This window comes from Haliotis rubra, unplaced genomic scaffold, assembly GCF_003918875.1.
Source record: "Haliotis rubra isolate DU_JTF1 unplaced genomic scaffold, ASM391887v1 Scf201, whole genome shotgun sequence".
Classification (NCBI taxonomy): Eukaryota; Metazoa; Mollusca; class Gastropoda; order Lepetellida; family Haliotidae; genus Haliotis; species Haliotis rubra.
This window is the reverse complement of record NW_025766015.1, coordinates 1,443,663-1,578,458: the sequence shown is the minus strand read 5'-3', so window position 1 is coordinate 1,578,458 and position 134,796 is coordinate 1,443,663. Positions and strand designations below refer to the sequence as shown.

The 134,796-nt window shown below is 39.7% G+C and overlaps 4 protein-coding genes across 7 annotated transcripts; 1 reads left to right on the top strand and 3 right to left on the bottom strand.

Moving 5' to 3' along the window:
* Positions 1 to 8,519: 8,519 nt before the first annotated feature.
* On the bottom strand, positions 8,520 to 19,425 carry LOC124275709 (putative ankyrin repeat protein RF_0381). Of its 2 annotated transcripts, XM_046711347.1 has the most exons (4): positions 17,776 to 19,425; positions 16,185 to 16,773; positions 9,119 to 10,122; positions 8,520 to 9,085 (listed from the first exon to the last, which is right to left on the bottom strand). In XM_046711347.1, exons 1-3 carry the CDS (start codon positions 18,139 to 18,141, stop codon positions 9,905 to 9,907), a joined length of 1,173 nt encoding a protein of 390 aa, XP_046567303.1. In that variant the 5' UTR covers positions 18,142 to 19,425; the 3' UTR covers positions 8,520 to 9,085; positions 9,119 to 9,904. The 2 variants fall into 2 exon arrangements, with proteins under 2 accessions (XP_046567303.1, XP_046567304.1); XM_046711348.1 differs by lacking the exons at positions 8,520 to 9,085; positions 9,119 to 10,122 and adding an exon at positions 15,286 to 15,348 and having other exon boundaries at positions 15,784 to 16,773.
* An 8-nt stretch (positions 19,426 to 19,433) lies between these two features.
* LOC124275711 lies at positions 19,434 to 24,787 on the bottom strand. 2 transcript variants are annotated; one of them, XM_046711349.1, is made up of 6 exons: positions 24,574 to 24,787; positions 23,978 to 24,202; positions 22,946 to 23,885; positions 22,697 to 22,754; positions 22,177 to 22,260; positions 19,434 to 20,152 (listed from the first exon to the last, which is right to left on the bottom strand). In XM_046711349.1, exons 3-6 carry the CDS (start codon positions 23,177 to 23,179, stop codon positions 19,617 to 19,619), a joined length of 912 nt encoding a protein of 303 aa, XP_046567305.1. In that variant the 5' UTR covers positions 23,180 to 23,885; positions 23,978 to 24,202; positions 24,574 to 24,787; the 3' UTR covers positions 19,434 to 19,616. The 2 variants fall into 2 exon arrangements, with proteins under 2 accessions (XP_046567305.1, XP_046567306.1); XM_046711350.1 differs by lacking the exons at positions 23,978 to 24,202; positions 24,574 to 24,787 and adding an exon at positions 24,258 to 24,268.
* A 15,649-nt stretch (positions 24,788 to 40,436) lies between these two features.
* Positions 40,437 to 80,386, bottom strand: LOC124275708 (mitochondrial potassium channel ATP-binding subunit-like). The gene is given in 19 exon segments (XM_046711346.1): positions 40,437 to 41,265; positions 47,444 to 47,532; positions 49,102 to 49,160; positions 51,181 to 51,359; positions 58,317 to 58,388; positions 61,104 to 61,237; positions 62,321 to 62,513; positions 63,736 to 63,808; positions 64,400 to 64,505; positions 64,980 to 65,077; positions 66,978 to 67,009; positions 67,011 to 67,067; positions 68,586 to 68,726; positions 69,284 to 69,303; positions 69,831 to 69,886; positions 70,542 to 70,687; positions 72,598 to 72,753; positions 74,431 to 74,803; positions 80,128 to 80,386. Coding segments are annotated over 19 exon segments (2,184 nt in total). The 5' UTR covers positions 80,223 to 80,386; the 3' UTR covers positions 40,437 to 41,160.
* A 416-nt stretch (positions 80,387 to 80,802) lies between these two features.
* On the top strand, positions 80,803 to 121,591 carry LOC124275707 (opioid growth factor receptor-like protein 1). 2 transcript variants are annotated; one of them, XM_046711344.1, is made up of 9 exons: positions 80,803 to 81,443; positions 84,098 to 84,157; positions 89,591 to 89,668; positions 92,162 to 92,231; positions 94,452 to 94,530; positions 95,173 to 95,239; positions 96,112 to 96,260; positions 119,165 to 120,658; positions 120,929 to 121,591. In XM_046711344.1, exons 1-8 carry the CDS (start codon positions 81,375 to 81,377, stop codon positions 119,397 to 119,399), a joined length of 807 nt encoding a protein of 268 aa, XP_046567300.1. In that variant the 5' UTR covers positions 80,803 to 81,374; the 3' UTR covers positions 119,400 to 120,658; positions 120,929 to 121,591. The 2 variants fall into 2 exon arrangements, with proteins under 2 accessions (XP_046567300.1, XP_046567301.1); XM_046711345.1 differs by lacking the exon at positions 84,098 to 84,157.
* The last annotated feature ends 13,205 nt before the right edge of the window (positions 121,592 to 134,796 follow it).

Genomic DNA, 134,796 nt, shown 5'->3' with positions numbered 1-134,796 from the left:
GAAAGTTTGACAACATGTGTTTGACGTGGGTGAAAACGCAACTTAGACAACTTTTTTAAAATTTCAACATGTGTTGTCAAATTTTTAGTTTGGCGTGAAGGCCGCTTAACAACAGTGTCTGTTTTTCAAACCACATCCATATTTGTTTCTATTTTACACCATTGGATAGAAATGTAATATTCTACACCTCAATGTAATTATTACAGCCGTATGTTGATCCAGTATCTTCTTGTAAAGATGTATGTTAAAAACACCCTCAGCATCCAGGGGTTGGTGGTCAAGTTCAGCTTTAAGTAGTCTTGGGTTGGGGAAGTAGCATAGATTGTCAGGAAGGTCTTGTCTCTTGTGTGTGTATCTGTCATTTTGGCTGTAGTTTCCACTATTTGGACAGAGACAAGGTAATGCTGACAGCATGATTAGGTATGGTCCATTTCTGTTTCCAGGTCTGAAAAAAAATCAGTCAGCAAGTCTAAAAGTCGCTCTAAATCCCGAAGTCGTTCAAAAAGTAAATCGGTGGAACAAACAAATGGTGAGCAAGATGATCGGGTGGAGTCTGATGCCTCTAGAGCCTCATCCCCTGCAAGAAGTGAAAAGAAAGGAGTGGTTCTCCAAGTCCTGCTGATGATTGAGTATCCCCAAGTCCATGCCCTGCATTGTCCCAACCCTTCCGCTGTGAGGGGAACCGACATCCTTGAAGGAAGTAGAGATTTTCTACAAGTCATGACAGTCAGCATGAGTTATTTGTATTTCTTTGACATGATGCCATCCATTTCCAAACCTTTCTATTTGTTTTACCATAGAATGTATTTTTGCATCAAAGATAACTGAGAACTATCATGTTTTATTTCTTTACCTTAGATGTACCTAGAATTTGTGAAAACATTTATCTCCAGAAAACAGCATTAATCCCAAGAAAAAACAGGATTTTAATAAGGTGCTGTTTGAATTAATGTTGTTTTCATGTTGTGTTGCTTGTGGAATCTCACAAAGGCCGTTTTTGACAGTGAAGGCACACAGTGGTTAGTTGTAGGCCCAGGGCAGATAAGATCTAGTTTGCATGTTGAACATGATAGAATGAGTAGACAATATTACGCCAGTTATCCCATTTATGATTGTGTATAGCGTAATAAGAGAGCCATTGATCTGTGGGGTTGTTTTTGTTGTGAGGGTGTTCTTTTGGGGGTGGGGTGGGGGTGTTGGCTACTTTGATATCAGGTGTAATTAGTCCTTCTATTGAACAAACTAATATCAACGCTTCACTGTGAACATCTCTGAAAATGTGGATTGATGAGGAAGGAACAAACCAATCTATCTGTATCCACCCATGATGGCAGTTTAGCGCCAACATAGAAAATAATATTCTTGTTAAAACATTTGGCAATGAATTCCCCTACGTATCTTAAGTAAGAGGTTCTCACCTTGTTGAAGAATCTGAAAACATCCTAGGATTTCCAAGTTAGTGCCCCTCATACTGGTTCCAGCTTGATATGTTCAGATATCAAGTTTGTCAACCTTGTTTGTCTGCGTCACATCTGCTCATCAGTTTCAACAGTGTTCAGCATCTGTACCCTGGTGCCTTTCTGGATCCGTTGAGACATACACTCAGTGAAATACTGTTCAAGGTAGCATTAAATCCATCTCCATGGTGTCCTATTACATAGACTGATGCCTGTGATATCAATCACAGGATTGTCTGGTCCAGATTCTATTATGTACAGACGGCCATCATATGGCAGGAATATTGCTGAGGACAGCGTAAACAACAAATTAAATCTCCGAGAGACAATTCTAAGATACATCGTGATTGGTAATAACTGTCATCACTGTCGTTTTGGTTTTCTCAACATGTACTTCATTTGAGCTTCATAGTGGCATTTGGGCACATGATGAACTTTGACTGGTTGTGGAGTTTTACATGTTGCGTGTTATGTAAATTTGGTCACATGATGCATCACATCATTACAACATTGTGTCACGACAGATCACCTTGCATAAACCGTTAGTCATGTGTCGTGTTATTGCATTGAATAATGTCTTGAAACATTGTTAGCATCCTCTATGTCTCCCAAATCATATATCTTTTATTTCCGTAAACCTACACTAACTCTGAATCCATTCTGTGGTTCTTATGAGGACATTTTACCCACACTTGATGTCCTTTTGCCATTTTACCTTGCTAACATACCCAACAGAATGTGACTTACAAACCAGCCTCAATGTTGGGTTGAATAATATTAACATGGAGGCCAGTCCCTTTGATTTTGAAGTTCTTGAGAAATTCAGTATTGAAAAACTGAAAATCAATTGATGGAAAGGATGTCTTACTGTCAAATACTACTAGTTGGTGGCTTTGGTTTCTAGGTGATGAGTTACCTCCCTTTCTCTGTTCTTAATGTCAAGGTTAAATTGGTTGATAAAATGGCAATGAAAACCGAGGGTGGGTAACAAGGACCATGGGGAATGGCTCAAGAGGTTTAGTGTAGGATTACTGAAAGCCCTTGGTGATAAAGAGGATGCATTATCAGATGTTCTGTGCATTCAGTCATGTTTAAGTCAACATGTCCGATGACTTGATAATGTGTTGTGACAAAACGTCATGCTTTACGTCAGTTTGTGACATGATACTTTTTGTGTGATGTCACGCTACTTCCATGGTTTTGACATAAATTACGATCTTAGAAAATGTCATGCATTGTGTCATGATACTCCAAACCTCTTCCAGTGTCATGACGTTAATCCAATGTGCTAAAGCTTGCGTACTTGTATATTTAACATTGTCTGTTAACATGTGTGCTTTTGGTAATATGTCTGAGTTCTAGACATGCAGGTCGCTTAATTAAACTAATTGTCAAACCAGGAAGAAGGCATTGATTTAGGGCCGGAAATGTCAAATGTTCACAAGTTGTAACGTGTGTTTTCATTTGTATCACTAACTCTGGATCTCCACAGTTTTCTGTTTGTAGTCTGGCAGTGATGGGTGACCCTTTTCCTCCATTGTCAAATGTGGTAGATGACCCAATAATTTGCTAGAAGTAACAGGTTCATTTTCTTTGTTTTGATACTTTTAAGACAAATAAAGGTTGCTAACATTCTGAAATAATTATTATCACAAAATGCCAGTTAATTTTGAAGTCGAAATGTGCATATTTCACGTAACTGATATTTTATCATCAATGCTTGTCAGTAAGTTTTATTATGAGATTGTTGTGAATAAAAGCCAACAAAAGAAGTCTGTCTCTGTTTTGTTTTTTCATTTTCTAAGGTGTAACTTGATGAACCAGTAACTTGGAACTGTCAGGATTTTAAAGAGAATGGTGATTGACCTACTTTCTAAATTCTTCAGTGATCACCCGGACTCCCTCATCCTGTGTGATCCTGGATCAGACCATGTTGGTCAATACTGTGCCCATGTTTTGTATCCAGGGGCGTTCATGAACAACAAAGGTGGTAGTTTTTATGGAGGATTTATTTGCATCAGAAGTTGTGACTTGACTGACATGTTATCGTATCAAAATTGTATCTAGATCAATACTCAATCGCTGGATCCATGCCATGTCTGTATCGGTCAGCACTCTCCTTATGAACATTAGTATCTGTCCATGTTCATAGGTACCATGGTCATGTTAGTTCGTGCTGTGCTCACGATTGTCAGTACCATGGCCGTGCTTCATCTGAATACATTATCTGCTTACAACATTATATATAGCATAAATATATGTAAAATACATAAAGTTAACACCCAAACACCCAAATTGTATTCATCAACACTGTATCGGTCAGCACTGACCTTAAGAACGTCAGTATCTGTCCATGTTCATAGCTACCATGCTCATGTTGGTTCGTGCCAGGCTCACGATTGTCAGTATCATGCCTGACTTTTACATATCACAGATGCATAGATCAATACTCAATCACTGATCCATACCATGCCCATGTCGGTCAGCACTGTCCTTTTATGAACATCAGTATTCGCCCATGTTCCCATGTCAGTCGTGATTGGCTACTCCATGGTGATGACTTAGGGTCAGGTTATGACGGACTACTTTCCTGATTATAATTCATTGATAAGTTACTCATGCTTCAATCGAACAGAAACCTGTTACTCGTGCCAAAACCCCTTTATACCTAATGAAATTTGAACATTTGTGTAAGAAATATAACACAAATCTATTTTTTTCTAATTCCTTTTATTAAAACTTTTGATTTCTAGTCATGAAGTCAAAATCTCTCGAACAATCAGTGAAACCCGTGTATTAAAACAATTATGTGAAAATCGCCGCTAAAGATAAAGACCGTGATTCCTCAGTCGAATTGAGATCGGGCCGTTTCCCCTGTATCTCACAAGTTATCTAAATGTAAACAATAACAAAATATGACCAACAAGTCTGACTGTGGTTCAAGAGTGTTTATTGTAAAGACAAGAATAATGACGTTAGTATATATTCATAATCAAACGGGGTAGCCAAGGGGTAAAGCGTTGGCTCGTCACGCCGAAGACCTGTTCGATTCCCCACATTGGTACAATGTGTGAAGCCCATTTCTGGTGTCCCCCGCCGCGATGTTGTTGGAATATTGCTAAAAGCGGCATAAAAACAAACTCGGTCGGTCATAATCAAACACATATTTGAGAAATTGACAACATGGTTATAGATTACATTTATACCAGAGGTATATTAAATTGCATAAACAGAACTACCTTTGATACTCATTAAATAGCAAGTCAAGTAATACATGAAAAATATAATGCAGGGTCTTACCTAAACAATAACAAATTATGACCAACAAGTCTGACTGCAGTTCAAGAGTGAACCTATGCGGATGCTACCGCAGTATTTATATGCAAGGAACATGCAGTCAAACCTGTTGGGGTAAGACCCGCGGCAATGTTTCACAATGACCTTTAGGTATCAGCAAAATTGAAACAATACAGTAGTATGGCATATTTACGCCGTAGGCATGTGCATCGTCACAGAGACTGGCAAAGGTAATTTAGAAAACAACAACAATGAAGTGAGCAGTGATCTCACTAGCTTGGCTTTCGGAAGATAATGGGATACTGACATGGAAGTGATGGCCAGAGGATACGTTAACAAGCTGCTTTACGCCGTAGTAGTTTTGACACACCGAGAGAAGTGATGGATATAATTTATGTTTATGGGGTGTGTTTACCTTTGCCAGATATCCATGTAACAAGTGACTTTTATAAAATAACATTTAATACACATATATATGAAATGTATGAATTGTATTTATTTGAAACAGTATAAAAAATGTATAAAATTGTATAAAACATAGTTCACATTGTTACTCTAGAACAGAATATTCAAAATGTACAACATTGGTACTTTTACTGGGGAGATGCGACAAGTCATGCATCCTCTTGCAAAATTACCTGACACGATAACGTCAGTGCCTGTCCATTTTGAGATCGATTTGCCTCTGTTTCTTTGATCAATCGATAAAGATGACATATTTCATTGATAAACACGATGAAAACCCACTTCCAGCCCGAGCTACCATGTGATTCTAATGTTATCATATTCACTCATGACAATCAGAACCAAAACACACTCGTTGAAACAATGTACAACATTTTGCAAGGGTTCATGAGTGCAAATGGTGGCACACATCCTTTCTATTCAATCCAACATGTACAGGAACGGTTTATTTACACATAAGTCATTGCTTAAGATATTCCTCCGACGCATGATAATGCAAAGTTCATGTCTTCATAACATACAGGATGTAATCAATATATATTTCATACTGACAACTCCGTAAATTCCGTTACATACCAAGTGGCAGTTTCTGGCTCGGGAAAACGAGAAGGATGTGGCGAAGAAGAGTAGTCCCCATTTCAACAGTGAACGTAACATCAGCAATGTCATATTCAAGCACAGTGAGTTACACTCTAATGACACACACTCAATAGTTTTGGTCTGATTCGATGGGAGAACATTGAACGTAAACTGGTACACAAAGTACAGATCCCCAATGACAATGGGCAGACATTTCCAAATCAATCTTCCGATGACGACAACCACAAAACGATGACGATGACGTCACACGCTCAAATATTTTTGCTTGCAAGAATTTAAATTGCACACATTTTCATGGTAACATCATCGTTTTAGAATGTTTAATTAATTTTCTTTGATCTTATCTACTTTGCATTATCACTACTGCCTTGATGACGCGAAGATGTGGCAGAAACTTTTTGTGGAGGGTTACCTTGGACGGGATGAGCAGTGATTGGGACGCAAAGTGACGTCACTCATTCATAAACGTTGTATGGTATTATTGCACAGCTACGAGGAGAAAATAGGAAATTTGAATCTATTCGACCATAAAATGGTGCGATTTTATGGTGCGTAAAAAACAGATTACTGAACCTCGTGCCTCGTGTCAGACAGTCAGGCTTTCGCTCGTTAAATACGTTTTGAAACAACTCGTTGTAAGACAAATGATATCTGACAGACACTCGTTTAGTATTCTACATCTGTCCATGTTCCCATGTCAGGTCAGCACTGTCCTTATGAACATCAGTATCTGCCCATGTTCCCATGTCAGTCAGCACTGTCCTTATGAAAATCAGTATGTGCCCCTGTTCCCATGTCAGTCAGCACTGTCCTTATGAACATCAATATCTGCCCATGTTCCCATGTCAGTCAGCACTGTCCTTATGAACATCAGTATCTGCCCATGTTCCCACGTCAGTCAGCACTGTCCTTATGAACATCAATATCTGTCCATGTTCCCATGTCAGTCAGCACTGTCCTTATGAACATCAATATCTGCCCATGTTCCCATGTCAGTCAGCAATGTCCTTATGAACATAGTATCTGCCCCTGTTCCCATGTCGGTGAGCACTGTCCTTATGAACATCAATATCTGCCCATTGTTCCCATGTCAGTCAGCACTGTCCTTATGAACATAGTATCTGCCCATGTTCTATGTCAGTCAGCACTGTCCTTATGAACATAGTATCTGCCCATGTTCCCATGTCGGTCAGCACTCGTCCATATGAACATCATTATCTGCCCATGTTCTGTCATGTCAGTCAGCACTGTCCTTATGAACATAGTATGTGCCATAGTATGCCTTATGTTGGTAAGTACTGTGTTTACGATTGTCAGTACCATGGCCGTGCTTCATCTGACTACATTATCTCATTATAACATTATGTACATGATATGCATCACATATGGAAAATACAAAAGTAAACAAAGGAACCTGTCCATGCTCATGTACAATGGTGGACATGTTTGTCAGTACCCGGCCCATATTGGTTCGCCGTGTCGTGCTCACATGAAGACATGTACATTATCCTCATTACAACACTATATACAGGATATGCATAACACATGGAAAATACAAAATGTAAACACAGAATCTGTCCATGTAACCAGGTTCGTCAGAACTGTAACCATATTCATCAGTACTGTTACCACGTTCGTCAGTACTCTTACCACGTTCCGTCAGTACTGTCACACCATCTTCGTCAGTACTGTAAATCCATGTTCGTCGGGGTACTTGTTACCATTTTCGTCAGTACTGCGTGACCATGTTCGTCAGTACTGTAACCATGTTCGTCAGTACTGCTTTACGTCTGTTCGTCAGTACTAAAACCATCTTCGTCAGTAATTGTTCCATGTTCGTCAGTACTGTTTTCATGTTGTCAGTACTTTCGTAACCATGTTCGTCAGTACTGTAAATCCATGTTCGTCAGTACTGTAACCATGTTCGTCAGTACTGTAACCGTGTTCGTCAGTACTGTTATTTCATGTTCGTCAGTACTGTAACCATGTTCGTCAGTACCGTAACCATGTTCGTCAGTACTGTAACCATGTTCGTCAGTAATGTTTCCATGTTCGTCAGTACTGTAACCATGTTCGTCAGTACTGTTTCCATGTTCGTCAGTACTGTTTCCATGTTCGTCAGTGCTGTTTCCATGTTCATCAGTACTGTGGCCATGTTCGTCAGTACTGTGGCCATGTTCGTCAGTACTGTAACCATGTTCGTCAGTGCTGTTACCATGTTCGTCAGTACTGTGCCCGTGTTCGTCAGTACTGTAAACCATGTTCGTCAGTACTGTTACCATGTCCGTCAGTACTGTTACCATGTTCGTCAGTACTGTAACCATGTTCGTCAGTACTGTAAACCATGTTCGTCAGTACTGTAAACCATGTTCGTCAGTACTGTGGCCATGTTCGTCAGTACTGTAACCATGTCTTCGTCAGTGCTGTTACCATGTTCGTCAGTACTGTAACCATGTTCGTCAGTACTCTGACATTGTTTGTGAGTACCTTTTCCGTGTTGGTCTGTCTGTGCTATGCTGATGCTTGTCAGAACTATTTCCATGTTGGTTAGAATGATCTAAAATACTGTTACATTCCATAACATAATCAATAATAATATTCATGAAAACCTTCCCATAAACATGAGAACTAAATGCTTAAAGTTAACACTGTACATCTGACAATATAACAGAGTTTACGAATAAAACTCAAAAAGAAAAGTTAGCACAACAGGTGTTCTTTCCAAGGACACAGACACATGCAAAAACGCAAACTTGATACAAGTAGAAATAGGGAAAACACAATCTGTACAAAAAGTATGGACCACAACATTTACTGTAAAAATTCACATGTTGGGTTCTGTATTGTTTTATTACCGTGTGTTAACTCTGAAATCACGTAACTAAAACCGAACTGAAATATGATCAAGGAAAATGAAAATAATATATAGAAGCAGATAAGGCAATACAAATGGTTCAAATTAGTGAACGCACTCAATATCTAACAGGTGCGATGATACCTTCGCACTCCTGAAACTCACTATCAGATGTCTCTACTGAGGCACACACACTACTATGAATACACGATGACATTTAGAAAGTTTTCAAATGTAACATATGTTATACTTGGGATTATACTTTTTCAGTAAAGTACAGATTCTAGTACTATTGCTGGGTTGGAGCCACATCTAGGATTCAAACTCACGCCCCTCAGAGTCAGGCATCCCATGGCTAGCACACAAATCTCAGCTGCCTAACCCGCTCACAAAACGTCTCAAATGATCAAGTCTTGTATATTAGGGAGGTAACTCCAAAACACACCTCTGGTGGATATTGGCCACTACTGCATGTTACGACCATTTCAGTCTTTTCCTGCCTCAAACAATCACTTCTAATAAACCCACAGCAATCTCTAAAGTGACATAACACTTAAAATATCTTGGAGCAAATTTGCTGCAGTGAGGTTAAGCAATAATGAATCATTCTCACCTCACTCACTTTTCATATACATGAAGGACTTACACAAATTGCTTGTAAGTAGGGCCATTCATATTATGATTGGTTCATTGGAGAATTACTGGAATTGTCCACATCATTGTGTAAGCTCTGTGGACACAAATGGTTACATTATCAAATGTATGGTCAGTCGCCACAAAAGCATATCACACAAATATGAAAACTGAAAATCATGTCTTGAGTATTTCCTAGTCTGGGCATTTCTGAAAAAGAGAATACAGTTGAATAGTGACCTCAATTTCTGAACTCTTGCTCACTGTGCACAAAAAAGATTGAATACAAGTTAATAAAAAATATATAAGATTTGTTGTTTTTAATATGAGACACTATGCATTCATAATTTCAAGCTTACTGTTCATTCTTGATTCCTTTGAGATTATTTTATGTGAAGACCAAGCTTCCATTCCATTACATCTCTTACATTACATTACTCTACAGTCATCAGTAAGTGACATATCAGCTCCATCTGTTGATGTTGAGAAAGAGGTGATAAACATCAGGGTGTCCAGCTTGAACTGTCACCATGACTGGTGTTCGGTTCAAGCAATCTCTCCTGTTGATGTTGATTGTTTTCAAAGATAGTAGGTGCCTTCAAACTATAGACATGTTACCTCTCTCACATGCATACATTGTACAGTCTCTGCCCTTCTCATAAAGAAAGTGACAAATCAGCTCCCTCTGACACAAGAAGTGAAACATCTGAGTGTCTGGTTTAGCTGCCGTCATGACTGGTGTCATGTTGTCGTGATCTCTCCTGTTGATGTTGATTGTTTTCAAAGAGAGTAAGTGCCTAACTATACACATTTTACCTGAGGTTCTTTTGAGGTCCATGCAAACATGTTATCTGTTTCACATGCATACATCAGACGGTCTCAGTCCCTGTCATCAGTAAGTGAAACACCAGCCCTCTTGACACGAGAAGGTGATAAACATCAAAATGTCCGGCTATAACTACCATTATGACTGGTGTTTGGTTAAAGCAATCACCCCTGTTGATGTGGGATTGTTTTCAAAGACAGTAGGTGCCTAACTATAGACAGGGCACCTCCCTCACATGCATCATCATCATCATCAGACAGTCCCTGCCCAAGTCATTGGTAAGTGACACATCAACTCCCTCTGACGCAAGAAGTTGACAAACATTAGAGTGTCCGGCTTTAGCTGCTATAGTGGCTGCTGTCATGTCGTCCTAACCTCTTCTGTTGATGTTGATCTTCTTCTTCAAAGACATGAGGTGCCTTTAACTATAGACATGTACCTCCCTCACATGCATACATCAGACAGTCTCTGCCATTGTTATCAGTAAGTGACAGATCAGCTCCCTCTGGCACAAGATGGTGAAAAACATCAGAGTGTCCGGCTATTACTAAGCTGCCATCATGACTGGTGTACTGTCGTCGCATTTTCTCCCGTTAATGTTGATTTTGTTTAAAGACAGTAGGTGCCTCTAAATATAGACATGTTACCTCTGACATGCATACATCAGATAGTCTCTGGCCCTTTGTTATCTGTGACACATCAGCTCCCTCTGACACAAGAAGGTGATAAACATCTGAGTGTCTGGCTTGAACTGCCGTCAGGACTGGTGTCATGTTGTTGTGATCTCTCCTGTTGATGTTGATTGTTTTCAAAGAGAGTAAGTGCCTAACTATAAACATGTCACCTCCCTCATATGCATACATCAGACAGTCTCTGAACTTCTTATCAATAAGTGACACATCAGCTCCCTCTGACACAGAATGGTGATAAACATCTGAGTGTTCGGCTTTAGCTGCTATCATGACTGGTGTCATGTTGTCGTGATCTCTCCTGTTGATGTTGATTGTTTTCAAAGATAGTAGGTGCCTAACTATAGACATGACACCTCCCTCACATGCATACATCAGACAGTCTCTGCCCTTCTTATCAATAAGTGAAACATCAGCTCCTCTCTGACACAAGAAGGTGACAAACATCTGAGTGTCCAGCTTTAACTGCCGTCATGACTGGTGTCATGTTGTTGTGGATCTCTCCTGTTGATGTTGATTGTTCTCAAAGATAGTAGGTGCCTAACTATAGACATGTCACCTCCCTCACATGCATACATCAGACAGTCTCTGCCCTTCTTATCAATAAGTGACACATCAGCTCCTCTGACACAAGAAGGTGACAAACATCTGAGTGTCTGGCTTTAGCTGGCCATCATGACTGGTGTCATGTTGTCGTGTGATCTCCTGTTGATGTTTATTGTTTTTGAAGAGAGTAGGTGCCTAACTATAGACATGTTACCTCTCTCACATGCATACATCAGACAGTCTTTGCCCATATCATCAGTAAGTGACAAATCAGCTCTCTCTGACACAAGAAGGTGATAATCATCTGAGTTTCCGGCTTGAACTGCCATCATGACTGGTGTCATGTTGTTGTGATCTCTCCTGTTGATGTTGATTGTTTTCAAAGATAGTAGGTGCCTAACTATAGACATGGTATCTGAGGCATCTTAGGAGCCATATAAACTTGTCACCTCTCTCACATGCATACATCAGACAGTCTCTGCCCATATCATCAGTAAGTGACACATCAGCTCCCTCTGACACAAGAAGGTGATAAACATCAGAGAGTCCGGCTTTAGCTGCCGTCATGACTGGTGTTCGGTTATTGCAATCTCTCCTGTTGATGTTGATTGTTTTCAAAGATAGTAGGTGCCTAACTATAGACACTCTTTACCTGAGGTTCTTGGAGGTCCATGCAAGGCCGTATTATCTGTTTCCGCATGCATACATCAGACAGTCTCTGCCCTTATCATCAACAAGTGACACATCAGCCCTCTGTCACAAGAAGGTGATAAACATCTGAGAGTCCGGCTTTAGCTGCCGTCATGACTGGTGTCATGTTGTCGTGATCTCTCCTGTTGATGTTGATTGTTTTCAAAGATAGTAGGTGCCTAAACTATAGACATTTTACCTGAGGTTCTTGGGGTCCATGCAACCGTATTATCTGTTTCACATGCATACATCAGACAAGTCTCTGCCCCTTGTCATCAACAAGTGACACATCAGCTCCCTCTGTCACAAGAAGGTGATAAACATCTGAGTTTCCGGCTTCAGCTGCCGTCATGACTACTGTCATGTTGTCGTGATCACTCCTGTTGATGTTGATTGTTTTCAAAGATAGTAGGTGCCTAACTATAGACATGTCACCTCCCTCACATGCATACATCAGACAGCCTCTGCCCTCCTTATCAATAAGTGACATATCAGCTCCCTTTGACACAAGAAGGTGACAAACATCTGAGTGTCTGGCTTTAACTGCCGTCATGACTGGTGTCATGTTGTTGTGATCTCTCCTGTTGATGTTGATTGTATTCAAAGAGAGTAAGTGCCTAACTATAGACATGTCACCTCTCCCTCACATGCATACATCAGACAGCCTCTGCCCTCCTTATCAATAAGTGACACATCAGCTCCCTTTGACACAAGAAGGTGACAAACATCTGAGTGTCTGGCTTTAACTGCCGTCATGACTGGTGTCATGTTGTTGTGATCTCTCCTGTTGATGTTGATTGTATTCAAAGATAGTAAGTGCCTAACTATAGACATGTTACCTCGCTCACATGCATACATCAGACAGTCTTTGCCCATATCATCAGTAAGTGACAAATCAGCTCTCTCTGACTCAAGAAGGTGATAAACATCAGAGTTTCCGGTTTTAACTGCTACCATGACTGGTGTCATGTTATTGTGATCTCTCCTGTTGATGTTGATTGTTTTCAAAGACAGTAGGTGCCTAACTATAGACATGGTATCTGGAGCATCTTAGGAGCCATATAAACTTGTCACCTCTCTCACATGCATACATCAGACAGTCTCTGCCCATATCATCAGTAAGTGACACATCAGCTCCCTCTGAAACAAGAAGGTGATAAACATCTTAGAGTCCGGCTTTAGCTGCCGTCATGACTGGTGTTCGGTTCAAGCAATCTCCTGTTGATGTTGATTGTTTTGAAAGATAGTTGGTGCCTAACTATAGACATGTTACCTCTCTCACATGCATACATTAGACAGTCTCCGCCCTTGTCATCAGCAAGTGACACATCAGCTCCCTCTGACACAAGAAGGTGATAAACATCTGAGTTTCCGGCTTTAGCTGCCGTTATGACTACTGTCATGTTGTTGTAATCTCTCCTGTCGATGTTGATTGTTTTCAAAGAGAGTAAGTGCCTAACTATAGACATGTTACCTCCCTCACATGCATACCTCAGACAGCCTTTTGCCCATATCATCAGTAGGTGACACATCAGCTCCTTCTGACACAAGCAGGTGATAAACATCTGAGTGTCCGGCTTCAGCTGCCGTCAGGACTGGTGTCATGTCGTCGTGATCTCTCCTGTTGATGTTGATTGTTTTCAAAGATAGTAGGTGCCTAACTATAGACATGTTACCTCGCTCACATGCATACATCAGACAGTCTCTGCCCTTGTCATCAGCAAGTGACACATCAGCTCCCTCTGACACAAGAAGGTGATAAACATCCGAGTTTCCGGCTTTAGCTGCCGACATGACTGGTGTCATGTTGTTGTGGATCTCTCCTGTTAATGTTGATTGTTTTCAAAGAGAGTAAGTGCCTAACCATAGACATGAAATGTCTCTTACATGCATACATCAGACAGTCTCTGCCCATGTGATCAGTAAGTGACACATCAGCTCCCTCGGACACAAGAAGGTGATAAACATCTTGGTGCCTAGCATTAGTTGCCGTCATGACTGGTGTTTGATTCAACCAATCTCTCCTGTTGATGTTGATTGTTTTCAAAGATAGTAGGTGCCTAACTATAGACATGTTACCTCTCTCTCACATGCATACATTAGACAGTCTCTGCCCATATCATCAGTAAGTGACACATCAGCTCCCTCTGACACAAGAAAGTGATAAACATCTTGGTGCCTAGCATTAGTTGCCGTCATGACTGGTGTTTGATTCAACCAATCTCTCCTGTTGATGTTGATTGTTTTCAAAGATAGTAGGTGCCTAACTATAGACATGTTACCTCTCTCACATGCATACATTAGACAGTCTCTGCCCATATCATCAGTAAGTGACACATCAGCTCCCTCTGATACAAGAAAGTGATAAACATCTGAGTGTCCGGCTTCAGCTGCCGTCATGACTACTGTCATGTTGTTGTGATCTCTCCTGTTGATGTTGATTGTTTTCAAAGATAGGAGGTGCCTAACTATAGACATGTTACCTCTCTCACATGCATACATTAGACAGTCTCTGCCCATATCATCAGTAAGTGACACATCAGCTCCCTCGACACAAGAAGGTGATAAACATCTTGGTGCCTAGCATTAGTTGCCGTCATGACTGGTGTTTGATTCAACCAATCTCTCCTGTTGATGTTGATTGTTTTCAAAGATAGTAGGTGCCTAACTATAGACATGTTACCTCTCTCACATGCATACATTAGACAGTCTCTGCCCATATCATCAGTAAAGTGACACATCAGCTCCCTCTGATACAAGAAAGTGATAAACATCTGAGTGTCCGGCTTCAGCTGCCGTCATGACTACTGTCATGTTGTTGTGATCTCTCCTGTTAATGTTGATTGTTTTCAAAGATAGTAGGTGCCTAACTATAGACATTTTACCTCCCTCACATGCATACATCAGACAGTCTTTGCCCTTGTCATCAGTAAGTGACACATCAGCTCCTCTGACACAAGAAAGTGATAAACATCTGAGTTTCCGGCTTTAGCTGCCGTCATGACTACTGTCATGTTGTTGTGATCTCTCCTGTTAATGTTGATTGTTTTCAAAGAGAGTAGGTGCCTCTAACTATAGACATGTTACCTCTCTCACATGCATACATTAGACAGTCTCTGCCCATATCATCAGTAAGTGACACATCAGCTCCCCTCGGACACAAGAAGGTGATAAACATCTTGGTGCCTAGCATTAGCTGCCGTCATGACTGGTGTTTGATTCAACCAATCTCTCCTGTTGATGTTGATTGTTTTCAAAGATAGTAGGTGCCTAACTATAGACATGTTACCTCTCTCAACATGCATACATTAGACAGTCTTCTGCCCATATCATCAGTAAGTGACACGTCAGCTCCCTCTGATACAAGAAAGTGATAAACATCTGAGTGTCCGGCTTCAGCTGCCGTCATGACTACTGTCATGTTGTTGTGATCTCTCCTGTTAATGTTGATTGTTTTCAAAGATAGTAGGTGCCCTAACTATAGACATTTTACCTCCCTCACATGCATACATCAGACAGTCTTTGCCCTTGTCATCAGTAAGTGACACATCAGCCCCTCTGACACAAGAAAGTGATAAACATCTGAGTTTCCGGCTTTAGCTGCCGTCATGACTGGTGTCATGTTGTTGTGATCTCTCCTGTTGATGTTGATTGTTTTCAAAGACAGTAAGTCCCTAATTATAGACATGGTATCTAAGATTCTTAGGCGCCATCTAACCTGGTCACCTCTCACATGCATACATCAGACAGTCTCTGCCCCTCTTATCAGTAAGTGACACATCAGCTCCCTTTGATACAAGAAGGTGACAAACATCTGAGTGTCCGGCTTCAACTGCCGTCATGACTGGTGTCATGTTGTTGTGATCTCTCCTGTTGATGTTGATTGTTTTCAAAGATAGTAGGTGCCTAACTATAGACATGTTACCTCTCTCACATGCATACATTAGACAGTCTCTGCCCATATCATCAGTAAGTGACACATCAGCTCCTCTGACACAAGATGGTGATAAACATCTGAGTGTCCGGCTTCAGCTGCCGTCATGACTGGTGTTCGCTTCCAAAACAATCTCTCCTGTCGATGTTGATTGTTTTCAAAGATAGTAGGTGCCTAACTATAGACATGTTACCTGAGGTTCTTGAGGTCCATGCAAACATACTATCTGTTTCACATGCATACATCAGACAGTCTCTGCCCTTGTCATCAGCAAGTGACACATCAGCTCCCTCTGACACAAGAAGGTGATAAACATCTGAGTTTCCGGCTTTAGCTGCCGACATGACTGGTGTCATGTTGTCGTGATCTCTACTGTTAATGTTGATTGTTTTCAAAGACAGTAGGTGCCTAACTATAGACATGGTACCTCTCTCACATGCATACATCAGACAGTCTCTGCCCATATTATCAGTAAGTGACACATCAGCTCCCTCTGACACAAGAAGGTGATAAACATAAGAGTGTCTGGCTTTAGCTGCCGTCATGAGTGGTGTCATGTTGGCGTGATCTCTCCTGTTGATGTTGATTATTTTCAAAGATAGGAGGTGCCTAACTATAGACATGTTACTTCCCTCAAATGCATACATCAGACAGTCTCTGCCCATATCATCAGTAAGTGACACATCAGCTCCCTCTGACACAAGAAGGTGATAAACATCTGAGTGTCCGGCTTCAGCTGCTTTCATGACTGGTGTCATGTTGTTGTGATCTCTCCTGTTGATGTTGATTGTTTTCAAAGATAGTAGGTGCCTAACTGTAGACATGTCACCTCCCTCACATGCATACATCAGACAGTCTCTGCCCCTCTTATCAGTAAGTGACACATCAGCTCCCTCGGACACAAGAAGGTGATAAACATCAGAGCGTCCGGCTTCAGCTGCTTTCATGACTGGTGTCATGTTTTCTGTGATCTCTCCTGTTGATGTTGATTGTTTTCAAAGATAGTAGGTGCCTAACTGTAGACATGTCACCTCCCTCACATGCATACATCAGACAGTCTCTGCCCTCTTATCAGTAAGTGACACATCAGCTCCCTCGGACACAAGAAGGTGATAAACATCTGAGTGTCCGGCTTCAGCTGCCGTCATGATTGGTGTCTTGTTCAACCAAACTCTCCTGTTGATGTTGATTGTTTTCAAAGATAGTAGGTGCCTAACTATAGACATGTTACCTCCCTGACATGCATGCATCAGACAGTCTCTGCCCATATCATCAGTAAGTGACATCAGCTCCCTCGGACACAAGAAGGTGATAAACATCTGAGTGTCCGGCTTCAGCTGCCGTCATGATTGGTGTCTGGTTCAACCAAACTCTCCTGTTGATGTTGATTGTTTTCAAAGATAGTAGGTGCCTAACTATAGACATGTTACCTCCCTGACATGCATGCATCAGACAGTCTTTGCCCATATCATCAGTAAGTGACACATCAGCTCCCTCTGACACAAGAAGGTCATAAACATAAGAGTATCTGGCTTTAGATGCCGTCATGACTGGTGTCATGTTGGCGTGATCTCTCCTGTTGATGTTGATTGTTTTCAAAGATATTAGGTGCCTAACTATAGACATGTTACCTCTCTCACATGCATACATCAGACAGTCTCTGCCTTTCTTATCGCTAAGTGACACATCAGCTCCCTCTGACACAAGAAGGTGATAAACATCTGAGTGTCCGGCTTCAGCTGCCGTCATGACTGGTGTCCGGTTCAAGCAATCTCCCTGTTGATGTCGATTGTTTTCAAAGAGAGTAAGTGCCTAACTATAGACATGTTACCTCCCTCACATGCATACATCAGACAGTCTCTGCCCTTATCATTAGTAAGTGACACATTAGCTCCCTCGGACACAAGAAGGTGATAAACATCAGAGTGTCCGGCTTCAGCTGCCGTCATGACTGGTGTCATGTTGTCGTGATCTCCCCTGTTGATGTTGATTGTTTTCAAAGAGAGTAAGTGCCTAACTATAGACATGTTACCTGCCTTACATGCATACATCAGGCAGTCTCTGCCATTCTTATCAGCAAGTGACACATCAGCTCCCTCTGACACGAGAAGATGATAAACATCAGAGTGTCCATTTGTGGTAGCCATCATAATCGGCGTTGTGTTTGATAATGTTCTTTGATTAATGTTGATAATTTCACAAGACAACACATATTGGACGGTTGATAAATGACCACTTGCACACGCCGCATGTAAACAATTCCAACCTCCCAATATCTTAGCAGAGAGATCAGCACCATGTGACACCAGGAACTTGAGGATCTCCCCTGTCGTCTCTGAGCACACAACATTGTAGATGTGAAACCCTCATTATTCCGAGCATCAATCATATGTGGAAACTTTTCAACAACAACTTTCACAATATCACTTTTCCTGAAATACACGCATGATGAAGGCAACAGTTTCCTTTCCTATCCTTCAATAAAACATTTGCTCCTTCTTGCAGTAGAAAATTGAACACATCCAACTGTCCAGCTTCTGCAGCAATTATGAGCAGTGTTTTGCCTGCTGCCATCCTTCTTTCTGCATTATATTCTCCATGATGCTTTAGCACATCAACAATACGTTGCAGGTTCCCCACCTTGCCAGCCTTTATGCAGCCTGTGATACTCTCATACAGGTCTTTGATATTTTCAGGGAAAGAGTTTCCTTTTCCCTCATCAGTAATAGTGACTTTCTGAACAGTAAATCATTATTAGACAGGGAAGTCCAGTATATAAAACTTTCACCAGAGGTGCTGTCCTTTCGGTGGACTAAATGAAGCAAGTCATTTGCCAGTTCCGTCATCAGTGAGGATGCTAATTCATCCTTTCTGAATACAGGGTGGCCTATTGTCCATCTGAAGCAATCTTCACGGATACCTTCCACTAGCCTGTCGATCATCAGTGGGTAAAGATGGGAAGTGATGGAGATCATGTTTGTCACATCATCAGCTTGGGTTGTCTGTCGAGCATCAGTCATGCTTGGTCTAACCCTTTCATACAAAAACTGAAGGGAACAGTGTTTTACTAATAAAACACTGTTGAGATTCCTAAAAGCACATGCTGCAGCGTCGTGGGTGGCTGGATGTGAAAAGGAGGCCACATGATTCTCCACGACACAGTAGGTGCCGGTAAAATTGCTTATCTCTCTTCTATGTCTGTATCAGTGCATGATGCTACCTTCTCCTTTACAACATGAAACAGATCTGTAACCTTCTTGTTTGTCCCACACATCAAGGAGGCAAGGTCCAGTTTCCCTCCACACAGGACCAGGAGAATCAGAGCAGCCGATCTGCTGCTGCCTTCACGGACAATGGTGTCAAGGTCACCTCTCAGGTATGTCACCGGTTTCAGGAAAAAGTCCCCAAGACTATGTATCTGGAACACTGGGTTGGTGGAAGTACAGTTTACAGGTCAAAGGATATCCAAACATGCTGTCTTTAAACTCTGTAATAGTTTTCATGTCCTTATCGGAGATATCGATGATTCGGCTTCTGGTCCTGAACAATGTCATGATCTGTTTCTTTTCTTCAATGGTTAAACATGTCTTGATCATATCAACAATGGTTTCAGGTTTAAACAGATTTACTTTGAACTGATGTAGTCTTGCACAGCCCTCATTCCAGTTGTAGTTCCTGGATGTGAAAATGAAGCGAATCTTGTAGTGGCAGTTTTTATCGTTTCATCATTACATTGCTTCTCATCTTCCTTTTTCATACCTTTCTTCACTTTCTTCTTTCTTTCTTCATCGGCTGCTAGCTCCGCGCCTCTTTTAAGTCGAAATAAAATATCAACCAAGGCATTGAACACTTTACGTATTTTCTCCAAACTGCTGGGAAATGCAACAGAGCCAAAGATATCATCAAACACCACCAACATGTCACACTTTCGCTTAATGACGACATCAATGTCAAACTCTTCAATATTTTCAACAAACAATACTTGATAGTTTTTCTTCATATACGTCTCACAGATCCTGAGAGCAGCAGTAGTCTTCCCATCTCCAGGGGCTCCACAGATTGAAACGTGGCTGTGCCTCTTCAGAAGATCTTCTGCTTTGTGAATAGCACGGGTTTGTACTAACATGTCACTGAGTTGGTTGATCCTTATGCTGAGACTCTCTGGAGAAAATGAGAACAAACATAAAATAAAAAATAAGGCAGATCAGTTATACAGCAGGTCAGTTATACAGCGGGTCATTTATAAGGCAGGTCAATTAGACAGTAGGTCATTTATAGAGCGGGGCAGTTATACAGCTGGTCAGTTATACAGCGGATCATTTATAAGGCAGGTCAATTAGACAGTGGGTCATTTATAGGGCAGGGCAGTTATACAGCTGGTCAGTTATACAGCAGATCATTTATAAGGCAGGTCAATTAGACAGTTCGTCATTTATAGGGCAGGTCAGTTATACAGCTGGTCATTCATATGCACCAGTTCAATTATACAGCAGGTCAAGTATACAGCGGGTCGTTTATACAGTGGACCATTTATACAGTGGGTCATTTATACGACGGTTCATTTATGTATGGCAGGTCATTTGTATACAGTGGGTAATTCATACAACTGGTCATTTATAAAGTGGGTCATTCATAAGGCAGGTCATTTATACAACTAGCCATTTGTACAGCCGGTCATGTATATACAGTGGGTCATTTACTACAGCAGCTCATTTACATACAGAAGGTCATTTATGTACAGGGGTTATTTATGTACAACAGGCCATTCATATACAGGCGGTCTTTATACAGCAGATAATTGATACAGCAGGTCATTTATATACAGCAGGTCATTTATGTACAGTGGCTCATTTATGCACAATATGTCATTTATATTCAGCTTGTCATTTAACACAGTGGGTCATTTATATAGAGTAGGTCATTTATGTACAGCTGGTCATGTATATTCAGCTCGTCATTTAATACAGTGGGTCATTTATATAGAGGGTCATTTATGCACAACAGGTCATTTATATTCAGCTTGTCATTGAATACAGCAGGTCATTTATGTAAAGTGGGTCATTTATGCACAACAGGTCATTTATATTCAGCTTGTCATTTAATACAGCAGTTCATTTATGTAAAGTGGGTCATTTGTGTACAACAGGTCATTTACAGCGTGTCATTTAATACAGCATGTCATTTATGTACAGTGGGTCATTTATGTATAGTGGCTCATTTATGCACAACAGGTCATTTATATTTAGCTTGTCTGTTAACACAGTGGGTCATTTATATAGAGGGTCATTTACGCACAGCTGGTCATGTATTTTCAGCTTGTCATTTAATACAGTGGGTCATTTATATAGAGGGTCATTTATGTACAGCTGATCATTTATATTTAGCTTGTCTGTTAACACAGTGGGTCGTTTATATAGAGGGTCATTTACGCACAGCTGGTCATGTATTTTCAGCTTGTCATTTAACACAGTGGGTCATTTATATCGAGGGTCATTTATGCACAACAGGTCATTTATATTCAAGTTGCCATTTAATACAGCAGGTCATTTATGTAAAGTGGGTCATTTATGTACAGCAGGTCATTAATACAGCGTGTCATTTAATACAGCATGTCATGTATTTACAGTGGGTCATTTATGTACAGTGGGTCATTTATGCACAACAGGTCATTTTTATTCAGCATGTCATTTAACACAGTGGGTCATTGATATAGAGGGTCATTTATGCACAAGTCATTTATATTCAGCGTGTCATTTAATACAGCATGTCATTTATGTACAGTGGGTCATTTATATACAGCGGGTCATTTATGTACAGTGGGTCATTTATATACGGCGGATCATGTATATACAACGGGTCATTTAATACAGTGGGTCATTTTATGTATAGGGGTCATTTAATACAGGAATCATTTATATACAGCGGGTCATTTATGTACAGTGGGGCATTTATATACGGCGGATCATTTAATACAGCGCGTCATTATGTACAGTTGTTTTTTTAGCAGCTGATTTATGCAACAGACATTTGAAATGATCTCTTCATATCTACCATAAAACATTTTGAAACTTTACTGAAGATAGATTGATGTTGTAACCTTGATCGAACAACTTCAGAACAAAGAGCAGGTCGTTTATGCATTTGGTCACTTAAATACATCCGGAAGTTATCTGTATATATCCCACCTTGTGATATACAGCCTCGATGTCCGCTGTCTCCGACTGCAGTGTTGGAGGAGTTGGATATGTCATAATGTGAAACTGAACAACCTGGGTTGAAGAAAGGAAAAGAACTCCATTATAATCCATTGAAATTAGACATCTCTCTATCAGACTTGTCACTTGTTAATAGCACAGCCTCTCCACTGATGTGAGTGAGACAGGGTGTAAGGGAGTGACATACATTCCTAAAATAACCAAAGTCTTCCATGTTTACCACACCAATGATAAAAGTCCGGAAAAGATGCAAGGCTCAGACTTTGGTAATACCTAAAAGCATAGTTCAGAAGTGATTCTGGCAATCCAAAATACATAATCAATGTAAATATTCAATGTGTAAACAAAGATCACAGGATTCTTATACAACCAAGGGATTAAACTTGGTGAACATTTGGTGCTTTGATATCACAGACAGAGAGACAGACAGACGCACCCGACCCCCATCCCCTTTCCTAAAAAGAAATACAAATGCAAGTTTTGCACTCACCCGGTAGGTAGTTGTGTGTGGTTGTTGAAAAGGATTGAACCCCTTGCTGCTGACTTCCCTCTCTGTGGCTGTGACAGTACCTGTGGTAGGTCTAGCAACAGTGCCATCTGGTGTGAGTGTTGCAGTGGGTTGTCCCCCCTTGCTGCTGACTTCCCTCTGTGGCAGTGACAGTTTCTGTGGTGGTAGTCTAGCCACAGTGCCATCTGGTGTGAGTTTTGTAGTGGGTTGTCCCCCCTGCTGCTGACTTCCCTCTGTGGCAGTGACAGTACCTGTGGTAGGTCTAGCCACAGTGCCATCTGGTGTCAGTGTTGTAGTGGGTTGTCCCCCCTGCTGCTGACTTCCCTCTGTGGCAGTGACAGTTTCTATGGTAGGTCTAGTAACAGTGCCATCTGGTGTGAGTGTGTTGTAGTGGGTTGTCCCCCTGCTGCTGACTTCCCTCTGTGGCAGTGACAGTTTCTGTGGTAGGTCTAGCCACAGCACCATCAGGTGTGAGTGTTGTAGTTGGTTGTCCCCATGCTGCTGACTTCCCTCTGTGGCAGTGACAGTTTCTGTGGTAGGTCCAGCCACAGCGCCACCTGGTGTCAGTGTTGTACTATAGTGTCCTACTTGCTTCTTTCTTTCCCTGCTCACCACAGAAGAACCTGCAGGGGGATCCAGCCACAGCGCCACCTGGTGTCAGAGTTGTACTATGTTGTCCTACTTGCTTCTTTCTTTCCCTGGTCACCTCGGAACCACCTGCACGGGATCCAGCCACAGCGCCACGTGGTGTCAGAGTTGTACTATGTTGTCCTACTTGCTTCTTTCTTTCCCTGCTCACCAAAGAAGAACCTGCAGGGGATCCAGCCACAGCGCCACCTGGTGTCAGAGTTGTACTATGTTGTCCTACTTGCTTCTTTCTTTCCCTGCTCACCACAGAAGAACCTGCAAGGGATCCAGCCACAGCGCCACCTGGTATCAGAGTTGTACTATGTTGTCCTACTTGCTTCTTTCTTTCCCTGCTCACCACAGAAGAACCTGCAGGGGATCCAGCCACAGCGCCACCTGGTGTCAGAGTTGTACTATGTTGTCCTACTTGCTTCTTTCTTTCCCTGCTCACCACAGAAGAACCTGCAGGGGATCCAGCCACAGCGCCACCTGGTGTCAGAGTTGTACTATGTTGTCCTACTTGCTTCTTTCTTTCCCTGGTCACCTCAGGAACCACCTGCAAGGGATCAGCCACAGCGCCACCTGGTATCAGAGTTGTACTATGTTGTCCTACTTGCTTCTTTCTTTCCTGCTCACCACAGAAGAACCTGCAGGGGATCCAGCCACAGCGCCACCTGGTGTCAGAGTTGTACTATGTTGTCCTACTTGCTTCTTTCTTTCCCTGCTCACCACAGAAGAACCTGCAGGGGGATCCAGCCACAGCGCCACCTGGTGTCAGAGTTGTACTATGTTGTCCTACTTGCTTCTTTCTTTCCCTGGTCACCTCGGAACCACCTGCAAGGGATCCAGCCACAGCGCCACCTGGTATCAGAGTTGTACTATGTTGTCCTACTTGCTTCTTTCTTTCCCTGCTCACCACAGAAGAACCTGCAGGGATCCAGCCACAGCGCCACCTGGTGTCAGAGTTGTACTATGTTGTCCTACTTGCTTCTTTCTTTCCCTGCTCACCAAGAAGAACCTGTAGGGGATCCAGCCACAGCGCCACCTGGTGTCAGTGTTGTACTGTGTTGTCCTACTTCCTGCTTCTTTCTTTCCCTGGTCACCACAGAAGAACCTGCAGGGGATCCAGCCACAGCGCCACCTGGTGTCAGTGTTGTACTATGTTGTTCCCCTGCTTCTTTTTTCCCTAGTCACCACAGAAGAACCTGCGGGCGATCCAGCCACAGCGCCACCTGGTGTCAGTGTTGTACTATGTTGTTCGCCTGGCTGTTGTCTTCCCCTGGTTGTAATAAAAGCATCTGTGGAGGATCCAGAAACAGTGTCATCTCGTGGCAGCTTGTTGTCAGTTTCCATTCTTCAAAACATCAAAGTTTGTTCCATATACAGCATTTAAGGTTCCAAGAAACATGTTGCCATCATACCAATCGGTTATTTTGACCGCCAATCCAGTTTTTTCTGAAATAGTATACACAAACCATATTTAGAATACTGATTAGTATCGAATTTTCATTTCAATAGTTTAGAGTGAGTGAGTAGTGGTGGTGGTGGTGGTAGTAGTAAGCAGGGAGTGAGTGAGTGAGTGTTCCAAATAGTCATAATTATTGATGACTCAAGTAATACTTCTTCAGCATGAACAAAGTGAACCATTGGCGATAGTATGTAGTAGTAGCAGCCTCAGCAGTGGTAGCAGTAGTGTGTACGTGCATGCATGCATGCGTGGGTGTTTTTAAACAAGTCCAATAATTGTTGATACCCTGGAAATATTCACGAGGCTACTTCGGAATCTCTGGCTTGTGACAGCCCACGAAACCAAGGTGCTATGCTACATTCAATACCTTCAAGGAAATGAAGCAATGTGTGAAAACATAACAATAATGGAATCGAGTCAGAGATTTCAAGTAGAGTGTCATGTTTCACTGCTGTTGTCATATGTAATTTGTCTCACCCGGCCAAGGACTGCACAATGGCTGCATACCCCGGACTCAGTGTGAGGTTGAGGCCAACATTGAATATAGTATGACGATATGTGTATTATCCTGAAAATTGTGTTGTCCTGTATGTCATCTATCAACAAAGATATTGGTTTCATCTAAACAGTGTAGATTGTCAAACAGAATCCAAGTATTGTTTTTATATTTATTTATTTTTTCATAACATTTTTACAGTTGCACAAGGGTTCCAACATGCAGGTCAGGTGGCTACCTCCGTAGAGAGGTTACACAGAGCATGTAGCAATGGCGATACAAAAATAAATCAGTCGTTGAACAGGTTGTGGCATGCCGACCAGAATTTGTAAAAGCGCCTTTTCAACATAAACTGAAATGTTGGCATATTTCCGGATGTTTTACGATTAAAATAGTACTTTTTGAACAGGATGAGCATCACATTAATTGGGTCGTTATGTTTACGGCGGAATCAAAAAAGAATTTGTTGCCTTGTGAAATTTAAATTTAAATCAAGTTTATCATTTAGCCACTCTTGGAGTGTCTACCATATCTGGGTAACCTTGCTACAATCATAAAAGAGGTGGGGTGTTGTTTCTATAGAATTTGAGTAGTAGCTACATTGGTTATGGTCAATATATTTCATTCTAAAAAGTCTACAATTCGTTGGCAAAATATGATGAAACAGTTTGTATTGAAACCATTGAAGATCTGTGTCTTTGTACAATGAAAGGGAATATGGTTATAGTTGTGCCAAGTATCTATATCAATTGCAATTTCATTTCCTAATATAATATTCCATTTCATACAGTGTTGATTGCGATTTGCTTTGGTTTCCAATAAAGCCTGTAATAAACTTGACAACAAGTTTTTTGTCTTGTCAGAAGGTTGAAGATAAATGGTTGTATTGGGTTAATTTTTGTGTTGATGTTTTTCTAAATTGATTTGTTTGCTTTTTAAAGAAGGCTTTAACTGCGCTAATGACTCCGCAATAATCTAGAAAAATTAGTTTTTAGATTAGATGTGGTTCAAAATTTTCGTGGGCTAGAAATTTGCCAGCGATATTAAGAAGGTCGTTTATAAATAGTATACCTTTTCCTTCCAGTTTGTATAAAAACATGTTTTTCTATCTTGCGACCAATGGAGTGAGAACGTTTCTTAGATTTGGACAATTATATTCAAAAATATTTGCAGATCCAAGTTTAGGTACATTTTCTGCAAATAGATTGCTGCCTTTAGTGTACTTCATGTAGAAACGTCTTATAACCGACACTTTTTGAGCCTGCATCACCTCCTTTATATTCGGTGCGTTCCGGCCGCCATCTTTAATATTACATATAAGTTGATCACGTTTAACTTTATCAGGTTTGTTTCTCCATATGAACTTGAATCATTTTCGTTGAAAGTCATCTATTACTTTGTCCGGAGGATTTGGGATGGAAGCGAAGAGATGATTTAATTTTGGAATGATTAACGATTGAAGTACAGTATTTCTACCCAAAGGAGTGGTATTTCTTGTAGACTAAATTGACATGTGGGTTTCGCAGTTTCTCAATTTATCTTTACAGTTAAGATCAACCATTTCATCAAGATCTAAATCAAATTTTTATTCCGAGTAATTCAAAATTAATTTGTTCCCAATTTAGGTTGAAATTATGACAATGAGCTTTATTCTTGAGCGCGTTTTAGAGCCAATCCATAAAATTCTAGTTTTGTCTATATTTACTTTCAATCCTGAGAAACAGGGGAAAACATGTTAAGACCTGAAGCACTGCATGCCGACAGCGTTCAGATCAATCTAAAGAGCAGGTAGTATCATCGGCAAACTGATTGAGTAAGTATTCAATATTATTAACATGTATTCCTTTTATTTCTGCATTATTTCGTATCATTATTACTAAAATTTCAACACAAAGTATGAAAAGATATGGTGAAAGTGGATCTTCTTGACGACAGCCTCTATAGATGTTAAAGTTTGAAGAACCAAAACCATTAACGAGTACACTTGAAGTTATATTTTAATAAAATATACGTACCCAGCTTTTGATGGAATCTCCAAAATTGAAAAAGGTGAGTGTCTTTTCGATGAATGACCAGTCTACTGTATCAAATGCTTTTCAAAATCTACAAGAAGTAAACGTCCAGGAATCTCGTATGCATCGGTTGTAATCAATCAAATCACAAATTTGCCTAATAATATCACCTATGCATCTTCCAAACATGAAACCCTTTTGATCTTCACTTATCAAAGTGTCAAGAACAGACTTGATTCGTTTTGAGATAGCCATAGAGGCAACTTTATAAAATACTGACAGTAGTGATATCGGGCGCTAGTTTTTGAATGTATTGTTTAGGCTTATTTCCCTGGGAATACTGGTAATAAGTCCTTCCTTTTGAGTAACTGATAGTTCTCCATTTCTGTATCCATAGTTTAAAGAATGTAGAAGGTATTCTCCTAAATCATGCCTTTCCTTTTCAGAAATGAAGAGTACTTTATGGTTTCTCCTCTTATCATCAGTAAAATAGTTTCAAAAGCTGGTCGTTTATACTATATTAGTTTGTCCCAACTTTGTACTGCTGAACTGTTTGGGACGTAATGACCTTTATATTTTCATTACATATGATTGGTCCTTTAATAAAGAATTGTTAAATTTCCAAAACCCTTTCCACGTGATAGGTCTGATAGTTTGAATGTCATTGATATCGCCGAGTGGTCTGATTTGAAACCGGGTTCAATTACTGATTCTGTGACTGATGGTAACATATTATGGGATACAAGAAAATAGTCCAGGTACGCTTGTTTCAAGGGGTCGGCTGTTGCCATGTGTATCGTGGTCAAACGGATTTCTTTGTCGCCAAGGGTCACGAAAGTCTAGTTCATCTTTAAGTTTCAAAATCTGTTCTCTAGCGTTAGGTTTGTTCAAGTGTTTATAATTATACGCATCAACAGCAAAATCTTGTACCACATTCCAGTCACCACATATGATTACATGGTCGCTATGAACAGTTTTGATATTTTGTGTAAGTGTTTCATAGAATTGGGGGTTGTCGTTATTTGGACCGTAGAGATTAACAATAGCAAGTTTATAATTATCTAACATCATTTCAACTGCTATCATATTACCTTCTTCATCTGCATTATACATCTTTGCGTTTCAACTTATCATTTATACCTCTACAGTTCAGAGATATAATCTTTAGTTTGTCAATCATTGTGAAAAATACCGAAGGTGGTAACCATTTTGGATAGTAACCAGGTGTCAAAGTGGTATCTATAAACAATAGCTATATAAAGTTTTGATGGAGCATAGTTGGAGTACGATAAGAAAATGTTGGCATTCAAAAATGGTAACAATAAAACAAATGAGCGCATAAAATATCATCCTATGGGTTCAACCGCCCCCAACCCTCGGGTACTAGTAGTCAAATCATAAAGGTTGTTTTGTAATGAATCCAATTATGATGATAGCAGGAAGAGTACAGTATGTTTTTATTTCAGGGATGAGCCAGTATCTATTTGTCAAAGTTGGACAAATTAGACAATGTAGGTTCTTTTATGTCACAATCAGCAATATGTGTATTATTTACCTTGTAAACTGTGAAGAACGTACAAACTGATGTCTCTGTCCTCCCATGTGACAGTTAGTTAATCCTACTTTATGTATTGAGCTACAAGGGGAAGTAACTTGTGCAGCAACGACATCTGTATATAGGTTCAGATGAGTCATACACCATGCAGCCAAGTGACATTGTTCAATCCTCAAGTCTACTGAACATGTTCCATTATAAAATATTTCTCTTTTGTTGGCTTGAATGGACTGGTATTTTCATTGTTAGACAATGATCATAGCATGGTCCACACACAATAAGTCTATTCAGCACACTTAACTCAGCTCAGCCAGGTGTCAGCCAATAGTAGACTGACGTATGGCAGCTAATGGTAAGTCAAGTGGCCAGATAATGATCAGAAGTTGTCATCCATAAATAGCTTGCTTTAAGGATACCTTCTTGTCTAATAAGTCAGGTGTCTGACAAATGGGGAGACACTAGTATTTAAATGGAAATACATTATTAATCAGATACAACAACAAAGCATAACGCCCTGTATGGTCAGTGGTCTATGGGATGGATATGTACCATATTTGCTATATATATTCATATTTATAAAGTAAGAATGACATTGAATGATAAATAGGTTATCAGACTCGTGTGTTTTGGGGTGGTTAAAATCCTGCATTAGGAATACACACTGTGTATTCAGCTTGCCAAGGCTCGCTAAATACAATGTTTATTCCTCATGCACTCGAGTGATAACCTGTAAGTATGGTCAGTGGTCTAGGAATAGATAAGTGCCACATTTGCTACAAACAATAGTGAGTGAATGAAGGTGGTTTCATGTAACAATCAGCATTATTTGTATTACTTACCTTGTAAAATGTGAAGCACATATGTAGTGCAAATGTCTGTCCTGTCCAGGTAACAAGGAAGTAAATCCTACTTTCTGTATTGAGCTACAAGGGGAAGTAACTTGTGCAGCAACAATATCTGCACATTCTTAGATAAGTCACACATCTGCAGCCAAGTGACACACTTCAAGCCTTAAGTCTGGTGAGTATGTTTTATTATCCCCAACCGTGCGTTTAGCGCGAAGCAGGGGATATAGTATTAGGTTCAAGATAAGTCCGTACAATTGGAATATCTTAAGATCCGTTAACTAGATTCTTTTCATATTTGGTACCTAGGTTCACCTTAACACCTTAGTGACAATGCTTGTTATAAACTATTTCTCTTCTGTTGGCTTGAATGGGTTGATATTTTCATTGTGCTCAAAAGTTATTGTCCCGGATGATGTTATGTTTTCAATGATCTATCATTGACATTCAAGACATGAACAAAGGTTTTGTAGTAATTATTCTTAATGTCTCAGATTATAGTAACTGTAAGAAACCCTTTTATAGTGGTTATGTCATTAAATGTACATTCACGTATCACCAATTGAAATCAAATATATATTGCAATCTTCTAAATCAACCATGTTTCAAAATGCCAACAATTTACAGATTGCCATCATTGCTTTACAGATATTTACCAACTCTGCTATAAACATCAGTGAGTGAATGAAGGTGGTTTTATACAACAATCAGCAATATGTTTATCATTTACCTTGTAAAATGTGAAGAACGTACAAAGGGATGTGTCTGTCCTGTCCAGGTAACAAGGAAGTAAATCCTACTTTCTGTATGGAGCTACAAGGGGAAGTAACTTGTGCAGCAACCAAATCTGTATAATCTAAGATAAGTCAGACATCTGCAGCCAAGTGACGCGGTTCAAGCCTCAAGTCTTGTAACTATGGTTAATTATAAAAGCACTTCTTCTACTGGCTTGAATGGGCTGGTATCTATATACATATTGTACTCAAAACCATTGCCCCGGATGATGTTACATTTTCAATGTTATATCATGGGCATAAGACATGATCATGAGTTGTGTAGTAATATAAAAGCGTAATGTCCTAGACAATAGTAATTGTTAGAAAACCTTCTATAGTAGTTATTCATTAAATGTACATTAACATATCATCTAATGAAATCAAACATCATTGCATTATCTCTTAAATCAGCCATATTTCAAAATGCCAACTTTTCACAGATTGTCATCATCGGTATTCAGTTCCTGAGAAATAATATCGCATCAAATTTTACCACATGACAAAATGTGGTTATGTTGTGTTATGTTGTGGTTATGATCTATAGGTGATCTTACTGCTCCACTTAATGCACAATGTTAACTTAAATGTCATGTCAGCTGTGACTTACTTTGGGGTGTCTAAACACCAGTGGTCATATATCTTAATCCCAATAATTCAACTATATATATAATTATAATCCGATACATCTTAATTGGTGGTATTCAAGTCTATTCAACACCCTTAGCTCAGCTGGGTCAGCCAGTAGACTGACTTACGGAAGCTAATGAAAGGACAGTGTTAGACAATGATGAGAAACCCTTACACTATAGATACTTATCCCATTGTTAAGCATGAGTACCAACACTATAATAGAATAGAATAAAGAACTTGTCATAACTAAGAAATACAGTTCGCTCTACAACCATGTATATTGTAATAAAGCACACTTTCGCCCTAAACTATTATAGTTAAATTACGAGCATGCTTGCATCCGAGTGCTTTAACGTTATAATAGTTCAGGGCGAAAGTGTGCTTTATTACACTATACATGGTGGTAGAGCGAACAGGATTTCTTTTCTAAGATGCCAAATTTAATACTTTCTTAGGATAATTACGATTAATTTAAGGCAGAAAACAAACGACGATGTCAGTGCCACCTCAAAATGTGGTTATGTCGGTGCCACCTCAAAATGTGCTTATGCTGGTTTGGGTGCCCCTCACAATGTGCTTATGCTGGTTTGGGTGCCCCCTCAAAATGTGCTTATGCTGGTTTGGGTGCCCCCTCAAAATGTGCTTATGCTGGTTTGGGTGCCCCTCAAAATGTGCTTATGTTGGTTTGGGTGCCCCCTCAAAATGTGCTTATGCTGGTTTGGGTGCCCCTCAAAATGTGCTTATCCTGGTTTGGGTGCCCCCTCAAAATGTGACCTTACTGCTCCACTCTGTTCACCTTCAGGAAGGAGCAATAAAGAATTTGTTTATCCATATACTGTTATCCTTCCTTACTGCCTCTCAAAGAAAGTAATGCACATTGCTAGCCTAAATATCATATTATCGGTGACTTGATTTGGGGTGTCTAAATACCAGTGGTCATATATCTTAATCCGAATGGTTCAACTATATATCATTATAATCCTAAAAAACATGGTAGACAGATGTTAATTGGTGGTGTTCAATAAGTATATACAGCCCAGTAGCTTAGCTGTTAATTGAGCCAGTAGACTGACTCGTGGCAGTTAATGAGAGGGCAGTGTTAGACAGTATAAGGAAACAACAACATCATTATAGAATAAAGAAGTTGTCATTAATAAATATCTTGTCTTTTAATGCGGCATTTAGAAGTTGTTATAGATTACCAAGATATTTTTATGGATTAATCTTCATTAATCTTTTTACACACAGCGTTTAGGGACCATTCCAATTGTCACCATGGTCACCTCTTATCACTGAAATATATATGACCTCCTTTGAAGAATCTGCTCTCTCCACAGCACCCTTTCAACCTTTGTGCTGGTAATGCAAAGTAGATGATACGTTCACAACCATAGACAAGCAAGATGACCCATCACAGCTACTGCAGCACCTCAACAACCAACATCCGAGGATAAAGTTCACAATGGAGACTGAAAAGAACCAGCAACTTCCTTTTCTTGATGTCGCCCTCCACTCTACAGACAAAGGTCTCGTCACTTCTGTGTACAGGGGGGTGGTGGGGTAGCCTAGTGGGTAAAGCGTTGGCTGGTCACGCCGAAGACCCGGGTTCGAATCCCCACATGGGTACAATGTGTGAAGCCCATTTCTGGTGTCCCCCGCCGTGATGTTGCTGGAATATTGCTGAAAGAGGCGTAAAACCAAATTCAGTCAGTCAGTCAGTCTGTGTACAGGAAGCCAACTCACACGGATCTGTACATCAACTACAACTCCTGTCACCACCCACAGATCAAACAAGCAATTATTGCCACTCTCACTAGAAGAGCCAAGTCGATCTGTCACCCAGATACTTTAAGCAGTGAAATAGATCACCTCAAGAGAACCTTCACTGCCCTCAATGGCTACCCAGCCCATCTTGTCTCCAGGACTATCACCAAAACGTTTGAATCATCAGACCCGCGACTCAAGCCTGAACCATCCCCGATCAGGATCACAATACCCTACGTGGGACCAGTCAGCTATCAGATAGCCCGACTAATCAAGAGCAAAGCGAGGTTTGATGTAACTTTTATAGCGGTACAACAATTACGACACTCCTCGGGGCAAATGGGAGAGGATCTAGCAATGGAAGCCCCAACCCTAGAGGATGTGTATACCAAATACCATGCAACTGTGGCTATCAATATATTGGCGAGACTCTCAGGGCCATCAACACCCGGGTTGCTGAACACAAGTGGTCAGTATGTAAACAAAATGATAAGTCGGCTATATCGGAGCACAAGGCAAATAACACAAATCATGTAATCATGTGGAATAACATCAGGGTGCTATCGAGCAATAACAATGAATGGCGTTGGAGAAAACTACAGGAGGCTGTAGAAAAAGGAAGACACAAACCGGCAATGAATCGTGACCAAGGTGTCTACCTGACAAGTGCGTGGGACCCCTTGATTAACTTTTGATGAACTTCTTTTGATTAACTTTTGATAAATGTGAAGTCTATAATTTATTCATTTTGAGAAGCCAACTACCAAGTAATCATTGTGTAATTAGCAATCATTGTGTAATTGGCAATCATTGTGTATTAACATTAACATTCAACTTTCAATTCAAGTTTCAACTCTAGCATGAATTTATCACCATTATGTCAGGTCAAGTTTTCAACTACACTTATACTGTAATGTTCCTTGTGATTGTGATGTCACATGCATTGTGACGTCATAGCGCAGTTATGATGTCATAGGGTCGACGTCATAGTATCAACTGTCAGTTCACCTGATGAAGGGATCTGGAATGGTCCCGAAACGTTGTGTGTAAAAGATTAAAGAAGATCAATCCATAAAAATATCTTGGTAATAAATATCTTGCTTTTAGGATCCCAAGTTGTCAAGTAAGTCAAGTGTCTGGGAAACACTACGTTTTAAATGGAAATACATTTCTAATCTGATACTTCCTCAGTTATAATGGTCAGTGGTCTATGGGATAGATATGTAGCATATTTGCTACATATAATGAGTGAATGAAGGTGGGTTCATGCAACAATCAGCATTATTTGTATTATTTACCTTTCTGTTCTGCAAATGTCTGTTGTGCCCAGGTAGAAAATCCTACTTTATGTATTGAACTACAAGGGGAAGTAACTTGTGCAGCAACAAGATCTGTACAGGTTTAGATAAGTCATACACCCGTAGCCTAGTGACACGGTTCAAGCCTCAAGTCAGGTGACTATGTTTGATTCTAAAATATTTCTCTTTTGTTGGCTTGAATGGGCTGGTATCTTCATTGTAATCAAAATCATTGTCCCGGATGATGTTATGTTTTCAATGATATATCATGGGCATTAGACATGAACAAAGGTTTTGTAGTAATAATGCGTAATGTCTCAGTAACTGTTTGAAAAACCCTTTCATAGTAGTTATTCATTAAATGCACATTAACATATCACCTAATGAAATCAAATATCATTGCAATGTCTTAAATCAGCCATATTTCAAAATGCCAACTTTTCACAGATTGCCATCAAGGGCCATCAAGATGAGTCATACACCCGCAGCCTAGTGACATTCTTCAAGCCTCAAGTATGTTGACTAATGGTCAAGTTTTTACAGTTTTTATAAGACCTCACTTTGAGTACGCATGCAAAGTCTGGGATGGCTGCAGAAAAGAACTAAGTTTAAAATTGGAAAGGCTCCAGATGGAAGCTGTAAGAATTATTACAGGACTTCCCAAACATTTTTCTCTTAATTCACTTTATTATGAAACAGGCACTATCACAGCATAGAAGAAGAAGAAAATTGTCTTTGGTCAATAATATTCAAAACAACAAAAGTCCAATCTACCAAAAAGAAATAATTCGTCAGTGCGTAGGCTCCAGGAGTCATAATCTAAGAAATTCAGGCAACATCAGCTTGCCAAGAACAAGAACAATAAATTCTCATGAGTCGTTCTTCCCATCGACTATAAAATTGTGGAAAAATTTATCTACAGATGTAAGAAATTGTACTTCACTATCAAAGTTTAAATCGAGCATAATAACATCATATAACTCAGCTCCACTGTACTTTTCTTACAGTTTTAGAAAATTTAACATATTACATACTCAACTACGTCATGAAGCTAGTAGATTAAGTTACGATCTGTACAGAGTACGGCTAATCACTGATCCATCCTGCACATGTGGTAGCCCATGCGAAAATGCTCGTCACTATTTGTTAGAATGTTCTTTATATAATCAACATAGAAAGATCATGCTGAAAGCTATTCAACTAACTGACTGACTGAGTTTAGTTTTAAGCCGCTTTTAGCAATATTCCAGCAATATCACGGCGGGGGACACCAGAAATGGGCTTAACACATTGTGCCCATGTGGGGAATCGAACCCGGGTCTTCGGCGTGACGAGCCAACGCTTTAACCACTAGGCTACCCCACCGCCCCTGAAAGCTATTCAAGATGCATGTGGTTGTAATTCTGTGATTACATTATCTGATATTTTAAATGGCATTGCAGATCTGACAAATACAAATGAAATTATATTAAAAAATGTACATCAATATATATGCAAATCTAAACTATTCCAGTAGTCTTCTCTCTATACACCTTTTGTATTATAACATTACCCCCTGAACTCCGTGTCAATCTTTCTCTGTCTCTGTTTCTAATAATTGCTTGTGATATAATTAGTTATGTAAATATCTTTGGAAAGGGGTTTTATAAGTTGAAAGAACTTGTCCCTGATCCTTTTCACATTGTGAATAAAATATGTTTAAACTAAAACACATCATAATTAGTGGTATTCATTAAGTATATTCAGCACCCATAGCTCAGCTGTGTCAACCAGAAGACTTATAGCAGCTAATAAGAGGGCAGTGTTAGACAATGATCAGAAGCCTGTATAGTATAGATCACTTAGTAACTTAGTACATTAATATATCAAGCATTAACGTGAAACATCATTTACCATGGGCATAACTGTTATAACCCTAACCCCTGACTAACCCTAACCTAACCCTAACCCTAACCTAACCCCTGACTAACCCTAACCTAACCCAAGAGAAGAGAAGGGGTATAGTCACAGTAAACTTAACAGCTTACGGGTTAGGTCAGACCACAATTCACATGCATGACCCCGGGTCATCGTTACAGTGGACTTGGAAGGACAGAGTTGTTACCCATGTTAAGCAAAGATATGCAAACTTCAATCAAGAATGTGTATAGTTTTTTCAAGAATGAAGCCGAAAGAGGATACCCTTTACAATGTATCACCAAATTTATAGAAAGAACAGTGGCAGCATTAAAAATGAAACGTTCAACACTTTAGGTAATTGACACGAATCCTTTAGGGACCGTCTCAAAATCAAAGACTTCAGTAAAGTTGGATGCTTTCATATAGTTTGAGACTAATCAGGGACCTAATTCACCGTTTTTATCAGAGAAACCAACATCTCTCATCATGAAACTGAAGAAAACTCTTGAAAATGAACACGACATCCTCAATACCAGATTAACAATATGTAAATTATTGGTGAAATTCGGATTTCGTTATGAACAAATATCCAGCACAATAGTTTTACTCTGTGAAAGAGGTAATCTCGTAAGTGTTTTTATTCTTTACTGCTTTTGAGACGTACCCTTGATATAAACATGTGAACCTGAATCCCATGCTACTGTAACCAGAGGTCATGCACATGAACTGTACGCTGACCTAACCCGTAAGTTAAAACCAAATTAAAACTGTTTTTCTTATTTCATCAAAGGCGATCATTAAGATATATGTTAATGGCATGTGGTCAAATTGGTGTTATTTGGAAGATATTTCAAAAAAGGGTGTCCCAAAAGTTGGGCTGACAGACTAAACAAACCAGTCAGTGCCATGACTGCAATACATGACTGTTGCTTGTATTTCCTACAGCATAAACCATATTCTCTTGATCGGACTCCATCAGACTGAAATCTGAAAGCTCTAGATGCAGAGATGCCAACCACCCCTGAGTCAAATGTAAGCAGAGTCATGCCTTGCCAAAAGCAATTCCCAAGTCCTGAAGGTGTGAGTTGGGGGTGAGCGTGAGAGGGGGTCGGGCCCCTTTTGACGGTGGGGGTCTCCCTTATGAAAATCTTTAGATTGAGCCTGGAAATATGCAATTTCTGGCCATACTTAACCAGATAATACTTAACTCAAATGAACACATTTAAATGGCTATTTACTAAATTTCTTTCAAACATTCTAAATTTAAAAACATATTTGTATTTCTAAAAAATCGGAGCTTTTAATAGACAAATCGGATTTTGTATTTGAAACTCGGAGTAACTCCTCCAAAATCGGAGTGGTTGGCATCTCTTAATAAGAGGAACCCACCTCATCACTGGCATGGCAGCTGTGAAGAACTTGTTTAAACAATTAAGAAAAGGACTTGTATGACACTGGATTCCCTTCACTATCATTGTGACAAGTTTATTAGGGGGACTGATATCCAGCACCAAGTCTATGTATGTGAGATTCAGAAAATGTACATCAACCCTCAAAAATCAGGATTTTCTATACATGTTCTGTTAGCAAAACAGTCTCATCTGGTGGGAGATAAAATCCTCTTTATTCTACATTTCTACTACCATTCTTGTACAGGGTTATTCCAGCACTAAGACCGTGAAAAATAATACAAATGTTTCTCATCACAAGCTTACAAATAGTAAATTAAATAAAATTGTTTGCAGCAGGTGGAAATTTAATACCAAGCATCACTCTGAAAAAATAAAAGCAATGACAAATTGTTAATGTTCCATATGATGACAAGAAACATTTTTATACTTTTCCTGGCCTTACGCGTTTACACACATTCATTAATGTACATCTCGGTTACATGTAAAACATCATATCTTTACATCAAATATGTCATAAATACTTGCATTTATACATTGTTCTATATATTGTTACAACTTATCTATGTTGATTGTTTACATAATAAACACATAAAACATAACAAGAATGATTTCGACATTACATACCACACCGCTATATATTGAATATAGTCCACACGTTTTGTCATTTAAGCTTTTGAGACAGTTACCATCACAAGGATTATACAAAAAATCACATTGGGGAATAAAAAGCCTTCAAAAAGGTAGTCATCAATAGATGACTTTTCATTGATCATGTGGTCGAAATTCTGATGATAGGGGGTGCGGAGTGGTAGCCTAGTGGTTAAAGTATTTGCACGCCATGCCGAAACCCAGGTTCGATTCCCCACATGGGTACAATGTGTAAAGCCCATTTCTGGTGTCCCCTGCCGTGATATTGCTGGAATATTGTTACAAGCGGCGTAAAACCAAACTCACTCACTATTGTTACAAAATGAAAGTGACCTTGTGAATACACTGATTCAGGGGATGCCTGAATTGAGTTATTTCATATTTTCTCATTTTCTCCAATATAGGTAAAATCAGTGAGCGAAATAGTTTCCAAATGAACCTAGCCAGTCAGGCTAGCTATGTCGGAAAGTTACTAGCACACAAAATAAATTCACTAGCCCGAAATTTGAATGTAGACACGGGTGTCATCATTAAGGGACGTCATCATTAAAGGAACGTTCATGATGATGATTTTAAGGGGGGTCACCCATTTTGTTCTGGAGAGTTGGGGTGGTGGGGGTGAGTGGGTGCGGGGTTCATCAATTTTGTACACATGCTCTAGGGGGGTCAGCAAATTTTGTACATAAAAATATCAAGAAATTATGCTTAAAACCTATGGGATGGGGGAGGGGGTCATGATTTTGTACATGACATGCAGGCAGGATGACTTACTTTGTACATTAATTTTAGGGGGGGTCATTTACATTGTACATGCTTCTCCATAAAAATCATCATTTCCCCCCCAGCCATAAGTTATGAACGGTCCCTAAGCTGCTAATATGATGAACATTTTGAAAAGGCCATAATCGTGCATGATTTAAAAGTGTATATAACTTAACAAGTCCGCGAGACTGATATATTTATAAAACAACCCCATGAAAACTCACCAGCCATTCGAGACAGTAACTGTGGAGATTATACTGGCCCGACTGGATTTTTACTAGCCACGGGCTGGCGGGCCAGTGGCTATTTAAGCACACTGGGTAAAATATAAAGTAACAGACACTCTTAACTCAGAATTACACACTCCCAGTCAATCAGTATTCACATCAAAGCTGGGGTCTGAATTCATCGACACAGGAATGATCTATGATACTTCATACACCAGGCTCTAAATACATGTGTTAGTTTGGTTTGGTTGTTGTTTTACGCCACACTCAGAAATATTCCACCTATATGGTGGCGGTCTGTACATAATACAGTCTGGACCAGACAATCCAGTGATCAACATCATGAGCATCAATCTACAGAGTTGGGATACGATGAGATGTGTCAGCCAAGTCAGCGAGCCTGACCACCCAATCCGGTTAGTCTCTGAATACACGAACAAACTTGGGATGCCCGGCTTGTAATATCACTAAAGGGCCAGAGTTTAAAAGTAAGTAAAAGAAACTAGGACTGGCTAAAATTATAGATAATCAGAAATAACATCGATAGAAAATACTATCAATGATTATCAATATGAAAACTGTAATTAAGAAATACACTTCGCTCTACCACCATGTATTTCTTTTCTAAGATGCATTTATACTTTCTACAGATAATTACGATTAATTTAAGGCAGAAAACAAACGACGGTGTCGGTGACCTAAATTAAGAATCCTCGCACAGGCTAACTGGCACGCTGTTCCATTGAAGTGTCTGCCCCTTATGTTAAGACGAACGTTACCAGAAAAAAACAAATGATAACAGTTTGATGACGGTTTACGTTCGGATTAAATATCTTCTCTGAATTATTTTAATTACATCTGTCATTAACGTAAACCATATGGGGCACTATGAACGTTGCATTTCCACTACCAACAAGTTTGGATCAGTACATCCAGAGGAAGTTGAGTAGTCAAGCGACATTCCACAATTGCATTGTGGGAATGTAAACATTACGAACGTTACCGTGTCGCTGAAAACTTGTGAGTCGAAATGACACATTTTAACAGTCATAAAACATAAACGTAATGTTTCCACCAGTGATGTTAGCTACGTGAAGCAACAGCAAACCAAGAAACTGGATGCAACGGTGTAGTTTACTGTAGGAGGCCGTACGAGGCGATGACAACTGACATGCATCGTGATGTCGCTTACATTGTGACGTAATGTAAAATGGTTCGATTACGAGGGGGCACACTAGAATGGCGCAGTGACGGGATAACGTCATTCAATTGTGACGTCATCAAAAAACTACACCTTTATTGTCTGATAATGTATTTTTTTTCGATTGTTCTAACCTATAGGCATCTTAGAATTGGTAATATCGTACATTAAATTCACGCATTATATACAAATGTAGGACTTTATTCATGGTTTGCTTCTAGCTTACGTTCAGGACGCTGATTTATTAATAATCTGTGCAAAAACATGTCACCACACAGCAGTGATGTCAAATATAATAACTTCTTTCTGACATGTTTGCTCGAAGTTTTGACTCTGATATTTATTGATAATCAATCGATTTTTACTTAATGATTACAAATCGCCAAGACTTATTTCAATAGCCAGTCCTACAAGAAACACACAAGAGGCTATAGTATGTTTGCAGTGAAAACGTACCGATGAATTTCACTTTAAACAAAAAAGTAAATCAAATAAAGTGAAATTAAGATTGCAAATCCTCATAAGTTTAGCTTGCCAACTGAACATTTCAATCTCAGAATTTTATTCATCTTAGGATAAAAGTTGCTTAACAAATGATCATACGTTCAATTCGCTATTATTGGATTGTATTACAAGGGGGTAAACGTAGTAGTTGGAACAGTGAAACAAATGTATGTGTGGTACGTGATGAACGTTAACTTTGACCAACCCGACTTGTTCTCGGTGTTTCATTTTATGTGCATACCCTCGATTAACTTTTTTGTTTAAAGTCAAATTCATCGGTACGTTTTCACTGCAAACAGACTATGAGCTGTTGTGTGATTGATTATCCGGTCTGTTGTCGATGTTCTAACTCTTCTTCCATCTCCTGCTGCCTAATCAGCTCCCAGTAGAGTCCTTTCTTCTCTTTCAGCTTGCTGTGTGAGCCCATCTGAGGACAAAGAGACACACTTGGAGACAAGGGAAAATCAGAAGTCCAAGCAAGGCCAGTTCAAACTTTTCTAACACTTTTTTGTGTCAGAGAAGATGAGAGTAATGTCCAACAGTTAACAGATCCAGAAAGTAACAGGAAGTAGGTCCTAGACAATGGAGTGGTCTCCCTTTAACCTAATTCTGTACAATGACTGTAGGATATTTTAAACTTAATTACAACTAAATTTGACAAAGAAGACAAATCCAGCTAGGAATATTCCACAGCATCTGCAAAACCATTTTTGTGAAACATAAGATTTCATGATGCTGATTTACTGTGCTCTTTCAGACAAGTGTATTTCGCACACTGACCCGCCAGGCAATTGAATGTTTGATCGAAAAGACAGTTGATTTGACCGAAAGGTATGGCAACCTGAAGGTGGCATTCTAAATTTCTAAATTTGTATTTTAATTTCGGAAAGTGGTAGGGGTGCGTGGACTACAGGGTGGTTTGATTGGTAATTGTTTTGTTTGTTGTTATGTTTTGTTTATGTATGTGTTTTTTTGTCAGGTTACATGGTTTGGGTTGGGTTTTTTTAGGTTGGCACTAGTTGGTTATGTGGGATTATATGCAACCTAGAAGGCCAGTGTTCATTAGAAATATACCTAAGGCTTTGAAGGTTTGGGCTTAGTAGTGTTAGGTGTGTGTTAGGTGTGTGTTAGTGTCCAGTGATCTCAGGAGCACCATTCTGCATTGTACAGTGTGGCAGGACATGTTCGAGCATTTCTGTATCATTGCAGTGTGTGGATGGGAATTTAATTTGGGTGACCTGTAATCTGGTTATCTCGCAAACAGGTCACCCAAATTAAACCAAAGATCTAATGGATCTTATAAGCGGCCTACAGACCACGCATGGGTCTGTCACATCACCATTCAATTGGCAACTCAAACACAAGACTGGCTAATTAAAGGCACAATAACACACATTTTTGATAATAATTTGGCCTATATTTTATACATTGGGGGCATATGGACTCACTTTAGTTTCCTACTGATGCAATAAAAGATGTATTATCCCGTACGACTCGCCTGAAATCGATAATTGAAACTTCGAGGTGAACAGATTCCAAACAGATAACACTTGCCATATATGGAATGTAATCGATTGCTTCGTACATCGAAAAATGTTGCATGCAGTGTTGTCGGTGTTTACTAACTGGTTTCAATCACAAGTTGTGCGTAGGACATTCATAAAGATCACTCTAAGGGAATAACTCTATAGGGGCTCACTTGAAATAATGTTCGGCCGGTAGAGGACGCGAGAGTCGATTTAATGTAACGTTGTATTAATTCATTCGAACTTTTTAGTTTAATATTGTAATCTAAATACGTAGTATTTTAGGGAGAATTATATGGTAGCTTCCCTGAGAGCTGATAGTTAGTATTATTTTGAGTGAAATGCATTATGTATTTTTAGAGAAATGTGGTGTGACATTGTGCCTTTAAGTGTCAATAGGCAATCCTGGCAAGTTGGATCGGGTCAATCCAAAAAGCACTTTCCTTGTCTGCTGTAACCTTTTTTTGTGACCTATTCCAATTTAGCAAATTATACAAACTAACTCAAATTACGTTTTAACTAGCTACTAAATAACAAAATCTGGAACTACATTACAGCTGTAACACCAGTTCAATACAACAATAGGATTCTATAAATAATATACTTCCCATCAAAAGTTTAGACTCACTAGTGTAAATATAGCCACTTACTTCCGGCAACTGTTCTAAACTACATTTTGCAAAATATTCAACACTGTTTGAAGGTATGGTTTACACATGAACTGATGTATTGTAAAACAAATTGTTTTGATTATTGAGGTGAGGTGAAATTGGGTTTTACGTCGTGCTTGAGAATATTTCGCTCATATGACGACATGCATGCGAGTGTATGTGTATGTGCGGTTGCTTGTACTAGCCCAGACTGAAGCTGGTTTTATAGTGCTAGCCCACTGAGATACCATGGCGCAGTGAAGCATGAATACCCCACTCAGACACACTATACTGACTCCAAGCCGACCAGGTCTTGTTGTACCCATTAATGCCGAGCGCCAGGCAGGGACCAACAAGTACCATATTTTAACGTCTTTTGGTATGACGCAGTCGGGGATCGAACCCGCGACCTTCCGCTCTCCGGGCGGACGCTCTAACCACTACACCACAGAGGCGGTGGTTTTGATTATTGTCATGAATTCAATAAATGATATAAATCAGTGAAAATTGGCGAATTCTTTCCACCAAAACTCAGCTGTTCACATGCATGTTTGGGTGGTTTGTTGCTTAACGCTGCACTCAGCAAAATATTTCAGCTATATGACGTCAGACTGTAAATAATCGAGTCTGGACAGACACTTCAGTGATCAACAGCATGAGCATCGGTCTACACAACCGGGATACCATGACATGTGTCAACCAAGTCAGCAAGAAAGATCCCCTCTTAAGACAAGCAAGGATTGTTGTAGGGTTCAGTCTGAGGACAGGAACAGAAAGAAGCAGTCAGTTTACTTCATGGTATTTCATGAATGGAAAACATAAGATACAAAAGCAAGCTACTGATATTAACAGTTGTTCTGTGACGGACATTGGTAATTTGATTGCCAAGATGGCCATATTAAAAATCAGATTATTATTGACAACATGTTTCAAGGACACCATTGCTGGGTCCAAACAAAATTTCAGCTTCACTGACCAAGAGATTTTAGAAGAGAAGAAATTCATGAAATCAACATAAACGAGGAAGTTTATAGGCATCCCCTTTTACATTACATGCCTATGTAATACAAGCAACTTCTCTCAACATATACCAGGAAGGTGATGGTCTGCTGACACTTGACAAAATGTTGCTAATAATAATCAACAGGAAACACACACAATGCCCTTGCAACTTAAGTCAAGTGTTGTCACTCTATTGTTCGGATCTGGGTTAGAATTGATCTTCAGTAACCCTTGCTTGTCGTAAGAGGTGACTAATGGGATCGGATGGTCAGATTTGCTGACTTGGTTGACACGTGCCATCATATCCCAATTGCGTAGATCGATGCTCATGCTGCTGATCACTGGATTGTCTGGTCCAGACTCGATTATTTACACTCACTCACTCATTTAAAGGGTACACCTCTGCAGTCAGTTTCCGAGGCATTCTCCAGGAATTCCCAGGCATTTCTTAAGGAATGCCCTGGGCTCTCCTGAGGAAAAGTTGCATTTGGTTTAAATTATTTTACTTGTACAAGTGTTGCAAATTGATATAACTTTGTCCTGCTATTACTGAATATGATAATAAAATATCACAATATTGAAAACTTCATTCTGAGTTGATTCCTGGTTTTGAACCAGCCTGGTTTTGAACCGCTTACTAGCTTGGCGGTTTTATCCACTAGCCTACAAAGGATCGCCGTGAAGATCATGATTGTTTGTCAGTATGAGCCATGTGTTCCTCACAAGACAGGTAGTTCGGGCAGCACACGCCTAGGACACTGATAGCGTATGCAGAGAACTTGCTTTGCACATGCAGGGCAATTTATCAGCCGCCAGTCACATCCTAGTTGATTTCAACAGTACTAGGATGTACAGTATAAGTGCAACAGAAAGTAAGCTTATCTGACCTCCCTAATTTCCCTCTGCCGCGGGCCTATTTTTTCAGACAAACCCCAATTTCCCTCTGCCGCGGGGCTACTTTTTCAAACAATCCCCTATTTCCCTTCTGCCGCGGGCCTACTTTTTCAGACAATCCCATATTTCCCTCTGCCGCGGGCCTACTTTTACAACAATCCCCACTTTCCCACTGCTGCGGGCCTACTTTTTCAAACAATCCCCAATTTCCCTCTGCCGCGGGCCTACTTTATCAAACAATCCCATATTTCCCTCTGCCGCGGGCCTACTTTATCAAACAATCCCATATTTCCCTCTGCTGCAGGCCTACTTTTTCAAACAATTTCCAATTTCCCTCAGCCGCGGGCCTACTTTTTCAAACAATCCCCAATTTCCCTCTGCCGTGGGGCTACTTTTCAAACAATCCCCTATTTCCCTCTGCAGCGGGCCTACTTTATCAAACAATCCCCAATTTCCTTCTGCCACAGGCCTACTTTTTCAAACAATCCCCAATTTCCCTCTGCCGCGGGGCTACTTTTTCAAACAATCCCCAATTTCCCTCTGCCGCAGACCTACTTTTTCAAACAATCCCCAATTTCCCTCTGCCGTGGGTCTACCTTTTCAAACAGTCCCCAATTTCCGTCTGCCCCGGGCCTACTTTTTCAAACAATCCCCAATTTCCGTCTGCCGCGGGCCTACTTTATCAAACAATCCCCAATTTCACTCTGCCGCAGACCTACTTTTTCAAACAATTTCCAATTTCCCTCTGCCGCCAGACTACTTTTTCAAACAATCCCCTATTTCCCTCTGCCGCGGGCCTACTTTTTCAAACAACCCCATAATTCCCTCTGCCATGGGTCTACCTTTTCAAACAGTCCCCAATTTCCCTCTGCCGCGGGCCTACTTTTTAAAACAATCCCTAATTTCCCTCTGCCGCGAGCCTACATTTTCAAACAATCCCCAATTTCCCTCTGCCCCAGGCCTACTTTTTAAAACAATTTCCAATTTCCCCCGGCTGCGAGCCTACTTTTTCAAACAAACCCCAATTTCCCTCAGCCACAGGCCTACTTTTTCAAACAATACCCAATTTCCCTCAGCCGAGGGCCTACTTTTTCATACAATCCCCAATTTCCCTCTGCCGCAGACCTACTTTTTCAAACAATCCCCAATTTCCCTCTGCCGTGGGTCTACCTTTTCAAACAGTCCCCAATTTCCGTCTGCCCCGGGCCTACTTTTTCAAACAATCCCCAATTTCCGTCTGCCGCGGGCCTACTTTATCAAACAATCCCCAATTTCACTCTGCCGCAGACCTACTTTTTCAAACAATTTCCAATTTCCCTCTGCCGCAGACTACTTTTTCAAACAATCCCCTATTTCCCTCTGCCGCGGGCCTACTTTTTCAAACAACCCCATAATTCCCTCTGCCATGGGTCTACCTTTTCAAACAGTCCCCAATTTCCCTCTGCCGCGGGCCTACTTTTTAAAACAATCCCTAATTTCCCTCTGCCGCGAGCCTACATTTTCAAACAATCCCCAATTTCCCTCTGCCCCAGGCCTACTTTTTAAAACAATTTCCAATTTCCCCCGGCTGCGAGCCTACTTTTTCAAACAAACCCCAATTTCCCTCAGCCACAGGCCTACTTTTTCAAACAATACCCAATTTCCCTCAGCCGAGGGCCTACTTTTTCATACAATCCCCAATTTCCCTCTGCCGCAGACCTACTTTTTCAAACAATTCCCAAGTGTCCTCTGCCGCAGGCCTACTTTTTCGAACAATCCCCAATTTCCCTCAGCCACAGGCCTACTTTTTCAAACAATCCCCAATTTCCCTCTGCCGCGGGCCTACTTTTTGAAACAATTTCCAATTTCCCTCTGACGCGAGACTACTTTTTGAAACAATCCCCAATTTCCCTCTGCCGCGGGCCTACTTTTTCAAACAATTTCCAATTTCCCTCTGACGCGAGACTACTTTTTGAAACAATCCCCAATTTCCCTCTGACGCGGGCCTACTTTTTCAAACAATCTCCAATTTCCCTCTGCTGTGGGCCTAAGATCAGAGTTTTGATCTTTCACAACTTGCACTTTACTGACAGCCCAATTTAAACTGACCAGTCCAGTTAAAACTGCTCTTCAGCAATCCTCGCTTGTCAGAAGAGACAACTAAAAATCGGTGGTCAGTTTTTCTGACTGGTTGACACACGTCATTGCATCCTCATTGCGTACATTGATGCTCATGATGTCAATCACTGGATTGTCTGGTCCAGACTTTATTATTTACATGATATTGTCATATAGCTGGAATATTGGTGTATGCAGCATTTAATGACCAACAAACAATCAAACATATACTTGTTGGATTCTTATGGTCACTTGTTGGCCATGACTGTACAAGCTGACCAAGGGGTCCAAACTCTATATAGCACCATATCAGGCAGAAAATATAGCTACTCTGATGATACAAATATACTGATCTCAAATTGGACAACAGACAAACCATAATAACATAAGCACACGTTTTCTTCAGGATGGGCTGAAATTTAACTGAGAAACCAACCTCAACTATCTTTCCATGTGAAACAACTGCTATGACATCAGCATCTCTTATTGTGCTGAGCCTATGAGCAATCACCAACACTGTTCGGCCTGAAACAGGAAATACGTGCTAAAAACAGGAAGTATGTGGAGAAAACAGGAAGAACTTTCTGGTTTGATGAAAGTGGTGTGTGCTAGCAGGGATACTCTACAACAGGGATAGGTCACTCGCTGGCTTTCTTTACCATTTGTACTAATGAGCGTGTGCCTCGTCATGCTCCAACGCACACAGTGACTTGGTTCGTTCAACATGAAAGATCAACAAGAAAGAAAGAAGTTTTAGAACTATAACACTCAAGCATCACAAGCATCAATGGCGTATCGGAACAGATCGGCGATATGTCATATTATTCACACACATCAAATACACCCTAACAAAAAAATTTAAAATTATAAAACTATCACTATCACTTGCAAAAACCTTTCACCTGATGGTACATTCCCCTCATAAAAATTAAAGGTGTATGTGAAAGATGTTTTAGAACAATAACTAGAAACACTCAAACAACGCCCTGTAGTATTTCAATGGCAGATCGTCGATATGTCATATTTTTCACACACCTCAAATACACCCTAACAAAAAAAATTTAGTTATAAAACTATCACTATTACTTGCAAACACCTTTCAACTAAAGGTATATTTCCCTTCTAAAAATTAAACGAATATGTGAAAGAAGTTTTTAGGGATAGAATTTAGTCTTTCTTCACTGTGTACTGAGAATTGAAGCCAGTGAGCTACAACATGCCGACTTGAAACTTTACTACAAATCTACTGTACTAATACTGACACTAAAAACAATTATTTGACTTAAAATGAAGTGACAGAATAGGTAACTTATCTTCTACATGTAGGTTTTCAGTGTCACAGCACTCAGCGTATGTAATCAGCTGTTGAAAATAAACCAGGCTCAATCTTAAAAACTACACAGCCGCCATATTGGCTACACTGGTCACGTGACGAGCCGAGGCATAGCTAGGGGCTTTCCGAGGAGTGACCACTCCCACTTATATAGTCTCCCTGGTGCTAGGTATCTGTTCAATCACTATCCAAATGAAGAGCTGGCTGATAATATCAGCAATCAGAAAAAGTGAGTGAGTGAGTTTGGTTTTACGCCACTTGTAACAATATCCTAGAAAGGGGCTTCACACAATATACCCGTGTTTGGAGTCGAACCCAGGTCTTCGGTGTGATGAGCAAACGCTTTAACCACTAGGCTACCCCATTGCCCCCAATCAGAAAGATCATCAATGGGATGAATTCTTGATACGAAATAATAATCAATAATACCTTGCATAAAAATTTGTGATGAAATGAAATTATAATTTCCACACAAAATCAGTTGCTTCTCCATTTATTAGCAAGTTAAACAATGTTACTTCTGTGATATTTATCAATGATTGATCAAAATTTGATTAATGAAGCCACTAATAGCTGCAAAATTGCTGATGTGGCTAAAACACTTGATTACTAGTTATTGATCCCTATGATTTATATCAATAGCCAACCCTATCTAAAAGACATTATTCACATTACATTTAGAAATGAGATTAATTTCAACATTGAAGACACTGGTATCTTCAACCAATTCTGTCACACTTAAATCATACATGTGAATGTACCTTTAATGACTTTATCCAAAGCTTCCTGCACAACTCTCTCAGATTCAGCATCAAGAGCACTAAAAAGACAAACAGAAGGAATTAAGGAATGCCTTGATGAACATAGTACATGCTGACTTGATAAAGTAGGTATTTATCTAAAATCCTCTCAGGGACCAATAATTGGCCCTAAGTCAAACAGCAAATGAACGTCGTTTGTTGTTAGCAGTAAATGCTTCAAAACCGATACCATTGTTTATTTTTATTTTACTAAAAATTCCATCCATTTTAGCTATAATAACGGTAATGCTATTTTGCAGGGCATTATCATTTGCAGAAGCCCTCGGTCTTCTACCAGTAACTACCAGTACACTCCTTCGTCAGGAAGTGACCCGTGAATGTTCGGGTTAGAATATTGATCTTCAGTAACCCATGCTTGGGTGGTCAGGCTCACTGACTTGGTTGACACATGTCATCGGTTCCCAATTGCGCAGATCGATGTTCATGCTATTGGTCACTGGATTGTCTGGTCCAGACTTGATTATTTACAGACTGCCGCCATATAGCTGGAATATTGCTGAGTGCGGCGTAAAACTAAACTCACTCACTCACTCATCAGGAAGTTAATGAAGACCTCGGGTTTCTACAAATGATAATACCCTGAAAAATAGCGTTATCCTTATAATACGAAAACATTCTTCAAGGGCATGAGTTGGCCATTGGCTTGTCCCAGAATGATAAAAGTTGGTCATGAATGATATAAAACAAGAGGACAAACTCTATACATATGTATTACCTGCCAGGGAAACTCAATTTTTTTTATTTTAGATAATCAAAAAGTACAAAAAGGCACTAGCTAACCACCAGAGCTGTCAATGGGCAACATTTTGGGGAGAATATTGTATGATGGCAGTTTCCTTGATCTGCCCTGGAAACAAGCACATCTGAAATTTTAAGTGTAAGTTACAGCAGTTGTCATGGAACTTGAGAAAAAGACATATTTACCAAAATCCCAAACTACAAAAGGTACCAGTTCTCCAGTCGGCCTATCTATATACCTATATTATATTGTACTCTTTTTAAGATTTGCTCCAGAAACAACATCTTGCATCAATGGAAAGATTGCTGAATCTATTCTAATACCGCTCCACAACATACATTACAGGGGATAAACAATATTTTGAGTTATCTCCCCTTCGACCATATCCACTGATGTACATAGTTAAGATATTGGCTAGCAATATTGGTTCAACTAATAGTTAGCTATAAGCCAGTTATCACATAATATGGTTAGATAAAGAAAAGAAACATCAGTAATCTCCCTTTTGACGATAGCCCACATGAATCCAAGTTCCAAATTCATACAGTTCATATTCATATCCATCTACAAACCCAGACAAATAACCTGACATTTATTTGAATGAGTGGTTTCTTATAGACTAGGCTTAGTCTCTGATTATACATAATTTTGACAGAAACAAATAATTCTTTTCAAGTTGAAGAGGAGCCTCAGTAAGATGGCTGATTCAGACCTGGACCTGAAGAAATCTAGACTTGCTTCATTTAGGGGTTGAGCACTGCAGAAATGGCTGGGCAGAAGCGAACATAATGTGGTTCTGGGACTGTGACACAGACTAGGTTTCATACAGCCAATGCAAATATTTCCTGTAATACTATCATAGAGGACACTAGAGACGGCTTCACACATTGTACCCATGCTGTGACACAGACTAGTTTCATACAGCCAATGCAAATATTTCCTGTAAATACCATGATAGAAGACACTAGAGACGGCTTCACAAATTGTACCCATGCTGTGACACAGACTAGTTTCATACAGCCAATACAAATATTTCCTGTAATAATATGATAGAGGACACTAGAGACAGCTTCACAAACTGTACCCATGCTGTGACACAGACTAGTTTCATAAAGACGAATATTTTCTGTAATGTGTGTGTGTGCGTGCATGTGTGTGTGTGTGTGTGTGTGCATGTGCACACACTTCATTTTCACCCGTTTTCACGAGAGTTTCAATGGTCATTTGATAAACTTAAAGACACCCCCCTGCACACCCTCTCTGGATCTGCCTATGCATACCTCGTTGCCTCATCCAGTATGAGCACAGAAGGGTTCTTGATGAGAGCTCGGGCTATAGCTATTCTCTGTTTCTGTCCTCCAGAAACTGTCACGCCCCTCTCTCCAAGTACGGTTCTGTAACCCTCAGGAAACTTGGAGATAAAGTTGTGGGCGTTGGCCTGTTTAGCAGCCTCAATCACCTGAAGTAGCAACATACATGAAACATGAGCCAGTGTTCTGATCCAAAAAACATTCGTGCAGTTAATGATGATTGTAATGATTAAGTTTGTAATACGGTTACGAATAACAGAGCTCAACGAATGCTTTACAGAACTGTTCCCTGATCTCATAGCAGAGGTAAGAGTTGACAGTGGTGGTGTGTGGTCCTGTGCATAGAGCTCAGGTCACAAATCAGTTGAAGTAAAGCAACACTGAGCACGTTCCTTGGATGGCTGACTGTGTTGGGCTGCTTGACTCCTGATATACTGAGTCAAAAAAGAAACTTCACAAAACATAATTTGAAAAATAATGAATAATTTTTCTCTGATGATACATCTATGTATCCGAAATGGGATCCCTATCTTTCGACTCTAGAAAAACGTTAGCAAAACCCACTCAAACCCATCCATTAAATTAGTGCAAATGGCGTTAGTGCCAAATCAGGTTTTGCCGTGCAGTCGATCACGTGATCTTCGTGATCAAGTTTTCTTCATATGCACGTGTTTGCATTGGCCTCAAGACTTGAAAAAACACTTTTAAACCACAGTTCTAACTGTACTTGAAATGCCACGATTGTCAAATGTGCAACGTGAACATGCCGTTGGCATGTTGCAAGTGGGAAGATCAGTTATTGACGTCGCAAGAGCAATGGGATGCAGCCGTCGTGCTGTGTATGACTAGCAAGGTCGTCTATAACAAACTGGCACCACCTCTGATGCGCCCAAGGTCGGTCGATCCACGTGTGACGTCACAAGCAGAACACTGTCAAATCGTCCCCACGTCACCTCACGTGACAGATTTCTGCCGGCTACACGAACCAGGGCTGAGATGTTTAGAGGTCGACTGTCCTCACAGACCATTCGAAATAAACTGCGGGCTGCCAATCTCCATTCTCGACATCCATATCGTGGGCCAATATTGACGTCGTTTCAACGTCAACGTTTGCTGTGGGCCCAACGTCACCTCCGATGGACCCAGAGAGACTGGAATCGAGTCGTCTTTAGCAATGAATCCAGGTTTACTCTCAGATTCGTGGATGGCAGGCATAGAGTCTGGAGACAACGTCGTGAACGGTATGCCAAATGTTGTGTACAGGAAGTCGACAGATTCGGGGGCGGAAGTTGCATGGTGTGGGGTGCTTTCTGTGGGAACAACCGTTCCCGACTTCTGGGCATCCGTGGAAACCTCACAGCTGCTGCTTACCGCGACCAGGTGCTCACCCCTGAACTCGTTCCTTTCATGGCGGCTCATGGCCCAGGTCTACAGTTCCAGCATGATAATGCTTGGCTGCATACCGCAATGTTGACACGAAATTTCCTTCAAAACGCTGGAATCAACGTCATGGACTGGCCATCGAGGTCCCCTGACCTTAATCCAATGGAGCACGTTTGAGATGCACTTGGGAGAAAGCTTCGTGCTCTTAGGAACCAACCTCAGAATTTGCAGGAACTTCGCGCTGCCTTGCAAGAGCAATGGCGCAGAATCCCCAGTGTTCACAAGCATCAGGCAGTCGATGAGGAGACGGTGTTTGGCAGTGGTGAATGTGTGGGGCGACCATACACGATATTGAACTGAGAAATTTTGCATTTTTATTCTTGTGACTTTACATTCTGTATACCCATGTTTTGGAGCGGTGTGTAGCCTAATGGAACTGACTATGGCACTGTCAGTGTATCGAGTATATCACACAGATCTCAGCAATGAAATAATATCAATTTAACCATCTTACCATCACTTGTTCTTTTATAGTGCCCTGAAGAAAGAATGTGAAGTTTCTTTTTTGACTCAGTATAGTTTCTAGGACTTCAGTCCTGCCCCTTGACGAAGCACATGTAATACATGTGGTCTCACCTTAGGCAAGTGAGTTTGTTCAAAATTGCCTCTGTTCTCCCAGCAGAAAATGGGTACCCGGTGGGATAAGTCATGTGACTATTAACCTTCTAGCGCCTCACAGGCAGCTTGGGTTATCCAGGGTAATAATAAAAAAAGTTGTATGCTTCTCTTGTGGGTAATATGGTCTGATGTACACCTTTTCATAGCAGTGTCACCCGAGCCAGTTGGCAAGGATAACACTGTAAGAAAAAGGCCTACATCAGACCGTATTACCCAAGAGAGAAGTTTACATTATATTTATCTTACCTCCATGGTAAATGACAAGATATCATTTTATTTTGAAGATCAATAAGCTCGCTACTGACTATATGATATGTAAACAAACTGGCATCTGCCTCCCAACTGGATTTTTACAATCAGTGAAACATACTCTAACAAGCTTAAAACTGCTATAAAAATGGCTAATTATGTTTAAATGTTGAGTGTGCAAATCATTCAATGTATATAATAGTTTCAATAAAGCATTGAAAGTCGGTAAAATAATGTATTTTTTCAAGTAAATTTGATATTTTTATAGTTATCTTATCTGCATGTAAAATACATGTGCCTTGATTTCAATGGTCAGTGATGCTTTAACAAGTTTACGGGTCCACCCTCCCAGGAAGGTGTTAACTGGAAAAACTATTACCCACTGCCATGGTAACTGCCAAACTCTCTGCCCAGAAGCTGTATCACTAACAAATGTATGATGTCATAAAAAGACGCGCATGCAGTGCATGGAGTTAAAAAAAACGTTCAATAGATGTTTTTGAGTTCACTATGTACCGGTACACATTATTTTTTCTTATCCCGACTCATGATCTTTTGCTTATCTCCCTTTCCCCTGCGAATGGTTGTGGAACACTTGAATCCCTTGAAGTTCCCTAAGCGGACATAGAAATACACTCACCCACGAGTTACCTCATTTTTCCCATCGTAAACAGTCATGTGACCAGCCTTACTTGGCACTCTCTCCTGATTTTTCTGCCCAAATACTTGGATCCGCTGTGCAATCCGAAGTGTTTCCAGCAGGGGGGTCGGGAGGGCTTGACCTCATAAGTCAGGATAAGTATAAAAAATCAATTTTACTTGAAAAATTGCATTTTTTTTTTTATCCCGACTCATGATCTTTTGTTTATAGAATCCTGCGGATTAGTGGTGGGTCAGGACACTTCCTGGATTCATCAGCTGTCCTTTAGATATGTCCTGTATCCTCCCCACCCCACTCACCACCCTTCCAACTGCGTGAGCGGGGGACCACATCAATTATAACTCTGTCTTTACTTCCATCTCAGACAGTTGAATCATCTTGAGTCATGTGGCTTCAGATATACTAGTATCTTCCTATTACTAGATATCGTATAACAACCCACAGATTATGATAAGATCTTTATAATAAATGAGTTGCGACCCCTTCACATACAGGTAAGATCTTTACCCGTACAGGATCTTTAATCACTCATGCTAGCCTGTCCTAGACTGTGCGCATGGACTTTCAAACTAATACTTTTCCTTAGTAAAAGTTATCAACAAGTCGACGTGATAAAGGGTGAGATTTTCCAACTCAGAGCCTTTGTGGAGCCGTTAGAAGCTGTGCTACAACGAGCGGCCCAAATTGGTGAATGCCTGAGACGTCTTCAGTGGCTATGTCTCGGAGGTAGTGGTTGGCAAACACTGTGTCCGACTTCCGAAAGCATCCCTCCATAATTGCTGATATATAACAAGTCCCTGGACCAGACCGTGTGCTGCATCACGATGGATGAGATGGCGTATTCTGCCAATGGCTCGTAGATGAAAGAAGCATATTCTGCAGAGTTGATTTACATGAGTGTCCATCGCCAGGTGTGAGTCAAGTGTAACTCCAAGGTCTTTAACAGAACAGTACTGGTGGTAATTTGTTTTTGCATTTGCCTGGATCAACCAACCAACACCTCAGTTTTGTCATCATTTAACAGCAGCCTTAGTTGAAACCTTCACTGTGCGAGTCCCAAACAGTAGGACGTTCCATTGAAAGTGTTAACCTCTGATTGCAGTGATGATATATCATTCTTCCCCTTATATACGCAGGCGATCTGTGTTGATCAGCATACATCGAAGCGTTGTCTATTTATAGCAAGGCTGGCTCCAGTGTAGCATCGCCGGGGACAGGTACTGATACCAACTTTACTCAGCGACAACTTCCAACATAAAAATCGTTAATGCTGCTGTCAAGGCTAGACATTTATTAGATTCCCATGATGATAACAGGCCATAGTTGTATACTGTTTCCAAGGCTGCCGATGAAGTATTCCCCCGTACCACAGGTTTGTTACAAGTCAGTAAACTTGCTGGTGCCTGCTCTGTCAGTGGGAGGCGTTGTCTGACGTGGACCAATCAGCTTCCAAGCATGACGTCACCGGTGTTGTAGCAAGTTGGCCTCCATAAAATCTGGTGCAATAAGTTTGTTGAGTAAAAGCGCACGTAATTCTACGCCGCTCATATAAACCTCTTGAATAAGGGTTGCTCCAAGTGTAAAATCTTGTTCAGTGATATAAATCACATATTCCCATTGTGGATAATATAAACCAGCATGACGAAGGAGGCTGTCAGGACGTATGTCTGTATGGATCTTGAAGAAATACCAATGTTGAATCTAGCTGATAGGATATAAATCCTAATCCCCACGCTGAGTGACGAGTGTTAATAATATCATCTGTACGTCCGTTCAAGGATTCTTGAAGGCGTTGTTAAGCTTAAGCGCTTTACAAAGTTTGCCTTGAGGTTCTCCAGTACTTGAGATATAGGCTTCATAGGTGATATCATATTGGAGTTGAAGTCATCAGTACGTCTCTGTTGGGTTGGAGTGAGTGAGTGAACGACAAAATCCGCAGGCCATCTGCTACCCGGTATAAGACCTCAGCATCTGTGTAGATGAAGGGATTCCTTTCATCAAGTAGGTTGTCGTCCGAAACTGAACCTATACAGGTGTAAGTTTTGTGCAGGTTGTAGAGTTGTGCAGGCTGTAAGCTGTAGAGATCGCACATGTTGTAGATCTTTTTTGTTGAGTTATAAACTCTGACAAAACCATCCGTTTTCATCACTGCTTCGTTTTATCTAGCCTTATGTTAATAGAATCGACGTCAACCTCCTGCCTGTTGATGTAAGGGTTTATTAAACCTAGGGTTCGCAAATCCTGTAGATGTCTGCGTTGCTGTTATCTGCCTGTAGATCTGTTCTCAAAGCTGTGCATAGGTTAGAAGGTATCTTGGATACAGGTTCAATCGGAGGAATAGTCACCGAGTCAAAGTCGTAATTACGCATCTTATAAGTGTAGACTTATCTATATCCTTAGAAGGAGACTCCAAGTTCAAACCATTGGCTATCCAAACTGTAACCTCTGAGTCCGGGAAGACGAAGTCTGGTTGTTCATCAGTTATCCTCTGATCGGTAGAGCTATGCCTCTGCGAATCATCGCTTAGGGAACTTCAAGGGATTCAAGTGTTCCACTACCATTCGCAAGGGAAAGGGAGATAAGCAAAAGATCATGAGTCAGGATAAGAAAAATTAATGTGTACCGGTACATAGTGAACTCAAAAACATCTATCGAACGTTTTTTTTAACTTCATGGACTGCATGCGTCTTTTTATGACATCATACGTTTGTTAGTGATACAGCTTCTGGGCAGAGAGTTTGGCAGTTACGACGGCAGTGGGTAATACTTTTTCCAGTTAACACCTTCCTGGGAGGGTGGACCCGGAAACTTGTTAAAGCATCACTGACCATTGAAATCAAGGCACATGTATTTTACATGCAGGTAAGATAATCAGATGTGTTAGCGCTTTGAGCATGTTCCTTGTATGTTAAAAAGGCATATTATAAATCCACATTTATGTTTTACAGATTAAAGATAGTATGCAGCAGAGAGGGTTCGGGTGATCCTGGCTGGTAAGGCTCATCATCAGCTCAGGGCCTTCTGCATTACCCAGAGTGTCAAAAGAGCTGTGCTCCCGGTGGAGAATCCGGGCACTCTCCTGATCTGCGCCAAGAGATCAGGACGTACCAAACCAAGGGCACCGAGAACAATGAGGAGCTTGATGACAGTGTACTTGGGATGCAAGCGAGACATTTCAAAGTATGCTTTTCCTGAATCTTGCCAACCACATTGGTGTCAAAAGGGACAGAAAATTCAATGATGATAATTATTATTATTGATGTCATAAAACAAAACAACTTATTTTATAACATGCTTTTACATAACAGGAAGTGTTGTCCAACAATAAAGTCTGACGCAGGCAAACCAGTTACGGACATAAACCAGACACACAGTCAGCCTTTAATATGATCATCTATTAGCTTTAACAACAAGCTTGGGGTATTGCAAACCTATTTACTTTGAAATTCTCAATTGGGTCCTAATTTTTATATGACTTACTTTCCAACAAAAGATCTTTATTAGAAAGGCTAACAACACATAATTTGGGGGAAACACATCAAAACATCATGTCCCATTCCTAACCAAAGACACTTAGATGTAGATGTGACAAGACAGTGAAACCACTTGTTGCAACATCTGTTTCAATCCACACAACATCAAGCACTAGAAGCTGTCAGTACTAGTGACCTCAAGCACTAGAAACTGCTACTACTAGTGATCTCAAGCACTAGAAACTGCTACTACTAGTGATCTCAAGCACTAGAAACTGCCAGTACTAGTGACCTGAAGCACTAGAAACTGCCAGTACTAGTGACCTCAAGCACTAGAAACTGCCAGCACTAGCGACCTCAAGCACAGAAACCGCCAGTACTAGTGACCCCAAGCACTAGAAACTGCCAGTGACCTCAAGCACTAGAAACTGCCAGTACTAGTGACCTCAAGCACTAGAACTAGAAACTGCCAGTACTAGTGACCTCAAGAACTAGAAACTGCCAGTACTAGTGACCTCAAGCACTAGAAACTGCCAGCACTAGTGACCTCAAGCACTAGAAACTGCCAGCACTAGTGACCTCAAGCACTAGAAACTGCCAGTACTAGTGACTTCAGGACTGGAGACCTAGCGAAAATTCTGCAAAGTGTGCATATGGCATACCTCTTGGTCACTTGCATCAGGCCGTCCATATCGGATATTCTCCATCACAGACGTAGCAAACAATATCGGTTCCTGCAGCAAAAACCAAGTACACACTTTTATATCACCATGGTTACAACATGTATGGTATTCTCTTGTAGGGATAATATAGCAAGTAAATACATATTAACAGGTGGATGATCTGATTTAGACTATGTCTTTCCATGAAATTCATTTTCCCAGCTATATTGGGACACAGAGAGTTGCCCAGCGGAGTGATCAGGGCTATTTGTTCCAATAACATGATTTGTTTGTTTGCTTGTAGTTCATGCCTCACTCAGCAATATTCCAGCTACATGATGGCAGTCTGTTAATAATTGCCTCTGGACCAGACAATCCAGTGACTGACATCGTGAGAGTCATTCTATGCAGTTCTAAGACATGTACCAACCAAGTCAGCGAGCCTGACCACCCAATCCAATTAGTCACCTTCAATACAACAAGGGGCGGTGGGGTAGCCTAGTGGTTAAAGCGTTTGCTCGTCACGCCGAAGACCCGGGTTCGATTCCCCACATGGGCACAATGTGTCAAGCCCATTTCTGGTGTCCCCCGCCGTGATATTGCTGGAATATTGCTAAAAGTGGCGTAAAACAAAACTCAGTCAGTCAGTCAATACAACAAACATGGGTTACTGAAGACCATTTCTAACCCCAATCTTAACAGATGACCAATAATATGATATAATGCAGTCAGCTCTCGTTAATCCGACACTCATTAATCCGACAATCACGTTAATCCGACAAAAAATTAGGGAACCATCTAAAACAGTGATAGTTACTCTTGTTAATCCGACATTCTCGCATTCCGACTCCGAGACACCAATGTAGCAACTGATTATTGTAAATACATTGTAAAAACATTCGTTAATCCGACAATCAACACAGCCGGTCGGATGATCCGACCATATACAAACAATCACATGTGAGTGGTAATTAGCGTGTGCCTTACTGGCTACTTGACACTGACGTCGGTGAACATCACACTTGTTAATTAGGAACACAGGATAATTAATTGAGACGATTTAATCAAGAAATAACAGTAGAGCGAGCTGTATAAAATGTTTACAACCGACATGAGTTTTCATCACAAGATGTTTATCACGAGTACACCACCTGCTAAGCGACCCCATGAAGAAGTTACACCCATTGATCAAGAGAGAAATCTCCTTTTGAAAAAAAACAAACCCCAGACAAAACAACAAGAAGTCATCACTTTTGCTTAGCAGAAGTTTGATGTGAAGATTGGACGATCAACCATATCTGACCTCCTGAAGCAGTCTGCTTAGTCCGACATTTCCGTTAATCCGACATATTTCTCTGCAACCACAAGTGTCGGATTAACAAGAGCTGACTGTGTACCAATATCATGAACCTTTAGGAGTACAGTCACATTCAGGTCATATGTCATTCCAAGCAGAAGGTAAGGTGACATATTTGACATATTCTTGTACGCAACCAGGCATACAGTTAAATTTCTGTATTCCAGACGAAAAAGTTATTTTTCGATCTGCTTTAAGCAGAACATGTGTCTGACATAAGTATAGCCTTTTTGCAGTGAAAACGTAACGATGAATTTCACTTTAAACAAAAAATAAATCAAATAAAGTGAAATTAAGAATGCGAATCCTCATAATTTTACCTTGCCAATTAAACATTTAAAACTCAGAATTTTATTTAACTTAGGATAAAAGTTGTTTAATAAACAATCATAGTTTCAAATCACTATTATTGGTTTGTCTTACAAGGGGGTAAGCGCAGTAGTTAGAACAGTGAAACAAATGCATGTGCGGTACGTGATGAGCATTAACTTAGACCAATCCTACCTGCTCTCGGTGTTTCATTTCAATTATAAGGATTCGCAATCTTACTTTCACTTTATTTGATTGACTTTTGGGATTGAAGTGAAATTCATCGGTCTGTTTTCACTGCAAACAGACTATAACAATTGTGATTTCACAAAATCAATATCAGCACTTAAACCTTTTTGACTGAAAGAGCAGATGACACTACCTGTGAAGAAGAGTAGATGTGAATATAGTTTTTTGCTTCATAAAAAGTAAACACTATATATTGCTTAACACCACTCAGCAATGTATCCAGTGAATGACAACAATATATAAACAAGAGATACAGGGACTATTATCACAAGCATAGATCCATGATGACTACTAAAGAGCATCCCTTCAAATCACTGAGGATTGTATATATTATACTCGACCTCTTAATTTCCTCCAGAAAGGAGATATATCTTGTCTAAGCTAAGAGCCTATGGTGGGCAAATTTGGAAAATATCATCTTATTGTTCAATTTTATAAAGGCATTATTTCAATAATTCTGAAGTAGAATATAACTCATTCAGAGATATAATATAAAACTAAATATTAGTGAAGTACAACTTAACATGCCATCACAATCAAAATGCATTGACACGAATCAGGGAAGAATGAGGACTATTTTTATGTATATACAACTTCTTTATTCTATATAGGCGACGTTTCGACATAGATTAATCTACCTATATAGAATAAAGAAGTTGAATATCCATAAAATAGTCCTCATTCTTCATCTACCCAACTTCTAGAATGCCAATCAAAGAAATGAATCAGGGACTTATTTATTTGGGGTTTTGTTCGTGAGCAGATAAACCTCTAGATAAACCTCCACAGAAGGAAGCAGTGATTTCATTAACAATGATTAATTAACCATGACCACATGTCTAATTCTTTTATACACCATGCCCAGCATTTACCTGGTTGATATATCCCAATGCTCTTCCTCTAAGCCATGTTGGATCCAGATCTTGTATGTTGACTCCGTCTAGAGTTATCTCCCCTTTGGTCACATCATAGAACCTCTCCAATAGGGCAGCCACTGTAGATTTTCCTGGAAGACAGGTATATATAGTATGTAGTACTGTTGGACAAAGTGTGATAAAGTCAATTCAGGATCACAGTATCTGCATAATTTAAGAAAGGTGTTAAACCTAAAAGTTAAATGAGTTCAAAGTTTTCGAGAAAGTCATAAGAAAGAGAAACTTAACCATGTGTCTCCTGGTATCAAATGCATCAACGTGATTTGGTAAAACAGGTTTTGTTAGGATTCCTGTACTTTTATTGACATGATATCAAAAGACATGAGGGCAAGGTACTATATGCCATCCAAACTCACCTTTTAAATGTTATAGTTTGTCAACAATGATCACCGAAGTTGTGAATGTAGAAAGTACACATTACCTCCTTAGATCAGAAGAAGAGGATTGTGATCAATTTCATTGAGTGATATCTCCTAAGAAACATAGCTTCATCACCTGTTGAAGCTAGTTTTTATGATTAATGTTTATGTGAAGGAGAAAGATAGTGATGATGATGCAGTTTCTAAGAGTGTACCACTATTACACATCATTGGACCCCTGAAGATCCAGGTTAGAATTGATTTTCAGTAATCCATGATTGTTGTATGTAAGGTGACTAATTGTATTGGGTGGTCAGGCTCGCTGACTTGGTTGACACACATCATATCCCATTTGCATAGATTGATGCTCATGCTGTTGGTCACTGGAGTGTCTGGTCCAGACTGCAGCCACAGAGCTGGAATATTGCTGAGTCCGGTATTAAACAATCACCAACCAACACATCATTGTATTACGGGTTTTCAGCAACTAAGAACATTTGTTGATTTCACGTTAATTGCATTAACTGAAAGATATGTCACTATCTTATAAAAGACAAATATATTAACGCCAAACAATCAGCCAATTATTTACAATGTCTGTGTGAGACAACAAATCTAGTTGTAGCATGAGTGAGTGAGTGAGTGAGTGAGTGAGTGAGTGAGTGAGTGAGTTTGTTTAGTTTTACGCCGCACTCAGGAATATTCCAGCTCTATGGCAGCGGTTGTAGCATGAGTAATCACATATGTCTGAAAACATATAATATGACGATACATGCACACATTACCAATATTTACCTCCTCCTGACAATCCGACCAGAGCAACAACTGTTCCCCCTTGTATCTTCAGGTTGAAGTTATGCAGCACTTCCTGTTCAGCTCGGGTTGGGTACGAGAATCCGACATTCCGAAACTCCAAGTTGCCCATCAGGGCATGAAAAGGAATTTTCTTGCCACCATGGAGTGGGATCTTGGCTTCATGGTTTATGAACTGAAACATTTGCCACACCAACGTATTGACAAGTATTTAGATCAAACTGCTGGAGAAATGTGATTAAATGTCACATCATGTTCAGGGATTTACCTTGAGTCCTGTATTTGAGGTCCCTGGGATTGTACTCCTAATAAAATGGGTGTCCCAGACACTTAAATATTATTATTAATACTATGCTGTAATATTTTTGTAATTTAATTGCTGTTATTGTACTGTGTATCATGGTCAGCGCATTGTTACAGTAATTATATTTAAAATGAAAACAAAACCCACCTAGTAGCAGACTAAGTGATAACTTATTGTTACTTAATCGACTTTTAAAAAAAAGTATTTGGACTTTTTCTGTGTCCCCATGGACGCGGTAATTAATTTCGTTGCGTCCATTGTCAATTTTTATGCGTATAAGACGCAGGAATGTGCGTCCTGTAAATCCCTGATGTTATAGATTATTGTACTTACATGTTGATGTGCATGTGTGTGGGTCTGGATGGTTATACAAGGCAGATAAATGTCACTTTGAGACTGCTTGCCAGCTGAGATGTCATGATGACATGGATAACCCTCTCTGTCCATACTGACACAGGGCCAAGGAGCCCTTGCTTCATAACCACCTCCCTACAGTATGATGATCTGCTATCTACACAGTCACCTCTGTGGCCATGTGACCCTTATTGCTCTAATGACAAGAATGGGTCCTGGATGTTGATTAGAAATCCATGGAAATAGATTCACACACAGGCAAGTTCATGGACTTACTGCATTGGTGGATTATGAGCATGTGCATCGATCTACGCAATTGGGATACAATGACATATGTCAACAAGTCAGCGAGCCTGACCACCCAAACCCGTAAGTCGCCTTTTACGACAAGCATGGGTTACTGAAGACCAGTTCTAACCCGGATCTTCACGGGTGGACTAACTGCACATGTCTCTCTGTACTAGTTGCAAGGAACTAAACATAGGTTAACATATAGTGATATTTCTGATTCCATTATTCATCTACATAAAAGTCAGTGGGTGTGGTTTTACACTGCTTTTAGCAATATTCAGCAATATCACAACTGGGGGCACCAGAAATACGTTTAGCATAATGCATCCATGAAGGGAATCAAACCCAGGTCTTTAGCTTTATGAGCAAACACTTCAACTACCAGGCTACCTCACTAATCATCTACATAAGGAAGTACAACTAAGATTGTGAAAGACACTGTTCTTACCTCAAAGACTCTGGCTCCTACGCTCACTCCCTTCACAATCTGACCAAACAGGAGGGACATCTGTGCGAGAGACCTGAAAAGACATTCCACTAGTACAGAATCTGATGATGTCATAAATGCTGTTTTTGTAGGAAGCACTTGATAACTTTATGGGAAATAGATGAATATATCCTTTATCACTCAAGGGGATATGTATTTATTGTTTATTATGCAATGTACATCTGCTTGTGACCTTTATACTGAATAAACCTCTTTGCTTCTCAATTACAAAATCAGACGACACTGACAACTACGGGTGAAATGGTATATCATGGTATTAGTGGAACCACGGTATTTTGTTTTCAGTTCGGTTAACCGTATTGCAATCAAAACCTTGGGTATTTTCGGTTTTCGTGCATTCAATTTATTAACCTTTTTAAACCTTTTCTAAACTGTCTCAAAATTGAATAATCTAGGTTTGGCCCTTGTTGTCAATTTTCAGCATTATGATAATATTTCATACACCCAGTTGAAACGGACCAAACCGATGTCCTTGTACTGCAATACATACTGTGCCGTGGTCAGAGCGTACTGTTTCATCTCTACTGACAACTCCTACCACTTTGTAGTGAAATACACATTGACAGCCTTATCAAGTGTCCTAGATCTTGACTCCAACACTGACCTCTCAATGGTCTGGGTGGCCACCAGGAAAGACATGAGATCTCCAGCATTCAGCTCATGGACAGACATCATCCAACCACCAGCGAACATGGTCCCCAGAACAACACCTGTAGAGGAGAGAGGAGTCTTCCAAATAAGACACGTGACTGACATTCTGAACATCAACGTCTCTAGGTGCAAGGACACTAAATCAACCAAGTTTCAAACCTGAGATCCATTAAGTTCCTACGACCAGCACAAACTGCTTGGTAAAACACATTTGGATATATATTATGATGTACAGTGTATCGTTATAGTACTTTTATACCATCTCTACTGAAAGCATAAGCAAGATGATAGTCTGGGTAGTTCCAAAGATGGAATGTCAAAAGTCACATGGTAAATGCTGCAAAATAAGTATGGGCATAATTTTGAAAAGTTTATTTGTCAACAAAAGAAAACAAAATCAAGAGAAAACAAAATCAAGAGAAAACAGCTAAACTTTAAGGAAACATTAAAAATGTTCAGCATGATCATATCAATGTCTGTATGAAATATACTGGTGTATTAGTTATTGTTCAGGTAATCAGATGTGGGTGTACCATTGAGAGCAGCATTAGCCAGGCCCTGGAACATGCCGATTCCGAAACCCAGCTGTATGTTGAGTTGACATGCCTTCTCCACCTGTTGACTGTACAACCTGGACAAAACAACACACACTGGAACCAGCAGTAATAGAAAGGACATTCACTTACAGCTGTAAGACACAGTCACTTGGGCCAATAGAGTCATAGTCAGCCAGTTGTTAAAGATATCCTTTGGCCAAGAGAGTCACAGTCAGCCAGTTGTTATAGATATCCTTTGTCCAAGAGAGTCACAGTCAGCCAGTTGTTAAAGATATCCTTTGGCAAAGAGAGTCATAGTCAGCCAGTTGTTAAAGATATCCTTTGGCAAGGAGAGTCACAGTCAGCCAGTTGTTAAAGACATCCTCTGACCAAGAGAGTCACAGTCAGCCAGTTGTTAAAGATATCCTTTGACCAAGAGAGTCACAGTCAGCCAGTTGTTAAAGATATCCTTTTGACCAAGAGAGTCATAGTCAGCCAGTTGTTAAAGATATCCTTTGACCAAGAGAGTCATAGTCAGCCAGTTGTTAAAGATATCCTTTGGCCAAGAGAGTCACAGTCAGCCAGTTGTTAAAGATATCCTCTGACCAAGAGAGTCACAGTCAGCCAGTTGTTAAAGATATCCTTTGACCAAGAGAGTCACAGTCAGCCAGTGGTTAAAGATATCCTTTGGCCAAGAGAGTCATAGTCAGCCAGTTGTTAAAGATATCCTTTGACCAAGAGAGTCATAGTCAGCCAGTTGTTAAAGATATCCTTTGGCCAAGAGAGTCACAGTCAGCCAGTTGTTAAAGATATCCTTTGACCAAAAGAGTCACAGTCAGCCAGTTGTTAAAGATATCCTTTGGCCAAGAGAGTCACAGTCAGCCAGTTGTTAAAGATATCCTTTGACCAAAGAGAGAGTCATAGTCAGCCAGTTGTTAAAGATATCCTTTGGCCAAGAGAGTCACAGTCAGCCAGTTGTTAAAGATATCCTTTGACCAAGAGAGTCATAGTCAGCCAGTTGGTAAAGATATCCTTTGGCCAAGAGAGTCATAGTCAGCCAGTTGTTAAAGATATCCTTTGGCAAAGAGAGTCACAGTCAGCCAGTTGTTAAAGATATCCTTTGACCAAGAGAGTCACAGTCAGCCAGTTGTTAAAGATATCCTTTGGCCAAGAGAGTCATAGTCAGCCAGTTGTTAAAGATATCCTTTGGCCAAGAGAGTCACAGTCAGCCAGTTGTTAAAGATATCCTTTGGCAAAGAGAGTCATAGTCAGCCAGTTGTTAAAGATATCCTTTGACCAAGAGAGTCACAGTCAGCCAGTTGTTAAAGATATCCTTTGGCAAAGAGAGTCACAGTCAGCCAGTTGTTAAAGATATCCTTTGGCAAAGAGAGTCACAGTCAGCCAGTTGTTAAAGATATCCTTTGGCAAAGAGAGTCACAGTCAGCCAGTTGTTAAAGATATCCTTTGGCAAAGAGAGTCACAGTCAGCCAGTTGTTAAAGATATCCTTTGGCCAGGAGAGTCACAGTCTGGCAGTTGTTAAAGATATCCTTTGACCAAGAGAGTCACAGTCAGCCAGTTGTTAAAGATATCCTTTGGCAAAGAGAGTCACAGTCAGCCAGTTGTTAAAGATATCCTTTGGCCAGGAGAGTCACAGTCTGGCAGTTGTTAAAGATATCCTTTGGCTAAGACAGTCCATCCCAGCAATCTTGAGAAGATGAGTATTTGTCAACCATATTTTTCAGAACAGTGCTCTGTTTAATCACGCACACACAAAACCAACTTCACACTTTGCATTTAGCTTGCCAAGGCTTGCTAAATATTATGTTTATTCCTAATGCAGGATATCAACCATACCCAAACCTACTCGTGTGATAACCTATATTTACATAGATAGAAAAGACTTTCCCTGAACTTAGCTTCATAACAACTACATGAGCAGGGAACAATTTCCATCATTAAATGCATCATTCTCCACCATCCAAAACAATGCTTACTCATTTTCCTTTGATTCCATAGCAAAGGCTGCAGACTGTGTCTTGAACGTTTCCTATGGCCTCATCTGCAACAGCAGTTGCTTGAGATACCTGTAAATAATGCTCTGTTGAATTTCAATGTATAAATACAGTTATACCTGAAACAATACAAACAGCATGAGTGAGTGAGTGAAATACACTGTATGATACATCATATTCAAGTGGGCGAGTGATATGAGTTGCACTACATGAAGACTAAATGGAAACAAACAAACAGCATTTAATTTTGATGAAAGATCACTACAGAAATTGGACAGTTCTAGCAGGGATAGACATGGATAGAAATAGATTAGTCCAAGATTTGAGAAAATCTGAAGAGACTAGTTGTTTTTACATAAACTAACAAGCTATGGAAAAGTTGTATATGCTCGGTATCAATCCCTCTTCAGACAAAAGGCAACTAACAAGCTATGGACAAGGTGGATATGCTTGGTATCAATCCCTGTTCAGACAAAAGGCAACTAACAAGCTATGGACAAGTTGGATATGCTTGGTATCAATCCCTGTTCAGACGAAAGGCAACTAACAAGCTATGGACAAGTTCGATATGCTTGGTATCAATCCCTGTTCAGACAAAAGGCAACTAACAAGCTATGGACAAGTTGGATGTGCTTGGTATCAATCCCTGTTCAGACAAAAAGCAACTAACAAGTTATGGACAAGTTGGATATGTTTGGTATCAATCCCTGTTCAGACGAAAGGCAACTAACAAGTTATGGACAAGTTGGATATGCTTGGTATCAATCCCTGTTCAGACAAAAAGCAACTAACAAGTTATGGACAAGTTGGATATGCTAGGTATCAATCCCTGTTCAGACGAAAGGCAACTAACAAGTTATGGACCAGTTCGATATGCTTGGTATCAATCCCTGTTCAGACAAACAGCAACTAACAAGCTATGGACAAGTTGGATATGCTTGGTATCAATCCCTCTTCAGACAAAAAGCAACTAACAAGCTATGGACAAGTTCGATATGCTTGGTATCAATCCCTGTTCAGACGAAAGGCAACTAACAAGCTATGGACAAGGTCGATATGCTTGGTATCAATCCCTGTTCAGCCAAAGGCAACTAACAAGCTATGGACAAGTTGGATGTGCTTGGTATCAATCCCTGTTCAGACAAAAGGCAACTAACAAGATATGGACAAGTTGTATATGTTTGGTATCAATCCCTGTTCAGACGAAAGGCAACTAACAAGTTATGGACAAGTTGGATATGCTATGTATCAATCCCTGTTCAGACAAAAGGCAACTAACAAGTTATGGACAAGTTGGATGTGCTAGGTATCAATCCCTGTTCAGAAAAAAGGCAACTAACAAGTTATGGACAAGTTGGATATGCTAGGTATCAATCCCTGTTCAGACAAAAGGCAACTAACAAGCATCAATATTCTCACTGGTGGCACTGTGTATTCATAGTTAATATTCTGATCAGTTCACCATGTTACTCTTCATGACATCCTGGTCAGTCAATTTTACAACAGTCCTAATGAGACAGAAGAGCAAAGCATCAAGAAATGCCAATTGTTTTCAGAAGCTTTCAGAAACAGATAAAAAAATTCACCCACCTGTTGCTGAGCTTTTCTTGACAATGACCGAAGATTGGACCCAAGTGCTGTTCCTGCAGAGATGATTGCTGGGACAACTATCAGCATAATGCCGGTTAGCTTTGGTGAGATCATGAGTAGACTCGCTACACAACCAACGGTCTGAAAACATGGAAAACAATCATTACATCTTTAAGTCAGATAACACACAGTTTGTCCCTTAATCTTGCATTCACATAGAACCTAGTCTTGCTATTCCGAAACCAGCAGAAATTGAGAAGGACATGCTGTATTCTCCCCAAAGTATTTATGGTACATGTAAGCAATTCACCTGATGATGGAGTAAGGATATACTCTGAAACATTGTGTTCCTCATAATAAAGAAGTCAACATCTATAACACTCTCCTTACGTATGCAATTATACTGATGTGACCTGCAGTGTAGTTTAATTTGACCAACTGAGTCTTTCCCTTTTAATGCAGCAAAGCCTTTCATCATAATAAGATGGCACGTGAATAATAAGATCAGACTCACCAAACCAGTGATTGATATTAGGAGCAATCACTATCACCATCATGCATTGCAGTGGTTGCTGAGGACCTAACCTAACCTCTAAGAGTGAGAGAGTAAGTTTTGTTTTATGCTATTTTTTAGCAATATCATGGTGAGTTACACTAGAAATGGGCTTCACACAATGTACCCATGTGGGGAATTGAACCTGGGTGAATGCTTTAACCACTGCACTACACCATCGCTCCTCAAATACCTGAGACACAATGATTACACATACATGTATAAGATTCTGGTTCGAATACGAGTGAGTGAGTTTAGTTTTACGCAGCTTTATTACCATATTCCAGTAATATCACGGCAGGGGACACCAGAAATGGGCTTCACGCATTGTACTACACTTAAAATGTTATATGTGGTCATTGAACCATCAATATTGGACCAGGGGCTCCTTTCCCGAAGCAACCTTTACTAAGGCTAACTTTAACTCCCATTCTTTAAAATTGCACTGAAAGGAGGTCCAGACAAACAAGTATTTGAAAGCTGATGAAGCATCACTGCAGAAAATAAATCAGGGCATTTCAAATTGCAGTCCTTGGAAACCCCACAATAATCCCAATTTAAAATGCTTACAATTTTGATGAAACCTAAAACCAAAGCATGGCGCTGAGCGCTGACAAACCGACAACTCAAAATACGAGTATCTGAGCTATAAATAGCTGCTATGTCAAACCTGTGTAGTAGCGCGCGAAGACCTTGAGAAATACACAACTTGAATGAGCTTTTGAACTCTTGAATATCAGTCGTGAGTCTGAAAAAGACAAATCATTTAGGGAAATTAAGCGTGTGTCTGATTGAATCACAGATGAATGTTGATGAAGTCACAACACATTGTTGATAAAGAGAGAAAAATTTATAATAATAATAACGGATAGAATTTATATAACGCTAATCTCTGAAAGGACTCATTACGCATTTCTCTCACAAAATTTGGACGAAAAGAACACATTAAGGAAAGCTTGTTTAAATAAGAATGATTTTTAACCAGTCTTGAATGAACTTAGAGAAGGGGAATGGCGGAGTTCATTTATGGACATGTTGAAGACAGGACACTTTCTGGACATGATGAAAAGAGGAAATCCTATGCTTTGTAAAACCTACGTTATTAAGCACAAACAGTACGTGATACTTAAGTTGAAAACTATTAAAAAAATTTGAAACAAAAATATACATGCAATGCATCCAGCCATAATCTCGCGCTACAGATCAACACAAAGTATTGTTATATGAACCTGTGTAGCTATAAACCTTATAATGAAATGTATGAACCTCAAGAGACAGAAGTAACAGACAAAGCAGGAGTGATATTTTTAGTTTCGTATCATATTTTTAGTTTTGTATCACTGGGCTGTGCTTATAACTACTGACATGGCGACAAGAAACTTTATGAACATAATGACATTCACCTGTCGATCAGCTCCCCAGTCTTGTGCCTGTCGTAAAACTCAATGTCCTGACTGAGCAGAGATTCAAACAACTGTATTTTCATCCTGGTGGCAACATTCTCCCCGACCGCAGACAAAAGAGAGATGTACCCAAATGTCAGCAAACCCTGCACAAAAGATGTACAGTGAAACCTCATTACGTTATGGTCTGCATTATGATTAATACTGGAAATGTTTACAAATGTATAATGGGGACATCACTCCCTGTCTATGATTCATTTATCCAGACATTCAATAATCTCAACAATCTGACAGGAATCCCAACTAAGTGTGGACAGTAGAACATTTATATACGAACTCCAAGGGACCACGAAATTTAGTTAAGCTATATCCGGTGTTAGATTATTCACATTTGACCGCCATCTTGGATTGTAGAGATGTAGAGACACGTATATGCTGAGGCTACAAATATTTATTCTTGTACATGTACATTGACATAACATTAAAATTCTGAATTTATCATTCACAGACATTAGCTAGAACATGTTTAACAAGAACATGTTTAACAATCACAACAATCTCAAAAATACATGTATATAACTTAATTACGTTTAACAAAGTACACAATTTTGCTCTGCACACCACGTCTTGCAGACTTCATTTTGCCGACTGCATCACAGACACGTTAATGAGTTCGCTAATCACGTCGATAGTTGGGCTTGGGGGTAGTAAATCAGTTCGCTATAGCCGTTAATTCGCTACTCACGAGTTCGTTATTCGCGTATAATTTTAATGATATTATAAAGGACTGTTGACGGGTCTTTTAAATTTGTTTGCTATATCCGTTTGTACGCTATATCCGTGTTCGCTATATCCGTGTTCTACTGTATATGGCAGCGGTTTGTAAATAATCGAGTCTGGACCCAACAATCAGTGATCAACAGAAAGAGCATCGATCTACGCAAATGGCATACATATGTGTCAACCAAGCCTGACCCCCCGATCCCATTAGTCACCTCTTATGACAAGCATGGGATACTGAAGATCAATTCTAACTAGGATCTTCACAGGTTGCAAATAACTGCATCTGGACCAGGTACCGTAGACTAATAACTAGTCTCTGAAATGAACATATTTTACTGAAAAAAGTTCATAGTAAAAAAATATAAAATATAATGAAAAAGAGCCCTGAGACCTTCTTCATTTTCAGAAGCTGAGGAAATCTAGACTTGCCACATTTTCTAGACTTGTGTGGGCTTTCTTGGATATATTTGCTTCAGGGTCTGTACGACAGACTGCAGACTACAGGTACCGTAATAAAGAGACTGACATCATGATCATCGATAAACCAAACTGGGACACAGGTACACAAAATGAAGAAAGTCAGCAAGACTGACCACCCAATCCTGAGGTAGGAAAAGAATATATGAACAACTTTTTCATTTCAATATTCATCCATATATTCCGTTCCTAACTGACTATTCCAACTTCAAATGCCCTCCAAGAAGCAAATCATTCCGTTTGTTACTTCGAACAAAGATAACCTGTCTGGATGCTATCATCTTACTCTAAATCAAGATAAGAATAACAAAAGTGAGTTTGTTTTGAGTTAATTTCACCATAAATTATTAACATATAATTGAAATAAATATTAGGGCCTCGTAGTAGCACCTTCTTGTTTTTGCCATGATATTTTGTCAATATTTTCTAAAGTATCCTCTTCAAAAAGGTAGGGGAACCTAAACTTTCAATTTGAATAGGAAGTATAGGCGTTTTTCAAACAAACTTTTCAAAGATAGACATCTTATGAACGCACCACCATTGCTCTTTATCAACACCCCTAAACACAGCGTTTGGGTTGCACGGGCGCTACGAAGTGGCCCCACACACGTGCATGGGGTGTCAGTTATCTCCCCTTCTTGTTAATATTCTATATTCCATTGTCTGTATTATTTTTATATATGACTTGCAAAGAAAAACCCCATTTAAAAACTCAGCAAGGGTATAATAATGCAAATTGTACTAAACAAACTGTTTTACCATTGACGACTTTTTATTCAGAGAGACAGAAATTCACCTGCAAGCAATAGATTCCCAGTAGCTTCATTGCTGGCTTTTTGATGTCGTCAAAGAAGCTGGCTGCCGTGTCTGTCGTGAATTTTGACACCACGTTCACAAGGTCACCCAGCATCAAGGGAATGTTGATGTTTACGACAGCTACTGCGAGGGCACTCTGGGAATAAAGATGATGAGGAAATATCGGTCACAGCATCCAGTCTGATTCATTCTTCAGATGAAGAGAGAAGACATGAATATACCAGGTACACCACTAGTGCTGTAACGATGCATCGAACTATCGATGGATTGCAAAATTGATGAGTCTCCGATAGCGATTAATCGATGGTGGAAATGAAAAACTATCAATGCATCGATAGTATGTGTGACTATCGATAGTTTAGCAATTGACTTCTGTTGATAAATGCACAGAACAAAATACAGGAAGTACCAGATTCGTTCACTTTGATTTAGAGTTTTCCGCTCCTGTTACCTCTTAAACAAACATGGCGGAAAACACGGCATGTAACTCGGAGTTTGAAATTGCAAATAACAATAAGTTTAACTGTTTATTTGATCTGGGTTTCTTGTCAGTTATTAAAAGGTACTGAAACAACTTCAGCTTGTTTTAATTTCATATAAACTATACATTCATTTGGGAAATGACTTAAAATTCAATAGTTGGTCACAATAGATTATCACTGTTGCAATCAATAGACTGTCGCTATCGCAATAGTTGGTCACAATAGATTATCACTGTTGCAATAGTATGCTGCAACAGACTATCGCTATCGCAATAGTTGTTTCTCCCACAATAGTCACCCCTATACTCCACGACAGACAGATAGACAGCTGACGTGATTTCTGATGACTGATATAAAGCAATGAGTTTGATAAACAGCCATTTTCAGCTTGTTAGATATACAAATAAAATACCCATACTTATTAAGAACTGACAATGTGGTTTGAAGTAAAACACCATTAAAAGATTACAATAACCTGATGGGGCTGACTTCTCATGGGAAAGTTTATATTATAATTGTATGTTCATACAAAAAGTATGTATATAACATATATAAAGAAAGTCCAACCTGGATGTTCACTAGTCTTGGACTAACAGTCTAGTGGCTATGTCTCACCCTGGATTTTCACTAGTCATTGACTAAATAACAGTCTAATGGCCATAACTCACCCTGGATTTTTCACTAGTCTAGAACTAACAGTCTAATGGCCATAACTCACCCTGGATTTTCACTAGTCTATTGACTAAATGACAGTCTAATGGCCATATCTCACCCTGGATTTTCACTAGTCTAGGACTAACAGTCTAATGGCCATAACTCACCCTGGATTTTTCACTAGTCTAGGGCTAACAGTCTAGTGGTTATATCTAACCCTGGATTTTCACTAGTCTAGGACTAACAGTCTAGTGGCCATGTCTAACACTGGATTTTCACTAGTCTAGGGCTAACAGTCTAGTGGTTATATCTAACCCTGGATTTTCACTAGTCTAGGGCTAACAGTCTAGTGGCCATGTCTCACCCTGGATTTTTCACTAGTCTAGGGCTAACAGTCTAGTGGTTATATCTAGCCCTGGATTTTCACTAGTCTAGGACTTACAGTCTGGTGGCCATGTCTAACACTGGATTTTCACTCGTCTAGAACTTACAGTCTTTAGTGGCTGTCTCACCCTGGATTTTCACTAGTCTAGTACTAACAGTCTAGTTTATATCTAACCCTGAATTTTCACTAGTCTAGAGGCCATATCTAACCCTGGATTTTCACTTGTCTTGGAGTAGTGACGATGCTAGTGACACTAATTTTTTATGCATAAACAAACACAATGTCCACATACCGCCACTGCTGCAATCAGGTACCATATCTCCGGAAGCAAAAGCTTCCACAGACCTTTGTAATCAAAACTTGGGTCTGGCGCCGAGTCATCTTTGTTGGTTCCCACCAGCCTGTTTCTTTGGTGCTTCTGTTTACAGTGGACACGGCTTCCATGATGATGATACCATGCTAAACTAGTTCCTATCACACCTACACAAGGTATACTCAGTCCTCCACATAATTTAATTGTTTTAGGCGTGGAACGTAGGGAGAGATTTCTCAAGTACACAGCCCAGCTTCCATTGCTTTTGATTTGGGATACATGGTAAGATTTGCTTGAAAGCCTTGCAGCACACTTGACACAGGTCTTCAGGATTCCCTTGCTGCTAACTGCCCTGGAACAACATGATTGAGAGAGTTAGTTGTTTAATGCTTCTTTCAAAAATATTCAATGCAAATAAAGTTCAACGGGAATGAGGTGTTACATATTTACCACTTTGGTGAAACAAACTTTAAAACAAACTGGATAATCAAATTTAGATCACACACAGCTTGAATTTATATTCATAAACACATGTGTGAGTTGATTAACTAAGCAGCTGAAAACAGTTACCAAATTTCCTCTATCTGATTCACATGCTGCCCTTGGTTTGAAATCCATGGAAACAGAAATCCATGGCTCAAAGTTGCTAGTGAATTGGTTGCATTTGCGAGTAAAATTTAAGAAATGCAACAAAATAATATGAAACACTTAGATTTTGGTGAGTGAGGTAAAAATTCAATTAAATTATGGCAGTTATTCCAGTTATCATCATAAATAGTTCCGACTTTGATTTATTTCAGAATTTATTGATAATTATTGCTAAGTTTAGCGACGAGTGACTTACCAATCGGTTAGAGTCTAAGGGACTGTTTACAAAATATTTATCAATAGTGACCTCTAATAGTGGAACTTAGTAAAGTTGACAATATGTGAACAATAACTGAAAATCTATATGCAACTAACATTAAGTTTTGGCTGGTAAATTCTAATTTTCACTAAGCTAATAACAAGTTAGTCAAAATATGAACTTGGAGCCCCGAAATCCATAAATACATTCTAGATTCTCACCCCAAGCTAATTGCAAAATATCAAAGAGAATTCTAAAGCATTGGCTGGGTAACTGAACTGGGTTTTACAACAATATTCCAGTGATGCCAGAGCTACAGTAACTTTTTGGGTCATTGAGTTATGTACTCACTTGTGTTCATCTCGATTGGGTATCCTAATTTTCCTTTGAGTAACCAAATATATTGTACTCACCTGTTAAAACTCAGTTGGGTATTTTGCCATTTTCCATCAATTCAAAAAATATAATAAAGTTTAAATGTTAGTGTTTGTTATTTACATTTGATCTGTAATATGAGAAACGATAAGAAAGACTGCAAGTTGTCAAGTTCATGTCCTGAAACAGAACCTCTCAATATACCTCAGTTATGTTATCTGGGGTAGCGCGTCATGCCGAAGACCCGGGTTCGATCCCCACATGGGTACAATGTGTGAAGCCCATTTCTGAAGCCCATTTTTGTGTGTACACATGTAAGATCACATTTATTGAGTAAAAAAATTCAAGCGTACTCGTACGCAATAGACGTAATAGGAATTGGGTTTTCACATAAATATTGGCGTAATTTAAGCAGATACTAGTGGTGGTCCGATTAATTGAAATAATCGAAGATTGGTCGCAATGACAAAACGACCATGCAATTGATCATGTTTTCTCATAATCGAACACAAACAAATTTGGACCACTTGTTTGCAATAACAATATTTATCAAAAGGTTGATTTTGTCTCGACACTGCATAAGCACTACAAGCTCATTCCAAGTCATGATTAAGTTTATCTTAACAACTCCAGGAAATGTATGTTCCTAACACACTAGTCATCCTTTAAAGATGTGAAATTTGCAAATGCATTTTGTGCAATTTGAGAAAAAAAACGAGAGAACTACATGTTTTTCTGTATATTTTGTGCATTAACAAACATAACCAGGAAAATTTGATAAATGACGCTAACCAATTATTTTCGATGATTGATCGCTTGTAATGAACCAATCATCAATTATGAGATTTACACCAATTCCCAACACTAGCAGATACGCAGCGTATCTGTACCTCTGAATGCCATGGCTGTCATCAAAGCCATAACCCATCATTTAATAATTATCAGTCAACAGAAAGAGTGGGATACAAAACCATTAACATGGAATTAACCAGCCACTTACAAACTAAAATATGTGAATAACTGACTGATTCCCTAGCTCGATCAGGGTATCAAACAGTCTCCAAATAGTGTTGCCAGTGGGGTTGGTAACCCTTAAAGTTAGCCAGTTTCAGTTTTCACAAGCATGACATTTGACTCTGAGATGGCATCAATAGCACAGACTCCAAAGCACTAAACAAATCAAGAGTCAAACAGGGGCAGATTTTCAGAAAATGAAATAAAAATTCTTATTTTGATTCACAAAGAGGAATAAAAGAAAATTTCAATATTCAAATTTCAGTAGCCAGTCATGTTCAGGATATTTCTGAATCCTAAGCCCGACCAGATTACGCCAGCAACAGTGAAAAGAAAACTAAGCAGTCGCAGGTAATCAGTAGGAAACATTTACTGGCAGTTGGTATTTTGCACATTGTGACAACTGCATATGCAGGGATGATGAAATTACATTAAACATTAACTTGTCATGTTTATTGAGTCACATATCTTCTTCACAGCTTCAAAATGCTTGGGGAAAACATAATAAAAACATTAACTGATAAAAACAAGCAAAATGTTGACAAAAGTCCTTGTGTGTATTGTAAGCTAAAGTTACTGAGACGTCTCAGTAACAGAACAACTACAACCAGCCTTCTACATACAGATCCGTATTAGGCTATCCGTAGTATTTAATATGTTTCTCATCTCCAACGTCAACCAGCAAGTTAGCTTCAGTCATTAGATCATTTGGTAATAGTCTCACAACTAATCTATGATATGGATCTAGTCTCTTTACTTTATAATATAGATGAGCTGACCTGGCCATAATTTTCCACAGCTGTGGTGAAAATTGAGATAAGGAAATCTTTTATTATTTTAAGTCAGAATAATAGTCTAGGGGAGGGTAAAGGGAAACACAAAGAAAACAGGGACAGTCAAACAGGCTTTGTGTAAGACACTAGAAAAAATGAACCATAGTGAAAACAGACTAGATGACTGGGCACAACGCCTTAAATGGTACATTTTTTCCGGTCCAAATCGACAAATAACAGTCAAAATGTACTAGTAAAATAGGTCCCATCCCATTCTGCCTACAATCCCAATTTGTCACAAACATCAACAACATTGAATCGAGAGACAAGGCAAAACATGCCTTGACTGACAGGAAAACACCATTTGAGTTCCTTGATGCTGCTGGACATTTGATTAAATTTGTAAAGTAATTGTTATTTGCTTGACCTCCTTGATAAATAAGGTGAATGAAATAAGATATCTGTATCATGACTGACTAAGTGATATGTATTTTGACTGACTGATCAATTAAGACTTGTCAAATTGACATATTTTTTCCATATTTTGTATATATGTATTATATTCCATACTATCACTTAATACAGTGATATTTTCCCTGATATGGACTTTTTTTGCCACCCAGATATGGGCAGGATCGGCATGGTCATATCTGGCTCCAGGCAAGATATCAATATCTTGCCCGCTGAGAGGTGGGAAGATTTTGATATCTTCCCCGTCAATTTTGTACATGTCACGATACGTTAATGAATCGAATGACGTCACATCAAGAATGACGTCATAGAGATGACGTCATGTTGGATCATCCTTTGATCATGGCCGGGGAAAGGACGCTAGCGTCTTTATCACGACGATCGCTTCAACTGGAAGATTTAGTGGAGAGGGAGGAGGAAGGAAATATGGAAATCAAAACGAAGCAGTATGTTGAAAGTTTTAAGTATGGTAACACAAAAAGGAAAACTGAATATGATCGATGTGAAAATTCTTCACACCTGGCTACAGTCGGAAGGCGAAGATAGGGAGATTGAGATGCAACCCAAACTAAAATCTTAATTTAGGCAGGTATTAATTGATAAAAAGATTATTACACTTCATTTTTCATATCTTGTCCGATATCATCCCTCAACCCATATCTGACCTCGGCCTAATGGCCTCGGTCACATATGGGTGTCTCGGGATGATATCAGGCAAGATATGAAAAATGAAGTGTAATAATCTCTACATATTTTGTCAATTCAATGATTATATATTATATTCCATGACATTTTGTCAATTCCAATGAATGAAATGATTTCAGAAAAAATAAAGATACATTATACCTAGAAACACTATATTTTACATTTTTTTCGGTATTGCCTACAATTTACCTTTGGTCAAGTTCATTTTAGTAAGGGTAGTATAGGTCAGCACATTAACCTAACTTCCTGATCAATGGAACATGACCATGGTGTTTTAACGTGTAGGCAGAACAGGACTGTAGACAGAATGGGAAGACACCATACAATGTTAGACAATATAAGCAGGGTGCAAAAAAATATTCATTAGGTCAAGGAGGCTTATACATAAGTCAAGCATGTTTTTCTGGTTGGTCAAAAGCATAATTAGTAATATTTAGATCACTGTAATCCCTTTTCAGAGAGAGTCAAATTTGTTTGAAGCCAAGGGAAGTTTCAATTGAAAAGTGGAAGTAGTGAAGGGAAACAGTCTATAATTTTCATACTGAATTAGAAAAATCTAGCATAAACAATGTAGACTAGTCTACCAAAAGAAAACTTGTCATAGTTATACATGAAAACATCAAGAATATTATCATATTTTATTACCCTTCAGGGTCATGCAGTATAGGGCACAAACTAACTAAAAATCATAGAATACCATTCCGGTATCCACAGAAAAACAACAACAAAGGTAACATGCTGCAACTGGAGATAAGAGAACATTTATAACTGTTTTGCAAATAAACATCTTTCATTTAATATTTTTCAGTTCACTTTGGTTACAAAAACCTGCAGGATTGTAGAGGTAATTAATTTTGTTTAATGTTGGAGTGATCTCTGTGAATGACTCTATTCAATCTTGTAGTATTATGACACGTGATATCAAGATACAATCATCGTTGCAGTGGATACGACCAAGGAAGGAAATATATATACCAATCAGTCCCGTTTAGGATAATTAAACATGAGTAGTTTCCGTTGTCATTAATAATCAATCATTGACAATTAGGTATGCCACGGTACATCGATACATCGATGCATCGATACTTTTTCTAAGACGATACATTTATCAATGCATTCAAAACTGTATTGATATTTAGTTTTGAAAGTATCAGATTAAATATGTTTATGTATCGTTTACATTTTGCAATGTATCATGCTTTTTGATGTTATGAGAGTCATAAATGATTATTTTTCATGCACAAAGATGGGAAATTAGAACTTTTTAATCTCTGAGAATAAAAAATGTTGATATTTTCATGGACAATTATATAATATGAAATATTATTGCTCAAATTGTACCTAAGTTTACACAATAATGCTTCGAAAATAGGTATCGTGATACTATCGAATCGTGACATGGGTATCGTGATATATCGATTCATGAAACTTAAGTATCGTGACATCCATATTTACAATAATTTAATGAAGGACACTGCACACAAAAATCACCTCGGAAGATGAAAACTTGCTGTCAGCGAGCTGATAAGACGATATTTAGCAGACGATGCTCTTATCGTCCAGACGCCACCACGGATGAAATTCATCTTGGGGGATGTGGATTCAGTACGAGTTCTTTTCTAAAAGAAATCACTATGATGTTTTGTTTTTACTAGTAACGAATGTACACATTATTTACATTTTACATATTCTCGATTTGCTAAGAAACATTTAGAGGGCAAAGAGCAATTCGCCGCATGGAGAACGCCATGTTTACAAAGCTATGCCATAAAAGTCAGTTTCGAATTATAAGAGACCACAGTCATTAGTCTTTACATTTTAAAATTATTTTTTATTAAAACCAAAACTTGTGTGTATGTTCTTTTTGGGACAACAAATGTATTGCACAATACTATGTCAAACGACAGTAATAACTAGGTTGGGTTGATCAATAAGACATACTTGTATCCGAAAAGAGAGACATATCTGATTCTTCAGATGGTGTGTAAATCTATTTCTAGAGACTCATTATTATCGTAATTATATGCATATTTCATCTTAAATATCGTTCATATATACATTAGACCTTGAGAAGTAAATGAACAAAATTATGCACAACAGATTCGGAAATATATTTCAGTTTTAGTATAAACCGCGAAGGGTAGCTTTACTCATGTTACAAGCACCTGTTTTCATCTTTGTGAAGTTGTTCCTGATAGGCTTAATTAATGCCTCTATCTGGGATACACAGGTAAAAACGAAAGTAGGAAACGGAAGTGCTCGAAAAACTGGTTTCTCACGGTCCAGTTATTGGAGTATGTCGTCGGAGTCAGGCGACACCCAAGAGAGTGTGGATAAGCCCGAGTCTCCGACTAATGTCAACACAGACGCGGAGCCCATGGTTGTAGATGTTACAACGAATGGGAACGAGGCAAAAAAGGTAGCAGACGACGAATTGGAACCCGAAGGTGTTAAAGTCTCAGCAGCAGAATAAAGATAAGAAAGAACAGAAAGTTGAAACATTTGACGAGACCGGTGACGACACGCAGAAATTTGACGAAGAAGAACTTGCTGACACACAGGAATTGACAGAACCTGACGACAGTCAAAATACAGCAGAAGAGACAACTCGCTCACGGAAATGTGATGACAAAGAAGATATTGAACAATCTGAAGATGATGTTAATTTAGATCGATATTATCCACTCTCTGACAGTGATAGTGGAAGTGGGAGAGAACTTGAAGCATTGAGAGAAGGCATGGGTAACAGTAAAACCAAGGACAAATCGAAACCTGGAAAGAGAGGTGGAACTACCTCCTACCAAAATGTAAGGCATAACAGAAGTTCAAATTGTTTATACTTATAGCATTTTTGAAAATTCTAATGAAACCAAAAACATGATTTTCTGTGTCTCCAGTTATCAATTATTGCCAGCACCCAGTGAAGTGTGTATATGAGCTCTAATTGTTGTGTTTGTCACGTTTTCTTGTAACTCTCTATTTATTTGATAACAATTCCAGTAAGACAGCCTATGTACCTTGCCAGATAAAATACATATATATAATATATATAAAACAAAAACTGTGCAACCCGCTGTTGTAGGGCAAGCCCATGGTTTTTTCTCTTTTTATTGCAGAACTACCGACATGATTTCATAAGTTCAGGAGAATATGTTATGCAAAATAATCTTTTAAATGATTTGCCAATGATACTAAAATATTGATCAGTATATGGGAATCAACACTTGAGTGGGCTTTGGAGCATAAGGATGGTCACCCACTCCTGTGTGCAGGTTTAAAGGAAATTGATCTTTCATTAGTTTGTGAGACTTAAAAAACTCCATTGTATATAGGTTCTTTATCAATGAAAATGATCCGAAAATGGGAAATGACCTGTAAAAGGTCACTGGACATGTTTTATTTTTTAATTGTATAGAAGGCATTTTAAATGAAGAGATATCGTTTACTGTGTATATTTGTCTCATAAACCAACCTAGAAATCAGCCACGAACACATTTTCTTCTGGTGATTCTTTTTCATCTTCCTGAGGAAAGGGAGTTAATTGACTACAAAAGCCCAGTTCCCTCCCTTGCCAAATCAGACTGGAATTTTGGAGTTCTGTTTTTGCTGAATCAATGAGTCCATGCATAGTCCATTACAATATCAACACCTGATTCTTAAACTGCCATGTAAATTTCTGTTGACAGCCACATTTGCAAAGCATTTATACTGTCAACTTGGCATCAACCGATATTTTCTAAATCTTGTTATGTATTTTGTTATCATGGTTATGTATTTAATCAAAGTACTCAAGTAAAGTAATAGACGTCATGGGGTTAACATCACTATGTTACCATTACAATGTAGATCTTCACCATATTGACTTTGCACGGCCATTTTGTTTGTAGTTATATGATAGGTGAAATCTCATGAGACAACAATCAAGCCATAAAAGTCCAGCCTTCCTTTCACCAAGCGGTAAGGTGATCGTAAGTCACTAAGGTAACCTTAGTGCAATGTTAAAGAATGGGAGTTAAGGTTGCTTCGTGAAAGGAGCCCCAGCTCAGTTCAGCAATGACTGAACTTGGATGTTTTCAGTCAGTTAACTCCCTTGCCTCATGACAATAGTTGTTTATATTTAAGAAGTAAGCTTAGGCCTATGAATCTTGTGTTGGTTCAGCATGTTCTCACGTTATATTTTAAGAATCTGACATATTTTTTCAGCAAATTTCTTTTCTCAATGTGTTACTCAAGATGTAAGGCTGTAATGATTCACTCGCATATTCGGTGAATCGAACCGTAGCCCTTCATGAATTCAATTTGTTATTCGTGGTCACCAGAACCGAGTATTCACGAATATTTACGATTTTTTTAAGGGAGCATGTTTTACTTGAACCCTTGTGTACTTTTAGAAAGTGAGATATGCAAGGATTGAATATGTACTAGCAATGCAGTAGTGCAAGTCATGTTAGTTTGCCAAGGTCGCACATGGTACTGTCGACTATAACTAGTACATACCAAATTTGAGTGTCATGAGATCACTGGTTATTGCTGTGACAAATCAAAACTGTCAACATGGGCATTCCATATTGTACATCAATCACTTAATTACAATATTGTATTCGTGAATAATTATTCGTATTCGTTACCTAATATTCATGATACGTATCATATTCACCACATAGTGTATTCGTTGCAGCCCTACTAAAATGGTTAACATTTCTCATGCATAAATACATGATGTATGGATTTAGTCAAAAGAAATATGTAGTGAGGGGACTTTTACCTATAGATATTGAACATGGTGATCCAAAACAAATATCTTAGCCCTTGAAAAGAATATGCTGGAAATGATGATCAGTTGCTTTATATTGGTGATGGAACATACACCATATTTCACCAATAGTCACTCTTAATAATTTAAAGAGGTTTCTCATCCACATATCTTATCCATCCTCAGCACCCAGTTTCTAAGTACCTTTCAACGAAGTTAAAATTATGTTTGACCTAAGTTACATTCTTAACTGTTTTCATATGTCTAGCTTAATGCTTTAAGTGTGATCGTATTTCCTCTAATAAGCACCTTGGAGCCAATTTTTCAACGGACTTCCTGACCCGGCGCTTGTTAGAGGTGTGGCACTTATTGGAGACCGACGCTTATTGCGCTTACTGGGTGTACCGTAATTAATTGTTAGTGAGTGTTACATCAAAGTTAGGAACCGTTCCTGAATAAATCTATTTTGGGATCAAGGGAGAATACATTTTTAACAAAACGTACCCAGCGCTTATTAGAGACCCAGGCGCTTATTTCTTAAACCTCTGCCTTACTCCCAGCACTTATTAGAGGAAATATGGTACATTGTCAGACATTAATGATGTTTGTAAGATCTAACCATGATGATAACCTGTGCCTACAGCTTGGAGAATCAGATATTTTACATCATGTCTGTCTATGACTGAAGCACATGTATTGTTTCTTCAGTCATCGAGCGACGAGTATGAGGATGCTTGGCCAAAACCCTGGAGATCTAAAGCAGAAAGGGTAGGCACTTTCCATCATGTTCCTTGAACAATGGTGAATGACTGCTCCATTTTCTTCCTTGATTTGTGCTAAGGTTCTATCAGTATTGATTGTTTTATTCTTCAGCATGTTCAGTGTTAAGGTCTGATGATGAAAGTATGTAAACATGGCTACTCATTAATGAGTACATGTACATAATAAGTACACTGTCAAGCTGTTAGAAATTAGCTCTAACCTCAGTCAGTGCAAGTATTACAGGATCATTCATCCTTGCCAAATCATTATAAGTGGTTCACTGGTCACCAAGGGGACATTGGTCGATATATCCTCTATATTTGTTCATGTTCCCTCAGTCTTGTTAATTTTGAACTGTTTAAAGCAAGGGTATTGGATCATAAGAAGAAGGACAAAGTTAGGCAATTAGCCAATACAGACAAAAACAAATTTAGAGTTATGTCCCTTCCATCGATTTCCATTCGCATAACGTCAATAATTTCCATGCATCGTACGTGACTCAATTATTCGAGATAAAGAATTACCAACATAAAGTACCCAATGAATTCCCACAGTTCAGCATTCCCAGCGGCTAACATAGAAAACATTACTCGCCTGTAAGCGTTATACCTTAAAAATAACAGGAGATTGCTTAGCCAATCAGAGGTAAGATAAGTTGTTATGTTGACATTCTGAACTCATGCCGCACCATGGCTTGTATAGTAGGTTTGTTGTTTAACACTGCACTCAGCAAATATTACAGCTATATGGCAGCGGGCTGTAAATAATCGAGTCTGGACCAGACAGTCCACTGATCAACATAAGAAGTATCAATCTACGCAATTGGGATAAGATGGCGTGTCAACCGAGTCAGTGAGCCCGACCACCCTATCCCATAAGTCGCCTTTTACGACAAACATGGGTTACTGAAGTCTAATTTGAAATGTGCAGCTAAAATGCCCCATTTATATTACAGCTGTGAGCCATGATGAGTAAGTCTGTTCCAAGTCACCATGGTTACCATGGATAGTAATCAAGATAGGGATGTTATATCGTAGGGAATGGGTCCAGGGTAGGTGTGAAATGGTATGCCACGGTATTAGTAGAACCGCAGCATTTTGCCTTCAGTTCGTTTTACTGCTATGCAATCTTTTCGGTTTTCAGTCCATCATTTTATTACCTGTTTAAGCATTTTTTTTAATTTATAGAAATCGAGATAGCCCCATTCAATCTCCAATCACGTCATACCATAAGACGTTAAAATATGGTGCTTGTTGTTCGCTGCCTGACGCTCGGCATTAATGGGTACAACAAGGACTGGTCGGCTTGGAGTCAGTATAATGTGTCTGAGTGGGGTATTCATGCTTCACTGCGGCATGGTATCTCAGTCAGTGGGCTATCACTATAAAACCAGCTTCAGTCAGGGCTAGTACAAGCTGCCGCACATACACATACACACGCATGCACGTCGCCATATGAGCGAAGTATTCTCAAGTACGACATTAAGCCCCATTTCACCTCGCCATCTGGAAATCAAATCATTTTGTCAAAATCTATGCATTTCTTTGCTAGATGGCTGCTATTTTTACGGAAGTAAGTTCTCATATACCAAAACGGACTGAACCGAAGGCCTTGTACCGCAATACGTACTGTACCGTGGTAAGAGCATACCATTTCACCCCTAGTCAAGGGTATATGAGATGGACTGAAGACATAATAACCTGGATTATTAAGGATGGTCCAGAACATTGCATTAGTAGCTGAAGTGTTGTTTTTTCCACTTTCATAAACATGAACAAAAGATGAGCGTCAGTTTCTCATGGTCAATAAATGCTTTTCACTAATCTTTATATAGCTTGTGAAGCTTTCTTAATTCCTAACCCTGATTAACATAATATATACCATACTGATTCAGAATGATTTGCCGAATGTATACCAGTAAGTACTGAAATAACCAGTGTGTGCAACTAGGATAAATATAGGAATATTTACAGAGGCTTAAACATGGTTAAGATCTTGGGTAAATATGACATCGTATTATATGATTCTATTTTCAATTAAAGCCTACTTCTTTGTATGCTGTAGGTTGATGACAGAGGAATAGTTATTAACAGGCACCATCATCGAAAACAAATAAAACATCACAAATTTGATATAGATATATCTGTTTTTATTAATACTGTGTATGTCAAGGTCATTCTGCCAGTGTCTTTTGTCCTTGTTAGTTGACATCATGCATCTGAGGCAGTGACAGAGAACTCATTCATCTTTGGCCAGAAGGAAATTTAAACAAATACATACAAAATATAGGGATGAAAATTGAGCATGTTATTCATCTTTCACTGATATATATCCTCTTCACCCATTTTATCATCAGCATGTGTATAATATGCCATATTCACCTCCAATAAACACTCCCATCATCAACTTCTAGACCAGTCTGAAATTAATCTTGATAAGCATCCCGGACAAAACCTGAAAATTGACAAGACATCCCACATTTTCTCATGCACAAACAGTAATCCATGTTTATTAAATATAAGGAATGCTTATGATAAACTGATGGAAACAACAAACAGCTTTTTCGGTAGTGGCAACCTGCTGGGGTTTTTTTTCCGTCAAATGCCAATGACGAACAGTTTTGAAAAACCTTTCGTTTCTGATTGTTCTTGACTGTTTGATCTCGAGCAATAAATTTAGTTTGTGTATGGTTTTAAGAAAATTGTCATTTTTCTAAGCTTTGAGGGTGCTTATTATCAATATTGCAGATGTGGTACGTGATATACACTTAATCATTGTTAATAGAGACAATTATGGAGCCCAACATTCAAGGGATTTTATCAAAAGAAATATGAAATATATCACCACAGTAAATGCTTGAAAAATACAACTTTGTTTCAGAATGGTCAGACTTTGAAAGAGATCATTACAATCCCCCAAGACACGCACACGCCGCACACGCACACACACACACACACACACACACACACACACACACACACACACACACACACACACACACACACACACACCACCACCCCACCCCACCCCACCCCACCCCACCCCACCCCCAAAAGAAGACAGTTTTGCAAAGTATTTTAATTTTTTTAATATGTTTTCATTATTTGGATTTCAAAATATTTGGCTGAAAGATATCATGTCTCCGTACAAACTCCCACAATAATGGATGGTCAGAATATGTATCCGTTAATCAACCATCATTGTTTGTTGTAAAATTGAGCCATTCTTTCAATTGAACTGAGAGATATTCACATGATCACACACTATTTGCCCTGTAGAAGTTCTGTTTGAACATAAGTATTGTGAAACGACATTTTTATATGATTATTATATTTTACTTATTTGGAGTAAGTTGAATTCCTAATAAGCATTTTAAATTGGATTTTGAGAATTTTCTTATCATTTAATGTTCAAAAAGAGGATGGGCTCTCTTTGTAGATCATCAGCAAGTTTTCCCTTGTCTTGTGTGTTAACTTAGCGTTTGTCAAATCAATAATCAGTGTATGCTTATGAAAATAGAATAAATATCTGTCTCGAAATGGTAGAATCATGCCTATACCCAAAATACCCACTGATGGGTGTGGAAATTGAGGAAATGATCACTTCTCTAGAGCATGTAGAGCTCTACTTACCCTGAACCCAGGTTAAGTAGCCTATTAGTTCGTGCAAATAAATGGTATAGATTTGTTTGTTGTTTACACTGCACTCAGCAATATTACAGCTGGACCAGACAATCTAGTGATCAACATCATGAGTATTCATCTACACAATTGGGATAAGATGATGTGTTTAACCGAGTCAGTGAGCCTGACCACCTTATCCCAAAAGGTGCCTCCTACGATGAGTATGGATTGCAGAAGTCTTAGATAGACTGTGGAACAAGGTTTTACTTCAATATGACGACTAGTTAATATACTGCTCACCTGTGAATTTAGTGTTGATCTTCGGGCAAAAGATGCATGTTGTAAGAGGCAATTAACAGGAATTGGGAGAAACGCTCGCTGTCTTGGATTATGCTTTTCATAGTATTCAGAGTATATAGATCTCAGAGCGGTGGGGTAGCCTAGTGGTTAAAGCATTTCCCTCGTCACACCAAAGACCCAGGTTCGCTTCCCCACATGGGCACCATGTGTGGAGCCCATTTCTGGTGTTCCCCGTCGTGATATTGCTGGAATATTGCTTAAAGTACAAAGATCTCATGATGTCAATCACTAAATTGTGTGTTCCAGGCTTGATTAATGATGAGCCTTTTGATAAAAATTGCTCTTTTGGGCGTTGCTGAAAAAACAAGCCGTAAGTGTTGGACTTGTATCCAGACAAGTAGATGTTGCCAGTATCTGGAAACTCTGATAGTCTCAGAAGATAGTCGACTTTTGAATTTCTACTTCTGTATTGTCTAACATGATGTTTCATTAATGACATGTTCCTCAGATCTGGACAGTTCTCATTCATGTCAGAGTAAACACTGACTCATTATTCTGGCTTTGTCACACCTCACTGTCTACATATTTGTGTAAGAATTACATCAAACTCTAGTTTTTAATATTCCTCTATATACACTAGTAATAACCTTACATTATTTCCTATCTTCAATTCACATACATGTATACTGCTAGAGTTGAAAATGACTGTGGTAAAATGAAACAAACGTGTGTTTTTCTACTTCTCTTGAGTGGAATATATTGTAATGAGAGCTTGACATGGTCACTAGCCCATTAGTTTGAAATGTGTAAATATGCAGTAGCGCAAATTGTTCTCACCAAGAATCATTTTATTTCACATTCATGACTCGCCTGAAATGAATTGTGGACTTGATGGATTTGTACAGTAGTATTTCTTCATGTTCAAGTTCATTTAAGCAACATTTGATCCACACAGCAAGTTAAGCCCTGTTATCTGTGAAACTCAACATGCATGCATGCTTTGGAGAGTGTAAACATCACCCTCCACTCTGATTTTGCTTTGAACAATGGTAATAGAATTTACTATGATATTTTCATAATGTCATCAAGTTTTGGTAGAGCATTGTTCTATGTCATTTCTACCTTTCCTACTAAATTCCAACCCGACCTATTTGGGGAATGTTAGGATACCTTTCTATTAATTATGTCAGAAAAAACTAAATTTTTCCTTATCCTGACACATGCTCTTTTGCTTGTCTTCTTCTTCTTGCGAACATAGTGGAACACTTGTATCTCCCTATTGAAGCTCCCTTCAATTGAAACATACGTAAAATCACTAATCACTACTCACCAAGAGTTGCCCCTCTTACATTATCTGAGTATCTGAAACAGTGTTTGTGAAAGGTTGTTGATTATTTATAACATGTTGTGTTCTGTTTTGTCATTTAATAGAACAGTTTCTTTTACCTTACCTGGGTGTGTTTCCCAGAAAGATATGTACACTGTATTATAGAATGAAAGTGATTTTCTGTTTTAGTCCAAGAATGCACGGAAATATCCGTTAATGAGGCGATGGAGTCAGAAAGACACGGAGGATTACAGAAAAGGTTATCCGGTAAGTGTCCTGGCGTGAAGGATTACAGAAAAGGTTCTCTGGTAAGTGTCCTGGCATGAAGGATTACAGAAAAGGTTATCCGCAAAGTGTCCTGGCATGAAGGATTACAGAAAAGGTTATCCGGTAAGTGTCCTGGCATGAAGGATTACAGAAAAGGTTATCCGGTAAGTGTCCTGGCATGAAGGATTACAGAAAAGGTTATCTGGTATGTGTCCTGGCATGAAGGATTACAGAAAAGGTTATCCGGTAAGTGTCCTGGCATGAAGGATTACAGAAAAGGTTATCTGGTATGTGTCCTGGCATGAAGGATTACAGAAAAGGTTATCCGGTATGTGTCCTGGCATGAAGGATTACAGAAAAGGTTATCCGGTAAGTGTCCTGGCGTGACGGATTACAGAAAAGGTTATCCAGTAAGTGTCCTGGCATGACGGATTACAGAAAAGGTTATCCAGTAAGTGTCCTGGCATGAAGGATTACAGAAAAGGTTATCCAGTAAGTGTCCCGGCATGACGGATTACAGAAAAGGTTATCCAGTAAGTGTCCCGGCATGAAGGATTACAGAAAAGGTTATCTGGTAAGTGTCCCGGCATGACGGATTACAGAAAAGGTTATCTGGTAAGTGTCCCGGCATGACGGATTACAGAAAAGGTTATCCGGTAAGTGTCCCGGCATGAAGGATTACAGAAAAGGTTATCTGGTATGTGTCCTGGCATGAAGGATTACAGAAAAGGTTATCCGGTATGTGTCCTGGCATGAAGGATTACAGAAAAGGTTATCCGGTAAGTGTCCTGGCGTGACGGATTACAGAAAAAGTTATCCAGTAAGTGTCCTGGCATGAAGGATTACAGAAAAGGTTATCCAGTAAGTGTCCCGGCATGACGGATTACAGAAAAGGTTATCTGGTAACTATCCCGGCATAAAGAATTACAGAAAAGTTTACCCGGTAAGTGTCCTGGCATGAAGGATTACAGAAAAGGTTATCCGGTAAGTGTCCTGGCCTCAAGTCTTCTCAAGTCAAAGTGCTTGAATATTTTGAAAAACTCTTGACTTTACTGGAAGAATGGCATTCAGGCATGTTTTGTTTTTTGAAGACCTTTAACAAGATGGTAGCACAGTTTAAGGTTAGGGTCGACTTTCGCTTTAACTTGATGATGTGTTAATTTCACAATTTACAATATACTGTGAACTATAATTAACAAGGTCAAGTGGCAAGTCAAGTACTAAGCCAAGAGCACCTACTTTACTAGTTTCCACTTGTCCCAGAAGTGTGTTTTCTTCTAAGCTTATCATTGTCAGAAATTTAACAGCATTTTAAAAGACTGTCATGTTGATGAGCTGTCATCTCTGTGTTATGCAATTAGTACAGTTTTCCTTTTCTTTGAATCAGTTTGAGCATATGTATGGAATTCAGGGAGAGGAAATAACTTGATTGTGAGAAAGAAAGAAAAGTGAGTGGGTGTGGTTTTATGCCACTTTTAGAAATTTTCCAGCCACATCACTGCAGGGGACACCAGAAATGGGCTTCACACACTGTGCCCATGTGGGGAATCGAACCAGGATCTTTGACGTGATAAGCAAATGTTTTAACCACTAGGCTAATAGTAATACACCGCCCCTTCAATGGAGGAGGTAGTTAAGTTCAGGTATTGTATGTCAAGGCGTATTGACATTATCTCCCATCAGTGAATGCTCATAATATCGATCACATGTTTCCAGGTTCAGACTTCACTGTTTTATTACAGAATGATGCAGCAAACAACAAACAAACCCAACTTGTTTATGATAATTCAGTAATCATTTGAAACTTTGGTCACTTACACTTACAATTATGTGCCACACTGATGAACAGACGTCATCTAATCCATTAAGACAATGGCTGCAAATGACTGTTGATTGGATGGGGAAAAGTATGTGGCCTGGTCAAGTGACACCTGTCACCTGGAAATATATGTCTCGAAGTTTGCCTGGTCAGACACCTAGAAGTCGGGGCAGTGGGGTAGCCTAGTAGCCTAGATGTTTGCTTGTCACGCCGAAGACCCGGGTTCGATTTCCCACATGGGCACATTGTGTGAAGCCCATTTCAAGTGTCCCCCACCGTGATATTGCTGGAATATTGCTAAAAGCAGCGTCAAACTAAACTAACTCACTCACCTGGAAGTCACTGACACTTTAATCACAGTTGTAAATGCAGATAATTAATGTCAGTGTTATGAAATTTGCATTGCTACTGTTGTGATAATGTGCTTGTCATTGATACATAAACACATTGCTTTTGAGAACAGCTAATCTCATGTGCTACTGAAATTAGTAGAAACTCGGGAAGCGTAACTTTTCAGTCTGAAATCCAGCAGAAATAATGTGTAATGCAGACTTGACTTGATGATAGTTACCATTGTAGACTAAACATCATGACTTATATCAGTAGTGACTGAAATCTGATTAACATAAGTCTTCTTCAGGTAACATATCTGTATGGTCTATGGCTTGTTTCAGGGAAAGAAGGACTGTTCTGGAACTCTAAACCTCGACTTTTATACAAACAGCATCTCATCTCGTCCCAATGGTATGTCTCATTTGTCTTAAGGTAAAACATATTGTGAGAACACTCTCTCCCTCTCCCTCTCCTCCCTCTCCCTCTCCCTACCCACAAACCAACCCAAACACCTGCTGTCCACTCACTAACCCAGTCACCAACTGACCCAAACACCTACCTGTCCACTCACTAACCCAGTCACCAACTGACCCAAACACCTACCTGTCCACTCACTAACCCAGTCACCAACTGACCCAAACACCTACCTGTCCACTCACTAACCCAGTCACCAACTGACCCAAAACCTACCTGTCCACTCACTAACCCAGTCACCAACTGACCCTAACACCCACCTGTCCACTCACTCAACCCAGTCACCAGCTGACCCAAAACCTACCTGTCCACCTCACTAACCCAGTCACCAACTGACCCAAACACCTACCTGTCCACTCACTAACCCAGTCACCAACTGACCCAAACACCTACCTGTCCACTCACTAACCCAGTCACCAACTGACCCAAACACCTACCTGTCCACTCACTAACCCAGTCACAAACCAACCCAAACACCTACCTGTCCACTTACTCACCAAGTCACCAACTGACCCAAACACCTACCTATCTACTCACTAACCCAGTCACCAACTGACCCAAACACCTACCTGTCCACACACTCACCCAGTCACCAACCAACCCAAACACCTACCTGTCCACACACTCACCCAGTCACAAACCAACCCAAACACCTACCTGTCCACTTACTCACCAAGTCACCAACTGACCCAAACACCTACCTATCTACTCACTAACCCAGTCACCAACCAACCCCAGCAGCTACCTGTCCACCCACTCACCCAGTCACCAACCAACCCAAACACCTACCTGTCCACACACTCACCCAGTCACCAACCAACCCAAAAACCCACCTGTCCACTCACTAACCCAGTCACCAACTGACCCTAACACCCACCTGTCCACTCACTAAGCCAGTCACCAACCAACCCCAGCACCTACCTATCTACTCACTGACCCAAACACCTACCTGTCCACTCACTAACCCAGTCACCAACTGACCCTAACACCTACCTGTCCACTCACTAAGCCAGTCACCAACCAACCCCAGCACCTACCTATCTACTCACTAGACCCAAACACCTACCTGTCCACTCACTAACCCAGTCACCAACTGACCCAAACACCTACCTGTCCACTCACTAAGCCAGTCACCAACTGACCCTAACACCTACCTGTCCACCCACTAACCCAGTCACCAACTGACCCTAACACCCACCTGTCCACCCACTAAGCCAGTCACCAACTGACCCTAACACCCACCTGTCCACCCACTAACCCAGTCACCAACTGACCCTAACACCCACCTGTCCACTCACTAACCCAGTCACCAACTGACCCTAACACCCACCTGTCCACCCACTAAGCCAGTCACCAACTGACCCTAACACCCACCTGTCCACCCACTCAACCCAGTCACCAACTGACCCTAACACCTACCTGTCCACTCACTCAACCCAGTCACCAACTGACCCTAACACCCACCTGTCCACCTCACTAACCCAGTCACCAACTGACCCTAACACCTACCTGTCCACTCACTAACCCAGTCACCAACTGACCCTAACACCTACCTGTCCACTCACTAACCCAGTCACCAACTGACCCTAACACCTACCTGTCCACTCACTAACCCAGTCACCAACTGACCCTAACACCCACCTGTCCACCCACTAAGCCAGTCACCAACTGACCCTAACACCTACCTGTCCACTCACTAACCCAGTCACCAACTGACCCAAACACCTACCTGTCCACCCACTAACCCAGTCACCAACTGACCCAAACACCCACCTGTCCACCCACTAACCCAGTCACCAACTGACCCTAACACCCACCTGTCCACCCACTAAGCCAGTCACCAACTGACCCTAACACCTACCTGTCCACTCACTAACCCAGTCACCAACTGACCCTAACACCCACCTGTCCACCTACTAAGCCAGTCACCAACTGACCCAAACACCTACCTGTCCACACTCTAACTCAGTCACCTACCGACCCAAACACCTCACTAACCCCATCACCAACCGACCCTAACACCTACCTGTCCACTCACTCACTCACCAAGTCACCAACCGACCCTAACACCTACTTGTGTTTGAGTCTATTACAGGATAGATAGATCATATTCTTGTGATACTTTGGAGATTTTGCAACTGTTATCCTGTATTGCAGGTGACAAAATTGATGTCATACACAAGAAATGGTTTGGAGACTATGACAGACTCGAGAGTCACCATGGTTACATACAGTGGTAAGTCGTCTAAAAGTGTGTTTGCAAAAATATTTACTGTTAATAATTACACATATAGCACCACAAAATCTAGTTTTTGAAATGTAAAGAAAATAAATTTGTTAACTTTATTTTTGTTTTCTGCCGAACTGTCGTTTCATTGACACTATCAACCTCATACCATATTGTATATTCAAATCGCAGTAGGCGATTTTGAATCTACCACATCTGCATGCAACATTTTCAGTAAATGTGAATTTTTAAACTTATCCTATCTCACAAAGAGCACTTTCTCTAGTTCCTTACACCATTTCTTGTGTCCCCTGCCGTGATATTGCTGGAAGATTGTTAAAAGCGGCGTAAAACCATGCTCAGTCAGTCAGTTAGTCAGTTCCTTACATCATGGAGTGTAAACGTTCTGGAACTAAGTTTCCAGCCTTTGGACAGCTCCTCCGAACACAGCCCTGCTCCAGTTACTGATATGGGGCATATGGAAGCTCATGCAGATCAAGTGACCTGCCACGGTTGATCATTCGACCTCCAGCTGTAGTGATTCTCTTTCTTGGTACATTAAGGTGCTGACGACCTATGTTGACACAGACCTTATTTTATATAAGAAGAATATATTTGTGATGGAAAATATTGTTCTTTTCATTGATACAGGTTGTTTCCTATTCGAGAGAATGGAATGAACTACTATGCTCAAGAGCTACAAGTTAAGGAAGCTGAGGTATGACAATATTCTATTTGGTGATCAGCATGTCCCTATCAGAGTTTAAATGACCTGTTTGCTGTCGAGCAGGTTCAGTTAAGATAATGTTTCAGCTTGGAAACTGTTTTGAAATTCAAGAGTGATTATTTCTCCTGTGTCAGTAATAAGTGCATACTCTTACCTGTGTGCCTTTACATTCAATATTTCAGCACAACTAGATTTAATGTTAACGTCCAAACTGGACTATGCTATTATATCCCCTGTGACAAACTAGTCAGGGGAGGGTTGACCTGTTGCACCGATATGGCCCTCACAAACATTTCCAAGACATTACATTCAGTGTAAACTTTGAGGAAGTAATTTTTGCTCACCTCAACACACTCATCACGCCAAAGACCCGGGTTCGATTCCCACATGGGTACAATGTGTGGAGCCCATTACTGGTGTCACCTGTCGTGATTTTGCTCAAATATTGCTAAAGCAGTGGAAAATCATGCTCACTCTCTCACTCTCTCACTCACTCACTCACTCACTCACTCACTCACTCAGATTGTTTTTTGAGAATGGGCCCTGAATGATAGGTTCTGGGCTTCCTTTCACAAAGCACTAATGTTAACGAGATCGTAAGTCGCTAATGTTAAGGTGATCGTAAGTCGCTAATGTTAAGGATACCTTAGTAAAGGTTGCTTCGTGAAAGGAATCCCAGCTCTGTTGTCTTAGAGCCTCTTGTCTTAGTTGCTTTCTGCAAAGGGATCTTTGCTGTGAGACGTCTGTAAGTCTTTCAAAATATGGGAGATACAATCATCTTAGTGCTGTGGTCTTCTATTGGATCCAGGCCTTGGACTATAAACTGTTGGTTTCAAATGTAATGTATTTTGTTTGTTGCCCAGGCAATTAAGAAGAACCCTGAGACTTGTGGACGAGTTTTAAAGTCCTACCAAATGATGCTGAACTTCTACGGGATGAAGCTGAAGGATGATGAGACAGGGGAACTAGAGCGAGACAGAGACTGGCGACAGCGCTTCCACCATCTCAACAGGTCAGTTGATTCATAGTAACTAGGGCTGGATATTGCCCTGATTTTCATATTGCGATATATTGCCATAATTTAAGAGATATTACAATACATATTGTGATATTTTGACTGGAAGGTTTCTGCCCAAATGTGTACATCTTAAATTCACAATAGCTGTCTGTGTGTGACATCATCATCTTCTGAGTTGCTGTTACACCATACTTTCAGGTTGCTCTTCATCACCATTGTGTATGGCTGTATGCCAATGGTTTACAGATAAATGAAATCATAGAGAGACTCAGTGTGGAATGTTTAATTGGAGTATTGCAACAAATGATGAAGGTGATAGTATAACATGATTTTCATGGTCAGTGTTGTTTGCTTCAACAGAATGTACTTCAAAGTAGTATGTAATTATTGTTACTTTATGTCGGTGATTCATTCAGATTCAACACCAATGTAAACAAGTGTTAGCATGAACTATTGCAAAATGAAACAAAGGCATGAATGACTTGAGCTTAAAATATCATGTGACCTCTAATAATTAAGATCCTTGACTTGAATGCCATGATACAGTCCTACAAACTTCATAAGACTTAAGCCTTTGTGATCAATTGATAACATATGTCCTATTATGAAACAATCAAGCATAATAAAATAATGAGAATTGTGAAATGGCCACCCAGAGCCAGAGGCTCTACTTATAAGTCCAAATAAAAAATTGGTCCATTTGAGGCCACATAATTCCTCCAAAATAGTCACATATGAAACCATTCAAGCCCACAAAACTAAAAGCATTTTGTAGAATATTTGGCACTTTTGAAACCACCTATAAAGGTACTTCCATTTGTAAAATGCTACATGAAACCAACAGAAATAAAAATATATTTGTGATTTTTGTTGCTACGGAAATCAAGGGCAGATAATTCAAAGGGAGCAAACTCTGGATAACCCAATATATTGCAGAATGTGAATTATATCCTGATAATCGTAATACTGCACAGCCCTAATATGTATGTAATGTGCTTTCTTTAAGGGGAGTGTCATTGAGCAATTAATGTTAAACCCAAACTGAAATTTGTGCTTTTGTGTGATTTTTCTTGTGCCCAGATTTTCAATGCATAGGTTCTTGGTTGGTTGTTTAATGCCACACTCAGCAATATTCCAGCTATATGGAGGCGGTGTGTACATAATCAAATCTAGATCAGACAATCCAGTGATCAACAACATGAGCATCGATCTACGACACTGGGATACAATGACATGTGTCAACCAAGTCAGCGAATCTGACCACCCGATTGCATAGTTGCCCCTTACATCAAGTATAGGTTGTTGAAGACCAATTCCAGCCAAGATCTTTATGGGTACGTCCTAACTGGCATTTCAACATGAAAGACATGAAATCCATGGGAAGACATGAAATCCAGGTTTTTCTTTTTCTCCAGCTCATTCAACACTCAAGGTTTCAGATCACAATCACTACATCTGATTGATGCCAGTCTGATAGCGGCATGACCATATTGGCTAATATTTGTAGAAAACTACTTCTTTCTCAGTCTCATATCTCAGTTTAGAATTGTACTTTCCTTGCTACAATAACCAGTGTTGCAGCTACAATTTATTAATGTGGCAGTACATTTGCTCAAAAAGATAAAATTTCCAACTTCCATTTCAACTTTTTAGGACAATAGAAAACTTGAAGTTGCTCTTGAGATGCCTTGCCTCTTCAGTTAGAGATTTCAAAAATTGTGATTGACATCATACCCTTAATATTATAATCATAGTCTCATAGTAGTGAACTACTTGTGAGGTACGTACCAGAGCTTTAAGTCTAAAGTCTATCACTTGGGGCTTTCTGGAGATTTCACACACAGTGAAAACTCTTTACAAGAACTCTCTTTACATGAGCAACATAAAATCTAACTCTCATTCTTTTTCGCACTAACTTACTCACTCACTGACTTACTCACTCCATTTAGGGGCGTGGGGTAGCCTAGTGGTTAAAGCGTTTGCTCGTCACTCCGAAGACCTGGGTTCGTTCCACACATGGGTACAGTGTGTGAAGCCCATTTCTACTGTCCCCTGCCGTGATAATGCTGGAATATTGCTAAAAGCAACGTAAAAGTCAACACACTGACTCACTCACTATAATGCCAGCATTTGTCCTGACTAGCACAAGCAAGCACACACTTCACCTCGCCTCGTTTCCTGCCTCGCCTCACCTAACCTCACCATTAAGAAGACAACTTCTCTCTGTCTTTTCCCAACCTCTTTACATGGAATCCAGTGAAGGGTAGAAAAATCGAAGTTTTTGAAAAGGGAAATAACTCCATTCAGCCTAACATTCATGATCATTGTAAATTGTCACTGATTATGAGCCATTGGTCTTGTAAACCAGGTGATAAGCAGCATCATGCCACATAAGATATTGTGGAGCTGAATCCACTGCTGGTATACACCATGAACAGTACTCAGTATATGCTATGTGCACTGATGCACTACGTCAGGTCACGCGGTCATGGGTTTGATTCCCACATGGGTACAATGTGTGAAACCCATTACTGGTGTCCCTTGCCGTGATATTACTAGAATATTGCCCAAAGCAGCATTAAACCAAAGTCACTCACTCAGTCTTGAGTCCCTGACCATAGCAGATCACTGGCCGCGACATGCTTCTGTTGAAATACAGTGTTTCATGTTGAAGTGAGATGTTATATATTTAGACCTCATATTGAAGTTGACCCGTGAAGATCTAGGTTGGAATTGATCTACAGTAACCCATTCTTGTCATAAGATTGGGTGGTCAGACACACGTCATCGTATGCCAGTTGCATAGGTTGATGCACATGCTGTTGATCACTGGGTTGTTGTAAAGCTTAACTCACTCATTCATATTGAAGTAAGGTGTATCATATTGGGACTGGTTTGTGTTGAAGTCAGGTGTTATATATATATATTTAGGCCTCATGTTGAAGTAAGGTGTATCATATTGGGACCGGTTTGTATTGAAGTCAGGTGTTGTATATTTAGGCCTCATGTTGAAGTAAGGTGTATCATATTGGGACCGGTTTGTATTGAAGTCAGGTGTTGTATATTTAGGCCTCATATTGAAGTAAGGTGTATCCTATTGGGTCCGGTTTGTATTGAAGTCAGGTGTTGTATATTTAGGCCTCATATTGAAGTAAGGTGTATCATATTGGGACCGGGTTTGTATTTGAAGTCAGGTGTTGTATATTTTAGGCCTTATATTGAAGTAAGGTGTATCATATTGGGACGGTTTGTTTAAAAGGCAGGTGTTGTATATTAGGCCTCATATTGAAGTAAGGTGTATCATATTGGGACCGGTTTGTATTGAAGTCAGGTGTTGTATATTTAGGCCTTATATTGAAGTAAGGTGTATCATATTGGGTCGGTTTGTATTGAAGTCAGGTGTTGTATATTTAGGCCTCATATTGAAGTAAGGTGTATCATATTGGGACCGGTTTGTATTGAAGTCAGGTGTTGTATATTTAGGCCTTATATTGAAGTAAGGTGTATCATATTGGGACCGGTTTGTTTTAAAGGCAGGTGTTGTATATTTAGGCCTCATATTGAAGTAAGGTGTATCATATTGGGACCGGTTTGTATTGAAGTCAGGTGTTGTATATTTAGGCCTCATATTGAAGTAAGGTGTATCATATTGGGACCGGTTTGTATTGAAGTCAGGTGTTGTATATTTAGGCCTCATATTGAAGTAAGGTGTATCATATTGGGACCAGTTTGTATTGAAGTCAGGTGTTGTATATTAGAGCCTCATATTGAAGTAAGGTGTATCATATTGGGACGGTTTTGTTTTTAAAGGCAGGTGTTGTATATTTAGGCCTCATATTGAAGTAAGGTGTATCATATTGGGACGGTTTGTATTGAAGTCAGGTGTTGTATATTTAGGCCTCATATTGGAAGTAAGGTGTATCATATTGGGACCGGTTTGTATTGAAGTCAGGTGTTGTATATTTAGGCCTTATATTGAAGTAAGGTGTATCATATTGGGACGGTTTGTATTGAAGTCAGGTGTTGTATATTTAGGCCTCATATTGAAGTAAGGTGTATCATATTGGGACCGGTTTGTATTGAAGTCAGGTGTTGTATATTTAGGCCTTATATTGAAGTAAGGTGTATCATATTGGGTCCGGTTTGTATTGAAGTCAGGTGTTGTATATTTAGGCCTCATATTGAAGTAAGGTGTATCATATTAGGACGGTTTGTATTGAAGTCAGGTGTTGTATATTTAGGCCTCATGTTGAAGTAAGGTGTATCATATTGGGACCGGTTTGTATTGAAGTCAGGTGTTGTATATTTAGGCCTCATATTGAAGTAAGGTGTATCATATTGGGACCGGTTTGTATTGAAGTCAGGTGTTGTATATTTAGGCCTCATGTTGAAGTAAGGTGTATCATATTGGGACCGGTTTGTATTGAAGTCAGGTGTTGTATATTTAGGCCTCATATTGAAGTAAGGTGTATCCTATTGGGTCCGGTTTGTATTGAAGTCAGGTGTTGTATATTTAGGCCTCATATTGAAGTAAGGTGTATCATATTGGGACCGGTTTGTATTGAAGTCAGGTGTTGTATATTTAGGCCTTATATTGAAGTAAGGTGTATCATATTGGGACCGGTTTGTTTTAAAGGCAGGTGTTGTATATTTAGGCCTCATATTGAAGTAAGGTGTATCATATTGGGACCGGTTTGTATTGAAGTCAGGTGTTGTATATTTAGGCCTTATATATTGAAGTAAAGGTGTATCATATTGGGTCCGGTTTGTATTGAAGTCAGGTGTTGTATATTTAGGCCTCATATTGAAGTAAGGTGTATCATATTGGGACCGGTTTGTATTGAAGTCAGGTGTTGTATATTTAGGCCTTATATTGAAGTAAGGTGTATCATATTGGGACCGGTTTGTATTGAAGTCAGGTGTTGTATATTTAGGCCTTATATTGAAGTAAGGTGTATCATATTGGGACCGGTTTGTTTTAAAGGCAGGTGTTGTATATTTAGGCCTCATATTGAAGTAAGGTGTATCATATTGGGACGGTTTGTATTGAAGTCAGGTGTTGTATATTTAGGCCTCATATTGAAGTAAGGTGTATCATATTGGGACGGTTTGTATTGAAGTCAGGTGTTGTATATTTAGGCCTCATATTGAAGTAAGGTGTATCATATTGGGACCAGTTTGTATTGAAGTCAGGTGTTGTATATTTAGGCCTTATATTGAAGTAAGGTGTATCATATTGGGTCTGGTTTGTATTGAAGTCAGGTGTTGTATATTTAGGCCTCATATTGAAGTAAGGTGTATCATATTGGGACCGGTTTGTATTGAAGTCAGGTGTTGTATATTTAGGCCTTATATTGAAGTAAGGTGTATCATATTGGGACCGGTTTGTATTGAAGTCAGGTGTTGTATATTTAGGCCTTATATTGAAGTAAGGTGTATCATATTGGGACCGGTTTGTTTTAAAGGCAGGTGTTGTATATTTAGGCCTCATATTGAAGTAAGGTGTATCATATTGGGATCCGGTTTGTATAAGTATGGTGTATGTCATAATGGTACTTGCTCTTCTTAAAATGAAGTGGATCATATTGATACATGCAAGTATTAAAGTGGTAAGGTATACCATATTGAACATAGGTGTGTTGATCCCCTTCTTCAATTAAAGTGTATCATATTGAGACCTATTAATGTATGAAGTAAATGTCTCTGTGTGTTTCATACTGTCAGACCAGCAACAGGCCCTTTCAGAATGTATTGTCACCGAAAATGTGCAGTGGCGTCATTGAGACCCACTCTGTCTGTCTGTCTGTTTGAGTCTCCAATAATTAAGATTTGCATACAGTCATACAAAATGTTCAAATTTGACATTTTGTTGAAATTTAAATGTATTTAAACTTAACATTGAATTCCATTATATCCAACTAAAACTGTAGCACATAACAATATTAATGTAATGTTATCAGTGAAAGTCATTGAAACAGTATACAAAGTTATGACATTAGTCTTAACAAGAACGACTCTGGAATAATTGTTCAGGTGAGTGAATTTTACTGCCATTTGCTGTAGACCTGGGTCTGAATATCAGCTTCCCAGCCAGTGTAAATAAAACCCTGCAGATCAGTGATTTCATCTTTCACATTTCATATCAGTAGCATGTATCTGCCAAGCAAATACTTCACTTCTAATTGTTTCAAAGTAAAGAGTAGTCCACATTCAGACATTAACAACATTCACAAACATTGAGCCAATTTGCAGCTTGTTCTCACAATGATAATACTCTTAGTATAGACAAATATGACGAAAACCACAGTTTTGTGCTGATCAATTGTCCACACTTGTTTGCCCAGAAAGGTCCTCACCCCTGTGAACTTTAAGACTGTAAAACGGTAACCTCCTTGACCATAGGGATTGTCCGTCTCCGTGTCCCGATGTTGACTTACACCTGTCTTGTGAAATCTACAAAAACAGGAAAGGCCGCACAGCTTAGAAACTTGTTGAAATTGTTGCCCCTTCAGTTCGGGAAATATGTTCAGGGCAGTGTGTTGTAATGGGGACAGTTTGATGACTTGCGTACCCAAAATTGGCCTTGGCATTTATCAAGATTTTCCAACTGGTAGCTACTGGTTCTGGAAAGCATCTGCAAGGGCTAAGTATTAGTTTCATAATCTTTGCAGACTGAATGTTATTTAGCCCTAAAGATTCCGATATCATTTGATGTCAGTGAGTCAACTCTTTTTCTGATTCAAAAGTACCATGAAACACCCAACATCAATCATCAAGAAAAGAGAGCAATGACAGAAGTATGGAAGCCTCTGACAGTACTAAAGTCTTAAGTATACATGTAAGCCCTTGGGCTAAAACCCCTGAACATCTGGGTTAGAATTAGTCTTCAGTAATCTGTGCTTGTCAAAAAGAGGCGACTATCGGGATCGGGTGGTCAGGCTCACCGACTTCGTTGAAACATGTCATCGCATCCCAGTTGTGTAGATTGATGCTCATGCTGTTGATCACTGGATTGTCTGGTCCAGACTCGATTATTTACAGGCTGCTGCCATATAGCTGGAATATTGCTGAGTGCGGTATTAAACAACAAACAATGAAATAAACAAACATTGAGCTTAAAAAAACAAAAAAAAGACCACTTTTAAGCTCATGAGGTATAAAAATTAACATAAATCTCATCAGAGCCAATGATCTTCAATTCGGAGGGCTTAAACATGTCATTTCGTGTATTTGTCTGAACAAAGATGAATCAGTTGTTACAGCCTGGTGTTTGTGGTAGGTGTTTGTTTAGTGGATGAGAGGGTGTGTTCACCCTCCTATCGCCCCTCTTTGCCATCACTGTAATGCCTTGTGATGGGACACAATTTGCAGAACAAACCAAAATGATATGGTTACTTTCAACACATGTGCACAATATGTTGTATACAATCAGGTTTGGGTGCTTTTGGTGAAATATCTGAATATGTCACAAGATTATCGAATATTCCAAACAATGTTCACTGGGCAGGCTGTTTAGGTAAAATTGGCTCAAATTTGTTTGTGAAGTGAAAGTTACTTCCACAAAGCCAAATTCCAATTTAGGAATATATATTGACAAAGTTACGAAATGCCCACACTGGAGCCAGCCCTTATGAATACATGTAGAAATTTGTTTTAATAAGGACGCTTATATGGCACTGAACTCCACCCCACACAGAGATGCTCTAAGCTAATGCAACTAAAAAGATGAACAGTTGTCGGTGATTATGAAACAGATGGATCTTAGACCAGACTTAAAGGTAGTCAAGGAAGGAACCGTCTGGGGTAAAGGAGAAGAGAGTTCCATAGCACAGCAGCTGAGTGTTTCAAGGATCTGGCACTAAATGTCTTCAACGTGTAGAGAGTATTAAACCCGAAGTGCTACCCTAGTAAGTTAGATGGTGGTTTAGGAAAAGTAATGTAGTTATGATGGAGGAATGACTAGTTGTAGCTGGACAATATTCCGGCAATTGATTGCCTGTCTGCTACAACATGGTTAGTTATGAAATATGATTATATGGTTTCACTGTACATGAATATCTTTCTTGAGAAAAATCATTTTCTTAATCCCAAATTTTAAAAATATTATATTCAGTTTTACAAAAGGTTTACATGAATGAAATATCTGGGAGATGACCTTGATGTGTTTTGAAATGTTTTTGTATTCAATGTCCAGAAATATTAACATTGAAAACTTTCGTCTTACACTGATCAAGCACTCGTGAAATTCTCAGCTATAGAATACACCATACAGCCTGCAACTCTAGAAATGCATATTCTTTATCTCCGGAGTGATTGTACATGTTACGCCTGTGTCCTTCTAGCTTATGTGTATCCCAGAATTCCAAGTAGTGGACATACACTATCTCCAAGTCTGATCGTAAACATTCAAACCAGCCAAGTGGGAAGGTCGTGCAGTTGCCTGTCTGACCGGTCATCTCTTAATCTCTGTGTAGGTCTCGCCATCACCAAAGTAAAGCAAATGTAAATTAAATGGATTAAGTATCAACCCCTGGCTTGTGTTGGTGTGAGAGTAATGACACTGTAGTGATGGCTTGTTTGTGGGACGCAGGGTGTTTGTGACTTCACATGATTATGTGAATAACACGGACGACATTTGGTAAGGTTGTTATGGTTACGTCTCTACGAAGTTGACACTAATGTCATGCAGATCATCAGGATGTATTGTCGTCAACTATTGCCCTCTTTATTAAATCTTTGAGGAGCAAGAAGGTCAGAATGGTTCATTTTGGGTAGATATATTTTTAGGGTTTTACCCTGGGGGTTGACAAATGGAAAGTTGGGTGGGGAGAGGATAGAGTTAACAGTAGCTTCTTTGGGCTGGGTCGGAAGGAGTGGGTGTCTGGAACGAAACAAACAATGGACACAACACAATAAATTTCAGATGGGCCAACATGACTGGAGTACAACTATTTCCAGATGGGCCAATTTGGCCAAGGTACAGCTGTTTCCAGATGGGCCAATGTGGCCATGGTACAGCTGTTTCCAGATGTGCCAATGTGGCTGTGGTACAGCTGTTTCCAGATGGGCCAACATAGCCGGGGTAAAGCTGTTTTCAGATGGGCCAACATGGCTGTGGTACAGCTGTTTTCAGATGGGCCAATGTGGCTGAGGTAAAGCTGTTTTCAGATGGGCCAACATGGCCGGGGTAAAGCTGTTTTCAGATGTGCCAATGTGGCCGTGGTACAGCTGTTTCCAGATGGCAGTGTAGGAAAGATAGCCCGTCCCAACGTCTGAGACGGGTGAATTTTGTGGACGGACGGGTTAAAAAAATATCTAGTCCGTCCTCATGTCGGGTCAATTTTAGCAAACCAATGACATATATATAATGATTATAACCTTTTTGAATATTTACTGCCGAAGGTGTTTTATTTATATTCGGAGGACAGGCTAGATTTTGGCAGGACTGGTAAAAAATTTGACCTGCCAGTCCTGTGGACAGGCTAGATTTTCTACATCTTTCCTACACTGCAGATGGGCCAACATGGCCGGGTATAGCTGTTTTCAGATGGGCCAACATGACAAGGGTACAGCTGTTTTCAGATGGGCCAATATGGCCGGGGTACAGCTGTTTTCAGATGGGCCAATATGGCCAGGGTACAGCTGTTTTCAGATGGGCCAACATGACCAGGGTACAGCTGTTTTCAGATGTGCCAATGTGGCCGAGGTACAGCTGTTTTCAGATGGGCCAATATGGCCAGAGCACAACTGTTTTCAGCTGGTGAAAGCATGTAATGGGAGTAAAAAATTTTATTAACCCTGGAAGAAAATATTTTTGGGGTTTCATTTATTTCCTGAACCTTTTTTTTTGTTTTCCCAGAGTCTTGTTCTTTGTAGCTATTTGAATAAATGCATTTTGATTGAGAAAAGAGTTTAAATAAACAGGTTGAAATGATATGAGCATGATAAGTATATGTTGATTCCAAATGAGGAAGACATTGAATACAACTCCACTCTATAATCCAGTGTAAATATGATGTCACTAGACTGCCAGGTCAAAGGTTAGGTGAAATTCTGGTATGTTGACAGAGATTATTTTGTTGTTCCTTTGATCTTGTGCTTTCAGCGGCTCACTAGGTGGAGCCACTTTAATGCAAGAGGCCGGCTAATGCAAGGTCAAGTTGTGATATTTGGTTGCTCAATTGACATGATAGAGATAGTGTCTGTAATTAATGTCCCCAGAGAGGGTTGTTAAATGGGAGTGGACGAACATGCTTAATTAAAGTGGTAACATATGGGGCGTTATCAGAGTTATTTCACACTTGTACAACAAGGAGTATATTTGTTTGGTCGTAAAATAACAAAATATGTCCTGGATTTTTTGGTTGGTAATTTGTGGTGTAATAAAAGTGTGCTTTCTTTGTTTCCATTTCTAATGAATTAATTCTGATAAGATATATGAGAGTTGTTATTTTGACAATTAGTTGTTAACGTTGGAACCTTTGGAAAATATTTCCAATTACTTTATGATTACCTATTCCGTGACGTCATGTAAAAAGTGTTTTTCAAATGATACATTTAGATTTAAATAATCGACAACTATGGAGGAGGCTAGTGGTTAAAGCGTCCGCTCGTCACTCAGAAGACCTGTGTTCAATTCCCCACATGGGTACAATGTGTGAAGCCCATTTCTGGTGTCCCGCACCATGATATTGCTGGAATATTGCTAAAAGCGGCGTAGAATCATACTCACTCTCATTGTTCTTGTGGCCACTGTGTATCCAAGATAGAAATACATACCCAGCATTGCATTTGCAGTTTTAGGCACAGAATAACTTTCCAAGCCACCATTTTAACCAATGATTGATCATGAAATAGAAAAAAATACACCTGCTATTACTGGTATTGATATGCCATCGGTAATGTGATCACTTTAGAAAATAACTCGATGTTTCAACATTTTGTTTGGCACATCTTTCTTTACAACTGTCTTATTACTACAACCAAGAGACCTTAAGTTTACTGTTTCTAGTGTGTGGGTTATTCAAAATCGTACCGCCTCCGCGTCATACCAAAAGACGTTAAAATATTGTACTTTTTGGTCCCTGCCTGGTGCTCGGCATTAATGGGTACAACAAGGACTGGTCGGCTCGAAGTCAGTATCATGTGTCTGAGTGGGGTATTCATGCTTCACTGCGGCATGGTATCTCAGTGGGCTAGCACTATAAAACCAGCTTCAGTCTGGGCTAGTACAAGCAGCCGCACATACACATACACACGCATGCACGTCATCATATGAGAGAAATATTCTCAAGCACGATGTTAAACCCAGTTTCACCTCACCTATTCAAAAGCTTTATTGTAAAATGGTTTAAAAGTGGTTGAAATACCTTGGAACATGCTTCCAAAAATTTCAAAAATTTCTTGTTACATGTACAAAGCTTGAAAACCTTGATCTATCTATCCCTTGGTCATGTCGGCTCTACAAGAGTCAGCATTAGTTCTTATTTAAATATTCGGAGAATGACTATTAAATGAAGAATAGAAATGAACTGGACAATTTTTTTTAAAATTTTCCTTAAAATGCCTGTAAATGTCATTCAAGGCAATAACTATGCTTCAGTCTGTCAACACGATATCACAGGAGTCCGGGGGACCAGTTTCAAGTTTAAATATGTCCATGGTACGAGGTTTCCCAGGGATCATAACCACAGACCCTCTGTATCTAAATTTGGAGAATTTATTCTCAGAAAATTACAAACTAATAACTTAATGTTTCAGCTTGTATCCAGAGGTTTAGATGACTTAACTTCTATCAGATGTGAAGAGTAAATTAATTCCAAGCCAAACACAATATCGTCAAACTCTGAAATGACATTCCTGTTTGAATACATGATCTCTTTATGAAACAAATGGATTTTATCTATTAGGTGTGTTCCAAAGGAGAAACGTGGATTTAATTGTCAAGATGGCTTCTCTATCTCGGTGCCCTGGTCCTCTTCAAACAGATATAAACACATTAGAGGTTATTAATTTCCTGTGCTACTTTGAACTTTATCACAATTGTCCATATGATAACAGGTCGAGTACAAATAGGCTTTTCATACGTGGCAAATGGTGTTAATGATGTGTAAATGAACATGGTTGCTGCTTGCGATTATTTCCCTGATATAATTTCTCGATGACCCTTCACTTATTTGCATCTCATTTGCTCTGTGTTTGGGAGATTCCTTTGTATCAGCCTTGCGACATCCCTGTGATACTCTGCTTGTAGGTGAATATATGATGTCAGTTTCAAACTGCCTTGTGTTTCAGTGATGATGGCAGAGTTGAAATCATTATGGTGTGGTTAGAATATGGTTTCTGGTGCCTGAAAGGCAAACTTAGAAATCATTGGTATAGCTCGTCTGTTCAGTATAGTCAGTTCAGCTGATGTAATGGCATGTTTCTTCAGCATCTTCTCTTCAGCATTAAGGCTGCAACGATTCACTCAGACCTTGATTTGATTCGATTTTGGACCATCGATCATTTTCGATTCGATTCTTCATGCAAGTGATAGTATCAGATTTCATGTATCTCGCAGAGTTCAAGTGAGTCGGCTTATTTAGAGAAATCCATTGTCAACATAACGATGTCTACCAACAACAATGTTCATAGGATGATTAGCCCGGCTTCAACCAATCACGTTTTGCCTAATTTCAGCGCTCGGAAACAGCATGGGTTGGATGAAAAATTATGTTCTCAATGTGTGGAAACAACTGAAATAGATATTCAAATATCGAATTGAAATTGTGATAATGGTTATCGAAAATCGAAATTAAGATGTCAGATTCAGATGTCAGATTCAAATTTTGCAGATAGCATCGAATCAGCAACCACTAGAGCATCTTCTGTTCCCACCAATGATGAGCTAGATATATGTTTGTTGTATTTGAGTATTTGAGGTTTTGTTTCCAATTTCCAATGTCTTGTTGGAAACGCTATGTATGGAATTTATTTACCTATTTTAAAAAAAATAAAAAAAATATGGTGCATATGTACTTAGTAGTTGGATTTGGGATATGTTTTCTGTATTTCACAATTTTTGTTTTAATTCTGACCTTTATTTCATCTTGCATTTTGACTGACTGACTGACTGACTGAGTATGGTTTTACGCCGTTTTTAGCAATATTCCAGCAATATCACGGCAAGGGACACCAGAAATAGGCTTCACAAATTGTACCCATGTGGGGAATCGAACCGGGCCTTCATGTGTAATGCTTTAACCACTAGGCTACCCCACCGCCCCCATTTTGACCATATTCCAAAACTGTCTCAAAATATATTTTCTTGGACTGAAATTCGTCTCAGAATCTACTGAGATTTCTCATGTATGTCTTCACTAATGATCATTGATATAACCTTGATTTAAGGTTTGTTTCGTTCTCTTAGTTCATGTTATGGCGTGATATGCCAAGAATTATATATTTCATGAAGTTTCAGGAAAATTTAGAACTGGATTTTTCAAATTCAACATTTTCACAATGTCCTGAGAGTGGAGAAACAACTTGAAGTTTATTTGATTCACTGGTGTATGTCTGAAGTAGGTGTTGATATTCACAAACCAAATGTGTTGCTTTGCCTTTCACAATAGTGTTTTGAAAGAAAATATTCAACATTTTGACAAGCAGATTTTAATAAAAGGCGGTTGTATAGCCATTTTGATTTATAAAGGAAATGTATTGTAAATGTTACATTGAAGTGTGAAAATTGTAATTAGAGATCTGTTTGTGTTATGGTGCAGCTAAAGGATGCTTTGCTCTGATTATTTATGTTACAGATAAAAATACAATCATAGAAGGCATTACTTGGGATAATTCAGGTTTGGGGGAAATGTATCTGTTTTACGATTTTTTATTATGCACTGCAGACTGCCTTCATGTAACATTACTATTTCTGGAATGCAGCGTCAGATATTTGGGTTTGTTTGAGAGTAGTTCAGAGTATAATTGCGTTTCACTGATAAGAGTTTCTAGTTACTCCTGTGTAGTCCAAGCATTATTCAGAACTTGTTAAGACGTAAGGGGGCAGTGGGGTAGCCAAGTGGTTAAAGCTACGCTTGTCACGCGGAAGACCCTGGTTCGATTCCCCACATGGGTACAATGTGTGAAGCCCATTTTTGGTGGCCCCGTCATGATATTGCTGGAATATGGTTTAAACATATTTTCATTTCAAAATAAATCTGGATCGATAAAAGAGCAAAACTTGCTTATTTAAATACCTTGCCAGGAAATGAGTTGACACAGCTGGTACTACGTTTTACAAGATAGTTCTAAACACAATGTACAACTGCACAAACGGAATATATGAAGCCAGTGAGTTAGTGGAGTCTGTGGAAAAAATTGATAATGCAGTTATCCTTTCTACATAAATGGTTTAAACATATTTTTATTTTCTGGAATGTTGCTAAAAGCAGTGTAAAACCATACTCACTCACTCACTCACTCAGACTAGCATGAATTACTGTGTCAGAAACCTTTGAGTCTACTTCAACGGAAATATTTGAGGTAATATATTAGCTGAAATTACTAAACAGATAGAAATTTGGATCTGTAGCAAGACCTGTTGGCTAGACCTGTTGGTTAGACCTGTTGGCTAGACATGTTGGCTTGTCCTCTGACTAGACCTGTGGCTAGACCTGTTGGTGAGACCTGTTCGTTAGACCTAATGGTTAGACCTGTTGGCTACACCTGTGGTTAGACCTGGATGTTAGACCTGTTGGCTAACCCTGTGGTTAGACCTGGATGTTAGACCTGTTGGCTAACCCTGTGGTTAGACCTGGATGTTAGACCTGTTGGCTAACCCTGTTGCTAGACTGATGTTTGGACCTATTGCTAGTCATGTGGCTGTTGGCGAGACCTGTTGGTTAGACCTGTTGCTAGATCTATTGGTTAGACCTGTTGGCTAGACCTGTTGGCTAGTCCTGTGGCAAGACCTGTGTCTAGATCTGTTTGTTAGACCTGTTGGCTAATCCTGTGGCAAGACCTGTTTGTTAGACCTGTTGGCTAGACCTGTGGTTAGACCTGTGGCAAGACCTGTTTGTTAGACCTGTGGTTAGACCTGTTGGCTAATCCTGTGGCAAGACCTGTTTGTTAGACCTGTTGGCAAGACCTGTTAGTTAGACCTGTGGTTAGACCTGTTGGCTAGACCTGTGGCAAGACCTGTTAGTTAGACCTGTGGTTAGACCTGTTGGTTAGACCTGTGGTTAGGCCTATGGTTAGACCTGTTGGCTTGTCGTCTGGCTAGACCTGTGGTGAGACCTGTTCATTAGACCTGTTGGCTAGACCTATTGGTTAGACCTGTTTGCTAGACCTGTGGCTACACCTGTGACTAGACCTGTTGCTAGACTTATGTTTGGACCTATGGCTAGCCCTGTGGCTGTTGGTTAGACCTGTGGCTAGACCTGTTGGTTAAACCCGTTGGTTAGACCTGTAGTTAGACCCGTTGGTTAGACCTGTTGGCTAGTCCTGTGGCAAGACCTGTTGGCTAGACCTGTGGCTAGACCTGTTGGTTAGACCTGTGGCTAGACCTGTTGGCTAGTCCTGTGGCAAGACCTGTTGGTTAGACCTGTGGCTAGACCTGTTCGTTAGACCTGTTGGCTAGACCTGTTGGCTAGTCCTGTGGCAAGACCTGTTCGTTAGACCTGATGGTTAAACCTGTTGGCTAGACTTATTGGCTAGTCCTGTGGCAAGACCTGTTGGTTAGACCTGTGACTAGACCTGTTGGTTAGACCTGTGGCTAGACCTGTTGGTTAGACCTGTGGCTAGACCTGTTGGTACGACCTGTTGGCTAGTCCTGTGGCTAGACCTGTTCGTTAGACCTGTTTGTTAGACCTGTAGACCTGTTCGTTAGACCTGTTTGGTAGACCTGTAGACCTGTGGCTAGACCTGTTTGTTAGACCTGTTGGTTAGACCTGTTGGCTTGACTTGTTGGCCAGACCTGTCACTAGCTGAGATTCCTAAACAGCATCCCATGCTTGTTATAGGAGATGACTTATGGGATTCAGTGGTCAGACTCGCTGACTTGGTTGACACGTTATCATATCCCAATCCCCCAGATCAGCAGAATGTTTGAATGTTGCTGATTGTGGTGTTAAACAACAAACAAACAAGAAAGTAATTTGACTACACTCAGGCATTGATGACATATTTATATCCTTTCACACCTGGCCAGGTCAGTCAATAGTCCCTCAACACAAACTGGCTTGTTGAAAAAACTGTGACACCATCCAATAACAGAGTCCAACTACATGTGCCTTTTTTCTCACTGTAAACAGTGAAAAAATCCGGGTTTGTTTTACTTCACATCCATGTGGCTTGAATCCTGTCTGGTAGTGTGTTTAATCAGGTAATGAATTAACAGCAGGTGATGAGGAATTAAGTTACACAATGCAGGCAATATAGTTTTTATTCGCTATAAAACATGTATAGAACGGATTATGAGGCCATGCAGTGAATGATAAAGAGCAGGTGCAAACAGACAACTGTGATGAAAAAGAGCCTCAGCATGTTCAAAGACATGTTCATACAGTCTAATTATTGTTGAATAAACACTAATTTCTGAAAGAAATTATGTATACAGTTGTTGTGTTTATAAGAAATCTTGGAATCCATTGATGCTGTGGGATAAAAGGTCTAAATGTGGTGCCAATGAAATGGACTATGGCATATGAGTCTGTGGGAAGGTATATTATGTGTTTAAACATATTTACCTCTAAGCCAAAGTACAGGATAAAACTTTATTCATCATTATTTTAACAAAAATATGAATGTGATTTTTACACTTGCTATATTGAAAAAGATGAATTAACCTGGATGCATGGATACTTATATAGTGTTACACTTGATGATGTTGGTGTTGGTGGTGGTGGATGATGATGGTGGTTGATGATGGTGCGTGTTGGTGGTGATGCGATGATGATGGTGATGTTGGTGGTGATGATGGTGATGTTGGTGGTCGATGTTGGTGGTGGTGATGCTGATGATGGTGGTATTGATGATGGTGATGATGGTGATGTTGGTGGTCGATGATGATGCTGATGTTGGTGGTCGATGATGATGCTGATGTTGGTGGTCGATGATGATGGTGGTGTTGGTGGTGGTGAGTGGTCGATGATGCTGATGTAGTGATGGTGGTGTTACACTGATGGTGGTCGTATTGATGGTGGTGCGTGATGATGATGATATACTACTTTCGATGGTCGTGTTGATGGTCGTGATGATGATGGTGAGTGTGTTGGTGGTCGTGATGATGGTCGTGATGTGCTGATGATGGTCGTGATGATGTCGTGTTGGTGGTCGATTGATGATGCTGATGGTGGTGGCGTGATGATGCTGATGTTGGTGGTCGTGATGATGGTCGTGATGATGCTGATGTTGGTGGTCGTGATGGTGATGGTGGTGATGATGATACTGATGGTGGTGGTCGATGATGAATGTGATGATGCTGATGTTGGTGGGTGGTCGATGATGCTGATGTAGTGTTTGGTCGTTGATGGATGGTCGATGTGATGGTGCATTGATGATGATGCTGATGTTGGTCGTGATGATGGTGATGTTGGTGGTTGGTGGTGATGATGATGGTCGTGATGATGCTGATGTTGGTGGTCGGATGATGGTGATGTTGGTGGTCGGATGATGCTGATGGTGGTGGTGATGATGATACTGGTTGGTGGTGACGCTGATGATGGTCGTGATGGTGCGTGATGATGGTGATGTTGGTGGTGCATTGATGATGATGCTGATGTTGGTGGTGATGATGATGGTGATGATGGTGGTTGGTGGTCGCGATGATGATGGTCGTGTTGGTGGTTGTGATGATGCTGATGTTGGTGGTCTGTGATGATGCTGATGTTGGTGGTCGTGATGATGCTGATGTTGGTGGTCGTGATGATGCTGATGTTGGTGGTCGTGATGATGCTGATGTTGGTGGTCGCGTGATGATGGTCGTGTTGGTGGTCGTGATGGTCGTGATGATGCTGATGTTGGTGGTCGTGATGATGCTGATGTTGGTGGTCGTGATGATGCTGATGTTGGCACCAATGATGGTGGGAAGAATCATGAAGAGGGGTGTCTAAAATAATTTTGATCCAAACAATTTCTAATTTATAAAGAGAACTAGCCTCCCTTTACAGCTGTGGCCCCTTTTGGCCTCCGACTACTGTGATCTGTCCGTTTTCTAACGTGAACTAATTTGATGCATGTTTTGAAATTTTGTAAATAAATATGGAAGTTTATATCCAGGCAATACTGGCTCAACTCAGAAAGTAGTTCAGTCTCAGTCTGCAGTAAAGAAAACATAGATTTAGAAGCACTAAGGTATGTCCTGGAAAGGTAATTTGCTATTCTGTTTACCGTTTAATAGCAGAAGGTATTCATGTTGAAACTCATATTCAAATATGAGACCAGATATTCAGGTTTTTCAAAAGTTTTAATAATATTTATACACTATGATATGTAAAGATGGACACAGAATTAAGTATGGCAATACATGTTGTATTTCAAATATGTATTGTGATAAATATTAAACTGGGAGAAAGGCACATCATTTAATGCCATTCATGTTAGCTTGACTGTCAAAATATATACAGATTGTGGCAGATGTTGTTATCCTATGATCAGGATATAATTATTTACTAGTCACTCTGATATAACTGTATCATTGCTGACTGAACATAAATCAATTACAACACGGCAGAATACAACTATTTATTACCCACGTGGTCAACGTATGGGTAGTTGCATACTAATCTCGTACGTCACACGAGTGTCGTATCACATTGACCTGTGTCGTAACGACTTGATCTGAGATTCTAACGATTTGATTGGATAACCGATGACCTCTCAATTAGGTCACATTCTGACGTAACTATTTTTTCATTCTTAACAAACACGTGAATTCATTCATTCTACAACTTAAATGCATTGTGGGAATGTACACATTGCGAACGTTGCTGTGTCACTGTTTAATTGTGAGTCGAACTGAGACATTATATCCATCGAAAAACATAAACGCAATGTTTCCACCAGTGATGTTAGCCGAATGAAGCAACTGCAAACCAAGAAACGGGGTGCTACGGAGTAGTTTACTGTAGGAGGCTGTACGAGGCGATGACAACTGACATGCATCGTTACGTCGGTTACCAAGGCAGTGACGTCATTACAGTGTAACGTCATGCAAATATTGTACTACAGTACAAAACTCTTCCGCAACCTCTTTATGAAACCTGTTTCGGTTTGAAACCAAAAAATAACAAAAATACGCTATTTTGTCAATTTAATGCATGTAAGAAGTGGGTAATAAATAAAATACCACACTCGGTCTCATTACATACGAATTATATGAAACTCATGACCTCCCTATGTTATCTGACCTTGCTTTCGCTCGGTCAAATACCATAGGAAGGACACTCATTTCGTATAATTCGTATGTAATGAGACCTCGTGTAGTATTCTCTATTTACCTGTCATTGTAATATAACTTATTTTGAAGACTGAAACAATACAATAACAACCGCCTTGTTGATCAGAATCACAGAGCTCTAGTTGCTAATCAGTAATTGCAGTAATAGAGCCTAAATCGTGTTTTTGAGTGTGTAGAGTCTCTTTCTTTAGCTCAACACCTTTCATATCCGGCAGGGATTACCTATGCTGCCTTATGTTTCAGCTGCCACCTGGGAATTCTTTTATTTGCTTAAAGGCAACACTTTGTAAACAAAACATACATCTATCATGCAACCTATGTCTGACTAAGGAGCCAGCCCCTCGGTTAAGAGGGTTCAGATATCTGAAACCCTCACTTCCGAAGGTTCAAAACTTCTTTCAGTGTCAAGAAGGTGAAAATGATATATTTGTAAATGTCAAGAGAGTTCACATGACTTTTACAGAAATGTTTACATACCTGCAGTGTGTGATAATTGCTTGTCTTAGCAATGTTAAGATTTCAAGCCCTCTGTGCTATGACATTATACACATGCACTATATGGTTAGAGATGCTGGTTCACATTTTCCTTTGATTTTTTATTAAATGGTTACAGATAGAAGTTCGGACTGTTATGGTACTCACCGACAACAGTTACAGGACTATATTCTGTGAATCTTTAGGTAGAGCACCTTCATCATGCATTAGGGCTGGGACAGGGTAATGAGTTGGACCCGGGTACTTGTCTCAATACCCGGACCTGTTGTGATTATGTGACTAATAGATTAAACAATGTAATATGTTATTCTTTCATGATAGGTTGTGTTGTCTTTGAAGATTTAGACATAATTTACAGTCAGGCCAGACCAATTTTATTTCTTGTTTTACTGATCTGCCGGTCATATTTATTCAAGAAAAAGAAAAAAAAATTAAAAATTTTCCCTGCTCAAAAAATAACAAAAATCTCCAAAACAAGAAATAAAATAGGTCTGGTCTCACCTGTTTTGAATATAATACATGATTAAGATATTGAATAACTGGAAATCTAAGCCTCTGAGCTGAAGAATAATATTTTGCCATTTCTTACAAATTTGATGCCAGGAATTAACATGACGGGTATCAGCTTAGGGTAGGGTATAGGGGGTGGGGTACCCAGGTAGAAATTTTTTGTCCAATATACAAATTGCAAATGGGGAATGAAGGAGACTGTTCTGGAGGAGTGTGTTTGTTAACGTAGGATATTCGCGTGTTTTGTTTCTGAAATATGACCATTCGTGCAAATGTAATTGTGACTTCGCGGAAGTTTTCACTGGATGAAACACTTGGAGTAGAAATTGCATGGTGTGTTTTCGATAGCACTTTTTAAGATAGCTGTTAGAACTTCATTCTTGTGTCCTTTCAATGACCTCTCTAAGTTAAATTAGTATGAAAACTTGACTGGTGAGTGGTCATTACATTACATTAAAATTAGAAGTCGCCAGCTGATAAATCGTATTTGCAAAGCCTATCGTTATTTTTTCCCTTGTACTCACAATAGCTTATATCATTATGAACCGACTTTATCCATTTGTGCAAAATGAAATAGAATTAAAAGTGATCACAGATTTGTCATTGTGTTGAAAGTTTATTTCATAGAACACTGCATAACAGAGACATTTAAGCTCAGCTTGTGTAGTAGAACAACATTTAGTCCCAGAAATAAAGGTATCACATTTTCTACAAAACACAACATAGAATACAGATGGAGCCCAGGACAAGGCCTAATTGCTGGAGCTAGAAATGAGGCATGCTAGACTGGAGATGATTTTCTTTTTAAATTTATTCTCTTTGGTCTTGTGTAAAGATTACTATGATGGCATTTATAATGTTGTGTATTTTAACAATGATAATACATGGTTAACTTAACAATGTATTAATCCCAGCTGTTGATGTATTTATTAGTGTATCTCACAGCATTTACTCTGAAATATCTTTTTAAAATTGTTTGCTATTTTCTGGACACTAACAAATAATCATTAATTTGTATTTGTTGGATAATACTTTACCAAAGTCTGTATGAAATGCCTGTAAAAAATTTAAATTTAAATGAAATTTGTTCTCATAACATGGCCTTTAAGATGATTACTTTAAAACATAAACATTATTGTTACAATACAATGTTAAATTACATTGATATTATAATAAATTTACTAATTTCCATTTTTTCCCAATGTTGTTGTAAAAGGTCATAAGTTTGCATGATACAGAATTGTGGGCATTATAAAATTTTCCATAACATACTCAGGAAAACAAGGTTGAGTTGGAACGAAAGGTATCTCTCTCTGTTGACAGGGTATGACTGAAAGTGTAATACAAGCATTACAGATGTGAATATCTTATCCAGCTCGTTTTACAGGTTTGCTGTCAACTGGGATATAAACACATATATTGTGCCATGTGGTTACGGTCTGTATTGCACATGTGGTGGGAACCATTGTTTCACATAGCTTTGGTATCCCCCCAAATGACTTTGATTAATATCAGAGGGTTATGTAATCTGTATGTTTGTCACATGTAGTGCGCTTTTTAAGCCTCCATTCAGGAGTGGGGATGTTTTTCTTCAATGTCTTACACAGAAGATGAATGATCACAGAATTCCTTCCGTCAACTTCTGTTTAATGATTCATGTGCTGCATGAGGTCTTGGCACTTTGGGCAGAGATGAAGGCTGTTTTTGTACTGATTGCCAGTTTGTGTGTTGTTGTTTTTGAACAGAAAAATATGTGTGAGGAACAATTTTTTTATGAGTCAAAAGAATTTTTTTGTGGGGGAGTGTTACACCTTATATTTGTTGAAAACTCACTCTTAAATGATGCTGTGAAAAGGAGCATTTGAGATTAAAAGACTTTTTAACAAATGAATAGTGTTACACCTATATTTTTCAGGGATGATATGAAAAATGTCTCGTGTAGATTCCCTAAAATGCAGATTTCTCAGCTGCCCATGATGTTTTGGTGATGGAACCAAGTTAATGAAATGTCCAAAGTGATAAATTGGTTGAGTACATGTCATCTTGATGCAGTGTTCATGATGTCAGTCAAAGGATTGTCTGGCCCAGGTCAGATTATTTACATACCCATGAAGGTCCGGGTTAGAATGAGCCTTCAGCAACCCATGCTTGTCGTAAGAGGCGACTAACGGGATCGGGTGGTCAGGCTCGCTGGCTTGGTTGACACATGTCATCGGTTCCCAATTGCGCAGATCGATGCTCATGCTGTTGATCACTGGATTGTCTGGTCCAGACTCAATTATTTACAGACCGCCGCCATATAGCTGGAATATTGCTGAATGCGGCGTAACACTAAACTCACTCAAGATTATTTACAGACTGCCTTCACGGAGCAGGAATATTGCTGAGTGAAGTGTTCAACAACAGACAACAAGCTGACCAACATGTGATAACAACCCTTATCTTGTTGCAGGTCCATGCATAACTATCTGCGTATCACCCGGATCTTGAAGTCACTGGGAGAACTTGGCTTTGAACATTTGAAAGCTCCCTTTGTGCGTTTCATGCTGAAGGAAGCTCTGGAGCGGAAGACCCTGGAGAATACAATTGACAGTTGCTACAACTACTGGATAGAGACCATTAAGGACGACGAGATCAGGGAAGAACTGCGAGACTTTGCAGATAACATCATTTGCTCTGATTCATAAAAAACGTATCTTGTCATATTTGAAAGTTAGGAGGGTTTTCACAAATACACTCATTTTGAATAAAATTGTTCTCGGAAGGGGTAGATGATGTTCTCCTTGTAAGAGGAGTACCCAGAAGGACATTCAAAAAACGCCTCTGAATACTGCTAGCATAATTCAACAGCTATTCATTGACTGGCAGATAAGATTCCTGAAACACACAGAGTTGCTCATGTCAAAAGTTTTGAAAAGATTTTTATGATTATTGAATCAAATCAGATCAATTTGTACACATTGTTAAAAAGATCATGTTTATTTGCCCAACTGCTATTTCATTAATTTTTTTAATAGTTGGCAATATTTTATTTTTTTTAAATATATTGTTTTGAATTTTCATAATCGAAAATTGGCAGTAAATTCTAGATTTTCTGAAGGTGTTCAGCTTGAAATATCAATGACATAGAGGCTCAGTTTTACAAATATTTGAAACTTATTCAAAATTATTTTGAGTCCCTTGATTTCTAAAGTGTTCTGTGTCCGATTATTGGGATGTAAACATGATTCCAGGTGAGAACCTGTCCACACATATCACAAGCAATTTTTAAGAGATGCTAATTATTCCTCCACTTTACAAACTATGATTATCACTGATTTTTTATTTCCATGTAGATTGTGCTGTGTGTTACCTATTTACCTGTACTATTTATCAGCTGCTTTGAATTAATAACTTTGTGGTTTGTGTCTAGTAAGTGACAGTTGGCATTGATACCTCTAATTGTTTGGTCGGCATTCGAGAAGTTGGTGAGTCAAGAATGAAACATATCAACTTTATGGATGACAACTTCTTGTTTATTGCATAGAGCGACATTTCAGTGTAGATTCTCTCACCGTTTTCAAGGTAAAGCTTTTAGCTTGATAACGATATAAGAATCTACATCAAAACATCGCTCTATGCAGTAAACAAGAAGTTGTCATCCATAGAGTTGTATGTTTCATTGATTCCTCAAATACAGAACCAAATTCAAATTTGAAAACACTGAAATACTTGCACTGTTGCTGTAAGACACTACATCTATGTAAGTAAACCGTCCATATTTAAGTAGTTTCATTGAGCGTCATGGATAGGCTAGCATTACATATTTTTGTTGGAACCTATTGGCAAGTTTATAATTGGAATAACAGTACATTATTGTGATGCATGTGAATTATGAGTAAGGACTTTCTTGAAGGCACCTGAGAATTTTGGTACTTGGGAGTTTTGTTCAAAGTATTCCCGGATTGTGTGTGATCACATCCAGTTGGCATGGATTGTTGTTCCCCAGCGACCTATGCTTGGTGACAATGGATCACGTGGACAGGCTTCATGACTATTGATTGTGTGTGATCACATCCAGTTGGCATGGATTGTTGTTCCCCAGCGACCTATGCTTAGTGACAATATGCTTGTGTGACAATGGATCACGACAATGGACATGGACAGGCTTCATGACTATTGATTGTGTGTGATCACATCCAGTTGGCATGGATTGTTGTTACCTATGCCCATCCAGTTGGCATGGATTGTTGTTCCCCGAGTTACCTATGCTTGGTGACAATGGATCACGTGGACAAGCTTCATGACTCTATTGATTGTGTGTGATCACATCCAGTTGGCATGGATTGTTGTTCCCCAGCGACCTATGCTTGGTGACAATGGATCACGTGGACAGGCTTCATGACTCTATTGATTGTGTGTGATCACATCCAGTTGGCATGGATTGTTGTTCCCCAGCGACCTATGCTTGGTGACAATGGATCACGTGGACAAGCTTCATGACTATTGATTGTGTGTGATCACATCCAGTTGGCATGGATTGTTGTTCCCCAGCGACCTATGCTTGGTGACAATGGATCACGTGGACAGGCTTCATGACTATTGATTGTGTGTGATCACATCCAGTTGGCATGGATTGTTGTTCCCCAGCGACCTATGCTTGGTGACAATGGATCACGTGGACAGGCTTCATGACTATTGATTGTGTGTGATCACATCCAGTTGGCATGGATTGTTGTTCACAGTCTCAGTCACTGGATTATCTGGTCCAAACTAGACTACCAAAGAGCTGTATTATTGCTAAGAAACTTGCACACACATACGCCCTCACACATGCACACACATACTCCCTAAAACACGTGCTCGCAATGAAGAAGTTATTCAAGAGAATGCAGGAAAATACTATGTTACTTTAATATGTCGATTTCTAAATAGAATTTCAATTAACTTAATAAAAACTTGCAAATGTTTACATGAAGGAAATGGTTTGAAATGAACAAACAAACAAGAAATGCTATGCAGTTACAGGGCTTGATTTAGACTCCAGACAAAAACAGGTTGCAACTGCTGCTCAAAATATGATTATATTATTATATAATTTATTATATAGTTTTGGTATTGATGATTTAGAAAATTATAGCAAACTTTTTCTTGGTCTGATAAGATAGTTTTATCTTACTTGATAAGATTTCATGACATGGAAAGTAGCAGTCATTCAGTCACTGTCCATGTAGTCATCGGAGTCGCTGCTTTCAGTTTGTTCCTAATTATGCTGCTGTTGTTGTAATGTGAGATGAGAGTGGCACGTGCCTCCCCCTGTGGATATATTAGAAAACGTCTAGGCGTTTCCATACAGCGTATCCATGTGCTGGATAGGTCTGTGCTGTTCTAGAAGCTTCCAGATTACGCTTGCTCCATGTCTAAATATAGTAACAAGAACACCACTGTCCCCCCAGCATGCATCAGTGTGCAGTGTGTTCTGATAATGAACTGCTTTCTTATAGAGACAAGTATCAATGAGGCATTTTCTTCATGTCATGACTTGAATATGACGTATCATGATAGGTATTGTATCGTGACCTTGCTGTATCATTTCAACCTTTGTACTCATTATATACATAGCTGTAAATTTACGTATATTAGACTCCCAATCATAATACTTCACAGACCAGCACACACGGAGTGAGCAGCACATCTCAATAAGTGTCAGACAGCCAAGCTGATGGTTGCTTGTGTTTCCCATCTAGATTGCTTCTGTAAAGTCCTGCCATGCCTGTTGTCACTTCAGATTTGAAGACAAAATGACATTTGCAAACAAGGAAAGAAACGTTTGTTCATATAAGTGTATTTTTTCTATAAAATAACAGTTAGTATTTTCATTGGTTTGGAGCTCAAACAATTCCCGTGCTTTAAACTGTGAATTGTACATGCTAGTCTGCAGTATGAAGAGTTGACCAAGATATTGGATCAGTAGTAGTAATTTGAACTACTCTTTCCAGGATGTTGGTCAAGGTTGTCACCTCAGTGCTTTGTGATCATCGGCCACATCAAGCTAACAATGACGTCATATGATTGAAATACTGTTTAGACCAAGCCTGCTAACTCACTCACTCACTCACCAGCAACTTCAGCAAAGACATATCTGTAGTCATTATTGCACCATTATACACATTTTCTGAAAATCTAGAAATAATGTTACAAAAGTATTTGTGTCTGAAGTTGCTTATAAAAGATACATTTGGAGGAAGGAAGAAATAGAATTAATGAATTCAAATCGTGCTATGTAAGATTGTACATACATGTAATGTGTGTGAAGAGTTATTTTCTAAAATGGCTGTACATGTTTTTTGCGTCTCCACATCAGTTGCTTCCCTCAGATGTATCAGAATCCCATGATCATGGGTTTGAATCCCCCTAAACTTTTTGTTATGGTTTGTCTGCACCAGACCTGTTTGTAAACTATCACCTGTAACTTTTCATGCTTTCCTCCTTCATAAAGGTGACACTGAAGCCCAGGACACATCAGTGCTGTACTGGGCAGTTGGGTAGCCTTATGGGTAAACCATTCACTTTCAATTCTCCCAATCAGTACAATGTGCAGCCCATTTTTAGTGTCAGTGCTGTGATATTGCTGGAATATTCCTAAAAGCGGCATAAAACCATTCTTGCTCCCTCACTCATGTACTTATTCTCCAAGGCTGGGCTATCATGTTGAACTGTTATATACCCCTTACATGAGGAGGCTGTTCATTAGTGTAAAATGTTGCATCATATATACAGAACAACTATCATCATTATAACAGTATAAAAATATATGTTTTATTTTCTGGTGTCTTGTTTCGTTAGGTTAGTTGTCCTTCAAGTGATGGAAGAGTGATCCTATATTATATGGCAAGAGTATAGTTTGTTGTATTGTTTTATTTTGTTACCGGGCAGTGGGGTAGCCTAGTGGTTAAAGAGTCCGCTCATCACGCCGAAGACCCGGGTTCGATTCTCCACATGGGTACAATGTGTGAAGCCCATTTCTGGTGTCTCCGCCATGATATTGCTGGAAAATTGCTAAAAGCGGCTTAAACCATAATCACTCACTCACTATTTTGTTACCATAGGTCCAACAGCATCTCTACCAAATATCTAATAGGAGCTCCAGAATACATTGTTCTTTTGATAGGAAAGTGAGAAAATCCTGAAATGATATTCATGATAATTCTGAAAGTTTTGTTTTGCATTAATTTTTTATGAGAGCTGACATTGATAAGAAATAGAGTTTGTGTTTGTTTCTGTAGACAAATATTGAACTGTACGTTAATGTAAACGTTCAATATCACCTTAATGATGAAGGACTTTGCAGAGGAATAAATTTCGTATCTCCTACCTATGTAGGAAGAGGGTAATCTTGACAAGCTGACAGCTCCAGTTGAATGCCAACAGGTTTCAGTGTGTGAAGGCTATTTTGGTTGTAGGCCACATCGTGGCTAGGATATTGTTAAAAGCAATGTAATGCCCAACACTCACCTGTTCTCAGAGATAATCCAAGCATAACACTTTCTGGTGTTTAATTTTTCCGTAATTGTCAAAAGTGTCCATGGCATCTTTGTCAGTAGTGATAGTCACAGTATTCTACTTTATTTGAGTTTAGTAGGTTTCTATTTTTTCACTTTCCTTTTTAACAGGTAGAATTCATTTGCATATTTTTCAATGTAGAAAGTCCTCAGTTTTGAGAAGTGAGAACAGCTAACAAGAATCATTACAATATTGACTGGAGGATTGTGGGGCATTGTGTCAACCAGTAGAATACCTTGCCCCTATTAGATTACTCTATATTACCATAGACAAGCTGATTTTTGAGGACCAAATCTGTTGAAGGGGGCGGCTTTAGGGTTACCAGTGAGAAAACAACATTGTGTCTCTCGTGTGAACAAACAAGAAAAGACAACTTTGTCAGTAAAGATGTCAAATTTGCAATAAACACCACCAGACAAGATTATTTACCTTATAAGTTTTAATTTGTTTTTGCTAGGCATTGTCTTATATGCATGAATTAAGATTATCATGTATTTATCTCGTATACAGAGCTGGAAATAGTATTTAAGGGCCTTCATATAGCTGTAACATTGCTGATTGGGACTTGAGACAACTTTTGTTCACCCATTAGGTTGTGAATTAATTTCACTTATATGACATTGTCAAATCTACTTTGAAAGTGTGTGAAATAAATCCACATGATTGTCAACTCACCACAGATGGCTGCAAAATTGATGATGCAGCATGAAGCAATATTTACTCACTTGATTCTCAATTACCTCACATGGTGCCTTCAAATTATACGTTTGATCCTGCAAATTTCTATGATTTCAAGAGCCCTGATATTGCTCTTGCTTTTTCAAACATGAGCATGCACATCTCAGGTGCTGCCTTTGGACACATTCATAACAAATTTACTGAACTTTAGAATATGAACAAAAAATAGTTAGTGTGACAATTACCTATTGACTTGTCTTTTGTCTTACTTTGTATATAATTGTTTTGAATGAAATGAGTAGTGATTCCACAATGTACATATGGTATTTATGAGCATAATTCCTAATAAAGTTTCACATCTAGCAATCATATTATGTTTTGTGTGCCTTATCAAGCTTTCCTTAAATTAATCTACATTATATCTGACTTGTGTCCTGCCTAGTGAATTGTCCCAATCTGGAACTGAGTCCATATCTGGCCCTTGGATGTGCCCAATCTACAACTGAGCCAAGATCGGGTCAAGTGATGTGCCCAATCTGGAATTGTTCCCATATCTGGTCAGTGGACATGCCCAATCTGGAATTGTGCCCATATCTGGTCTGTGGACATGCCCAATCTGGAATTGTGCCCATATCTGGTCTGTAGACATGCCCAATCTGGAATGTGCCCATATCTGGTCAGTGTTTGTGCCCAATATTGAACTGAGCTCAGATCTGATGTTTGATATGCCAGATCGTAAGGTGAGTCAGGTCTGATCAGATATCCCAAATCTTTACCTAACCAAGACCTTGTGAGGTATGTGCCCAGTCTACTTGAGGTTTTTAAGTTGAGTGATAATAAAGTATTGGTCAAATACCTCAGTTAATCAATCCTTGGGTTTGGCAAAACTCTTGGTGAGAGGTTAATAGATGCTTCCAATTTTATAGATGAGAGCAAAGGCTGACGACAACAACCCATTCCCAGGTGCACAAAACTAAGTTAGTAGAAAAGCCCAGTGGTTAAAGCATTCATTTGTCACACTGAAGACCTGGGTTCGATTCCCACATGGATACAATGTGTGAAGTCCATTTCTGGTGTCTTCAGCCACGATATTGCTGGAATAATGTTAAAAGCGGCGAAAAATCCAGTTCACTCACTCACTTTATGTCAGTTCACCTTACATTCACTGTGCCCCAAGCTTCAAGACCCTTTCTATGTGCTCAGTCCGAACAGTCAAGACTTGAGTTGGTGTTGAGTTCACTATTCTTCACCAACACAACTGCAATGTCAGTCTGGCATGCCACTTGTGGGGATCAGCATTAAATCCTAATAGCTGGGATCGTTTACGTCATTAATCATGTTCAGAATGGTGTTTGAGTTTGAGAGTTCCCGACTCTTCATTTTATGGAACTGTAATCAACCAACAAGGTGATAAACCTGACTCACTAATCAAGAATGCTGGTCCTGTAATGCTTCACAAATCTCAACACATTAATAAACAATACCCATGAAAAGGGGTGGTCAAGTCCATCTTCACTAAAGCCCTGTGAAAGGATCAGCAACATTGCTGAGATACCACAGGTAATCTACTACAAGAATAGGTCGATGTGTTATCAGAGTTAGCTCAGTGGTGCTATCAGGAGCGTGCATAAACTACACCAGTGGGTGATGGGGCAACGCTACTGTGATCCTCGTGAGCCAGCAAAACCAGTGATTTATAGAAGAGGCATTGTCAAAACAAGTTGCTGACTCATCAGATTCTTCAATGCATTGTATGTTCCTGAGGTAGATGTCTCCTGTAACGTAGTGTGCAACTCCATGGAAATACAACTGTGAGATTGATATTACACAAACATGTGTTTCTTTGCAATCAGCTGTAAGACTGGTATTACACTAAGATGTCCAACACTATGCTCGCCTGTAAGACTGGTATTACACTAAGATGTCCAACACTATGCTCGCCTGTAAGACTAGTATGACACTAAGATGTCCAACACTATGCTCGCCTGTAAGACTGGTATTACACTAAGATGTTCAACGCTATGCTGAGCTGTAAGACTGGTATTACACTAAGATGTCCAACACTATGCTTGCCTGTAAGACTGGTATTACACTTATATGTTCAACACTATACTGAGCTGTAAGACTAGTATTACCCTAAGATGTCCAACACAATGCTTGGCTGTAAGACTGGTATTACACTAAGATGTTCAACACTATGCTCGGCTGTAAGACTGGTCTTACACCAAGATGTTCAGCACTATGCTCGGCTGTCAGACTAGTATTACACTAAGATGTCCAACACTATGCTCAGTTGTAAGACTGGTATTACACTAAGATGTTCAACACTATGCTCGGCTGTAAGACTGGTCTTACACCAAGATGTTCAGCACTATGCTCGGCTGTCAGACTAGTATTACACTAAGATGTCCAACACTATGCTCCGTTGTAAGACTGGTATTACACTAAGATGTTCAGCACTATGCTCAGCTGTAAGACTGGTATTACACTAAGATGTCCAACACTATGCTCAGCTGTAAGATTGGTATTTTACTAAGATGTTCAACACTATCCTCGCCTAAGATGTCCAACAATATGCTCGGCTGTAAGACTGGTCTTACACCAAGATGTTCAGCACTATGCTCGGCTGTCAGACTAGTATTACACTAAGATGTCCAACACTATGCTCCGCTGTAAGACTGGTATTACACTAAGATGTTCAACACTATGCTCGGCTGTAAGACTGGTATTACACTAAGATGTCCAACACTATGCTCAGCTGTAAGACTGGTATTACACTAAGATGTTCAGCACTATGCTCAGCTGTAAGACTGGTATTACACTAAGATGTCCAACACTATGCTCAGCTGTAAGATTGGTATTTTACTAAGATGTTCAACACTATCCTCGCCTAAGATGTCCAACACTATGCTCGGCTGTAAGACTGGTATTACACTAAGATGTCCAACACTATGTTCGCCAGTAAGACATGTCTTACACTAAGATGTCCAACACTATGCTCGCCTGTAAGACTGGTATTACACTTAGATGTTCAACACTATGCTCGCCTGTAAGACTGGTCTTACACTAAGATGTCCAACACTATCCTCCCCTGTAAGACTGGTATTACACTAAGATGTCCAACACTATCCTCGCCTGTAAGACTGGTATTTCCCTAAGATGTTCAACAGTATGCCTGCCTGTAAGACTGGTATTTTACTAAGATGTTCAACACTATGCTCGCCTAAGATGTCCAACACTATGCTCGGCTGTAAGACTGGTATTACACTAAGATGTCCAACACTATGCTCGCCAGTAAGACTGGTCTTACACTAACATGTTCAGCACTATGCTCGCCTTTAAGACTGGTATTACCCTAAGATGTTCAACACTATGCTCGCCTGTAAGACTGGTATTACACCTAAGATGTTCAACACTATGCTCGCCTGTAAGACTGGTATTACACTAAGATGTTCAACACTATCCTCGCCTGTAAGACTGGTATTACCCTAAGATGTCCAACACTATGCTCGCCTGTAAGACTGGCATTATGCTCGGCTGTAAGACTGGCTGGCTGTACACTCAAGATGTCCAACACTATGAGCTGTGACTGGTATTTTACTAAGATGTTCAACACTATCCTCGCCTAAGATGTCCAACACTATGCTCGGCTGTAAGACTGGTATTACACTAAGATGTCCAACACTATCCTCGGCTGTAATGCTGTCCAGCGCTGTGTAAGACTGGTATTACACTAAGATGTCCAACACTGCTCGCCTGTAAGCTCTCCAACACTATGCTCGGCTGTAAGACTGGTATTACACTAAGATGTCCAACACTATGCTCGCCTGTAAGACTGGTATTACACTAAGATGTCCAACACTATGCTCGCCTGTAAGACTGGTATTACACTAAGATGTCCAACACTATCCTCTGTAAGACTGGTATTACACTAAGATGTCCAACACTATGCTCGCCTGTAAGACTGGTATTACACTAAGATCCAACACTAAGACTGGTATTACACTAAGATGTCCAGCGCTGTGCTCTATAAGACTGGTATTACACTATGTCCAACACTATCCTCGGCTATAAGACTGGTATTACACTAAGATGTCCAGCGCTGTGCTCTATAAGACTGGTATTACACTAAGCTGTCCAGCGCTGTGCTCTATAAGACTGGTATTACACTAAGATGTCCAACACTATCCTCGGCTATAAGACTGGTATTACACTAAGCTGTCCAGCGCTGTGCTCTATAAGACTGGTATTACACTAAGCTGTCCAGCGCTGTGCTCTATAAGAGTGGTATTACACTAATGTGTTTCACACTGTACTGAGCTCAGCTGTGAGGCTGGTGTTAGAATTATTAGATTCCTGGCTCATAGTCAAGACGTTGAACTGCTGTAAAACTCCTTCCCTTAACTCCTGCATGGTTACTCCTGCTCCTGCCGGCTAAACTAGTCCGCTCGGCAGGTCAAGCTGAGACCTGAGTAAATCATTTATCATCCCAAACTGTGTTGCACTTGAAATATATTGCTGGTGTGAAATCAAACGAAATATTTCTAGCGTGAGATCAAACGATATCGCCTGGGAGATATCGTTCTGACAGTAGATTTTGTACAATGTCCTGACAATGTTATGACGTCATGAAGCTTATGACGTCACAATGCTGCACTGCAAGTCTAATGGCAGTACCATGTCAAGAGATGTACATTTTTCATTGACAACTAGTGAATAGTGTATTTTGAAGATAAATAGAATCTCACCCGTGTGTCTACTGATATTAATTACACACACACACACACACACACACACACACACACACACACACACACACACACACACACACACACACACACACACACACACACACACACCAAAATAAATTTAATAAATAAAAAAACCTGGATCCGCCTACTGACGATGCTGACGATCACTGCGAATAGAAAGCATGTGTCACGTGATATGAAGATGTAAATCAGTTTTTCTTGTTTATGACGTCCATGCAAGTTTGACCTGTCATGACACAATCTCAAGCGTCAAGAATTAAATTGTATCACAAGGTAACTATGAAAACGTTTTGAAATAACTGCCGCGTGGACATTGTCTTTCAGGATCTTTTTGACCTTCCTAGATTATGAAGGTTTTCAACAGAAAGGTCACAAGTGGTCGTGTTTATCAGACTGTTGAGTCCACACATTCACAGATAAGAATGCCATCGTTTATTAAGTTGTGTGATTCGAGGTGGTAAACATATCACTACATTGGGCATACGCGGCAAGCAGGTGTCAGTAAACAAATTGTTGACGGATATTCTCGTGAAAGACGGCTCGTGACATTAAATACCCTTGACATTTTGTGAGTAAATTTGTATTAATGTGTGAGGTGTTTGGTGGACTCGAGGAGCGAATTGTCATTTCCCTTTGTGTAGTAGCTGGTCATTGTGTACAGTGTTATGTTGTGTACTTGTGTCTGTCTGTCCGTAGTGTCACGTGACATTGAGTACTGCACTGTGTCTTTCGTAGTATCATGTTGTTAAGCTACTATGTCGTACCGTTGGAACTTGTGTTATCAATCTAGTCTGACAGTTGGTTTAAGCAGCATTATATGGCAGTAGTAGTAGTGGTAGTAGTAGTAGGAGTATTGGTATTAGTTTCGTTGTTGTAGTAGTCGTCGTAGTAGTAGTAGTAGTAGTGCCATGCGGCAGCAACAGCAATAGTAGTATTATTTAGTATTTAGTAGTAGTAGTAGTAGTATGTAGTAGAAGTATGTAGTAGTAGTAGTGGTAGTAGTTCTAGGGCAGTAGAAGTAGTAGTAGTTTCGTGGTGGTTCTAGGGTCATTAGTAGTAGTTTAGTTGTCGTTGTCGCCGTAGCAGTAGTAGTAGCAATAGTAGTGCGGTAGTATTTAATAGTAGTAGTAGTAGTAGTAGTAGTAGTAGTAGTGCCATGCGACAATAATACACATAGTAGTTGTATTAGTAGTCGTAGTAGTAGTAGTAGTAGTAGTAATTAGTAGTAATTTTTTATTTAAACATATTTTATTCAGTGAAGAAAGGGATGAGGAACAAGTTATCCAACTTAGGTAACCATCTCCCGAGTATTTACAACATGATAAATATACAACTACATTCATGTAATATAGAAAGAAATATAGAACAGAAATGTTAGAGATATATACAGAGATAGTTATTAAGACATAAGAAAATATTTACAGCATTCAAGAAAAACGCTTGCTATTTGATATGTAATGCTGAACTGCTTTTAATATAATTATTGCATGATTTTGAGTATATGATAAGTTCTTGCTGCCATTTAATAATAAATCTAAATTTAAAGCATCATCATGTACTTGTAATTTAAAAGGTTAAACATTTTCGTTCTGTGTTCGTTATATACAGAACACTCAAACATGAAGCGACAAACATTTTCTCGTAAATTCCCACATTCACATTTTGAGTCTGACTTAATGCCAACACTTAGTAGTAATAATATTATCTAGTAGTAGTAGTAATATTATCTAGTAGTAGTAGTGGTATTATCTAGTAGTAGTAATTAGTTTTAGTACTAGTAGTAGTAGTAGTAGTAGTAGTAGTAGTAGTGTAGTAGTAGTAAGCAGCAGCAGCAGCAGCAGTAGTAGTAGTAGTAGTAGTAGTAGTAATAGTAGTAGTAGTAGTAGTAGTAGTAGTAGTAGTAAAGATCCCGCAAGAGTATGAGTGAATGTCGACATGTAATCCAGCGTCAACAAACACGCAACTATCTGCCAAGCCGCCATTGTTACCATCCAATCTCCGATTTCTCAGTGTGTGAAGGGCTAGTACTGCTCGGCGCATACGAAACTCCCAGCTAATAGTTATTATTATTAATGGTAGTTAAATTCGTGTCGACAAAAAAATGGTATACGCACCACTTGGGTGAGGTGAAATGGAGTTTAACGTCGTACTTGAGAATCTTTCGCTCATATGACGAAGTGCATGCGTGTGTATGTGTATGTGTGGCTGCTTGTACTAGCCCAGACTGAAGCTGGTTTTATAGTGCTAGTTCACTGAGATACCATGCCGCAGTTAAGCATGAATACCCCACTCAGACACATTATACTGACTCCGAGCCGACCAGTCCTTTTTTAACCTATAAAATCCGAGCGCCAGGCAGGGACCAACAAGTATCATATGTTAAGGTCTTTTGGTTTGACGCAGCCGGGGATCGAACCCGCGACCTTCCGCTCTCCGGTCGGACGCTCTTACCACTACACAACGGAGGCGCCCGCACCACTTGGGAGTTCATGATGATAACAGTCGAATCTGGACCAGACAAGTTTGTGATTGTCGTCAGGAACATTGATCTACGCAAATGGGATACAATAACATGCATCAACCAAGTTAGCTATAGGATGCCCATACTATCCCTTTACTACAAGGGTGGTGGGGTAGCCTAATGGGTAATGCGTTCGCTCGTCACGTTGAAGACCCAGGTTCGATTTCCCACATTGGTACAATGTGTGAAACCCATTTCTAGCGTCACCCGTCGTGATGTTGCTGGAATATTGCTAAAAGCGGCGTAAAACTAAACTCACTCTACGACAAGCATGGGTTGGTGAAGACATGTTTCACCTAGGTCTTCACGGGTCTCATCTGTTGTATAAGGAACTTATTTGATTGTTGTTTAACGCCTCACTCGGCAATAGTACACCTATATAACGGCGATCTGTAAATAACCGAGTCTGGACCAGAAAATCCAGTGAGCAACATCATGAGCATCGGTCTAAGCATTTGGGATACGATGACATGTGTCAACCAAGTCAGCGAGCCTGCACCCCATCTCTTTATACCGCCTCTTACGACAAGCATGGGTTACTGAAGACCAGTTCTAACCCGGATCTTCACGGGTCTCATATTTGTAGTATAAGGGACGTGTATCGCAGGGGCCTCATTGCAGCGTACCGCGATGTGGTGAGTCTTAGATCGTGTCCTTTACTCACGTGTTGTGTACAATTACCAACGTGTCTGTTTCTTGGTCTTCATGCAAAGCACCAGACACAAACATTAGGACAGCAGGGGCCAATCACTACATATGGTACCATATCAGGATTCGAACTCAGGTATTCCACATCAACCAACACCTGTACCAACCGGCTACTCCAGCTCTACTGATTATTTTTGCTTACGTGCAACTATTCATGCAGTTCGCGCTTAACATGTTTTCAAGATAAGGCGCCGTATTCTTCAGGTAGATTTAGTCTGCCAGCCTAAACCCCAAAGGCGCAAACGCTCTCCAAACAGAATCCAATGCCGATCGTGTTTATTGCCGGTGTGATTTGCAGATTTAACAAGAATGAGAAGCATGTCTACAGTTTATCTTCAAAAACATTTTTCGATTGACTAATAACGCCAAGGGTCATTAAAACGCAAGCTTAGACGGCGTTTTAAAAAGACTCCGATCTAGGGGTCAGATATCTTGACCTAAGGATTTGATCATAAGTCATTTACATCGATATAAAGTAGAGCGAAGTAGCCCAGGTGCGCGAAGAACGCTGTTTCTTAGCAACGGATGACGTCATAGGTATGACGCCTACGTATGCACGTGGAGTGGATTTCCCCGCTGCGCGGTGGCCTGTGAGTTCAAAATGAGATTTACAGAGGATTTGAAATAAAGAAAGCCGACTTAAGGACACCCCAGATAATTACAACAAAAACCCCAGGGTGCAAGGAACACTATCTACACTTAATGTAGTCTCCTGTTGTCATATATAATTATTTATAGCTTTATCATATTGCTTCCGTCCGATTTTCCCGATTTGAGTGAGTGAGTTTTGTTTTACGTCGCTTTTAGCAATATTCCAGCAAATTCACGGCGGGGGACACCAAAAACGGGCTTCACATGGTGTACCTATGTGGATAATCGAACCCGGGTCTTCGGCCTGACGAGCGAACGATTTAACCACTAGGCTACTCCACCGCCCCCATGGAATGATAAGGATATAATTAAATTGTCCAAATTTGAGGAGCATGGTTGTTTCCAATTAGAACGGTAATTGAACTTAAGTGGGAACAACCCAAGCAGACCATGATACTACTTTCTTTGACCAAATTATGTCGTTATCAAATTCTGTGTAGGAATCCAACCAATGCTTGCGCACTTTCTCAGGCTTGGTCGTAAATAGTTTATAGGAGACGGAAATTGTTATTGTAAGTAGTTACAAGTGACCGTTAGACTATGATGCAACGTGTGCTTGACGTTAAACAACATATAGAGCTACCAAACATTCACTTTACGTGCTGATCACATCCGTCTACTAGTAAATATAGATAGTTGCACTGAATAGAGCAGTTTGTCTATAAAGTAAGATTGTAATACTGTACTTCACTGATAAAGACTAGGGTTTGAGCCTCACATTTAAAAGCTGTTAGAAAGAAACAGTGATACATGGGTGGATGGATGGACGGACTGACAGGTGCGAACAGACAAACAGACCAGACAGACGAATAACATACGAAAGTGTTTGTTTGTGTGTGTGTTTGTTGTTTGTTTGTGTGTGTGTGTGTGTGTGTGTGTGTGCGCGCGTGCGTGCGAACAGACAAACAGACCAGACAGACGAATAACATACGAAAGTGTTTGTTTGTGTGTGCGTTTGTTGTTGTTGTTGTTGTGTGTGTGTGTGCGTGCGTGTGCGTGCATGCATGCATAATTGTTTTATGCTGTTGTGCGCTATGATCGATTAATGAGCAAATACTCACACTAAACAGCAACGCAAAGCACGTTTCACCGAAATTCAGAGCGGCTGGTTGTGAGTTGAGCTGTTTCCTATCATAAAAGTCTAAATTGCTTTCCAAATTGCTTGTCAGCTTCTGATTTTCTTCAAATCAGATGTCTAAATTCGTTTAAAAA

Excerpts from the sequence above, each read along its gene's own strand:
- LOC124275709 (XM_046711347.1), bottom strand. The coding sequence starts at position 18,141 with ATGATGGCTACCACAAATGGACACTCTGATGTTTATCATCTTCTCGTG. Across the intron at positions 16,774-17,775 it reads TCTCTTTGAAAACAATCGAC|ATCAACAGGAGAGATCACAA; the intron begins ATCAACAGGGAG and ends AAAACAATCAAC. Across the intron at positions 10,123-16,184 it reads ATGGACCTCAAGAACCTCAG|GTAAAATGTGTATAGTTAGG; the intron begins GTAACATGTCTA and ends AAAGAACCTCAG.
- LOC124275711 (XM_046711349.1), bottom strand. The coding sequence starts at position 23,179 with ATGGTGCTGTGGCTAGACCTACCACAGAAACTGTCACTGCCACAGAGG. Across the intron at positions 22,261-22,696 it reads CACACACAACTACCTACCGG|GTTGTTCAGTTTCACATTAT; the intron begins GTGAGTGCAAAA and ends TCTTCAACCCAG. Across the intron at positions 20,153-22,176 it reads TCGAGGCTGTATATCACAAG|AGAGTCTCAGCATAAGGATC; the intron begins GTGGGATATATA and ends CATTTTCTCCAG.
- LOC124275707 (XM_046711344.1), top strand. The coding sequence starts at position 81,375 with ATGGGTAACAGTAAAACCAAGGACAAATCGAAACCTGGAAAGAGAGGT. Across the intron at positions 81,444-84,097 it reads GAACTACCTCCTACCAAAAT|TCATCGAGCGACGAGTATGA; the intron begins GTAAGGCATAAC and ends TTGTTTCTTCAG. Across the intron at positions 96,261-119,164 it reads CGCTTCCACCATCTCAACAG|GTCCATGCATAACTATCTGC; the intron begins GTCAGTTGATTC and ends ATCTTGTTGCAG.